This window comes from Cyprinodon tularosa, unplaced genomic scaffold, assembly GCF_016077235.1.
Source record: "Cyprinodon tularosa strain WSP-4 unplaced genomic scaffold, ASM1607723v1 ctg11, whole genome shotgun sequence".
Lineage (NCBI taxonomy): Eukaryota > Metazoa > Chordata > Actinopteri > Cyprinodontiformes > Cyprinodontidae > Cyprinodon > Cyprinodon tularosa.
In genome coordinates, this window is record NW_024037893.1 from 3,019,592 (window position 1) to 3,163,770 (window position 144,179).

At 37.8% G+C, this 144,179-nt stretch overlaps 6 protein-coding genes across 9 annotated transcripts; 5 read left to right on the forward strand and 1 right to left on the reverse strand.

Annotated features, from left to right (window-relative positions):
• Positions 1-4,529: 4,529 nt before the first annotated feature.
• LOC119790444 (SRSF protein kinase 2-like) lies at positions 4,530-14,148 on the forward strand. The gene is made up of 15 exons (XM_038295966.1): positions 4,530-4,788; positions 6,140-6,392; positions 6,469-6,577; positions 8,125-8,212; positions 8,401-8,488; positions 8,634-8,740; positions 8,818-8,980; positions 9,127-9,152; positions 9,259-9,315; positions 11,640-12,000; positions 12,163-12,260; positions 13,202-13,309; positions 13,405-13,474; positions 13,546-13,638; positions 13,753-14,148. The coding sequence occupies exons 2-15, from the start codon at positions 6,173-6,175 to the stop codon at positions 13,935-13,937; spliced, it is 1,773 nt and encodes a 590-aa protein (XP_038151894.1). The 5' UTR covers positions 4,530-4,788; positions 6,140-6,172; the 3' UTR covers positions 13,938-14,148.
• Positions 14,149-14,575: 427 nt separating this feature from the next.
• Positions 14,576-22,712, forward strand: comtb (catechol-O-methyltransferase b). Its single transcript, XM_038296053.1, has 6 exons — positions 14,576-14,731; positions 15,762-15,933; positions 20,643-20,760; positions 20,855-21,048; positions 21,136-21,267; positions 21,367-22,712. Exons 2-6 carry the CDS (start codon positions 15,763-15,765, stop codon positions 21,544-21,546), a joined length of 795 nt encoding a protein of 264 aa, XP_038151981.1. The 5' UTR covers positions 14,576-14,731; position 15,762; the 3' UTR covers positions 21,547-22,712.
• A 485-nt stretch (positions 22,713-23,197) lies between these two features.
• On the forward strand, positions 23,198-47,494 carry grm6b (glutamate receptor, metabotropic 6b). Its single transcript, XM_038295953.1, has 11 exons — positions 23,198-24,073; positions 26,092-26,684; positions 33,983-34,199; positions 37,302-37,437; positions 37,518-37,672; positions 37,989-38,129; positions 38,215-38,415; positions 40,360-40,499; positions 42,067-42,690; positions 42,766-43,077; positions 45,969-47,494. The coding sequence occupies exons 2-11, from the start codon at positions 26,148-26,150 to the stop codon at positions 46,206-46,208; spliced, it is 2,703 nt and encodes a 900-aa protein (XP_038151881.1). The 5' UTR covers positions 23,198-24,073; positions 26,092-26,147; the 3' UTR covers positions 46,209-47,494.
• Positions 47,495-48,167: 673 nt separating this feature from the next.
• On the reverse strand, positions 48,168-56,085 carry LOC119790474 (TRAF-interacting protein). Of its 2 annotated transcripts, none has more exons than XM_038296012.1 (16): positions 55,904-56,062; positions 55,586-55,707; positions 55,444-55,501; positions 54,627-54,713; positions 54,345-54,384; positions 54,128-54,255; positions 53,948-54,042; positions 53,705-53,818; positions 51,564-51,651; positions 51,389-51,478; positions 51,219-51,307; positions 50,973-51,128; positions 50,825-50,870; positions 50,649-50,747; positions 50,523-50,573; positions 48,168-48,641 (listed from the first exon to the last, which is right to left on the reverse strand). In XM_038296012.1, the coding sequence occupies exons 2-16, from the start codon at positions 55,681-55,683 to the stop codon at positions 48,534-48,536; spliced, it is 1,347 nt and encodes a 448-aa protein (XP_038151940.1). In that variant the 5' UTR covers positions 55,684-55,707; positions 55,904-56,062; the 3' UTR covers positions 48,168-48,533. The 2 variants fall into 2 exon arrangements, with proteins under 2 accessions (XP_038151940.1, XP_038151948.1); XM_038296020.1 differs by having other exon boundaries at positions 48,534-48,641; positions 56,001-56,085.
• A 573-nt stretch (positions 56,086-56,658) lies between these two features.
• Positions 56,659-67,868, forward strand: mon1a (MON1 secretory trafficking family member A). The gene is made up of 6 exons (XM_038296083.1): positions 56,659-56,811; positions 57,133-57,284; positions 60,503-60,889; positions 62,961-63,726; positions 63,839-63,986; positions 66,879-67,868. Exons 2-6 carry the CDS (start codon positions 57,161-57,163, stop codon positions 67,017-67,019), a joined length of 1,566 nt encoding a protein of 521 aa, XP_038152011.1. The 5' UTR covers positions 56,659-56,811; positions 57,133-57,160; the 3' UTR covers positions 67,020-67,868.
• Positions 67,869-68,907: 1,039 nt separating this feature from the next.
• mst1rb (macrophage stimulating 1 receptor b) lies at positions 68,908-105,964 on the forward strand. Of its 3 annotated transcripts, XM_038296098.1 has the most exons (21): positions 68,908-69,123; positions 76,948-78,242; positions 82,316-82,492; positions 86,126-86,248; positions 87,253-87,423; positions 88,848-89,008; positions 89,612-89,747; positions 89,835-89,971; positions 91,077-91,256; positions 91,357-91,456; positions 91,544-91,762; positions 92,216-92,362; positions 97,159-97,312; positions 97,501-97,590; positions 98,218-98,433; positions 98,518-98,598; positions 98,726-98,907; positions 99,011-99,120; positions 99,226-99,391; positions 101,720-101,856; positions 105,527-105,764. In XM_038296098.1, the coding sequence occupies exons 2-21, from the start codon at positions 77,037-77,039 to the stop codon at positions 105,762-105,764; spliced, it is 4,131 nt and encodes a 1,376-aa protein (XP_038152026.1). In that variant the 5' UTR covers positions 68,908-69,123; positions 76,948-77,036. The 3 variants fall into 3 exon arrangements, with proteins under 3 accessions (XP_038152026.1, XP_038152041.1, XP_038152033.1); XM_038296105.1 differs by lacking the exon at positions 68,908-69,123 and having other exon boundaries at positions 77,037-78,242; positions 105,527-105,964; XM_038296113.1 differs by lacking the exons at positions 99,226-99,391; positions 101,720-101,856; positions 105,527-105,764 and having other exon boundaries at positions 98,726-98,896.
• Positions 105,965-144,179: the final 38,215 nt, after the last annotated feature.

The window sequence follows — 144,179 nt, forward strand, 5'->3', positions numbered from 1 at the left end:
CTAAGAACAGGAAACTGAGGCTACAATTTGCACAAGCTTATCGAAATTGGACAATAGAAGATTGGAAAAACTGTCCTGGTCTGATGAGTCTCGATTTCTGCTGCGACATTCGGATGGTAGGGTCAGAATTTGGCGTCTACAACATGAAAGCATGGATACATCCTGCCTTGTATCAACGGTTCAGGCTGGTGGTGGTGGTGTCATGGTGTGGGGAATATTTTCTTGGCACTCTTTGGGCCCCTTGGTACCAATTGAGCATCGTTGCAACGCCACAGCCTACCTGAGTATTGTTGCTGACCATGTCCATCCCTTTATGACCACAATGTACCCAACTTCTGATGGCTACTTTCAGCAGGATAATGCGCCATGTCATAAAGCTGGAATCATCTCAGACCGGTTTCTTGAACATGACAATGAGTTCATTGTACTCAAATGGCCTCCACAGTCACCAGATCTCAATCCAATAGAGCATCTTTGGGATGTGGTGGAACGGGAGATTCGCATCATGGATGTGCAGCCGACAAATCTGCTGCAACTGTGTGATGCCATCATGTCAATATGGACCAAACTCCCTGAGGAATGCTTCCAGCACCTTGTTGAGTCTATGCCACGAAGAATTGAGGCAGTTCTGAAGGCAAAAGGGGGTCCAACCCGTTACTAGCATGGGGTACCTAATAAAGTGGCCGGTGAGTGTAGTTTTGTGCAGCCAGCCTCCAATGGGTTCTCTATCACTGTTGCCACAGATTTATCTTCACTGCGCTTCCTTCCACTCTGACTCCTTGTATGATTATGTAGGAGGTGGAAACGCTGAATTTTACCTAGAAAAATGTTGTTAGATATTTTAATGACTTTTTGAGTTTGTTAAATTTTACTATTTTTATAATAGATCTGACATCATTGCACACTTTGGACAACTGTTAAATTTATTTGTCTTTCAATAGCTCTGTTCATCTCTCACATCTGAGCTTTGGTGTTAAATTTTCCATGTGTGTATGATGTGGAAGGAGGATATAGGAATACTTATTAGGACAGACGTTCTTGTACAGTAAGGGAAGAGTCACAGTTTAATACCACCATCTACAGGAAGAAGGCTTCCATGAAGCCACATCGAAAACAATTCTTTGTTAGTTCTTTGGTTTTTCACTTTCAAGATAAACAACATAATCAATATTTTGTTCTTCGTATTTTTCTTGTTTTTCTTTTTTTTTTTAGGGGGCTTGTGTGTTTGAGAGAGGTTGGAAAAGGTACCATTCTGGAAATGAACATCTCTTTTGAACATGTGGTGCATTATGTTTCAAGTCAGCATTAGAACGGCAAAAGTCTTATTTATTTATGTCATGACCGACTGTTTACAATGTATATCTGGCCCATCTCGATGTAAAACTAGACAGATTCATTGCTATGAAATCAGCAACCTCTCTGGTATCCAGCTTCTGTTACCACAGCAACCACTTAGCAGTTCCTGTTTTCGCCTCTGTAGCTACATTTCAAAGTAAAAGCATATTTGAAAGATAAACGCAGATTTTTGCATTGGTTTCCCTTTGCTCCGTACCTTATGACTGAGCATTTTAGGTTGTAGCGTTTTTTTGTTTGATTGCTATTTTTTTTTTTTTTTTTACCCAAAATGTTGTATAATCAAAACAGTTCAAAACATGGATGTAATTTCTTTTTTTTTGGGGCGGTAGGGGGATGGGGGGGACCTTGCAGGTCTATATACATAAACCATTACGGTTATTGTCGGTGTTAAATATTATCAGTGAAAATGTATCTATATTCCAAAAAATGTCCCATCCTACCTGACATAGTTAGCGTTCAGTGAGATGCTATGTAATGTATAGCTAAATTTAGCACATACTAATACACTGAAACCCCTCAGGATACCTTATTTGAAGAATTATTAAATAAAGAGTTTCAGACAAGCTTCTATTGCAATTTAATAACTGTTAGGATTATCCTTGCTGATGATGTGTGGGTCTGTTATACCCTCGTAATACCTGCCAGTTGCATGTCAAAACTATTGTTTTCCCAAGTAGTTTACCTAATTAGGACAGTTCCTCTGTCAGGATAAAATTGTATGTGTAAATTGTATAAAATGCTTCTTTAACTCTGTAATTCGAGGCAATTTCAACAACATGTTAGCCCGGTTGATCAGTGCTGCCTTCTGTAACCCTAAGGAATTTCTCTGCACTGAGTAAGATTACAATGTGTGTCAAAATCTCTTGTTATGTCTCATGGTTATTTAAAATAAACATTGTGAAGTGTTATTTAAATAGTTTGTCCCAAGTGATCTCATCTCAGGAAAAGAAACAGAGAGAGAAAACGTAAAGGTGTAAACACAGAGCTTTCCCTAACATAACAAAGGAAATCTACAAAAACAGGTCACTCCTGCAAACATTTTGTGCATAAATCAGCTGTGTGACAGTCTATGTGACATCTGGTCACACTGCTCCTAAAATGATCAAATGAAAGGTAAAGAATAATCAATATGGACATGGATTTATTTTTCTTTTAATGATAAAAACATAAAGTAACATACGAACAAGTTAGAACAAAAATTTATTTCACTCATGTCAGTTCGATATCCAATCAGAAATAAGCAATGTATCATCAATCACCGGTCAAATATTTACTCTATTGCAACACAAACACGATATCAGCATGATACGAGTACATTAATCATTTACAATACTAAATAACTGAAATTATAATACAAAAATGGCTACAATTGTAGATCGTGATTTTTCATCATTATACACATTTATCATTATGATATGAAGTGTACAGGTTATTTGCATCCTCGAGGCTTCATTTGCAGAGACTGGTCAGCACAACATTCATGCCTCCTTGCCTCTCAGTGTACTAAAACACACATTGATTAATGACACATAACGCCAACAATAACATTCCCTTTCTGTAAAATTCCTGGCAGATTTTGGGCAAAACTTTTAAGTACAGAGTGGAAAACAAATATTAAAAAAATAAAAAAGACAACGCAGTGTCAGAAACCACTTTTTATCTCAAGAACGCCACAACTTGAGCTAAGCTTCTCTGATATTATGATAATGTCAAGTGTCAAAGAAAATCTAATAGTTTTATGATTGAATCAACACATTGATAGAATTGATTCTGCCAGAATGGATAGCAGAAGTATCCAATGGCCCCTGCGCTTCTAACTTACCCAAACATCTTCAGCTGGCATCTCCATCTATACATTTTCATTACAATGATGTGAAGGGAGACAATAAAGAACAACATTCTTTGTAATTTTATCCTTTTCAAATCACTACTGTCGCAGGAATACATGTTTCTATAAAAAAGACAACATAATTATAAATATATCCTGTGCTGTTTCTTCCTAGCTAACAACACACTTCCCCATATATGGCTCCTCAGCCTTCAGCTTCAGACTGTTCCATAGGACATTCCGGGATTAACACATTGCCAAGTTTGGAGATTATATAAACATTTTGCTTAGGAATGTTCTCTCATCCAAACCTGCAGCTTAGTATATAATCAGATACTACATCTCCCCCACCAGTGCTATCTAAAGTGCTGAAAAATGAATCAATGTCCCTGGTTTGTAGTGCTTTAAATTTACAAAGGTTTACTGTGTCTGTATCAATCTCCCTAATCTTCACTCCTTTGGAATCTTTTCAAAGGAGTGAAATCTTGGAAACCAAGTCCAGTGGATATATATATATATATATATATATATATATATATATATATATATATATATATATATATATATATATATATATATATATATATATATATATATATATATATATATATATATATATATATATATATATATATATATATATATATATATATATATATATACAGTATATATATATATATATATATATATATATATATATATATATATATATATATATATATATATATATATATATATATATATATATATATATATATATATATATATATATATATATATATATATGTGTGTGTGTGTGTGTGTTTTTTTTTTTTTTTACTTTTACGGAATTCTTAAAGAACAGCTTTTTACCAATCACTGTTTCCTGGAATGTGCTGTGTCATCTGATGAGATTATGTTATCTAGAGAAAATACAGAACATGAGAGAAAGCATATCATCATTTTGTGGTATTTTCATGTTTATCTCTCAAAGAAATCTAGAGTAAAATTATGAAATATCTACTCTTGTTATATCACATATGTATAATTGAAGAAATTGTGTTTTCACCTGAATTTTAGAGAAATAAATTTACTACAAGTGGGACAAAACTGAACTGGATAAGCATTAGTTAATAATTGACCATATATCTTTACAAAGATCTACAGTAAAATGATCTGATACTTATTTTTGAAAAAAAAAAAAAAAAAAAAAAAAACCTAAATGTTATGAAGGTTACTTTAAAGTTTTTCTCTTAATTTCCCGAACTGGCGTTGGCTACGGGCTGCTCTGTTACCGTAATGCACATTCTATGCGCGAAGTTAATAAATCTCCAAGATTTTCCGTATCACTTGTCCGCAGTTCTGGAAATCCATCTTATTCCTTCATGTAAACATTACCAGGAAGCTGAAGCAGCAGCACACTGACCCTCCTCTCAGAGAGAGGAGTTATAATCAGAGCTCCACGGTCCTGACAAGTCACTCCGCCGTGTGGAGGTGATTTACACGCGCACTTTCCCATCTTACAAATATTAATTCTGTTTCATCAGAGCTACTAACTGGCTTTAAAGCGCCGACGGGATAAAAAAAAGAGGATCTATTCGACCTCCGAATCAAGAAACGATCTGGTAAGAAAAGATTAAACACCAATTGACTCATTGATAAGCGCATATAGGCTGAATTACAAAGTTTTACACTTAGAAAAAAAAATGTTCTACTAAAATGGAAGCTGTTTAGCAAATTAAGTCCCCAATGGAAAGTAATGGAGGGGATGAAATGATGATAAAATAAACAATTTAGCCAAGTTAAAGTTGTTTTATTTGTGTTTTCTTACTCCTGCGCATCAGTATAATAGCCAAAAATGTCCTTACCATTTAATTGTTGTAAAACAAAAATCAAAATAGAACATCTGTTAGTCCTGCCTTTGCATTGGCCAATACAAAAGAATGCAAAAAAGAAAGCAAATAGCATAAAATATAATAGATAAAAAATAAAAAGTGTGCTCCAATCAGCCTCAATAATAGCATAATTCAGCATTTGACATGTGTGTATTGGTTTATAGCCCTCTTGAGCATATTGGCATCTTTAGAAAGCCAATCTATGTTTAGTAACTCTACAAGGGGTTGTTCTAGACCGATTTTGGTCCAGTTGTTCTTTAGAGGGCACAACTGAAAGTATAAAATAATAAAAAATAAACATCATCTTTATTTGTAGAGCACTTTTAAAACAGCTTCCGCTGAAAACAAAGTGCTGAACACAGCTAAAAATAACAGAAGACAATAAAAGAATAAAATACAGCATACAAATATAAAATAAGGCAATAATAAGAATTTCTTTAAGCTAAATAAACAAACAGTGCAATAGGTCATTTTTTTAATCTCTCAAGAGAGCTAAAAAAACACTAATAGCTCTGGAGATGCTGATCAAGCAGATGTCGATTGTGAAATACAGCTGAAGCTAAATTTTTAATTCACTTAAAAAAAAAAAATCTATAGTTACATTTTTATGCTCCAACACATATTATTCAAAACATAATATATCATAGCCTCTGTACAGAACTAGAACCGCCCAGCCTGACACTGGTTTAATACAGAGTACTGTGACCAAATTCAACTTAAGTTGAAAAAAAAGTTTCAGAATAACATTGGAATTGCTTAAGAAAAAAAAAATGGACCCAGAAGGTTTAATGGAGATCATGAAGTTCACATCAGGAGTTCATGTGAACAACAGTGGCTCCCACAGCTGTACTCATGCAGACTCAAGGAGAGTCTTGTTGCAGCTGGGCTGGAGTCAGGGGCTATTTATATTGACATGCCATTCATTCTGCTAAAAATAAAGACACACACTCATTGGCCCTCTTAAAATGTCATTGCACACAACCTGTTGCAGCCATTAGCTATTTGCACAGACTAAACTACTGGACAAGAGATTTACTTGCGGTTTCTGAATATATTCAAATATTTTTTCAATCTTTTCCAGAGTCCTGCTGAAACCTTTTAAACTCCTATCAACATGTCGTCTTACTATGCAGCTGCTATATCAGCCCTTCATACATCCAACCAACCGATCAATCAGCCTTTCCCTGAGAGGACACGTAAGACTAGCAGCAGTAAGAGTCACACATCCAGCAAGAAGCCCAGCTGCCCTCCATCTTTGCAGAAGCGTTCTCCTTCACCTGAGCCTCCTGGATTTTATGAAGAGCAACAGGAGAACCCTTCAGACTATGGCATAGGTAAGGTAGACCCCAGCAATAAAACCCAGCACTATCTATGACCTCTTCACTTCTAATATATAAAATGCATTTTCAGGTGGTTATTACCCAGTAGAGATTGGAGACATTTTTGTTGACCGCTATCAAGTCCTTAAAAAGTTGGGATGGGGTCACTTCTCCACAGTATGGCTCTGCTGGGACATGATGTGAGTAAATGTCTGACCTTGTAACTCTGCTTGAAGTTTAATCATTTAGAAATAATCATATCAAATGAAGTTTTCAACAATGAGTCACATTACAGCCACTGGTTTAATTTAGTTAAATGGCATTTTATATGAAACATGATTGATTCCTCAAAATAGCTCCAGCTTGGTCAGACTGGAAGGAACAAAGCTCTGAACAACACCTTAAGATAGATAGTCTGTTAGATTGAAATCTAAGCTTAAATGGATTCGCTGGATCAAAATAATGTCATTGCTGCTTTGACTGCTGGTCTTGCTGATAGGTGAACTTCTGTACCAGTGGCCTTTTTTCACAGTATGTTGACTGAATTCAGAAAAGGTTCTTAAGTTGGGAGTTAAACCACTAGGTACTATATGGAGGACTAATAGACTCTGCATACAGGGCACCCACCCCTAATTATGCCGTATGTCTAGTCTGTAGCAGGGTCTCTGTTAGGTTTGGCCTGAATTGCTCCCATCTTTTCTACCTTATTTCCCTCAATATGATCCAGCAACCGGCCTGTTTGGTTAAAAGGAAGGTGTCTTCAGGGTGCTGTTCTGAGTTTGTTTTCTGTCACACTGCGTACTTTACATACAGGCCAGAATGTAGGAATTTTGCATAAAATGACCTATGTTTGCTCTGCCCCTTTATTGACATTTCCAAAAGCTTCTTCCGCCTTATTCAAGCCACTTCTCTATAAAGTTTGGTTCAGTTGCTCAGTTTTTAGAGTTGTTTAGCTAGAAGGTTTGTGCTCCTAAGTCTAAGTCCAGGAACTTCCATATTTATGGAAGAATTACAGTTTAGTGGCTGGGGGAGGGGGATGCTCAGTTGCAGCAAGAAGATCTGGGTTCGATTCCCAGCCCAGGAATTTGGGAGTTTGCATGTTTCCTGCTCTATCTGGATTTGGTTTGCATGTTCTGCCTGAGCATGCGTTGGTTCTCTCCGGGTACTCTAACTTCCTCCCACAGTCCAAGAACATGACTGTTAGGTTAATTGGTTTCTAAATTCTCCTTAGGTGTGAGTGTGTGCGTGTCTGTGTTGCCCTGCGATGGACTGGTCACCTGTCCATGGTGTACCCCGCCTCTCGCCCGTAGACTGCTAGAGATATGCACCAGCTTCCCACTTGGGATAAAGCATGATAGGAAATGGATGGAACAAAGTTCCTTTGTTAGAACCCTGCAGACAGTCTTTCTGGATAACTGAGCAAGACACCTTAACCCCAGAAATTCCTTCACAGAACAGCTGAATTATTCACACAGGTGGATTTATTTACTAATCAGTTGACTTCTAAATGTCTTTAGTTGCACAATGGGTATCTGAGTAAAGGGGACTAACACCACATGTTTCATTCCTATATCATTATCCTTACTGTTGATAGTTTTGTGCTACTTTGTATTGGTCTAAAATCCCTAGATAACATCTTCAATTATGTGGTGTTAATATGACAAGTTGTTGAAAATTTCAAAGGGTATAAATGGTTTTGCAGGTAACTGTAAATTTCTTGTCACTGTTGTGATTTTTTGCCCTGCAGAACAAGGCGCTTTGTTGCTCTGAAAGTGGTGAAGAGTGCAGAAACATTCACAGAGACGGCTCTGGATGAGATCAAGCTGCTCAAATGTGTCAGTTGATGAAGTAGACATTATATTATATCATCCGTTTCTGTTGTTTTTCGGCATTATTCATTTTTATATATTTAATTTTTAAGTGAAGCTTTTATTTTGGCTTTGTTTGTTTTGTTTTTTCATTTTTGGTAGACCAACATTTTTTAATTAAGTAAAGGATTTTGTTTAAATACTATGTTTTTTAGGTAAGGGACAGTGACCCTCGAGATCCCAAACGTGAGAGAATAGTGCATCTTATTGATGACTTCAGGGTCTCTGCTCCGACTGGTGAGCGTATCTTTTACAGAAAACAACGCTGCCAACTTCCCTCAGCATTATAGTTCTTAAATTATTCTGTGTCATGTTCTGACTGACTTCAGGCAATGCTAACAGTTATGCATTCTTTGCGAAAGCCTTAACTTCCTTAGCTGCTCTCCAGATGTGTGCATGGTCCTGGAGGTTCTTGGTCACCAGCTGCTCAAGTGGATCGTCAAATCCAACTACACAGGGCTCCCCCTGCCTTGCGTTAAAAGTATCCTCAAACAGGTTTGACTCCATCCTATTTTTCCATTACATGTAATCATCCCTCCACATTTCACTTCTGACTAAGGTCTCATTTGCAGGTTTTGCAAGGTTTAGATTACTTGCACACTAAATGCAAAGTCATCCATACAGACATAAAGCCAGAAAACATCCTCCTGAGAGTAGATGAGGTTTATATTAGAAAGCTTGCAGCTAACACAAAGCTGTGGCAGTCATCCATTCCTCCTCCTCTCAGCAGCTCAGGTTTGTAAAAATTGGTCAATACTTGCTTTGACTTAATAAGGTTTGATATCTTTGATAAATTTCTGTTGATGGGTGATTTAATGTGTGGCTTCTTGAGATCATATATTCCTCCATTTATTCTCCTTTTCATTTCTTTTTTCTTTCAGTGAACCGAAACCCAAGAGAAAAACAGGTGTGCAGTTTGAAATGAACTTCTTTGTGATTGTTTTTTTCATTTTGTTCATAATATTTTTGTTAAATTTTGTTATAACTAAGGCTTTTGTGCTTCATTTCCTTAGAGTGTGTTCAACTTCTTTGGGAAGCTGATGGGGGGTTTGCAAACTCTTGGCCAATGGGTAAGATATATGCTGTGAAGATCCTCAGTCATCCAGGTCATAGTCATGCCAAAAAAAGTAAACAAAAACATTTCGCAATGGTTTTATTCACAAGGTATTATAGATAAAACTTCAACGCCAAACTCAAAGCTATTCCTGACATTTCGAATAGAAAAGGCTTCCTGGATGGGGAGCGAAACATCTTCAAACTTGGAAGCAAAGTCCAGTGGATTGTTTTGTTTTTTTTTTTTTACTTTTTTGGAATATGCTGTGTTTGTTAATTACACTTGTGATATGAAACACAGAAAGACACATTTTAACAATGAAATGTAAGATAATTGTATCACGTTCCTATCTTATTTCACATCAGTGTTATGTTTGCATGAGAGAATGAAACAAACACATTTATCTGTAAAATACTTCATCTTTGATAAATGCAACATTGCCTACATGTGTTTTTTTTTAACCCAAGTCATATAAAAAGCTTTAAATTTGTTTTTCTGTGCCATAAGACAAAAAAAAAAAGATAGATTATTCATCCCTATTTGATGGATTTTTCCTTTTAGCTACTTGTCAAATTGATTTATCATAGGTGATTATTTAACAAATCTTGGCATGTAGGAGTCAGCAGGTCTAAATAGCAGTCTTTAAACGTGATCTCTATGTCAAAAATGCCTTTTTTTTTACTCTCCTGTTTCCAGCATAAACTAAATTCTAAAGGGATATTTCACTAGACCTCCTCAGATGAGACTAAGATTAAGCTTTTCTGCTAAACCCTCAGAGGTTTTAGTGAGAAGCAATGGATAATGTTCCAACTTTAGGCCCCACCATAGTTCAGAAACTGCTAGTATGAAAATTACTCACGATTTCCTGGCAGCTGTTTCCGGTCTTGTTGTTATTCCTATCCTGCTTGATCCAACTGCAGGCTTCAGTTTCCTTCACCACCCTTTTTAACAGTTTTTTTTGTTGTTGTTTTTACTACTCTTGTTAATATTCTCTGCATATTTGATTGCAATGGTTAGTGGTGTGTGGACGATACCCACCTCTGTCTTCCCAGTAAACAGTAATCTAATTTAACTCCTAATTTAGTTCCCCTTTGCCACAACAAATACAGACAGTTTTCCCTGTGAAATGCTAAATATAGAATCAGAAAATGCACCTGGAATATTTTCAGTGTGATAAATTGCATTGTGGATAGTAAGATCACATCTGCAAATTTACTCCATATATTTTTGATGATCAACATATATTCTGCCTACTCATGAAGGCAAAACATGTTTTCACAATCTGTTTTGCTGATTTAAGACACAAACTCTAAGTGCAGCTGGCTAGTAGGCTAGGAGGAGTTTTCATAGCATTCTTTAGTAACCCTTAGTAGATCATCCCTATAGTGTACTTTTCTATCGGTATATATTTGATCTAAGGGTTTTCCTCTACTGATATTATCTGCTAGTGCACAAAGATTGGTTTCAAGATTTCCAGGACATTTAGGGAATACATAATATTCAATTTGCTGTTTTTTTTTTTTTTTTTACTACCAAGAGAGATTAAGCCAGTTTTGCTGAATAATTCTTTGCCAAAAATGTAATGTCTATATGTGCTCATTTCTTTTTACCTCTAACTATATAAATTATTGCTCTATGGTAGATAACAAGCAGAAATTATATAATAAAGTTTACAGTTAGTAAGGTATGGTAATTCAAAGTTATTGTTCTTTGTCCAAATTAGGAGAACTTAAGAGAAGGCTTTTATAATGCTGGGTTAGATCAGATTCTTGGATGGCTTTCTCTGCTTAATGTGTGGATGTGTCCTGAGAAGACAAGAAGAATTTTAATGTTCCTCTAGCAGCTGTTGTTGTGGTTTAAATGCAACTTGATGGTTAGCAACCATGTGTTTAACAGAACCCTGGACAAGGTCAAGGAAGTAGGTTTCCAATCCTACATACATTTTTTTCTTTCACTGTGGAATCAGTCAATAATTTCAGACACATCAGGATTTGCTTAATTTTGCTTGAATTGTTTGCTTTAAGTAATTTTTTCTTATAAGTGCACTTTTTCTACAATTGGAACAAAACCATTTACATTTGAAATAAGAAAAAACAATTGCATTGTCTTATTTTGATTGCATAATTCCTAATTATCTTATTTTAAAAGTAAACAATCTAATTCCATTGGCAGTTCATCTTATTTACCTGCTCAAATTAAGAGTAAATACACTCAATTTAAGACATTTTTACTTATTTCTAGATACTATTTGCTGTGTTCAATTGCCATGAAGTTGATAGTTCACTAATCCTTCATTATTGTAATTAACTGATACTTATTTCTGCCAACTCACTGTCACAGTCCAGCAAGGTTTCCAGGAGCCAAAATAAGCGGTTATCGGCGAAGGACAAAAGCTGTCGAGGACAGAAGAGTGCATCAGAGCTGAAATCAGACAAACTCACTGTGACTTTTTCTGAAGACGCTGGTGCCGTTTCAAGCACACAGCAGTCCACTTGTAATTCAAAGCTCAAAGGCCTCAACCTTAAGATAAGGAGACAAACTTTGCTGTGTGAAGATGGAGTGGACAGTGTCCCCCGCAGCTACAGACACTCACTGGGCTCATGTCCAAACTTTAGCATGGATGCTCCTGCCTCTGGCTCCAGGTCTGTGTTATTCCCCCAAACTTCACACACCGAGCCGGTTCCAGCCTCCTCAGCTAGAGGTCAGTCTCATGACTTCTCATGATCCTTCGGTTCTCTTTTGGAAACATCTAGTCGAGACAACCTTTAATTAACTTTTAAATGATTTACCTTTCCTTAGCCAATGTTTTACCATAGAATTCTCCAATATGTTAAAGCCCTTTGAATGTTTTTCTGTATTTTAGGAACCAGTGACATAGATGTAGCTTTAGACCTTCTAAAGCCTCAGAATGCTGACAAGATTGTTGTGAAGATTGCAGACCTGGGAAATGCCTGCTGGGTGGTGAGAAATTAAGCAAGACACAGAATCAATACCTACATATTAATTATTCAGTGTAACTAGCGTTCTTTATGAAATATACATTTGTTAATAATTCAAAATTATTCAAAGGATATTTTAAGACCTATGCTCTGGCTTTTGATCAATACTTTAATTTTCCCTGTTTAGTTTTACTATGCTTATTTGAAAAATTATTTGCAAAAACTTGCACTGCAAAAATTTTTTTCATTTTAATTTTTTTCTTAAAATAACTGCATTTTTCCTTGAATTTAGCAGGTAGGGAGACACTGCTTATGGAACAAACACAATCTACATTGATTGCAGTTGTTTTTTCTTATATAAATAAGAAAAAATAACAGCACTCTCTTATTTCAAGTGCATAATATCCAACTAGCTTAGGGTAAAGATGCTCATTCCAATGGCAGATCATCTTATTTTCCTACTTACCGTAAATTAAGGGTAAATACATTTATTTTAAGGCATTTTCATTTTCAGAACGTTTTTGCAGTGAGGAATCCTAAACTTTTATGTAGTAGAAGTTAGGATCTGTTAACCATAAAAAAAACTCCTGAAAGATCCTTTACATAAGGCTCTTTTTATATTGCAGCAATACTGGTTGGGAAATTATTTCTATAAAAAACGAAGGTCACTTAAAAAATGATCAAAAAATTGCATTAGAAATATCAGTTTACCCCCACCATTAGCTCTAGACTATAAAAACCTTCTACATTTCTGTCAAACACTGATAGACTGACTTTACTAACTTCAGATTGATTATCTGACTTTGAGAAATTATGATTAAAATTAAATAAAATCAATAATTAAATCTGGAAACAGAAAAAAAGAAACACTCGGATCATGGTTTTGAGTTCACCCTTGATAGTCAGATGTACAGTACAGATTATAGATTCATATTTAAGTTTTTTGATTTTTTTTTTTATCAGCACAAACACTTCACTGAAGATATTCAGACATGCCAGTACCGCTCCATTGAGGTACTGATTGGTTCAGAGTATGACACTGCAGCTGACATTTGGAGTACTGCCTGCATGGTGAGCTTCCTTTTCTCTGTTCAGATATTTTTGTCTTGTTCTATTCCAGAATTGCCAGATCTTTTCATTTTGTTGTCCCTGTTTGTGCCCTGAAGGCTTTTGAGCTGGCTACAGGAGACTACTTGTTTGACCCCCAGTCTGGAGCCTCATTCTCCCGAGAGGAAGGTGTGTTCAAAGCTGACATTGCTCTATTCAGATCGAGATAAATTATAAGCTCTATGTTTCCATGTCCTTAGATCACATTGCTCATATAATTGAGCTGCTTGGACCTCTTCAAACCCAGTTTGCTCTCTCTGGGAGAAAATCCAAACAATTCTTCAACAGAAAAGGTAAAGTTAGTTAATAGAAATGTACAAAATCTGGACATTTGTGTGCGGGAGCACTAGTTATTTCTCATATACTGTAAATAATAACATTAACAGATATTTTTTTTCTCTTCTTAGGACAACTGCGGCACATCTCAAAACTGAAACCATGGAGCTTATTGGAGATCCTGCTGGATAAGTACGAATGGCCCAAAGAGGAAGCTCTCCAGTTCAGCTCCTTTCTCCTCACCATGTTGGAACTGCAGCCTCAGAAAAGAGCCACAGCTGCTGAGTGTTTGAAACATCCCTGGATTACCTCCTAAAGACAGCAGCTTCATGCCTTTCAGAGAACAGCAGACAGCGTTAAATCAGCCGTGCTCGCATCGGGAAAAACTCTCACCCAAGTTTTACTTTTTTATTACATCGGTTGTTTGATCCTTTGAAATTGCAATATCTCACATTTCCCATATTCTAAATGTTCCTTCCTTCTTTATAATATGGTACTTTTTCAATAAAATGTATAAGAACTTATAACCAATGTTGGTTTTCATGTTGGAGTTTCGATGAACTGATATCAGAGGTTGATTTTAGTTCCATAACCAATCATTGTTAACTCTGCTGAAAGAGTTCAGCTAAACCATAGATGTAAACCATTTGAAAGTAGAAATCAATTACCCCAAACTATCCAAAAAGCCTTTAGGGGGTTGCTTAGAGGTTCCACAGAAAAATAAAATTGGGTTTATAAGTTACAGTAGAATGGAAACAGAAGTCTGTCACAGTAACCAGTAAACCCACATAGGTAGAAACAGGTTATCTAAACTCAAAAAAATTTGCTTTTCAAATAAAGGACAAGAGTTGTTGACAGTTTAGCAAAAATTACTTCTTTTTTTTTTGTAGCTGAGGAGCGGGTGTGACCATGTTGACTGTGGAGGTTTCAGGAGGCTGCACATTCCTTGCATGCATTCAGCACAGCTCTGTGTGTAGGGGGATGGAAGGAAAAAGAGGGAGGAGTTAGTTTCATGTGCAGGCATATGTCCGGCGTCTGAAAAAACTCACATTTTCCTCAAGCAGCAACGAGAGGTGAGAAGCGGACGGGGAATACAACCTGCATCCACGTGTAAGTCTTTTAGATCCTTTACCAGACATTAGTGAAGTCATAAATGACAAAAATACTTTGTTCCTGTTGTTTCTGTTTTGCTTAAAGGGTACCATAGTTCAGCCCTGATGCATGCCTTCTGCATTTAGAAATGTGTGCTTGTGGTGTTGTGCATATTAAAGATAACATGTCATCTTGCAATCCTGTTGCACAAGCATTGTGGTCTTTAATGCACCTCAAAATGTCACTTTAGCTGTTTTATTGCTTTATTTTGGAGCAGTTGTAGATTAACCTCTACATAAAGGTTGATATTTAAAAATTTGGCCAGCTTTCTCTTTTAGTTGTTAAAATTTACCAGTTCTGTTTTTTTTTTTTTTTTAGTTTGGTATGTTAAGAGGAAGCCTGAGTAAAGGTTAAAGTCTCAGTTCTTTGGCTTTGGTGACACAGCTCTTAACCTCCAGCCTGTTGCCATGCAACTCCAACTCTAAATCAGAAGGGATTACCTCAACTACCATGGAGCTTTCACAGCTGCATTATTACTTCAAGGTAGCCCTTTTTCAGCAGCTCTCCTCCCTGCTTTCACAGCGAGTGAGTTCTATTTAAGATTCAAGCTGTGCTTTTCTCCTCTCTCTTCCCTGTTTTATCTTTGCACAGGCTCTCCATACAGATAAACAGCTTCTGAAAGTGAGAAAGCTGCTTATAAAGCCCAGTTTTGTCCCAGTTGATTGAAGCTGATATTAGATCATTTCTTTATAGCGATACCATCATATTATGTCTGGGTGTGGGTGTTCAGCTTGGATGTGGGGGGTGCAGCAGGAGCTGGAAGACAGGAGCAGCTACTGTATTGTACGCTGCACAGTAAACACCCATCTCATTATCTAAATACAAAGGGACAGGTAGGGTAAGGGGAGACAGGAGCGCACTTTGATCTGTCTCCTGTGGACGTTTGCATGGTGTCTCCGCTTTGCTTATCACTGTCTCCTTCAATAATGCGGCACTGCATGCTATAATAATTCCTTATTGATTTATTTGATCTCTTTCTTGTTTGCAGGATGTTGCTCACTCTCCTTTACAGTTGCACCGGTGGGGCTGCCCTGCTCTATGCACTGTACAGATGGGTGATCCCTACTGTTGTGCAGTATCATGCAGGACTGGCGCTTATTTGGCATGATGGGATTGTGGAGGGACTGCTGAATACACTGACCCAGACTACGCGTCCTCAGGTGTGCTGTTGCTTAACAACCGCTTATCACAAGCTCAGCTAAAAAAAATAAACTCATATAATCAGAGGCATGAGAAACACTACATTAAATAAGTGTGTAAATAATATTAATGAAGCAGTTTGCATTCACATCCATTCACTGACTACTCCAAATGACCTATCTCATGTTTTTATCCAATCATCTGATTATTTAAAAATAAAGTGCCTTGAAAAAAAATACTCTTTGAACTTTAAGTGAAAGGAAAACAATAAATCTCAACAGTTTAAACCATTTGACCCAAATTTTACCCCATTCCTCTTTGTTAAATCTTAAAAGCTTAATGAAAACGGATTGATAAAGTGTTGGAACACAAATGCTGAAGTCTTTTTTTCTGATTCTTGTATTTAGGTCTAGAATGGGAGATGAAATCCTGTCCTTATTATCAAATGTTTTCTGCCGTAATAGTGTTTCTTGCTAGAATAATTTGTATTTAGCTACATTCGCCTTCCCAGTGACCCATCAGCTATTACATCCCTGCTGAAGACAGGCAGCACCACAGGATGATGCTGCCACCACAGGTTTCACCAATGAAAGAGGAGTGTTTAGGGGCAATGTGTGCTTGGTCTAATTCATTAAATTCTGCATGTTGACAAAAGAGTTCAATTTCAGTCTCATCCATGAGAGCATGTTCTTCAGTATGTTTGCGATGCCCTTTGCTCGAACTGTGGTGAATTTGAAAATGAATGATCAAGGTTATCTTTGGTTAACATTGGAATTGCTCCTGCCTTTTTTGATATTTGCCAGTCTTATGGAGCACACAATTAATAGATGTCTTTTCAATTATCTCCTCCACCAGAGCTATGGAGTTTAGGTCATGTGTTGGTATAGTTTCAGTTCTGCCTCATGCATACTAGGTATCATAGCATGGTTTGAACAGAGTTCACTATGCATAATTTTGCCAGTTTAACCTGCTAGAAATGTCTCTTTTTGGTTTGTTACCTGTTCAATCTGCATTTTGTTCACCAGTGTTCTTTAACACAGCTTAAAAGATTTTAAAAACAGTTGGATTTATACTGAGATCTAATAGTACACTAGTTGATTCTATGTTACTATTCAGCTCTACTTCTGTATATAGCACCAATTTACAGTACATGTCATCCAAACTTTAAAAGAAATCATTTGGATCATGCAGTCGGATTGGTTAAAAGTTGTCTATCTAAGGAGAACCAGCTGATTGCATCGAGTCACTGACTGCAGGGTTCAGTGACCTCCATATGTGCTGGATTTCATTCAGCTGCTTCAGCATAAAGTTTTCCCGGATGTCACTCCTCTAAAGGTCCTCTCAGTAAAAACTGGCCGTATGCTTTTTCTAACACTTCACAAATACATTTTGTTGGGTTTGGACATAAAATCTAAAGAAAATGCATTAACCTTTATCATATTTTTTACATTTTATTTCACAACAAAAAAAGACACAAAAAAATTTTTCAAGGCACATACAATCAGGCCAACATGTGAGCAAATCCTCCATGGAAAAATCTATCTAATGGGTAAAATGAGCACCGACCCATTATTGGTAATATTGATCATCAGGGTCACTAGCGTTTATTCTGAATGATCTAAAAACATCCCTTGCAGCTAAAATGACTTTGTAGCAGATAGCAAGCCCAGATGATAAAATATGAGGCAAACAAAGAAAGTAAAAAAAAAAAAACGTTTAACTTGTGGCAAAAAAATCTCACTGTGTCAAGATTATCGATGGCATAAAGTTGGTAGAGCTACAGCAGGAAGAGGCTGTGCTCAGTTCACCTCCTGTTAGTTAAGAAAACATTTCTAAGCACAGCAGGCTTAGCAAAACTACACAGATCTGCTGAGCCTGCTGTTTGTCATTTGAGCCTTCTTAATGCTCATAACCTAGCATTAAGAGCATGAAACCTTACTCCCAATCTGGTCAGTATAAACAATCCAGGCTAGAATGATATTGGTGCAATGCTGTGAAATGTATTATCCTAACTTCCAGCTGAAATTCCTGCCTCTTAAGTACATAAAATACAATGAACCCTGTAAAAGTAAAAAAAAAAAACCTTCCAAGATTATTACTGGCCTTGTTGGATGCACAAAAAAAAGTTGATACCAGTTTAATAGACATTTTATTAAAACATAAAAATAGAGGCGAGGAATATGAAGGAAAAGGCCAAAGCTAACTTTAATTCTCCTACCCTAAGCGTGTGGTACCAAACAAGAACAAAGTTCACCTAATCCTTATTGAAACCTTACAGTTTCAGTTAGAAAACAGAAGGAAGGAAAAATAATCTTTTGACACGGTTGCATAAAGTTTAGGTATAAAGTGTTGCTGAGCACATAAGGAAGAAACTTTAACCATTGGAACATGATTTGAATCAAATGTGGGCTGAAATCCTGGGCTGAATAATTTACCCAATCTTTTTGAAGTTCAAAGTCTTATATTGAATTATTTTAAACGTAAGAACGAGCTGACTAAGTCAATTTGTTCTTGCATAGACTTTGGGTTTTAAATGGCCATGGAAAGAAATCATTTTGTTAGTTTACAAAATAATTTCCTTTAACTTATAAATAAGGGCTTTTGAATTAAAATGTCATCTTGGGACTAAGCTACAATCATAGTGAAGCATCCCTGTGTATAAACTCTCGATTATCTCTGCTCTGAAGAATATATATATATATATTTTTTAAACTCAGCTGGTCAATGAACATGTCTTTATTTCTGCTTCTATGTGTATTGACCTCTGAAGCCTCAAATACCTTTGCTCTAAAAGTTATTATTTTATACATCGCAGAGGGATAAATGCTTAGCAGAACCCTGAATTATTAGTGTGTACATAAATTATGCACAACATTAGTGAAAATCAAGTTGCACAAGGCCAAATAAAGAACAACAAAGTGCTTTTTTTTAAAAGTAGTGTAAATTCTTATCGAGATTAATTCAGTTCAGGCTTTTGAAATGAAGACTCAAGGAATCCCTAACTATCATGGATCTTAACCTCAAGGGACCAGGAATGTCTGTATTGTGCAGCTTTTAAATAGGCACTTATGTTTAGCTGTATTTTACCAAGTCATACATACTGCTTATTCAGGTGGCTGTATTTGATTTATAAACAAGGGCAAGAGAACAAAAAATGCATAAAAGTGGAAGCAAAATAATATTTTCCTGCTGATAGTTCCTGCAGTATGTCATGAGGCCCAATAAAAGGTTTTTGAGTAAAAGATAGAAGGAAAAGGTCACTTATAACCTGACCTTAGAGGGTAAAGTGGGTTTATAGCCAAAAAAAAGTCCTAATCAGCAAAAAAAAAAAAAACAAAACAAAAGAAAGTGATGTCATTTGAATTTAGCACAGATTTTTTTTTAGCAAAAATATTCATTTTTTAACAAAAAAGGAAAACACTATAGAACTAATGGGCTGAATTTAACAGGTCAAAGGCCAACTAAGTGCTGATAATGTAACGTGTTAAATTTAACAAAACAACAATCCGTCATCGACTTTCTTCTTCAGCAAAATTCCAACCTTTTTATAGAAGCAGCCCCATCCCTTTTAATGCTCTTTTCATCAAATTAGTTTAGTTAATTAGGATAATACAATTTAATATAACAGTTGTTTGGTTATGATATGTATTTCTTTATGTTAGATCAGTACACTTAACCTTAAAGCTACAGTGTGTAACTTTTAGCGACATCTAGCGGTCAGACTGCAGACTGCAGAAACATGAACATCTCCCCCCCAACAGTACGGCAAGCGTTACGGGACAAAATGTCTTCCACGACGTCCGCATCACCTACCTTCTCAAGTGATGAGGTTTGTTTACATAGATAATTTTACTGATAGTATTTCATTAGTCTGTGTAGGGTATAGATTTCATGTAAAGTTAAGATAATAAATATACCCCTTATTTTTTCTACATCGTTGTGACGTTTTGGCGATCTCGCAATCGCTAGTTTGTTGGCTCTGCGCTGCCGTAGCGCAAAGATGTCTGCCTCCATGGCTGCGAGACCCGCTCCTATGTAATTATAAATAACGAATTCTAAGGCAACGCAAATATTAAGGTTAAGAGGCTGAGCTCGTAGATGATGATAAAATAACATAGTTATGTATAATATATTACATTTCTGACTGTATATCCCTGTAATTATTACACACTGTAGCTTTAAATATTAGCTTTATTGGGTTATTTATATTGACATAGCTCAAAAATCAGACACTCAGTCTGAAAGAGTCTTGGTTTTAACGACTAAATGATTATCCATGAATAAACACTTTTTTTAAAACGTAATTTTGGAAATTTATATATATACATACCTAGGAACTAGTTAATGGCCAGTATGGAACTCATATGCACCTTACAGAGGAGGTTAGCTGATTTGACAACAAACATTGGTTTATTCAGCAGCTGCTATCAAATCGTTTGATACCAGCTGCTGAATAAATATGACAATAATCAGCAAATATTCAGGTTATCATACTCACCTGAACCATCTGACTTGAATAACAAGCCCCTAATGTTGGTACTGCTGTTGCTGTTCTGTCCTCCTCAGACAAAAGAAAAGTAAGGGAGGAAAAAGGGTTAACTTAAAAAACACAAAAATCTGTGCTCATTTCATTATTCTCTTCGGATTGCAGGAATAACATAACTTTATAGACCTTTGGGAAGTGAAAGTGATCCTGTTATTGTTTTTTTTTTATTCTTGCTCCCTGCAGCGGATGTTGGCTGCAGTACAGAAGAATGCCACAAGAGGAGACCCTCGCAGCGTGGTTAAAGCCATTGATCAGTTCTGCAGGCAGAAGGAGTGGGCCATGAATGTGGGGGATGAGAAAGGTAGTAACTTTCAAGTTTATGACTGTTCATTCATGACAGAAATATTTATTCTAACTTGGCCTTTGTGACGTTATGGTCCCTCTAATGACCTCAGGTTGCATTCTGGACTCTGTGGTGACTGAAGTAAACCCAGAGACGGTGCTTGAGCTGGGAACCTACTGTGGCTACTCGACTGTGCGCATCGCCAGCCTGCTTCCTCCTCAGGCTAAGCTCATCACCCTTGAATTTAATCCAGGCAATGCTGCAATAGCTCGCCAAGTGATTGCCTGGGCAGGACTGGAAGATAAGGTAAAACCTGCCACCTGAGGTAACCCATAGGAATGAACCCATCAGCTTTGGAGTTTACATATTGTTTTATTTTTTTTTATTTTTTAGGTTGAACTAGTTGAAGGAGCATCTGGTGACTTTATCCCCAAAATGAAGGAGATGTTTGGGATAAAAACATTTGATTTGGTTTTCTTGGACCACTGGAAGGATCGCTACCTTCCTGACACAAAACTGATGGAGGTACATTTGTTCTGAAACTTTTGTACAGATTGAACTCATTTCTTTTTCTTTGCAAAAAAAGAAAAAACAAAAACAAACCGTTTGCTTTTCTTATACCAGGAGTGTGGTCTCCTGAGGAAAGGCAGCATCCTGTTGGCCGATAACGTCATTTGCCCTGGAACCCCTGACTACCTTGAATACATCCGTAACAGCCCTCGGTATAAAAGCCAGTTCTTCAAATCCCACCTGGAGTACACCAAAGTGGAAGATGGCTTGGAGAAATCTATTTTCTTAGGGTAGATTTGGAACTAAGCCAACCTCAGATTTTACACATCTTTTATTGTGTGATCATCAACCAGACATTCAATATATGAAATTCTTTCGTTTTTTTTCTAATGTGATGAATACATTAACTTGAAAATTAAAGTAACATGGAATAAAAACATTGCGTGTTGTTTGGGACCTGAAGCTGGAAGATGTAGAGAACTTTGCAGAGATGTTTATATCCCTTGAACATTTTCACATTCATGTCACATACGTCATATTATAAATATGGAAAATTTGTTGGATTTTATTGGCAGTTAAAGTGACATATAAAGTTACTTAACATAAACTGGAGGCAAATGATACACATTGTTCTTACAAGCCTTTTATGCGTTTGTAATCAAGTCTACTATGACTAGAAGTAGTAAATATAGTCTAGCTTTATAAGCTGCACTATTTGTCAGAGAACAAACAACATTATGAAGACCAAGGAACATGTAGCACTGACCAGAAAAACAGCAAAGAGGCTCCATCATAACTGCGGGAGCTGCAGACATCCACCACTCAGGTAAAACAAGATAACAAAACAGAACAAATCATACATATCTGGCCTGTATGGAAAATGGAAAACTTTTTGAAAGAAAGTCATAAGTCCTATTAAAAATGTACATTCCATATAGGGAAACAAGAAATATGTGGTTCTAAATGCACATTTTTTTTTTTTTAACAGCCAGGGGGGTATGAGAGACAGGGGAGAGACATTTGGGAAAGGACCACAGGTCGGATTCAAACCTGGGTCGCCCTTGTTGAGGACAAAGGCCTTCATATATGGGTCGTGTGCGCTAACCACTGCCCCACCAAATCATGCTCTCTAAAAGCACATTTTAAATTTTTTCTATACAGGAAAAACATATGTATCATATGTGGGAGAAAACTAATTCCACACAACAGCCTAAGCTAACTGTGACCTCAGTGAAACAAGGAGGCATCAGTATGCTTCTCTTTTTCCAGTAAGCTGGTCAAAGTAACGGGGAAGATGGATGCAGGGCAAGGAAATCTGTTAGACTTTACTATGAGCAGCTCAGTTCGTTAGAATTTATTGAAACTTATTTCATTTTTAATTCTTATGTTAAATACTGTATTTGTATGGAGATAAATGTGTCTCAATATTATTCAATCAAATAAAATATATCCCACTAAAACAATATATTTGTTATTCTGTAATTGTAATTGATTTTTTTTTTTTTTTGTAATTGTGGCCAAAACTTTTATTATGGTAATGATACATATATTTTTGTGAAGTCATGCTTTCAAAAAAATAAAAATCTTTTAGCTTCAGTCAGCACTGACTAGTAGGGGCACATCTTACGTCGTTTGTCTTTAGGCCACATCCAGGATGTTCATCTTCCCAACGCTCAAAAATCTTCAGGTAACATAGAGCTGTGAAAAGTCTGCAAATCGTAACAGAATGTTTCTGTAACGTTATTTTTTGCAAATAACCTTTTCTTTTCGTGAGAAAACATTTAATCATTTAAATAAAAAACAGTTATTTGACAAACCTTTTTAAAAAATATATATATATTCCATTTAAAGAAAAAAAAAAAATCTATTTATATTTCACTACAATTCCACGAGTTTTAACCGCAATTTATTTATTTTTGGTTGAGATTAGTTTTTGCTTGTGAGCCAAATGTATCACCATATGTTGGTGTATCATATAAATAAAGCACATTAGTATTTCTGGTCAAAAATTGATAAAATGTGCAAAAGATCAACTGGGTAGTTAGATTTTTACAAAATACATTTAAGTGTCAAGGTTGGATGCTCTAAGAGGCGTGTTTATTAATTCTATCTGCGAGCATAATCTGAGATCAATTGCAAACCTAGTCTAGTTACAATCTATAGTGCAAAAAATGTTCTGGCTCTGATATGTTCTGGCATTGTTTATGTGTTGACAGGGTTGTGATAGTGAGTGGATGTGGGTTGTCGTTGTGCCTATGTGTAAGAGCAAATCGCTGCTCATCTAATCTCTCAAAGTGATGGAGCGGGAGGAGGGTTTTTGCTGCAGCTGAATGAATGAGAAAAAAAGTCTGAGCTTGTCCACCTAGTGCTTTCTTCACAGACGGCTGCATGATAATCCCAATCTGAGGCCATTAGTGCGCATAGAGAGCGAGCGAGGCAAGGGTTCACCACAGAGAGGGAGGGAGGAGTGACTGCACTGGACTGAGATGCGCACGACTGAAAAAAGAACGGCAGAAAGGGAGAGCTTTTAAGGGATTTGGCTATGATTTGTAGACTCACATGCTGTAATGTTGCACTTTCTCTCTGCTTATGCCAGGATACTATACCCTAAAGTCATAAGAGACTTCTTTATTTAGTCTTTTAAAATTAAATCAGGTTCTTTTTTAAAACATGATTTTAGTTGTTTCCTAATTGTTCAAAGCAGAGATTACTGAGCCTTAGGTCTAGGTTTAGTTCATTATATCTGGACCATGCTTGGAGGCCTGCCTGCAGAAATTCAAGTGATGGATAAAACACAGACTGGTCCATGAACAATGGGAAGGTAAGATATTTCTTTACTTTGTACACTTTGTGTTTGATGTTATCATTTGAAAGGGAGAGTTTCGTTCCATTGCTGCCTCTTTCAGCTCCTTGCATTTCAATGCACAAAGTATTTCCGCTAAATTTAAATATGCAAAAAAAAAGGCATTCATGCAAAATGTGATGGCATTATTACAATTGAAATCTGGAGAGGTTTAATGGTTTCAAATCTTCTTGGAATGAAGAGTAATCTGAAAAAGCTCCAAGCTTCTCAGATAACTGTGGATTTTCTCTGTACTTCTCATGAACATATAATTAACCTGGTTTGACTTTTGAGGCATGAAATGGTCTGACAAGTTACATTATGTTTTCTGGTTTTGCAAAATTTATAAGGTTTTCCATCATCTGCTTTCTGCTCTTCATGATAAAAGCTTCCAACATTCAACCCGTGTCATTTTACATTTTTTCTAAAAACGCCTCATTCCTCAGCTTATTTTCAAATGTACTTTTTGGTAAATCACAAAAAAGGTTTAGTTCTTAACATTATAGAACCACATAATCACAGCTCCTGAATTCAGCAGTGCCAAAAGTTAGATTAAAATCTCTCAATACCATTTGTTCGGAATTAAATGTTTTAGTTTAATTATGCTGTAATCTATAACTAAAACTCTAAAATCCTTACTGCCTTGGCCTTGAGAAAATTCACCTTAGTAGCAGGCCTTAGTCACCATTTGCACCCTGAAAGTTAACCTGACGATGTTTGTGAAAACCAGCTTTCAGCTTAACACAAAGATTTAAAGCTGTATCCAAGTTATGGGTCACAACTTGACTTTTTTTGGTACTGTAGCTTTCATCTTTTGGCGTCTTCGTCAAATGTTTGCTTGGATCTGAGATTCTGATCACAGTGGAAAAGATTTACATTATTACAGCATCTTTCTCCCTGTAGTGACTAATATTTGAGTCATTGCTGCAGAAAACAGAAGTCACCCTATTTAGCTGCAGGGATGATATTAATGAGGTGCCCATCAGGGGCCTGTTTAGAGTTAGATTTGTATTAGTTTAAAAAAAACTGAGACCATCTTAGAGTACTCAGTGTTTCTTGTAACTGTAATGATGTGTGTGTCTGAACACAGATCTTCTGCAGTACTTTGGTAGATCATTTTATGGTATTCATTCAGTTTTATGATTATGGTATTTTATCGCCAAATAAACTTGCTGTATTTCATTGGGTGTTTATCTGACAGACCAAATCTGTCAGATAAACAGATAAGACCATAGTAGTCTAGTAGTTGATATACTTTTCCTACTGGAATCAAAAAATATGTCTACATTTCTATTTCCTTTATTTTGTTCCCTCTAAATAAGATGTAGCCTAAATAGTAAATAATATCTGCTCAATCTAAGTTTAGAATAAGTGCAGCTGTCCTGTAAATGCCTCAGAGCTTTGTTAGAAGACAATGGGGAACAAACAGTAGTACGAAGGCCCAGAAACACAGAATACAACCCAACAGAGAAGCTGTGGAGACATTTAAAGCATGCTTGTAGAAAAAATCCCAAGCAATGGATTTCACAGAGCTGTTAAATCCTTTAAATCCATCATCCAAGAGTGTAAAGACTGTGGCACAACTGCAAGACATGGTTGTCCATCTAAACTGATATACTGGACCAGGTCAGCATGAATTGGATAAGCAGCCTGCCGCACCAGGTGTCTTTGAAGAAGTTGCAGAGATCCTCGGTTGTGTTGGGGGAATCTGTTGTCACAACAACAATTAGTTGTGGTGCACAAAATGTATCACCAAATGTGGCAAGTAATTTCGAAAAGCATCCATTACTCAGACATTTACCCGACAATTATGAGCTAAAATCACAGAAAAATACATGAAAGTAGGTCTTAATGTGATACAACTTTCTATAGAATGAATACTTCACAAGGTCCTTAACAAGGTTTAAGGTCAGCAGCCATTTGTCTGCGCCTTGATTATTTCAATCATTAAATAAAGAGATTAGATCATCTGAAGTGTTCCTGTTTTCTGTCCTCAGGTGCCAAAGGTAGAAGAAGTGGCCTGGTGCTGTCAGTACCTCTGCTGGTCATCATCATGGTATCAGAGGCCTCTTCATACCACCTGTTCTGCTGTCTCAGTTTGTTGTTTAAATACCATCGAAGGCTTTATGTTCTTTGGGTCCTGCTGGTGGGCTTCAGCCCTGTTTCACTAGCACAGCAGGATACCCAGCCTCAATCTATCAAAATCGAGGGAGACATCACCCTGGGCGGGCTCTTCCCTGTACACTCCAGAGGGCCTGCTGGTGTCCCCTGTGGTGAGATCAAGAGAGAAAAGGGAATCCATCGACTGGAGGCCATGCTGTATGCACTGGACCAGATCAACAGTGACCCAGACCTGCTGCCCAACATCACTCTTGGAGCCCGGATCTTGGACACATGTTCCAGAGACACCTACGCCCTAGAGCAGTCGCTCACCTTCGTCCAGGCCCTCATCCAGAAAGACAACTCAGATGTGCGCTGCTCAAATGGAGAACCCCCCATCATCCCCAAACCAGAGAGGGTGGTCGGTGTGATCGGAGCATCAGGCAGCTCAGTGTCTATCATGGTGGCCAACGTGCTCAGACTGTTTGCGGTGAGATTTTACCCTTCTTTTCTAATGAAGGGAAATTTTTGTATTGCACCTCTTGTAAAAAGTAGGCAGACACAGATGAATAAACTGTTTATGAAAGATAAAACAGGTATTTGCATACTTACATACTGTATATACACCATGCACCTTTCCTTCCTTTGGCACCTTTTTCTTCTTTATGACTATTTGAGCTGATGTAACGAGTACATTTCTCCACTGTGAGATCAGTAAAGTCAATCAATCAATTTTAGTCAGGGCTGTAGATGAATTTCTCTAAACTCAGACCACTTTGAAATGGTAGAATTCTGTGGTATTTCTAAAGCTTAGCCAAGCATACATACATACATACATACATACTTTAAAAACCTGTCCCACTTCCCAAGCCGGGGAAAAACGCCTGATTTGACTAGGAAGAGCTTTTCCCCATGATTTTAATTAATCATAGGGTTTATAATAGATTGAATAATAACTGATTAAGAAATGACCAGAGATTTTTTTAATGTAACCAGGTTTCTAATGTCTGTATCTTCAGATGTTGATCTATTTAATTTATCTGCGGACTAATTTGAGGCCATAAGAAAAATTATTTTTTTTTCATCAAAAAACAGATGTGCCTGTTCCAAATATAAAATCCTAGTTTAAGTCTACCAGCCTTAAAGATAAGTCACTTTAACATCTTTCTTCTGCCCTCTAATATAAACGTACATTTAGTCTAGGTATATTAGGTCTGATCAGCAATGACAGCTTTTTTTTTTTTTTTACCCTACACATTTAAATTTATAATCTTAGTTACATGTGAACCATTTTCAGTATATGAACCAGACTACAGTGCTTCCAGGAACTAATGTGACCTGATTTTCACACTAAAATCACACATTTCAATGTATCTAATTTTGATTTTGAAAAAAAGGGTGCCTCTTCATGAGTCAAAATCAAAAATATTTTCTTTCAAAATAGAAACCTGAAAACTGACATGCTTTTATTTTTTTACCCACTTTAACAATGATTTCCCATTATATTTTCTATATGTCTGAATATCACATGTTGAAGCATGCAGCCTAGGGAGCATGCTGAGGTAACAGCCAAAGAGAAGCAGCTTGAAAACAAGGCAGATGTTAAATACAGTAGACCCATTTAAGATCCCACCCTCCTCTAAGCCCCTCTCAGCAGCTCAAGAGTCATAAATGGAAAAGAAAAACCAGCATGATAGCAGCAGCATGATGCCGATTTAGGATAACACTAACTTATGATCTGGGAAGAGTACATTTAGCTAAATGGTGTATTTCCTCCTGATATCCATATACCCACACACTGCAGTGGCTTATAGTCCGAAATACACCACATAACTGGTTATAGCTGGTTAATCAGGGTGCAGGAGACTTTAGCATTTGATACATTAAGATCTTTGTGATGACGACTATTGTTATTACTCCTATATTATCATTATTATACTATTTGTTTTATTGGTGTTCCATTTTTTGTATAGTAGTTGTATTGTGTCTGTATTAGCTGAGCAGCATGTGATAGTGTATGATGCTTTAATAAATCATATCATTATAAATAATATTGCTATGGTTAATTCCTGCATGTGTAAAAACTGCAAAGGAGGCAGGAAAAGAGAGCTTGGTTATTTGTGTATTTAATGTGAAGCAGGAAACTCCACAAAGTAAGATGTTTCCACCAGGCAAAAAGAAAGTGTGAGAGAGTGAGAGAGTTCATACAGTCACATTCTTTCTGCAGACTGTGGTAAAGGTAAAGTTTTTGAATCAAATTATTACTTTACCAATAGCAGTAATTAAGAAAATTGTAATTTTATTGATATAGTCCTTTGGGAAAGAGTTTGCATTTGAATCTGCCTCATTCTGCCACGGTCCTGATCAAATTCTCCTACAAGCAAGTGAGGTCAGTCCCAAAGATTTTCTTCTCTTCCAACAGACCTGTCCTGTTTGATGTTTTTTTTGTGTCAAACCACATATCTCATTAGATATGCAGCTATTTAAAAGACAAGTTTTAGCTCTTAAAAATACTTAACTACAAAAACAAGTAAATATGTACTTTATTACTCATGAAAAAAAGAAAATACACTACCGTTCAAAAGTTTGGGGTCACATTTAAATGTCCTTATTTTTGAAGGAAAAGTACTGTACTTTTCAATGAAGATAACTTTAAACTAGTCATAACTTTAAAGAAATACACTCTATAAATTGCTAATGTGGTAAATGACTATTCTAGCTGCAAATGTCTGGTTTTTGTTGCAATATCTACATAAGTGTATAGAGGCCCATTTCCAGCAACTATCACTCCAGTGTTCTAATGGTACAATGTGTTTGCTCATTGGCTCAGAAGGCTAATTGATGATTAGGAAACCCTTGTGCAATCATGTTCACGGATCTGAAAACAGTTTAGCTCGTTACAGAAGCTACAAAACTGACCTTCCTTTGAGCAGATTGAGGTTCTGGAGCATCACATTTGTGGGGTCAATTAAACGCTCAAAATGGCCAGAAAAAGAGAACTTTCATCTGACACTCGTCTATTCTTGTTCTTAGAAATGAAGGCTATTACATGCAAGAAATTGCTAAGAAAGTGAAGATTTCCTACAATGGTGTGTACTACTCCCTTCAGCACAAGCAGGCTACTGCAGGTACTATTTAATGAAGATGCCAGTTGGGGACCTGTGAGGCATCTGTTTCTCAAACTAGAGACTCTAATGTACTTATCTTCTTGCTCAGTTGTGCAACGCGGCCTCCCACTTCTTTTTCTACTCTGGTCAGAGCCTGTTTGTGCTGTCTTCTGAAGGGAGTAGCCTTCTGAGCCAATGAGCAAACACATTGTACCATTAGAACACTGGAGTGATAGTTGCTGGAAATGGGCCTCTATACACCTATGTAGATATTGCACCAAAAACCAGACATTTGCAACTAGAATAGTCATTTACCACATTAGCAATGTATAGAGCGTATTTCTTTAAAGTTAAGACTAGTTTAAAGTTATCTTCATTGAAAAGTATAGTACTTTTCCTTCATAAATAAGGACATTTCAGTGTGACCCCAAACTTTTGAACGGTATTGTATATTCTGATGAAGGAGCAAATTTAGAACACCGTAAATTCTAACTACTATTTCTAGTGTTGCACCGATACTGATACCAGGCCTCGATACTGCACTAAAATGGTGGTATCGGTATTGGCGAGTACCAACAAATAGGGCACCGATACCATTTTCAGAGCCAAAAATATATTCAACTATTGTCACCCATTTCAGCTAGGGCCTAGCTGAAATAAAAATATAAAAATAAAAAAAGAAATTATTATTGCCTAGCTGCTAGGCAATAATAATTTCTCTTTTTATTTTTATATATTGTCCTGTCTGGCAATGTGGCAATAAGAATAATTGTCTTGATGCCAAAAAGAGCCCAACAGATTTTACTTTCACACCTGGAGCAGTACGGCTATCGCCATAGTGTTCCACTTCGTTTATGCATATATATTGCTTTACTATAAATCATGCAGGGAGTTTTACAGATTATATGGACACTGCAATGTAAGTTGAACAGGAAAGGAAAAACAGAAAAAAAGAAGAAAAAAAGAAAGAGGAGATAAAAAGGGGATAACGATAAAACATTTTCCATCTGCTTCATCACCTGCAAAGTGATGTAAAAAGAACAGCACAACCAACAGACATGGTATGAGACTTACAATAAGTGACACCTGGATACTATCGCTGAAATATAAGTAGTATTATTTAATTTGAGATGTATTCTGTGTTACCTGAACATAAGAATATTGGCTTTAATAATTTCTACTGGATTCACTTTGTATTAGTCTTTTTCCTGCTTCACAAAGGTAGGCAGCAGCTTGACAAAACCATGATGGCAATTATTTTACATCCAAGTAGTATGCAGTTCTTCATATATATACACACACATCAATTTCAAACAGATGGTATCGTTATGGTTTCGGTGTTGGCCAATACTGCACAGCCAGGTATCGGGTATCGCTATTGGGGCCAATAAGTGTCATCAGCGCAACACTAACTATTTCCATAAACCCATGAAATTTGTCTGACTTTTAGCTTAGATGTCTGAAAAGTTTCAGGTGACTTCACTTCTCAATGAGATCAAAGTCTGCTCTTTCACTCTATCCAGGACTTTACATGTTTCAGCTTTCAGACACTCCTTAATGGATTTTACCTTCAGAGACATGATAGATTTCATGGCAGAGCCTGCAGTGGTGAGCTGGTCCTCCATCAGAGAAGTCCCCAACAATGACACTTCCACCTCTTTGTTTCACAGTGTGTATCGAGATCTCTTGCCTGTATCATGTATTTTGTTAATGCCAAATACATTTGGCACAGTGATGCAGCCCTCTTTTCATACACACAGAAGGTGAAGGACGAGGAGCATTCTGTATTCAGAATCAACCTTAGATTCATTTGTCCAAAGAACATTATTCCACTTGTGCTGGTCTCTATTCTGTAATCCATGTTCTTCCCAGAAAGCAAATGTTTTCTCTTTGAACACGTTCCACGAAAGTTAAACTGGTGCAATCTTTGTTGGATTCTACAGGCATGCATGTTCATATCAACAGTAGGAAGGATTTTATTTTAGGTAGATTCCTTACCAGACTTACAAGTTGAAACAATCTTTGTTAAACTTCAAACCTTTATGCTCACTCTCAATTCGACTTTCATGAGCAGACTCAACTGGAAGTTAATGTTCAAACTAGGCAGACAACATTTCAACAAACAGAGTAGACAATTTTTGTACCTGTGGGTTATTTCAACCATTGGATTTATTTTACCGGATTTTTTAAAATTGTTTTTACTTTAAGGATGAACAGTATAGACACAAAATACAAAGAAATGTTATATTACTTGAATGAATTTTAGAAAAACATAGGTTTCAATGGATTTTCCTAGTTTCTTTCAGATTACTATATATATTAGTTATTGTAATAGATAAATTCAATGAATTAAATTTAAGTTTTAAGTCAAATAATTAAACCACAGTCTATCCAACTATATAGATGCCATATTATCGTATTATGCTTATCTTAAAAAAATAATCAAATAATGAAAGAAAAAAAGCTTTTATCAACTGCCTAAAAACTTTCCACTTCTCACATTACAGCCACAAACCTAAATGTAGCATGTAATTGTGGCAGTGAAGAAATATATATTTGCCATTTAAAATTAGTTTTAAGGGGATGATACATTTTATTTAGCCCCCTTAATTCTGACCTTCCTAAATGTCAAGGACTGATATTCTAGACCGGAGGTCTTCTACAGAGGTGCTGCATGGGGTCGCTAAAATTTTGGTTGATTAGACTTTCTTTTTAAATTCCCCCCTGACTTTTTTCCGCTAATTGAAATGTCTTTAAATACACATTAACATGAATTCATTCATCAATGCACACATTCAGCGACACACAGGAGCTCTTTAAAGCGGGGCACTGTTTCATTCACAACACCTGTCCCATCAAACAGGAATCAGAACCAGAAATACCTTAATAATCCCAGGGCGGAATTGCTTTCATTATATTACTCCATCTGTAATAGAGTGACTGCAGGACCAGTTTGATATAACCCAATTTCATACTATATATAATTAGGGGGTCCCTGCTCCATCTCGCCATCAGTTTTGGGGTCTTTGGCCTGGAAACCGTTGAAGACCCCTGTTCCAGGCCAAGGTGCAGAAGAATGCTCAAAAGCAGTGCATTGAATTTAATGAAGATAATGGAAAAAAAATACAGAAAAATAAAGGGTATGGAGACAAGAAAACCCAGTGACAATGATGGAGAAAACAGGTGCGGGCTATGAGGAGACACAGGAGAACAGAATCTACTTGACTGACGGCTCATAGAGAGGATTAACAGGGTCAGACAGGGAGGAACACAAGGAAAAAATTAAGAACACAGAATAATTAAGATAGGAAACTGTAGCAGGACTAAATGGGTACAGTAAAAAAAAAGAAAGCTTAAAAAAAAAAAGAAAACATATAACAGAATATGAACATAAAAAACAATAAGGAAACTCCTGAAAAAAAAAAACACAACATAAAAAATATAAACTATCACATACAGATCATGATATTAAATAGAATCCATTACAGCCACTTGCCTTAATCTTAGCATAAATCCTGCTGTTCTGTCCAGCTGTTCTCAGAGGTCCGTTAAAGAACATTAGAGAACAAACTGCCTCATGGAAAGTAAGTCATGACAAGGTCAGAGAGCAATTAATGGATAGGTTTCAGATGCTGTATTTTTTTAAACAAAAAAACAAGCTTTCAATGATCTCCTTATGTTTGATGTTGATTAACAGTTTCAGCAAGATCATTTGTCGTGAGGATTGCTGTGTCACTGATGTGGCTTATTGATTGTACTAGCAGAATTAGAGCAGGTGCCTCTCTGGGATTAATTTTCAGGGGATTAATTGTTGTCTTGCTCATTACTGATCTGTATGCAAACATTTGGGTTTTGGGGTGTGATCCTGATACAGACTCTTCCATGCACTGATGTGGTTACAAATGCTCACATGAGATTTTTCTGTTTGAAGAAAATAAAAATGGACATGGCCTTAAATCTCAACGTAGACCAGGAGGTTAGAGGTTGATGGAGTTAAAACTGCTGCTGTAATGACCTGCATGTGGCCATCAGAATAACATTTATTGTACGGCTTACAGCTGAGAAATACTAACTTTTTTTCTAGTCACTTGATTGCTGTCTTTCTCTATCTCTCTTTCTGTGCTTAACATAATTTGCTTAAAACCCCTTTAATCCTTCCAGATAATCTGTGAAATGGTTCTCGCCCCTCTCTCCTTTTCCCTTCCCCAACCCCTTGTGTCTACCTTTCCCGATCTCGTCCCCTCTGGAGGGGCTGGCCGTTAAGCCCCGCTGAAGCACTGGCATTAGCAGGTTCAGGGCTGAGGCTCCCGACATGCACTGCGTCATTAAAAGAAGTAGCACGCTACTAAATTAATCTCCATATCCATTTTTTAACCCAGAAACAAATGCTTTTACTTTGTTCCATGGGAATTACAATTCCAACATCAGCATGCTCTCTGTTCAGGGGTTAAAACCTAAAACATTTTTTCATGCTCAGTATCCACCCACGATAAATGTAGAACGCCTTCATTTAGAATTTTTCTGTGAGTAAGTGGTGCATCATCCTCTGACATGGTTCATTGCATCTTCTTGTCATTTCTTTTCACCTTTTTCTTCCCATATTGGCCTAATAATCAGTGCTGCTCACATTTTCCACTTGACCTGACCCTTTCATCACAGCTGACCCAACTGTGTGTCTCAGATCCCTCAGATCAGCTATGCCTCCACTGCTCCGGAGCTGAGCGACAACAGCCGCTATGAGTTCTTCTCCCGTGTGGTCCCCCCAGACTCCTACCAGGCCCAGGCCATGCTGGACATCGTCAAGGCCATGGGATGGAACTACGTCTCCACGCTGGCCTCTGAAGGGAACTACGGAGAGAGCGGCGTGGACGCCTTCCTTCAGATATCCAGAGAAGCAGGTTGAATTTCAAGCCCGGATGATTGTAAATTTGCTTCTGTGACAATCAGGGATTACCCACCAAGCTGTGCTGCTCTCGCTTATTAAAAGACTAAAATCGGAAAGAGCAATCCTTTAATACTCAATGACAAACAATTGTAACTCATCCTATAGGTCTGAAAGCACAAATACTGTTACTATTCTTTCGTTTCAATACCATTAAAAGTCATGCATTAGTGACAACAAAGGGCAGCTGTCACATCACCACTTTGATGTTTTTGCAGCACTTTTGATAAACAAGCTGTGGGTAAAGATCTTAAAAAGCTAAACATTCATAATCCCGAAAAACATTAGAGAAAATCTAACCTTATATTAAAGTCAAGTTCTTCCGTTGAAAAAACATTTTTTTATAATAGTTTTAATTGGCATTATTGTTGGCACCACGAATACAGGCTTTTTAAAACAAATGCAAACAAATAGGTTTTAAGTTTATTTTTCCATGCTTTGAAGTTGGTTATTCTGACTATTAGTCAATAACTCTCTGTTAACCATTAAGGGTGTAAAAAAGGCTGAATGTTATAAATCTGTTGCAAAGAATGGCATTGTAAGGTTGACTAGGGTCCAAAACAGCATTAGTCTCTGCCCAAAGTCCTAGGAACCATAATAAAGTGTGTGGCATTATGGACCTTTTGTAACCTTTTGTTACACCAATTGGGGCTCTGAGTTCCTAACATGGATAATTTTTTGTAAGGATTTACAATCTCTGGCTAAATCAGTAGACATGGTTTGTATGACTCATTGATCTATTGCAGAAAACTGCAGATAGATGAAGAAGAGGAGAAAGATCTGGAGAGATGAACCAGAGTAACAATGAGAAAAAGAGATATTGTCATCATGCCAGGAAAAGAGGTTTATGCAAAATTTTGATGGTAGAGAAACCAAAAGCTTTGCCACTGCTAAAAATAAAATGTTTCTCTAAGTTTTGAGTATTCCTGATTTGTGTTACACTATCTAACTGTAATGATGGATACATTTTTTTGTTTTGTTTTGTTCACATGTCTTTATGAAGGGGCAGCAAAAGATTTACTTAAAAACCTGTTTTGATTAGTTGGTAGGTAAATCTGGAGCAGACAGTCATTCTTTCCGGTCAGGGAATTGGAATGAGTCAGATGATAACCCAGATACAGAGTTAAAATCTAAATAGTTTTTGTTTTACACAAAAGGCGACCTGCCACATTAACATCTTTAACACTGTGCTAGCTAAACGGTGGCATGTTAGCAGAAGTCTCAGAGCCCCTTGCACTCTTTAATCTTTCATCACTAACAGCAATAACCTATTATGCCTCACTTACTGCAAAAACACAAAGTCACGCAAGTTACTCTGTGAGGCTGTTGTCAGAAGCATCTTGATGCAACACGATGCATGTACTGAGTTTTATTAATGACGTTGTTTACATTTGAAAAGTTCTGATTATCCAGGGCACCAACTAAAACACTATCAAACAACTATCAAAATGTAACTATATATTGTAGAAATATTTTAAAATTAGAAATCCAGTGCAACCATTGCCTTTAAAAACACTTAATTACAGCTCAGTTGTGTGTAATTAGCCTCGGTATACTGAAAGTACAGTCATTCTGAAAAGGCCTCAGAGGTTGGTTCATTGCATGGTAGGGACACAACATACATGTGGAACAAGGTACTTTGGTCAAAGAAGTAATCAAGAAGTCCTTTTTTTAGACTATGTTATACAAAATATTACCACTGCTGTTACCATTACACTTATTTTCTACAATTAATGTTGCTGATAGATACTGTTGGAAATGGTTTTTATTAGCAGTTGCATGGTTTTGAGTGAAAATTTAGCAAAATAAAGGGAAATAAATAACAACATAATAGAGGCTCAAAAAGAAATAAAGGGGGGGTTAAAGTTCCTCCTTATTTAGTACAATTGCATCAAACATACAGCAGAAGCTACAATGGATAGATTTATTTCAAAGCATCATCATGCGTTGGAATGGTTGAGATCAGGTTTGACTGTATTTGCCAAATGTGTATCCTGCACAAGGAATATGGAGTGTAATATATGAAGTGTAATAAAAACAGGAAATAATGAAGGATCTACTAAAAATAATATAAGGTAGAGTAAAAGGTGATTCTAAAATAGGGGCCCCCGACCTTTTTAAAGCTTAGAGTTACTTCATTTGAAATATCTATAAATGCTTTAAATGATTAATATGATGAAATGTTATATAAATTATTTAAAAAAAGAAGAGCAACAGAATAAAACAAAACTTTAAAACTTAGCCCACTGGTTAGTAGTTCTGTTTTCAGAAGACACTGAGAGCACCTATTTGGTCCTTTAGGGCCCCTTTGTGCCTGTGAGCGCCTTGTTGCTGAACTCTGACTTCAAAAGTAGAACCTCTTATAGGCCAAAAATATGAATGTGTATCAAAATGATCAGGTTGTATCTGAAGAAGTGATCGATTCCATCAAATGATTTATCTCTGCTCTCATTTTTGGAAGAAATCCTCCATAGAAAACAAAGGAAGGTTTTAACAAACTGTCAAAAAGTTCAAGCTGTTTCAGTTTTGCAGTTTTAGAGTATTTGCAGATATGCAGTATTCTAATGGTGATTTTTCCCATGAAAGGTTTAATTTCACAATCTTTTCCTGCTTGACTTATGAAAAAAAAATCTCCTTGTTAGAACCTAGAAACATGAAGGTGACGCATCAGGCCCCAACCTGCTGAAATTTAAGATTATATGAGAAATAAAGTCACTAAAGGCTTTCAACTTTAAACAGATTTATAAGAAACAATTTCTGAAGTTTTGGCTCTAGCAAAGTCCACTGAGCGCCAATCCTACGAATGGAAAAATCAATGTACTGCAGTGAATTTACTCAGAAGCCACTTACTAAAATTATTCCAAGACTGCATCCACAACTCATTCGGAAGTTCACAGAAGAACCCAGAACAATATCTAAAGCAACGAGGGCCTCACTTCCCGCTGCTATAATAATGGTCCATAATTAGACATTAAATATGACATAAAAAATGAGGAGGGGGAAATACCTTTATTCAGCACATAAAGTCCCACCAGCATTTGTTATTTGTGTTTTGCAGGGGGCATATGCATTGCTCAGTCTATAAAGATCCCAAGAGAGCCCAGGCGAGGCGAGTTTGACAAAATCATAAAGAGATTAATGGAGACTTCTAACGCTCGTGGAGTTATCATCTTTGCTAATGAGGATGATATCAAGTGAGTCGAGCTCTGCAGCTTGCTATGATCTGGATATTAAAGATGATGAAACATCAAAAGGAATCTTTTTTGTCTTTCAGACGCGTGTTACAAGCTGCAAAAAAGGCAAACCTGACAGGCCAATTCCTTTTTGTTGGATCTGACAGTTGGGGGGCCAAAAGCTCCCCTATCGAAGATCAGGAGGAGGTGGCAGAGGGAGCGGTCACTATCCTGCCGAAAAGAGGCTCTATTGACGGTAGGAGAATGTATCAAATCTGATTAATGCATGTTGGATTGCTGGGTGCAGTAGAAACACCTTCAAAGGGATGTTAGTCATGATGTTGATAGATGAGTCTAATAATAATGCAATAAAGAGTTCATGAATGATTGATAAGTCTGATCTGATATTTCTGTCCTATTTAAATTGAAGAAATCAGAATCCCACAGAAACTGCCTTTTAAAGATGGATTTAGACCACTAGTGTATAAGCCCCTTTAGACATTAAGAAATGTCTTACATCCTCCCATAACTCAAACTGAATAAAACTGATTGCAAAATGTTAACTGATGCAGGATTCGACCAGTACTTCACTTCAAGGTCTCTGGAAAACAACAGAAGAAACATCTGGTTTGCAGAATTCTGGGAGGATGACTTCAAGTGCAAACTGACTCGACCTGGCATAAAATATGACCCTGACAGAAGAAAATGTACCGGTGAGGAGACCATTAATTTAATCTGCAGACAACTCATAAGCCATGACTGTTTGAACTCATCTGACTGCCTGTCTGTTTCTGCTAGGAGAAGAACGAATCAGTCAGGACTCTCAGTATGAACAGGAGGGCAAGGTGCAGTTTGTCATTGACGCAGTGTACGCCATGGCCCACGCGTTGCACAGCATGCACATGGACCTCTGTCCTGGCTCCATGGGTGTCTGTGAAAAGATGGACCCGGTAGAAGGACGGATGCTCCTCCAGTACATTCGCTCAGTAAACTTTAATGGTGAGTTTTCAGCTGTCAGTCTGATTTTTCACATTTTCTGTGTCACGTTTACAAAATAGGACTTTAGGCGAACTGGAAGAAAATTGTTGAGATTTATTCTGGCAAAGGCCATTCTGAAAAAGTTAATTTAAAGGAGAGAATGTCAGAAGGGAGGTCATCTTCAATGCGCAAGCTTTGAGATGCTTCTGCTTATGTTTCAAACTGCAGTACACAACACAGTGCTTCAAAGCGTGTCCCCTCCCTTGGGCTACCTCCTCGGTCTTTTCTGTGCATAACACTCCTGCTTTTCATCCTGCATCTTTTATAGAAGAAGAGTAGCAGTTTGGAAAGAGGGGGATAGAAAGTTTTCTATGAAAGCATCCTGTTTACTGCTCTCCTGTTCATGGGCGACCTTGGCTTGTATGGAAGATTTTCTGATTGAACGCCTGCAGGGACCTTAGAGGAGCATTCAATTATGTTAGGGCAAGAGAGCAGAGTGCACTGAAAGACCGCAGGAGGAAAACTAAAAGGAGGAGAGCTTTTACTAAAGAGCATCCAACACTAAGCTTCTAAACTTTACATACACTATATTGCCAAAAGTATTTGCTCACCTGCCTTGACTCACATATGAGCTTAAGTGACATCCCGTTCCTAATCCATAGGGTTCAATATGACGTCGGTCCACCCTTTGCAGCTAGAACAGCTTCAACTCTTCTGGGAAGGCTGTCCACAAGGTTTAGGAGTGTGTTTATGGGAATTTTTGACCATTCTTCCAGAAGCGCATTTGTGAGGTTGCACACTGATGTTGGACGAGAAGGCCTGGCTCTCAGTCTCCGCTCTAATTCATCCCAAAGGTGTTCTATCGGGTTGAGGTCAGGACTCTGTGCAGGCCAGTCAAGTTCATCCACACCAGACTCTGTCATCCATGTCTTTATGGACCTTGCTTTGTGCACTGGTGCACAGTCATGTTGGAAGAGGAAGGGGCCAGCTCCAAACTGTTCCCACAAAGTTGGGAGCATGGAATTGTCCAAAATGTCTTGGGATGCTGAAGCATTCAGAGTTCCTTTCACTGGAACTAAGGGGCCAAGCCCAGCTCCTGAAAAACAACCCCACACCATAATCCCCCCTCCAACAAACTTTACACTTGGCACAATGCAGTCAGACAAGTACCGTTCTCCTGGCAACCGCCAAACCCAGACCCGTCCATCAGATTGCCAGATGGAGAAGCGCGATTCGTCACTCCAGAGAACGCGTCTCCACTGCTCTAGAGTCCAGTGGCGGCGTGCTTTACACCACCGCATCCGACGCTTTGCATTGCACTTGGTGATGTATGGCTTGGATGCAGCTGCTCGACCATGGAAACCCATTCCATGAAGCTCTCTGCGCACTGTTCTTGAGCTAATCTGAAGGCCACATGAAGTTTGGAGGTCTGTAGTGATTGACTCTGCAGAAAGTTGGCGACCTCTTCGCACTATGCGCGTCAGCATCCGCTGACCCCGCTCCGTCAGTTTACGTGGCCTACCACTTCGTGGCTGAGTTGCTGTCGTTCCCAAACACTTCCATTTTCTTATAATACAGCTGACAGTTGACTGTGGAATATTTAGGAGCGAGGAAATTTCACGACTGGATTTGTTGCACAGGTGGCATCCTATCACAGTTCCACGCTGGAATTCACTGAGCTCCTGAGAGCGACCCATTCTTTCACAAATGTTTGTAAAAACAGTCTGCATGCCTAGGTGCTTGAATTTATACACCTGTGGCCATGGAAGTGATTGGAACACCTGATTCCAATAATTTGGATGGGTGAGCAAATACTTTTGGCAATATAGTGTAGCTGAAGTAAGAAATATCTTTTTTTAACAGTGTGGGATTTTCTTTTGGCATCAATTTTACTATCATTCTTTGAGAATTTCTATCAAATTCTCAATTTTCTATCTTCTTAAAATGTTTGCTTTCAAACAACAGGCAGTGCTGGAACTGCAGTGATGTTCAATGAGAATGGAGACGCTCCTGGTCGGTACGATATCTTCCAGTACCAAATGTCCAATGTCAGCAACCCAGGCTACAGGGTTATCGGCCAGTGGACTAACCACCTGCGACTTAATGTAAATATCTGCACGTCTCAAACTTGCTTAAGAACATTTGTGCTTTTTAAAAAAAAATCTTGCTTTAGTCTATGATGACGCTAAAAGTGACTAAAAATATGATTGTGTTTTTATTTTCTCACTTAAAGGCTGAAAAATATTTTATTTTTGTGCAAAACTTGAAAAATAATGAAGTACTGCACCTGTCACTAAGGATTTATAAAACTAACTTTTTAAACATCCGAGGTAAATTTGCATCATGCTAGAGCTGTGCTCCATTTTTACTTAGAATAAGAAATGTCTAAGTAAAAAAAACAAAGAGAAGTGAGTTCAACTGAGAAAAAATGCAATCCACAATGCAAGACTTTTTGAAAGATTTAGATCGTAGGACTTTCTGATTTCCAACATTTTCCAAGGGGAAAGAAATCATCCACAACAAAGACCAGGTGGGAAATTCAGGGGTTTCTCACAAACCTAACTACAAACTTAATATCTATGTTTTCCTTTAAAAAAAAAATTGCGATATCTGAATTCATAAACTGTTTTATTAAGACTAAATTGAATATATTTTAGAAAGCAAAATATTCCTCTCTCTAAAGTCATAGGTCTAATTCAGAAAGTCAGAGGATTTAAACCAAAACCCAGATTTAATATCCAATATGGCTTCTGAGCTTGAAAAACAGCAAAAGCTGCATTAGCAAACAAACTGTATCTCTCTGTCATGATGTGTGATTTTTCATGGTACCCTTGGTGAAAATATTACTGCTTTAAAAGTATAATATGATAATTAACCTTTAGTGAAAAATAGAGCAGGGGAAGTTGTTGATGTTGCTGAAATGTTACCTCTTGATAAAGGTTGTAATGTTTTCTTTAACATGTATTCTTTGTTTTATCTCCAAATGACATACCAGACAGTTTCTCTTCCTAAACTATCTTAAAAAGGATGACTAAATTTCACTTTACTGACCAGTTGTTAGATAAATAAGATGCTAAAAAAGGAGGACTAAGCAAAATATAAAACAAGCTGTTATTTATAGGTAAACACAAGTCGCATAAATCAGTAATATCAGATTATCTGATGAATCAGTTTCATCTGCAGCAATATGTGGGGGAGGGGGAGGGGGAGCTTGAATATGATAGTAACTTGTGAAAACTAAGAGTAATGCTAGTTTTCTTTAGCATCTTATTAAAAGATCTTTAATTGTGAGAAAAATGTAAATTTTAGTTTTTATAATCCCAGATTATTGTGATGACTTTTGAGTCAAATTAAAGTTAGAGAAAGAGTAAAGAGAAAAACATCAGCTTTAGTTACTTCCTAAGGCAGCAAACAAGTAACATTCAAATATAAAGAGGCATTTCCCACCTTGAAAATGTGTTTCAGTCAGATGTTTTGCAGCAATTCTGTTGGTTAAATACTAGAAGCTAAACTAACCATTGAGTCCAGCATGGTTGAACTTTATAGAATTCCAGAATTTCTGTTTAGCTGCGTTAAATTTATCAAGAAATATTTATTTTTATGATTATTGTTGTAATAACAGGCATTGAGACTGTGAGTACTCATGAGTATGTGTTTGTCTATCTGCTGTAGCTGGAGGAGATGCAGTGGTCAGGAGGTGAGCGTAAAATCCCAGAGTCTGTATGCAGCTTTCCCTGTGAATCTGGTGAGAGGAAGAAGATGGTAAAAGGTGTCCCATGCTGCTGGCACTGCGAGCTCTGTGACGGCTACCAGTTTCTGCTTGATGAGTTCACCTGTGACATGTGCCCCTTTGACATGAGGCCCCTAAAGAACCGGACAGGATGTCGGCCCACACCCATTATCAAGCTGGAGTGGAGCTCTCCGTGGGCCATCATTCCCGTTTTCTTGGCCATACTGGGAATACTAGCCACTACTGGGGTCATCGCTACCTTCATCAGATACAACGACACACCCATTGTTCGGGCATCTGGCAGAGAGCTCAGCTATGTATTGCTGACGGGCATCTTTCTCATCTACCTCATCACGTTCCTCATGATTGCAGAGCCCAGTGTGGGTGTGTGCGCCATACGCAGGCTGTTGCTGGGTCTTGGGATGTGCATCAGCTATTCCGCCATGCTCACCAAGACCAACAGGATCTACCGCATATTTGAACAGGGCAAGAGATCGGTCACACCTCCTAAATTTATCAGCCCCACCTCTCAGCTGATTATCACCTTTATTCTAATTTCAGTGCAGGTACACCTACAAATGTTTTTTGTTAAATGTATCAGTCTAAGACTGCAGCAGTTTAATGCTTATCTCTCTCCACAGTTACTGGGGGTGTTCATTTGGTTTGGTGTGGTACCACCCCACGTTACCATTGACTATGAGGAGCTAAAGCCTCCAAATCCAGAGTTTGCACGTGGGATCCTAAAGTGTGATATGTCCGATCTATCCCTCATACTGTGTCTCAGCTACAGTATTGTACTAATGATTACCTGCACAGTATATGCTATAAAGAGCAGAGGAGTCCCTGAGACCTTCAATGAGGCAAAACCCATTGGTTTCACCATGTACACCACATGCATCATCTGGCTGGCCTTTGTTCCTATCTTCTTTGGAACAGCACAGTCTACAGAGAAGGTAGGAAACCCAGCAGTTTAATAAATGAGTTCTATTTACTGCTATTCAATATTTCAAATATAAGGGAACAATTTACTGAGGGCTTTTTAATGATGAAAACTTCAAATTTATATTTATTCTTAAGATTAACACATTCACAGGGACTGCATTTAAAACATATATAGGAAAAAATACTTCACAGTAATTAAAAATAGCACACTTTGTTGGGTGATATTAAAAATTTACAAAAACTTGGATTTATATGAAACAACAACTAATATTGCAAATATTGCATACAACATTATTCTAGAACTGCACCGCTTAAGGTGGCTACATTTTAGAGTAGCTCTTTTAGCCTGATTCAATTTAAGATAAAAAAAACTGTAATAATACTTTTTTTCATCTATATTCTATTCACATAAAGTCTTTTTTTTAATAGCAAAACCTAACAGAGTATTAGGTTGGCCAAAGGGCAGCATACACACAAATAGATACAGTAGACAAGAAACAACTTATTATTTTAAGTTAAAAAGCTAGAATATTTTAAATATAAGAATCTTAAAGTACCCAAAGTAAAAAGCTTTTTTGAATAAATGTGTCTTAAGTTTGGCTTTTAACAGATGCATATGAGGGATGGAGTATAACTCATAGAAAAACTGTTCTGCAAAGTTGGACCAACCACTGGTTTATAATATACTCTTAATATTAAAAGCATTCTGATGGAATTTTAGCAAGAGGATTTTAATCTAAAACATAATTGATGAATAGATGTATTAACTATACATGTAAACAGACTTTTATGGGGGCCCTAGGCAACTGCCTAGTTAACCCCCAAAAGCTATGGAGAAGAGGCAGAACAGGCTATACTTCTTGAGGATTTTTAGATCATTCAGTGTACAGAGCAAGATGCTACATATCTTCTTTACGATGGGTGGGCTGAATGGTATTTGGAAAACATGCTACATAAAATATTGCTTGTAAATCTTACAGTCTTTAATCCAACACCTTATATGAGGTATGACCAAAGCCAGTCCATAAGGGCTGGTGTCCAGCATGTTTTAGATGTTTTCCTGCTTCAGCAAATTTTTTTTTAGATTGAAATAATTACACCACTGCTAATTATGCAGGATACTGGCAAACATTGCATTTAGCTAAAGAAAATAATTTACATGTTTTTTTTATGTGTTTATCAGAATATTTTACAGACTTGTGACATAAGATGGTGCATTTAACCATAGATAATTATAGCACTATCATGTACAATTCAAGCAATTCTTTGTGATATTATTAGGTATAGTAATATTGTGAAAAAATGAATAAATATTGAGCAGCTATGTGAGGGGACTCGGCAAGCATGTGGAAAAGGTACTCTGATCAGCGGAGACCTAAACTATTTTTTTGGCTACATTAAAAGCAAAATGAGAACACTAGCATTAACACATCACCCTGAATAATCCATTTACACCTGTAAAACGATGGTGGCAGCAACATGCTGTAGGCATACGACAGGTACACTGATAAGAGTTGTTTAAAAGAGGAATGGAGCTAAATGCATCATGATGCAATATCCTGTATCATGAAAAATGGTAAATTTAAAGGGTTTTGAACATTCCTGCAAAGCACTGTAGAAAAAAAAACATATACAAGGCTGACTCCCCCTAAAGAGGCAGATTTCTTAGAGCACCAAAGCTGTTTGGAATGAATATATATTATTTAATGAGGTTTATGAGCGGCTTAAAGAATGGGTGCAGAAAGTAATGATACTTAAGATAATTGAATGGCTGAGTTACCCATGCATTCTACTTCTCAATCCGTCATTTTTTAAGCCACATAAATGCATTGAATGTGACAGTGAATCAAATCTTGCAACACATAAAGAAGCACACTCATAGTTGGAAAGTGACCAAAAAGCAACCCTCAGAAGTGAAATCTCGGTTTGCTGCCTGTCATATCGTATTTGCGTCACACTGCCCTCGCCGAACATCCTGCTGCCACTGTACTTAGGGCTTAAATTAGCTTTTGGGCTATTTTCTGTCGCCACAAAGCACATATCTGTTGGAGGGATATCTAAAAAATACAGACAGGCTTTGACTAATAGAGAGCTGCATTATAACTCACTCAAGCTGAAACAATTATAGCCTAGGGGGTACTTTTAAAGTCTTTTCACCTCTTCCAACTGGAAATGAAGTAAATGAAGACATAAGAAGGACGGATGAACTGCAGAGTGATCTGGACTGCTTGCAGACCTATTTTATGTTACTGTTCAATTAATCATCACTTTGGGAATAGCTAGACTTTATCTTCTTCAAATGTCATTTAGCAACCAATACATGCAGAAGAATCAACCTGCCTGTCTGAAACATGGCAGCACACATGGCTGTTGGACATAGCCCCTTCATTGTGATACCAAATAACTGCAAACCCATCCAAGAGAAAAGTGGAAATCAAAAAGACATGGGGGAAAATAAAAATAAAAAGTAAAAGATGGCAGAATAAAGTGGTATAACACCAGCTCATAAGGGGAAGGATGATGGTTTGTGACTTATTTATGGCATACATGTCTTATTCATCCAACATACACTTTGCATATTTTTGCCCAAATAGTTTTTTTTTTTACTTTACATGTTTTTAGAAAAGGATTTGAAGAAATGATGTTTCTGATTTATTTTGCTTAATTTTTTCAGAGAGGGAGTAGCTAAACATTGACATGTTGTGAAAAACCCCAAAATAGAACATCTTCTCTGGACTACATATAAAGGGACATAAATAATTTATCAAAGGACAAGCCACAGACTCTCTGCTATAAAATGAAGTCCTCTTTCTTAGACTAAATTAAAGCCTGTTTTTTTTTCCCTCATTGACTGGAGTCAGCTTCCTTCGTGTTTTTCTCACGTTTAGTGTCTCCATTACAGATGTTCATCCAAACCACCACTCTGACTGTCTCCATGAGCCTGAGCGCCACCGTATCCCTGGGTATGCTCTACATCCCCAAGGTCTACGTCATCATCTTCCATCCAGAGCAGAATGTCCAGAAGAGAAAACGCAGCTTCAAAGCTGTGGTGCAGGCAGCCACCGTGTCCACTCGCCTGTCCCAGAAGATCAGCGACAAGCAGAACGGAGAGTCCAAGATGGAGCCGGACAGGTGTCAGTGACAGGAGGCGGAAGTTCTTGTGGAAAAATTGGCATTTACTGTTTTTGACAGAAGCATTTGTTTCTACCTTTCAATTATGGATGAATACCAGCCACTGTGGAGGTGCAATATGTTCCTTTTGACAGTTGTTTATAGACACTTTACTCAACATGAAATGATGCATGAAAGCAAAGAAATTTATTAAACACACCTTCACAAAAATTTTTATAATTCGGTGCCAGCTTAAATCAAATGTAAAAACTTTTATGTCCTTTTTACCATCCAGTTCCAGTCTAAGTTTACGCAAACTCTTCATTGGTCATGGATAATCTGGGGTTTTTATTCTTGAGTACTTTTTCCTGGGGTTTAACGATTATGCAATAAATTTAGCACACACCTACTGTATGCAAAAATTTGGGGCATAGATAATGGTTTTTATTTAATACATATGGGGAATATGTACCTACACATCCACTAATGATCAATACTAGACTGCAGAGAAACTACAAATGTTTATAATTAAAAAAACAAACAAACAACTTCCTGGCCTTATTCTACCTTGGTATTTTACCACTCTTTTCAGAAATGTACCTTGCACTCATTCCTCAAGCTTATTGTTGGCCTGCTTCATCTATTTTAAAACCAATTTTAATCCGTTTTGGGATCAGGATTCTTTCAGAAGGTTGAAATTAGCTTAGTATTTCTCCTTTTGTCTCTAATAGCAGTTTTAAAATTAACTTTACAAAATGTACTTGAAGGAATGGATTTGGGAGAAGGGTCCTTTTTATAGTCATAACCCTCTCAGTTAATATTTGTTTTTGCAACTTTAAATGAGCTTTCCCAATTCTGTCAAACAGAGTGGTTGATTACCAAGCCACAATTATGCCAGAAGTTTGCTGATGGATACAAAAAGTCTGGGTTCTATTGCAGTTTTTCATGAATGAACCTAAACCATTTTGACCACGTTTTAAAAACAAAAGAACATTTCATTTTCAAAAATCATTGCAGTTTAATTTAGAGAATGACTCTAAAAGCCCTTACGAGTAATCAGTGTTATGGGGAGTTTTGATCAACTTCCCAGTGACTGTACCTCTTTCTCCTACAGGAAGACATGTTAGTGAAAGCCTTTGGGGCTGAAAAGCACAAAAGCCATATGGCTCCATAGACACTGCATGGATTATATGTTCTGTGTACATGAATGACTTTATTAGGGACAACTTTCTCCTCTCATTGCACTGGAGAGGGGGAGACCTAAAGAATATATTATGTTTGTATTGCTAGTCGGACAATAAAACCTACCCATAGCCAGGTGTTTGTACCACAATATTTGATTTATTTTTTATTTTTTACTAATGTAATGTTGACAACCCATTTTTTTAAGGGAGAGACGAAATTTAGGGGTAAAAAACAGGACATAGGTGATTATTAGCAGGATGTTTGTCATCTAGGTGGTGTTTTTACATTTCTATTCTGTAAGACGACGTTGGGCATTTCCCCATGTTGTTTGTGAAAATATGAAGAATTCTATGAAAAGGTCAAACTGTGTGGCAGCTCTCCAACACCAGGCTACTACCAGGTTTAGTTTTATGCTTTGAAAAGTCCTGCATCATGATGACATTTCTTTCTAGAAAATATTAAAAATATCATTAACATGACACCTAGCTGAATCAATAAGTATGATTATATTATCAAACACCGTAGACTTTTGAAATGATTCCTGTGTTACACCTTTTTTAACTGTTTGTCTCTTTAACCATGGTTGTCCAAAGGTGGTATGCGAAGGTAACTTCAGTAACTTTTTGCAAGATGCTTCATGAAACAATACAAACCATCTAAAGGGGTTTCTTTCAATGAGTTAAACACATGATCATTAAATAAGGTCAACCACATTCATGTCAAAAGGAAAAGTTTAAGCTGCCCCCTGCAGGAGAAAACAGCACAGCGCAAACATATATTAAAATAACAACCACTGAAGACAAACTTAAATAAAAATAGTTTAATTTTTGAGCTTGTTGATATTTAGCAGGAGAGATTTAGAAAACAAAATTACTCTAAATGGTCACCTTTCTATGACATGATACTCTGCAAATTAAAAAAAACAACGTTTGTGCACTTGCACACATATACACAAGAGGCTAATCAGAAACTTGCCAAGACAGACTGTGCCGAAAGTTATAGAAACACAAAAAGTATGAACATCAGGCTTACTGATTTCAGTAAAAAAAAAAAAAAGACAGCTCATGTCACTGTTCTTAAATACAAGATTAATTACAAAGTCCAGAGTGGAAGGATGGCTGTCTGGCTCATCCTCTGAACCACAACAGCATCAACAAGTTGTCTCCCGAATTTATTCCAGGAAGCTGTCCAGAGTCAGGCAGGTTGGATGTTTAGAGGGCGGCCGAGTCACCTTTTTCCTTTTAGTTTTGATCAGAGGGCGGATCTCAGCTAAAGGAGACTGATCAAAATGTTTGGTTAAGGAAAAATAACATAATGTGGATCAGACTTATTTCAGAAATCTTAAATATAGTTTAAGCAGAATGATACTTTAATCTCCTGTAAGTAATGGTTTAAATCTCCACTCTTTCTGATGGGTCGCTTCCTCTATATCAGGCATTTCCAAAGTCGGTCCTCGGGGGTCGTTGTCCTGCAGGTTTTAGAGGTCTCCCTGCTCCAGCGCAGCTGATTTTCATTAATAGTTGATTAACAGGCTTTTGCTGAACTGCAATCATCAGCATCAGCGGTACTAAAGCAGAGAAACCTCTAAAACTTTGGGGATGCCTGCTCTATATTGTCTCTACAAACTGATCCGGTTAACATCTAAAACTCATTGCTTTTAACCTCCCAGCTGGTTGAAATATTAGTTTCCTTTTTACAGAAATTATACAATTCCCATTATTCTGTAATACAATAGTGTTTAGTTTGTGACAATGACTAGATGTGAGCTACATACAGTATTTCAGCTGAATGTGAAATGCAAGGATTAGAGATAAACGAAACAAAACGAATGTAAATGCTGTATGTTCGCGAAAAGTCTTGAAAAGCAAAGCTTTAACATTTCCACCCTATTGTAAATTTATGAACAACAGTGACACGGCTAGAAAACCATCTGTTAAAGTTAGCCTAACCTATTCTGATGAAGGCTATAATGTACAGAGGTTTGTTACTGACTTTTAAGTGTCCTGTTTATTTGTAATTATTTAAAGGACATTTATCCAAACCTATGCAGATACTTAAGCCTGTATGTAAAGCTTTTATACATGCAGATCAGAGCATAATCACAATACATTCATACTCAACTGTAGCTTAATGTGTCCGTACAAAAACAAACAAAAAAACCTTCAATTGGCCTCATTGGTCGCATCAGATTCAAACGTTCTTAACTCAGTAAATTATCATAAAGGATCCTCCTAACTCTGATGCAGTTCACCTGTGTGTAAAGGAGCGTCAGTTCCTGAGAAATGCACATCTAAATAATCACCGCCCAGATAATTCCATATAAGGGTATGAAATCCCACGCCTGTGAATGGCATTGAAGATGAAGAAGAAAAGCTAAAGGTTCGCAGTCAAGTTCTGCAGACTGAAGGCTGAGAAGATGAATTAAAGGAGCAGTAAAAGCCAAGAAGAAGGAAATAAATTACAAAAGCAGGAAAATGACGTAGTTGCACCGTTACAGATAAAAAAAATAAAACGATATCAAAAGAAAAATCCTTTTATCCGAAAAGAGTACATGAAAACTACTGATGGAGAGAAGAGGAGCAACATATGATGTAAACTGTAAATATAAGTTTACCATCAACCAACGTGACACATCATTCTGCTAAATCTCCTTTTAATAAAAGCGAACTGTACTTCTCCAGACCTTGTTGGTCATCCCTTCATGCACTCTTCATCTTTCTCATACAACACATCGACATATATATAAAACTGACGACAAAACTAATTTGAAGATTTCAGACAGAAAATCAGACAGACCCAGACTGAAACGCTCCATATTTAATGTAAATAAAGCTAAGAAGCTGCGACTGAGTGAAATAGATGCAAACTGTCGCTTTGCTGAATTTGGATAACACCTGATTTGTTGTGCAAGGCTACTACACCAAGTCTTGAGCACTGAAGTAAAATGTGTTCTGCCTCAGAGATTAAAAATAGGAGAAAAATGTTGACTGCAACATTTTTCCCTGAATCAAGCGTAGGAACGATTTAAGAACAAATATTTTCTTACCAAGTTTTTGCATGAGGCCCAAAGATAAAAAAATAAAAAAAACTACTGACATCCATAGAGATAAGATGTATAAAGCACAGTAGTCCAAACAAACACAAACGGAAAAAAGGATACAGGTTGGATGAATTTAGTCCGTCCTCCTAATCCATCATATCCTGTTCTGACCTGGAGAGAAAACAACAACAATCAAGAGAAAAAGAAAAGAAGCTGTAGTTTAAAAGCCAACTGTGTTGTACGTACGACTCCAGCCTTTCTCTGAGGGTCCAACATGCTTCCAAAGGTCTTCTTTCTGAAGAGAAGGGAGTTCCTCAAAAAAGGATCCAGAGCTTCGTCCTGAGGCTGCGGTAATAAATTAATTCAGCACTGTGCGGATGGGTTAATAGAAAAACAGCTTAAAGAGACGACTGTAGGTTTACCTTGCTTAGGGAAGATGATTTCTCGCTGTGTTTCGAAACAGACGATCTAGAAATAAAACACTGCAAGTTATTAAAAACATGAAAATCTTTTCTAAGGTGTTCTTGATCGACTGATTCATCTTTTAAACACAGTGAATAAAGAGCATACCCTGGTTGTTCGAGGCGCATCTTCTTTGAAGGAACTTTGGTCGGTCTCTTGGAAATGTCGTCAGGAGTAGTGATGTCATAGGTCGCATCGAGATCGATGTCCTCTCCACGCGTCGGCTGGTGGAGGCGGGGAGGCTTCAGCTCCAGTGGGGCCGGGCTGCAGCGTGGGTAGAGAAAAGTCCCAGAGTAAATAGAAAGCTGCTTCAAAGCCAAGATGAGATTTAAACAGATCTGCAGAGGGACACACCTTTCAAAGACAAGCCTGCTGAGGGCTTCATTTGTGCGTGTTGGTGTGCTCAGAGTCTTCTGAAGAAACTCGACTTTTTTCTTGAGACTCTAAGGATAAAATGGGAGCAGAATTTATCCCAAATCCCTCAGATAAAACAAGTGTGAGTTTATAGTTTGATCTGTTCTTACAGAAATCTCTCTGTCGGCATTGGCCAGATCTCTCTGCAGAGACTTCATGTCCTCTCTGGTCTGATTCACCTCCAGGGAAGCCTTTTGCAGCTAGAATTACATAAATAAAATATTACCAACATCCAGGAAGTTGTATCCTTGGGTGCTTGATTTAAAGCTTTGGGTGTAAAGCTACCTTGTTGTTAGAGGAGAGAACTTCTCTCTTCAACTTCTCACACATGTCATTGGAAGATTTTAGGCTTCCTTTGAGATTATCATACTCTCTGCAAATAGAGGAGAGGGTGGTGAAAACAGGAGGAAGAAACTACTAAATAAAATTACAATTATCCCTCATTCTTCTATAAATTATTTACATACAGCCCGCAATACAGTTTCTGATTCATCACCAACATATTTTTCCCCATATGAATAAAAAAGACTGACCAAAAGCAAACAAAACCTGAAATGTAGTTTCTCACACAAAGCTGCAAATGTTGTGAAATAGAATGTGTAATTTAGCAAAAGTTCACAGAAGAGGTAATTTTTGCATCCAACAATCAGTTTATGCTGCAAAGGATGAACTGTCCAGTAGCAGAGAAATTATTTCACGCTTCTTCTACAACGTACAGAAAAGTCTGTCCATCCAATTCAGTGGTTCTCAAACTTATTTTTGCTTCCTTTTCATTTACATTTAGTAAATGATAAAATTGCAACATGCTAAATCTCCTTTAAATCACAAAACTGCACATGTTAAAGTTGATTATTTCAGTTTAACCAGGTATTAGTAAACCCCTCCCCCATTTTGGGAACCTCTCAGCTAATCCAAGGTTAATCTGCGTTCAAAATGTGCTTCCTAATCTCCAGGTGAGGTGTCTCAGTATTTAGAAGCCAAGCACTGTGAGGAAACTGAGGATACAGGATTTCCTACCACTACATGCTGCTCTAGACTGACAAAATCAAATCAAATTATTAATAAATAGTCATGAATTGATGAGTATAAAAAACAAAATCTGCTTTAAATCAAGAAGCCCTCCCCTCCATTCCAGGTAGGAGAACCCCGGTATAATCTGGTTTTAGAATATGATCAACCTAAAGACAGTCCATCCAGGTGCTTGTATGCTTAAATGCAAAATGTTCATAAGTTTTCTTTTTTACACTTTTGGTTTAATTCCTGCTCTGAGTGGGCAGCTCTGTTAATTAAAGATATCTATACTCCAATTACTACTAATCAATTACTAAGTTAGTTGATGATTATTTCAATAATAGATAAATCAAATTAATCCGATCAATCAGCCTATTTGCTATGTACTCCTCACCAACAGAAGGAGCTGAAAAATCATTTAAAATTGTCCAGACAAAAATGTAATTTTTTTTTCTTCTAACTAATATTCTTAAACCAATTTTCAGTCGTAACAGAAGACAAACAGTGGACTGCATATATAAATGAAGGTAGGATTATTGGAGGCCAGCTAGCGGTATCAGTTCCCTCAACCTCCAGGAGTTGCCTGCATATTCTTGTCACATGAAGTTGGCGAGAAACCAAGGACCAACTTCATCATCGAAGGGTCTTACAACTTTTCCAAGGATTTCCTCCTAATAGCAGTCAAGGAGCCATCATTCAGGCCTTTGAACCCCTTCAAAGATATGGCTAACTCAGGCCAACACTGACCCACCGCCACCCCAATCATGTTGAAGAACATTACAGTATAACTCAGCTTCTCCACTCTTATATCTGCCACGTGTACTCAAATTTAACCTGCTTTGATCTCTGAAATTCTCTGGTAAATCCCACTTTGGCTCCATTGGGCCAGGCAGTGAGCACAGGGTCACATAGAGAACAATGGACCCTGAGGCTTCCTTTACGACTTCTGCTTCTATAAAGTTTGGATCAGAGATATTCACACCAGCGACCTGGTTAGGGCCACTTTTTAAGGCTCTAGCAGCCTTCATCCTGTCCCTCCTTGCATAAAGGAGCAGATATTGGCACTGCTGAAAGGTTAAGGACCTCACACAGTCCTTTCTGGTTCTCTTAGGGTAAATGTCTGTCTCCTGGAATCCCATCAATGCTCTTGGGACTGTGTTGGGAGAAACAGTAAACAGTAAACCATCTGTAGAGTTAACACAAAGCCTATCTAATTCTTAAAAAGTTAATCAAAGAAAAATCATGACTCAAATACCACCCACAGAAAAATAACATCAGATGGAATCTTGAATGGCTAAAGAACATTTTTTTGCACCAATATTGACTTATGATCTCTGACCAAGCTTAATTTCCTCCAAAACACTGTAAAAAAAAAAAAAAAAAAAGAGGCTCCAGCTAAATCAGGGGGTTCTTACTTCTTTAGAGAGATGCAATAAATAGAGAGCTGCTCCACTGCTGCCTGGCTGACGCCCATATCTGTGATCATGGAATCAACTTCGTCTCGCTGACCGTGTAGCAACACATCCAGGCTGGAAAGACAACAGCAGAAATATTCACTCACAAGTCAACCTAAGTTGTTCATTTAAATGTATCATCAAGATAAACTAATTGTGTTTCTCTGACGTGTAAATACGGAACATGTAATTGTGGAAGATTACCCTTCAAAGGTTTTCATTTTAGTCCTCAGCCTGCGGACCTCCTCCTTCGCTGCCTGAACTTCATTCTGCTGCGTCTCCATATAAGCCATCTGTTTCTGTGAGATATTAAAATGTTACCTGATCCTCTAATAAAAATGGAGAGAATTTGTTGAAAACTATTAAAAAAAATAAAAGCCTCACTCTTAGGGCAATACAGATCATCTCCTTTTCCATGATCTCCTTCCGTATGTTGTCCAGGTCTCTCTTCTGCTTGTTGACGGTATCCTTTAAGCCGTCAATCACCTTCTGTTTTTCCCGCCAGTCTCGCTCTAGAAATTGATCAGACAGATGGTCAGCCGGCCATAGAAACTTATACATAAAGGCAGCACAGACAGATCTTTATTTTTTTTTTTGTTACCTTTAGAGCTTAACTGTGCCTTCATTCGGTCAAGCTCATTCTATGGGGAAACAAGATAAAAGATCTCAGCAGAAATAAGATGCTTAAATGTTACAAATATAAAATAAGAGAGTGCACAAGCTAGGCAGCAGAATTTATTTATTTATTGATCTGACTAGCAAATTTGTTCATATCCTGAAATTCTAATTATTCCCCATAATAAAAAACTGCATGCAAATTGATCCACTTAAATAAATTAAAATAAATTTAAGAAAATGATGCTTTTGACTGGAAATGTGTTACCTGCAAGCTCTCTGGGTCTGCAGACCCCGCTTCCTCCTCTCCTCCAATGTCAAAAAACAGCTTGCTGATGATGTGCCTGGTGCTGACCTTAAGGGTGTGCAAAATAATCGTCAAATCGATGAATCGTGATTCTAATTTTTGTGATCTACTGAATCGATTCTTGAAGGCAAGAATCGATTATAAAAAAAAAAAAAAATGAACAAATAAAATACATTAATGGTTGGCGCACATCAATCAAACCAAGTGGAATACAACTTCCAGTCCAGCAGATGTCGCTGCGGATGTGTTGACGCCTGCTGCTTTGTGTCATAAGCATGTCCGGACTGATTATCCTCATTTTGTTATTTTAAGTTTGATGAATCCTAAGATCTTTTTGTTGGTGTGTCCATGCCAGTAATAGTAATATTTCTGTCCAGTATTTGTTTTCATTGCAACACCTCCAAAAGTAATTTCAATAAATACAGCTATGTATGAATTCAGTTGCTTTCAGTTATGTATCAATTGAAGACACTATCCAGATCACACCCAGCCAGTCAGCCACTGGTAAGGGCTGTATCTTTTTCTTACAGTGTTCAGTGAAAATATCACAATGCATCGCAATATTTCAAGTATCGTGATGCATCGTGATAGAATCGCATCGTGGCATGTGAATCGTGATTCGAATCGAATCGTGACTTCTTTGCCAATACCCACCCCTAGCTGACCTACATACAAAGAAAAAAAAAGAAAAATCCCTTACTGTTATTTATTTATACAAAACAGTGGCAGGGTCAGATCAGGTTATATTTTTTGGTTTGCTGGTGTTTTGATGTAGCACCTGTTTCCTACACTGCGGGCAGGTTTTCGTAGGAGCAGTCTGAAACCACTGAAGAAGGCTGAGGGGGAAATATAGAGGTAGATCAAAATGTTAAAAAGAATCGAAGAATATTATTCCAGTTTGATAGTTAAAATTAACCTACCATTCATAATGAAAAGTGTGCCCACAGTGAATTGCTGCCACATCTCTAGCGTGATCGAAGAAATCCGAGCAGATTGTACAATATGCTCGGATAGGCATTTTCTTCTGCCAAATCAGCTAGGCCTATACGCGTTACAAAAGAAACCACATATATACATATGAAGAAGAAACGGCCTTTATATCGCACATTCAATCATTGTGTTTAACACTGAATATTTCAAATCTAAACGTCGTTGTTTAATGAAACTCAAGGAAAGCTAAAGTTAGCTAACAGTTACGCTATTTGGCTGTTAGCTGCATTACCGATCTTCATACTTACGAAACAAATACTTTAGGTTACAGCGCAGTCATTAGTAACAACTGCAAGCATTCCTAAATATATATATGTTTTTTTTTTTTTTTTACTTTTATTTTACCGGGTTAGCAACAACTCAAAGGCCAAAATATCAGGAGCTAGAGAGGCACAACACTTCCTCCATCTGTATCTCCGCGCGAGAGGTTCAAACTTAAGCCCCGCCCCCCAAACGGTGCGTTCACGGTGTTCCTTCTGCGTAGGTTTTATATGTTGAGGATTTTACAGTTATCCTGAAAAAATTATCTGCTGTGACACAAAACACTGAAACCAAGGGTTTAACTTTGCGATAAAAGTTGGTGGGGACGCTCTAAGGGTGGTGGCTGATGGACCTACAGCTACTCAACCTGAACGCTTTAAACACGGTTTATGTTTTCCAAAAATTATCTCAAACATATATTTATTGAATGCTTTCCTATTGTTGAGAACACAAGAGTACCACAGTACACTGATATTTAGTCATAGACAGATGCCTGCCTTTAGTGCATTATTTATAAAGGACTTAAAACAAACAATGACGAATAGCAGGCGATACCAACGCCAACAGCAATATATCATGCATCCCTAGTATGGACACAAATTTAATTCCATCAATCCATCCATTAAAATAACACTTTTTTTCATGATCGGACCTGACCAATCCCAATTTTTAAGTATTTAACGTTTTAAAATAATTTGTCTTTTTAGTTTATGCTGGGGTCTTTTTTTTTTTTTTTTAAGAATAGGAACTTCATTTCCCACAGTTCCCTCTTCCGACCGTATGCTGATGCTGACAGGCAGCAGAAGTGCTTTAGTTTAGTGCAGCTAGCTTGTGCAGCAGTTTCATGCGAGCGGTGGATAAACCGACTGAAACCTGACGGCAGCGGAGATGAAAGGTAAAAATATGGGAAGTGTTGATTTTGTAATATAAATATTAATGTTAGAACCTGAATTAGACCTAGCTGGCGTAAGATATGGAGTTAGCAGTTGTAGAAGCCTTTGAAGTTCTCCTTTAGGTTATACCTCTGTTGAAATAAACCATATGAGAGAACATTATCCCCCTGCAACACTATTTTTGGTTCCTCTGTCTAGTTTCAGTTCAATAAGTTGCCAGTTAGTTCTGAAGCCACTTTAGGCTTCAGAATAACGATTCAGCATTAAGAGGCTCCTGAGCGAACTTTGGACCCAACTGACGGTGTCCGTCATTGTCCTGCCAGGTGTGCGTCTCCCCCGGAAGTAGAAGCTATGGATGGAGAAACCGGAAAGGCGACCGCGTCCTGGGAAAGCGGTTTGCTGGCTCCTGTGGATCGGCTTCGCTTGGACAGGGCGGACAGCCCAACCCCGGGTCTGGTGGAGGGAACCGAGCCAGGTGACCATGTTGTCAGCAGTTACCATAAAAATGCAATTGGAGCGATTTATGTGTGTGTGTGTGTGTGTGTGTGTGTGTGTGTGTGTGTGTGTGTGTGTGATATCCACATTCCCTTTTTTCTTTCTTCTGTAGATTTCTCTTCTTTTCAGATATGGGGTATTAGGATTCAGTCTGCAGCGATTATTTTCTCAGCCTTTACAGTAGCAGCTCTTCTATGTTAAAAACTAACATCCCAACAGCATGATGCTGCCATCACCATGTTTTACCATGGGGACCTAAACTAAGCTGTTTTTTTAAGCCACAGAGAACCTTTTTTTTTATTATCAAGATGTTCCATTAGAAGGAATAGTACACCCATGATTAGCCTTCATTTTCTACTCACCCCCATGCTGAACAACACTCTGGAGTACTTTTTTGATATCTCAAATGCATCTGGAGATCAGGCGCGCGCTTTCAGGAAATCCTATACACTACTGTTTATGCTCTAAAAACATTCTAAATGACTTCGTTTCGAGTAAATTCTGGATGCTACCCACTCAGGACACTTGGAATACATTGGACGAGCAGTATGGAGGAATATTGACACGTTTTTTGTGGACTTTTATGGACCTTTCTGTCTCGGGCGCCATAGACCTCCATTATTTGAATGTCAGCAGACAGCAAGATCTCCAGATGCATTTGAGATATCAAAAAAGTACTCCAGAGTGTTGTTCAGCATGGGGGTGAGTAGAAAATGAAGGCTAATCATGTTTTGGGTGTACTATTCCTTTAAAGGCAGATCTGTGGATGTTACCAGGTATAGATATCCTATGCACATATTTCAATATTTGAGCTCCTACTTTCTGCTAATTCTCCACAGATACTGTAATGCACAGCTCCCTCTGTGAGTACTGCTCGCTTTGGCCACCCTGTCAGTTAGGTGGGCAGCCTTGGGTGGGATACCATTAACAACATTTATTGGAAAATTGCTTGAGTAAGCTAGGGATGTGATTGGATGTCACATCTGACTCAGCGCTAAGCTAACGTTTCTCCTTGACCTGTCTGCTGAGTTCCTTGGCCTTTGTAATGCTGTTTGTTAATTGATGTGCTACTCCAAACCTCTGAAGCCTTCACAGAACCGCTGGATGCATACTGAGATAAAAGCTTTTATTACTAATTGTGGGAGCTCCTAATGCTCAGGGTTTTTTGGCTTGAAGGCGGATGAACATCAGTGCAAGGCTCATTAGGCACAAGGTGTGTTTCCATCAGCTTTTTCTAATGCACATTTTGATAAGTTTGATAGAAACGGCAAAATTCTAATAAACTCTTTAAAAGTTGCAAAAAAGTTGTTACCCTCACTTGAGTTGGTTTTTGGCTTTTGAGAAAAAAGGTTAGTGTTATAAACTTTTCAAATTGGATTGGACGTAGCGAGCATTTACTAACAATGACTGATCAGCTGTCCTGAAGCTGGCGTCTTCCTATTATGGGTATAAACATGGCTGGAAGTAGCATCACAATTACTAGCTGACACGTCATAAGAAAATTCCAGATCATGACACATTAATTACAACCTTTACCCCCATAACTGATCTGTGGTCTTTGCAGTGATTGGTTAATTCGCTTCAAGCCAATGGAATCACTGCAAATTCGCATTTCCTTTTTTCGGAATTTAAAAGTTTTCTCAAAATTCGAATTTCATTTAAACAGAAACGGCTAGATTTTGGTTTCGAAAAGTGTCTTCTCTTTCAGTTTTTATTTATTTTATTTTTTTCGGCAGCACAGATTTTTGAGATTTAAACACAAAACCTGAAAAGGTTTTATATGAAAATTGTGTGCAAACCAAAAACAAAAAACAATCCAACTTGCTAACAGTACAGCCTTGTAGAACATTACGAGTAAAAAGAAGTTGCGTATTAAAGTCTAATGTTTAATTCGTATAAACATCTGTCTCCTATAGTCTTAAAAACAAGCTGTAAGTCTGCGTTATGAAGAATGTTTGAAATTTCAAGAATAATCCGTTGTATGCATGGGTAGATTTTCATTGCACCAGCAGTATTTTCTCAAAGGCTCATATTAAGTGCGGTTGGCCTGTGAATTGGCATGAATGTGCACATTCTAGGCATGCAAAATAAAGCAGAACATCAGTCTTTAGCTCTGTTTCTTATAAAGACAGGGAGAAATGCAGAGTTGGGCTAGATTCAGAAGTGATCACATGTTTTCACAAGAGCAAACAGTAAGAGCACGATGCCAAGGGAGTTTAAATCCCTTTGAAAATGTCTAATGTTTACAAGCAGACTAAAGTGAAACCCACACCAAAAAGCAAGGAGGAAGAAGCAGCAACCGGTATCAGAACATGTAACTTCCAACGTTAGTGAAGAACCTGCTGCATTTGTGGGCGGCTGCAAGTGAAAATGTTGTGGGGCTGGATAAGAAAACCAGAATTCCAAACTTTGCTCTAATTCCTCCCAAAGATGTTCTATTAAGTTGAGATCAGAACCCTGAGTTGGCCGGTCACGTTTCTCAACATCATGCAGCCATGGGAGCGGCGTGAGCCATTACATTGACGAGGGAGGAATAAGCTTATATTTCCACCAGTTTACTACTGGTTTGGTAGTTTTGGCGCCCCCTCATGGTCCATCTCAGAACAGATATGGTAGGCACCAATGCTTTATAATTAATTCATTACCTCTTTCTCTCCTTTTCCATTTGCCATCCTAACTTCTCTTATTATGACTATTAATATTGAATATATATGCTAGTATGTACATTTTTCAATGTACATCAACAGATGTTCATCAATACATGTGCCTGTTGGACATTTGGGACAAAGTCTATGAAAACAAAAAAAAAAAAAAAATATCTAGGTATTCTTTTTAGTCCTTGCTGCCCAGCCCAAAAGGTTACCAACCTATCTTTCAAATTTTGGAAAGTTTTCACTTGGACATGAAAAATCTGGAATCTGATTGAGCTGCTGTGTTCATGGATCCCAGGGAGATGAGGTTTAGGATCGGGGGATGTTTTGACTAATGGACTGTTGGTGAACCACCATTATTAGTGTGCAGCTCTAAGTTCTTTTTGTGGTAATTATGTAGAAATGGCCTTTTAATGCTCTCCATTAAATGAGACAAAGAGTAATCTGTTGCATTTAGAATACCTAAAAACTGGACTGTCTTTGTTATACATTATGCTGTCTATCTTTGAACAAATATTGTTATTTATGTCATCTTTCGTCGATATAGGTGCTGGTCAGAAGAGTGCTATTTTTTACCATGCTCAATCCTATGAGGACCTGACTGCTGAGGCTGAGAAAGAAGCCCAGAGGGCCTCGGAACCACATGGTTCAGAGGGACACGATGGCGAGGAGTTCAGCACGTTGGTGGGAAAGAAATCCACTGAAGAGCGGCTCAACAGTGACACCTCATCTGAGAGCAGAGGTAAAGAGGAAGACGTATCCAGTGAGGCGTGGAGGAGTCACAAAAAACACGTGTTTGTGTTGAGCGAAGCCGGAAAGCCGATTTACACCCGCTATGGTACGGAGGAGGCTCTGTCCAGCACAATGGGGGTCATGATGGCTTTGGTGTCCTTCGTAGAGGCAGAGAAAAACATCATCCGTTCCATCCATGCTGGTAAGAGAATGCTTTAAAATTCTCTGGGCATGTCCTGTTCACGATGTTTCGGTTGCTAAACCTGACCTAAAGAATGTTGAAGAATCAATCATCTGTCAATAGAGTCCCAGCTCAGTGCTTCAGTTAGAAAAAAAAAAAAATCTTACATTAAGGCTCTGTTATTTTAAAGTTTAGTAAATAACAAATAAAAATCTTGTTTATTTTCAGCTTGAGTTTCTTCAATAGACAGATTCAGCATCAAATCACCTCCTTTCCTCCACATAATACAGCAGCCTGCTTTAAGGAAAACAGGATATAAGGTTTGAATGAAGGTCAACTTTTGGGATGTTAGATCTAACAAATGCTCAAAGCAAATTAGTTTTAAATTGTTTAGCTATTTTATTATTAATTCCTTTTTGTAATCTGTACTTTTAGTTAGAGCATAGTAACTCCTATTTAAGCTGCAACCTAAGCAAAAATCATCAGGATAAACAGAAATAAAGGTTTAAAAACATTCTTCTGAGTGTACTTAACCTATTTTTTTTTTGGTTTTGTTAATTAAGTTACTGAAATAGTTGAAATCTTTAAAAGAAAAAATATGAAAAGACCCCACTGCAATTCAAAAATACTATGTCAAAAACAAAGGGAAAGTTTCAGGAACTCATAGGTTTTTTTGTTCTTTCTTCATCGAGTTGTTGTAGATGTTGAAAGCTGTAGGCAAGAAGGATCTCCTGTTGCGGTCTGTTTTCCACCAGATCCGAAGAAGGCTTTGACTGAAGATCCTTTGTAGTTGTTTAAAAATCCTCACTGTGAGGAAGGTCAATATTGTCCATAATCTTCTTCACTTTATGAAGAATTCTCCTTTAGAAAACGATCTCCAGAGGGTCTAGAGGAGTTCCTATAACTGAGCCAGCCTTCTTTATTAGTTTGTTGAGCTTTTTTAAGTCATGCCTTCTGATGCTGCCACCTCAGCAGCTGATGTAGGAAGAGATCATGCTTTCCACAACAGACTAATAGAAAATATGAAGCATCTTTTTGCAAATGCCAAAAGACCTAAGCCCTATTAGGAAGTACAACCTGCTCTGTTCCTTTTTCTAGATGGTTTTACAGTTGCCTTTTGTTGTCCAACTGAACACCAAGGTATTTATATTCCTCCACTACCTCCACTTCTTCTACCATGACGTTAACAGGGTTAAACTTGTTCCTGTTTCTTCTGAAATCTACAATCATCTCCATTGTTTTGTAGAGATTCAGTATCCTATGATTGTTTCATTAATAAAAAATTAAAAAATTGTCATTAATAAAAAAAATCCTTCCAGTTTTACAGCAGTTCTTGTTAAAAAAGAAATCAGAGTCAAGCTAGCAGTTCCTACATGCAGCCACCTTAAGCAGTGCAATTCTAAAACAGGTAAGGGAATTTCTAGGTGATCTAATACTATTTATTTTTGTAATAAATAGATAAGATAAAATAAGGCGTGAAGTATAATTTTAAATGTATTCCTAAAATGAGGAAAAGCCCAAGGATTATAGTTGATGTTGGTGATAAAGGTCAAGCATCAATTAAATGGAACACTTTAATTTCATACTAATTGGGTATGATTGACTATTCTTTTATCCAGTTACTTTGCTGTTTTTCTATAGTACTGCCAGTCAGTAAACTTAATTAATTGACATGTATTTCTACGATTTGAGTATCTAAATGGCAGTACTGTCTTAAAAGGAGAGCAGTTTGCTGAGAACAATGTATACATCAAACATCTCTATGTGAACATAATCTAAAAGGGTGGAAAACACACATTCTTTGGAAAAAAAAACAGTTACATCAATGAAAAAATAAATGTTTGCAGCTGTGGACATAAGAAGAGGGTTTGTAATTGGTAGAAAACTGGCTGTTTAAAATGCAGCTGCATTACTAACTGGAGCTGCTGCCAAGAAACTGATAGACCAGCGATAGTAGAAGTTGATAAACTTTCTGGGACTCTTGGTACTGATGGTTTCAAAAATGTTTTGATTGGCAGCCAGGATGTCCCTCATAGCAACAGCTTCAGCCATCTTAAGTCAAGCAACTAAACAGTATTTAATCCTATTTCAGATGGTTGTAAGGTGGTTTTCCTTACCAAAAGTCCGCTGGTTCTGGTGGGTGTGTCTAAGACCGGTCAGTCAGAGAAGGAGCTGCTCCGGGAGCTTCAGTACATCTACTACCAGATCGTCAGCCTGCTCACCCTCACCCAGCTCAACCACATCTTTCAGCACAAGCAGAACTACGACCTGCGCCGCCTACTCGCTGGCTCAGAGTACCTTACAGACAACCTGCTGCGCCGACTGGAGCGAGACCCAGGCCTGCTGCTCAGCGCCGTCACCTGCCTGCCTCTGGCCAGCTCTGCCAGGGATGTGGTCTCATCCAGCCTCCAGGCAGCCAAAGCCAAGAACCTGGTGTTCTCCATCCTTCTGGCAGGGGACCGCCTGGTTACTCTGGTCAGGAAGAAGGACCAGTTCCTGCATCACATAGACTTGCATCTGGTCTTTAACCTCGTCGGGTCTTCTTCATCCTTCCGGGAGGGCGAGGGCTGGACGCCAATCTGCCTTCCAAAGTTCAACACGGCTGGATTTTTTCACGCTCACATTTCATACCTGGAGCATGCCTCTGAGCTCTGCCTCATCCTGGTCTCAACTGACAGAGAGGACTTCTTTAACATGTCTGAGTGTAAGCAGCGCTTCATGGAGAGGCTGAGTAAACGCAGCGCCTACCAGGCCATGAAGGAGGCACTCAAATGCCCAAACTACTCCGTGGCCCAGGTTGGAATCCCAGAACTCAGACACTTCCTGTACAAATCAAAAAGCTCAGGCTTGTACACCAGGTGAGAGGTGGTGTGTGATTAAAATAATTAGTTATTTTCTACTTAATTTATTAATCAGCAGGTTCTTTATGCTACAGTCCTGTTTGTGCATGACTTTTTGTTTTTGTTCCAGCCCAGAGTTTCCTGAGGTGTACCAGTCTGATGAGGAGCAGGAGAGGCTGATGGGACTCTACCAGGACCTTCACAGCTGCTTGCACCATCCAACCAGGCCGCTCCGCTCCTTCTACCGCTGCAGTGAAGCTGAAAACCTGCTAGCCTGGGTTAGTGTCACTAACTGGGTGCTAGTGGTCCTCTATCCTTAGAAACTGAAAAATATAATGCAAAAGAAACTTCATTTTACTTTGGGTTAGGGTTCCTACACTTGTTTTTTTCTCTCTGTAGTCCTCAATGATCCATATGTTGTATTGGGTTTTATTACTTTAAGCTTCACATGCTTGAAGCATCACAAAGGGAAGATAGGAAGGTTTAATAAGCAGAGAGCAGACTAAATCTCTTTTTTTTTTTTAGTCAAGTGAGTCTCAAGTTTTACCTTTTTTTTTACCTCTCAATTCAAGGTATAGAAGTTGAGTCAAGTGCAAAGTCACAAATTTATGTTATATATATATATATATATATATATATATATATATATATATATATATATATATATATATATTAGGGCTGCAACTAACAATTATTTTGCAAATTGATTAATCTTTAATTGCATTTTGCTTTAACTCGTTGCACTCTACAAAAAAAAATGGAACCAGAATTTCAAAGAAATTGTGTATCTGTGAATTATTTTTTGGATTAATATATATATATATATATATATATATATATATATATATATATATATATATATATATATATATATATATATACACTCACCGGCCACTTTATTAGGTACACCTGTCCAACTGCTCGTTAACACTTAATTTCTAAGCAGCCAATCACATGGCGGCAACTCAGTGCATTTAGGCATGTAGACATGGTCAAGACAATCTCCTGCAGTTCAAACCGAGCATCAGTATGGGGAAGAAAGGTGATTTAAGTGACTTTGAACGTGGCATGATTGTTGGTGCCAGAAAGGATGGTCTGAGTATTTCAGAAACTGCTGATCTACTGGGATTTTCCCGCACAACCATCTCTAGGGTTTAGAGAGAATGGTCCGAAAAAGAAAAAACATCCAGTGAGCGGCAGTTCTGTGGGCGGAAATGCCTTGTTGATGCCAGAGGACAGAGGAGAATGGCCAGACTGGTTGGAGCTGATAGAAGGGCAACAGTTACTCAAATAACCACAAGTTACAACCAAGGTGGGCAGAAGAGCATCTCTGAATGCACAGTACGTCGAACTTTGAGGCAGATGGGCTACAGCAGCAGAAGACCACACCGGGTGCCACTCATTTCAGCTAAGATCAGGAAACTGAGGCTACAATTTGCACAAGCTCATCGAAATTGGACAATAGAAGATTGGAAAAACGTTGCCTGGTCTGATGAGTCTCGATTTCTGCTGCGACATTCTGGTGGGAATGTTCAGAATTTGGCGTCTACAACATGAAAGCATGGATCCATCCTGCCTTGTATCAACGGTTCAGGCTGGTGGTGGTGGTGTCATGCTGTGGGGAATATTTTCTTGGCACTCTTTGGGCCCCTTGGTACCAATTGAGCATCGTTGCAACGCCACAGCCTACCTGAGTATTGTTGCTGACCATGTCCATCCCTTTATGACCATAATGTACCCAACTTCTGATGGCTATTTTCAGCAGGATAATGCGCCATGTCATAAAGCTGGAATCATCTCAGACTGGTTTCTTGAACATGACAATGAGTTCACTGTACTCAAATGGCCTCCACAGTCACCAGATCTCAATCCAATAGAGCATCTTTGGGATGTGGTGGAACGGGAGATTCGCATCATGGATGTGCAGCCGACAAATCTGCGGCAACTGTGTGATGCCATCATGTCAATATGGACCAAACTCCCTGAGGAATGGTTCCAGCACCTTGTTGAATCTATGCCACCAAGAATTTAGGCAGTTCTGAAGGCAAAAGGGGGTCCAACCCGTTATTAGCATGGGGTACCTAATAAAGTGGCCGCTGAGTGTGTATATATATATATATATATATATATATATATATATATATATATATATATATATATATAAATTAGGACTAAAGCAATTATTAATCCTCATGATTAATTGATTATTTAAATAATAATCAACTAGTTTAATAATAGATTAATTGTCAAATGGAGTATAGAGACTAGAAATCATGCCTTTAGATGAGAGTGACCCACTTGGAGCAGTTCTTATATCAAAATTGTAAAAAAAAAATAATATGTTAACATTTTGCATATACATATTCATTTTAAGATTTTACTTTTTCTTCTATGAAAAAGACATGTATACATACACGCATACATGTGTGTATATATACCTACATATATCCATCCATCCAGTTTCTGACACGCTTTATCCCTACTGGGGTCGCGAGGGGTGCTGGTACATATCTCTAGCTGTCTACGGGCAAGAGGCGGGGTACACCCTGTCACCAGTCCATCGCAGGGCAACACAGAGACAAACAACCATTCACACACACACTCACACCTACGGAGAATTTAGAGAAGCCAATTAAGCTAACAGTCATGTTTTTGGACTGTGGGAGGAAGCCAGAGTATAGTTTTGTGATTAAAGTTTTAAATGGCACCACTTTCTTTTCATGTGGGAGTGGAACAGAAATAAAATCTGTCTACCACTGGTGTTGTGTTTACCTTTCCACCTTGCTCCCTCAGGAGGATTAGTCCTGTGGTCTTTGATCCCCCAGCAGGCACATTTATTAAATGCACACTCCTAGTGTTTTCAGTCATGTAATAAAAACCTGCTGAAACCAGTCGGCTAGGATGAAATCCAAGAATTTTTTTTTTTTCTCCCCAAGACCTGAGGACTGAAGGTTTGTTGCATGTCTACAGGTTTAGCCATGCTCTGGTTCTTTTTCCTTTGAATATCAATGACAATAATATATTGCCAGATACCTGAGTGAAATTGGTTATGTATTTTTTCTGAAAATCTCAAAATTGTTCTTGGAGAAAGAGTAGTAAACCATCGGTGAATGTTATGCAATGCTTCATTTTCATGCTACTTTTCCTTTTCTGCTCCCCCCCCCCTGCAGGTGACGAGTGGCTTCGAGCTCTACCTCTGCTTCAGCCCAATGGCGACGAAGGCCTTGGCAGTCTCTGCTGTCAACAAACTTCTGAAGTGGATCAGGAAGGAGGAGGATCGCCTTTTTATTCTCAGTCCGCTCACTTATTGAGCCTTCAATTCTGATGATTAGAACTTTAGATGATTAGAACTTTGTTTACTCTGTCCAGCTTTTTTCCAATGACCTCATGGGACGATGAACCTGCACTCATCTCACTGTGACAACAGATTGTCAAAGATTTGCATTTCATGATTCTTGGACCCACTAATTCCTTATTTTGTTACTTTATGGGCTCTTCAATAGAGGGTTAATTAAAGCAGTATTTTACCTGGAAAGATTTTAAATAGTTTTATTTAAAAAAACAAGAGATTGATGCAGTCGCCTCAGCTTAGACAGAAACATGTAGTTTGTGCTATTGAAGTTCTTAATAAAGACTTGTTTTACTAACATAGCTATCATGCTTCTAAGAAAAACACTGTTTTTTTAAAGCTATTATATTTCTTATGAATTGAAAGTGAAAATATGTCTTACTAACTCCCAAACTGCAGGAGCATGTTCTACTCTCTTTGAAGACCGACTAGCAAAAACCTGTCGAGCCTTGTCGATTCTAGGAAACACTGCTGCTTTCCCTCTATGCACTTCTATTCCTTAAAGAGACACTCCATAAAAGAGACTGGAGCTATTCACTGTGCTTTTAAGTTTGCGTGGTTTATCTTGATATAAACCGTTTATCTTCTAGTGTCCAAATGCATGAGTTTCTCCAGCTAATGTGCCATTTTATTTCTTTAACTTGAAAACTACCTTTTGATGCATTTTTCAGACCAAACGGGTGATCTGTGTTTCCCTGAATTTTGTTTTGCAACATTTGCCTCCCCTAATCATGCCTTAAATAATTGGTATCGTGCAAAGCTGCATATTTATAGCAGGTGCATTTTACGAATAAATAAGAGAAAAATCAAAGCCTTTGTCATCCTTGAATAATACCATGATGAAAACATGCAGACAACACACCACTATATGTATATGCTGTTGCCTAAACAAAAGAACTGTACGCACAGGGGCAGATCAAAACAGGCCTTTAGGGTTATATATAAAGATGAATGTAAGGTAGGAATTTGAATGGGATTTTTCAAATAAAAGTTGCATGAGATTCAAAATTAGTTCATGGTTCAAATAATACATTTATGTCCAGCTAAAAAAAAAAAAATTAAAATCACTCATAAGTCATATGCAGGGATAAATGTAGAGATAAATTTCCCCAGTGTGAGATCAATAAAGTTAAACTATTATATAAATTCAGTAACAGATGTATATTTAATTCTAGTAAATGGAAATCCCAAATTGTTTCTAAAATTCTGTGGTTATGAGACCATTAAAACTCAAATATGTCACATAATCCAATGGATCAATGTAGAAACTACAGACTTGATACTATTCAAACATATTTCTGCAATGTCTTAAATGCATTTAAGACTTTTTGGGGAAATCATCCATCCATCCATCCATCCATCCATCCCTCCCAAAACCAGAAACAACGTAGATTTATTTAAAATGAGTCAAGGGGTTCAAAACCAATGGAAAACAGGTTTTCCATTAAGATATCGAGAGACAAAGTCAAGCCAGAGAAAATATCTTTTTCATTTTACTTAAAAACCTTTATCACTGGCAAAGATACCTTAGGTAGTATTAAAAAGTGTCCTCGCTGAACTGGCCTGACCTACACATGGGAATGAACAATAAGAGGGCTGCTACTAAAGACAGCTGGTCTTTAAAACCTCAGCAGAGCCACAGTAAATAAATATGTATATGCATATATATATATAAATAACCTAATTTGGTCTCATTAAATATGATTTTTTTTAAAACAAACTGTGAAATATTATTTGCTCTATGTATAATTAAATAAGTAAATCCAATTTAACAGAGTGGTCTTTGGCCCTTCCCACCTTCCCCTCTTGGTGGCGCCCCTGGGCCCTGCAGGCAGAGAGTGGAAGGAGATTTGGAGTCAGTCTGGGGCGCAGCACGGTTAAGGACCAGAGTAACGGGAGCTTTTTGTAATCAAAACAATGAGTTTACACATGTAAACCTAACCAAGTGACCTAAAACAGGAAGAGTTTTCGTCCCCTCCTCCCGGCATGATGAGGACACTGCGCGCTGACAGCCACTCACTGAGCGAGGCTGGAAGTTGTTGGAGGACACTGACCAACCTGCTCAGGTAAGGGTTTTACACCTTCTGTTTATTAGAGAAAAGATAAAGCTCATTAATGATAGCTAAAATTACACCAGTATGTAAAAGAAGAATGATTAAATAATTACAAAATGCAGGAAACTCAATATTTGTTTAGGCTCTACAATGAAAAGTTATTAAAGCTGAGATGAAAAGGTAAAATCAATCTTTTTTTGTTTATTTTTTCATCTACTTTTATTTTCCTATATCAGTTCAATAGACAACTCACCCTAATGAATGGGTTAAGCAGCAGCATACCACACGTCACTGACCAAATTCCCAGAATAAGGTGTTGCCCTGCCTTAGATCAGGCTATTTCAGGGATAGTTATTCTGGGTATTTACATTGAAGCAGATAAAGTGAAACTGAATGTTTTTTGTTAAACAAAAATAATACAAAAAAGTTAATATATATTATTTTCTTGCCAAAATATAAAATATTGCTCTTCTGATGAGGTTATAAAGAACATTTGTTTTTTAATACATAGGGTTTAGCAAAACATTTGGAATAAACAGTTGCTACAGCTGGTGAGTTGTAGTTTTAAGAACAGAGTTATGCAGCAATGGCATGGTTGCTTATTACATGAGAGGATTTTCTAAAAATGTTAACCTATAAAATGTATTAATCTTTAAATTCATGACCAGATTAAGGGGGTGCTTCCCCTTCCCAGTACCGCCATGCTGTGAGGCCATGGCATTTTAGCTCAAAATGTACACCATATGAATATAGTCTTTTCACTACTTTTGATATTAAAACATCTAATGTGCTCTTCTGTGGGCAAGGTGTAGAAATCTTCTTTCATTCCTCTAACAATTGGTGGGAACTCTTTTTAAGCCTTGGTACAATCAAAACCAAAAGTTAAAGCTTTAGAGCGTAGAACCATTATTTTCCTGAATGTGACTAAACATTTCCCGCTTTAGGTCAGTAAATACCAAAATAATGAGTGTCTATATTCCTCACTATGTTGAAATTTTGAGTTTTAAAAACACTAAAATTACTAAGCCTTTAGATCATGTAGAAAAGCTCAGATGATGATAGGATGGCCTGGTAAACTTGTGATTTGAGGTTAATCCCTGTTAATTTATTTGGAGAAAACACCTCAAACACACAGTTACCTTGTGTGACACCAAGAAAAAATGAAAAAGAAATCACACAACATACTCAGAAGATAATTGATTTCCATATATCTTGATTATCTGGCAGAATTCCCAGAGCCCGGAATGCCACTCAGAGGAAGAAGCCATGTTCTCATATATCAGCATAAACATCTGGATCTCAGTGTACAATATCACATTATATCGTTTAGTCATAAGAGTGCTTATTACATTTAGAACAACAGGTGAGAATTTGCAAGCCTGAGAACACATCACAGTTGTGAGGTACGGGGGTGGAAATATTCCAGCAACATCTCAAGACATCACACAGGTAAAACTTTGGGGAAAAAAAGTATTTCAAATGAAAAATAACACTAAATAGTGAATCACCAAAGTAGTTAAATGATGATAAAGTCAATAAAGCTGTAGCCATCATTAATCCCTGATCTTAGCCCAAAAGAAAATGTGTGCAGAGATGAACTAGTATATGTAAACGAGGCTACAAAAAGACCTGAATCCTTCCTACCAGTTCTGTCAGGAAGATGGATACATTTCCAGAAAATCATGTAATGATGTTATACAATAAAACCCCAAATCACACAACTTGGAAACAATTCTACAAAAATATTGAGGAAAAGTTTAGTGATTAAAAAATAGTTTGTTTTTATAATGCAAATGTCTCGTTACCTAAAGACAGAGTAACTCAGATTATGCTAAATTTTGTTATTTCAGACAGAGGCTCTTTATTTTTTGAATACTGCTGTATTGACCAATGGTCAATATATACGGTATATATACACATATATATAATTAATAGAAAGACCCACATATATATGGTTTTGTAATTGGTAGGAGCTCAATTTCTACCACTGAATCAATGTGTCCTCTTGGTACGAAATGTAAGATGGTTTCTCTGCAACCACAGTTGATGAAAAATCTGCATTGATTAATGACAGTGTACTCCCTTTTCTCTTCTTGTTCAGCTTTCACCTCCAGTACCATCTACCTGATAAAACTGTAGATTACTGTGGTCAATAGTTCTTTCTCACCCCTCGGCTAATTGCTGTGGGTACAAACAGGTTGAGTGAGGGAATATTGGCCAGAAAAAGAGCAGGGCTAAATTAGCACAATGAGTGGAAATCGTTTTTAGACGTTTACTTTTATTCACCAAGACTTAAAAAAAGTAATTCAGTGCCATTACTATGTATACCCATGTCTTCACAACTTAACCTTAGTTTCACATGGAGATCAAAATGTTAAAATGTAACACGACATCAGCAACATCCTATGAATTATTGATGCAAGGACGTTCTTGTTCCTTTAAATTTTCCATCAGACTGCCTCCAGCAAAGAACAAGAGCCATTTTCCGGGATTAAGCTTGCATTTTGGTCTAAATAAAGTCTGTCTGCTTTGGAACAATAAAATCGTAGGTGATTACATTAAGTGACATGTGCAGAAAAGCAGTTTCTTCACTTGAGAGTTTTCAGAAGGTACATTCTGTCTTCTAACCATGAGTTCAAGCACATCTTTCCCCTCATTTAGGCACGTAGAGGTTGTGACATGAATGCAAAATAGAGAGGCTGAGGTTCTTGAATGCAACTTTACTGTAATGTGTCTGGTTAATGATCCACCTGGCAATGTCTGTTCAGGATGAAGAGAGGGTTTGCTCTGGTTGTTGTGCAGAGGTGGATCACAGCGACAAATGGAAACATTTGAATTTGCCTAATTTGGTAGATTGAAGCTGCACAATGGCGATTAACTTGTTCTCAGTTCTACTGAAGAGTAACTATTTGGAAAATTTCCATTTGTGGAGCGAGAAATACAGTGAGGGAAATAAGTATTTGAACACCCTTCTATTAATTCTAAGTTCTCCCCCTTAGAAATCATTAAGGGGCTGGAATTATCATTGTAGCTGCATGTTCTCTGTGGAAAAAAAAAAAAAACAGAAATCACAAAGTAGGATTTTTTTTAAATATTTATTTTTATGATACAGCTTAAAATAAGTATTTGAACACCTGAGAAAATCAATGTTAATAATTGGTACAGTAGCCTTTGCAATTACAGAGGTCCAACGTTTCCTGTAGTTTTTCCACCAGGTTTGCACACACTGCAGGAGGGATTTTGCAGCTAACGACCTCAAACAGGTGCATCTAATTTAAGATAATAAATGGAGGGGAGATGGACATTATGAAGGCTGACTAAGGCTACATTCACACTGCAGGCCTTGATGCTCAATTTAGATTTTTAGTAAAATCAGATTTTTTTAGTAAAATCAGACTTTTTTTCATAAAATCAGATTTTTTTTGTAAAATCCGATTTTGTTTGCGTTGCTGTTCACATTTCCAAATATATGTGACTTGTATGTGATCTCCTGTGTGAACTGCATTCATACAACCTAAGTGTGATGCATGCAGAGTAGAGGAAGCAATGATGTCACATGCCAGCGTGCTCTGTGTTTACGGAAGTAAACATGGATGGTAGTGCTGGAGAACATCTGGCGATCTTTCCCAACCTTAAAAACTCAATCTGTCCAGGATGGTTAAACATAAATACTACTCTCCGCATTATCGTCCACCATTGTTGTTGTTTTTCATGCCATCTCTGCACCTCAAGAAGCAGAAGAGTGACCACCATCGGGTATTAATGACATTCAGGTCGGATGGATGCGACCTGGCTGTTTAGACACAGGTAGCATTTGAAAAGATCAGATTCTAATTGGATCTATGAGTGTCAGAATTCTAGCTGATTGACAGGTGTTCAAATAGTTATTTGCAGCTGTATCATACAAATAGATAGTTAAAAAAATCATAGATTAAGATTTCTGGATTTTTTTTTTAGATGGTGTCTCTCATAGTGGACATGCACCTAAAATGACAATTTCAGACCCCTACATGATTTCTAAGAGAAAGAACTTGCAAAATAGCAGGGTGTTTAAATACTTGTTTTCAATCTTTTTCTCCAGTTGTGGCTACTTCTTTGGGGGATTATTTATTTACCAGATCTGCGCATGTGGAGACTCCAATTCTCCTTTCCAAAACTTCTCAAGCTCTGTCAGATTAAACTGAGAATATCTGTGAACATCATTTTCACATCTTACCATAGCAGATTCAGCTATGGATCTCTGCAGCTCCTCCAGAGTTACCCTCAACCTCCTAGGCTATTGGTGTTAAATGCCAAGTTTTTGCTCGTTTGGAGTGTTCTTAAAATATTTCCATTTTTAGATATTTTTTTTATTTTAACAACCTAACCCTGCTTCAAAATTCCTAACAGAATGTGCACTAGTATTCTCTAATGAAACCTTAAGGCTTTCACAGAACAGCAAGTTACACACAGAGCTCATTAATGATTAGGTAACTTTTGAGGGCAGTTAATTGCACTGGATATTTTTTGGGGGGATAAAGAAAAGGCTGGCTATGGGTATTCTTTTTTCATCCACTTATTTAATTATGTGCCAGTGAACAGCTCAGCTATCATTTAATATCCCATTATCATGCTTTAAAGTTTCTTGTTTTAATCTGAAATGTGAATTGCTTAAGGGGTGTTAATACTTTGGTTAACTATTTCAAGATGATCAGTATAGAGTGTCAAAATGAAACTGTTTTTTTTTCCTTTATGTAATACTGAATACTGGAAAAGCTCCATGTTTGATTACATAAACGTTTCCTGTAACTGTTTGTGGTGACTCACAAGAAATTCTTCTTCTTATGACTGCAGTTGATTTTATCATCACGCTCAACCAGGATGATGATCATGATGCTGTCTAATTTAAATTAATGTAGTATGTAATTAATGTAGTAATATATTTAAAGATTATAACTTTGATTTTCTTTGACAGGAACCCTGATTTTGTATTAATGTTGTAAAGTTTAAATCAGTCTATAAGCTTAAGTTTATTGGGTTTTTGTACTCATGTGGCTTAAAGGGCTCTATTCAGTAACTTTAAAAAATAACATAGATCAGCTAACTATTTTTCAACAGATGCCTTTACATGGTGATTAAGAAATGATTTCTTATATGGCCCCTGAAAAAGCTCTTTAAAGAAAAGTTCTGACTATTTTTCAAGTGGGATGTCATGAAAGTATTACCGCTAGTGTGCTATCACTGTGATGCAGTGAGGACCCAGAATTTCAATCATACACAACAAAAGAAAGTTTAAATATTTATTGAAATCTGTAATCCTAAATAGGCAGTAAGTCACCAGCAAAGAGATTGGGAAACTTAGAGGGAAGAGAGATGGGATAGTTGGTGGGTAGAGATTTGTGGGCAAGGTAAAGCTCATAATCCGTGAGGGGGGGGGGGGGGGGGGGGGGGGGGCGTGATTTTTAGTTCTCAGTTGTAGACTGATGCAGTGTTGTGCAAGAAAGTGTTCAATCAGTGGCGTTCACTGAATAAGTTCATATTTTTAGTGAATGGTGAGCTGCCCGGATCAGTTTTAAAGTAATGAGCATAAACGTGATCGACGTTCACTGTGAGAAATGAGTGACACATACAGTTCAAGTTTGCATTCAATTGATAATGACACTTTTCATTGGATAACATCAGGTTTTACTGCACTAATTACGGCAAACAGCATTTAGACAGACCAGCATGTTTACTGCTAGTACTAGTGTGTGCGATTCAGACTATACTGGTATTTCTGATGACAGTTTTGCAAAGCGCTTGGCAGAGTTTTATGAACTAACAAAGGAAGACTTTGTTAGTTCAAAAAACCCCTAAGTTTTTGTGCAAAAAAAACCATCAAGATCTGATCCAGCACATCAACAAAAAGATTGAACCGGAAGCAAGCTTCATGCTTACCGGCCTAGAAGCTTGACAGGAATCAGAAGTCAGGGAAAAGAAACTAGGTCATAGCCGTGGAAGCAGAATAAGGGTCAGTCTTGAATTCAATTCAATTCAATTCAGTTTATTTATATAGCGCCAAATTCACAACACATGTCATCTCAAGGCACTTTACAGTTCAATTCTGTAGTTGGGGTGCAGAATTAAGGTTAAACCTAGGGAGGCAGATTCGGTTTGGGGTTAGGCATGAGGCAGCAAAAAATACAGGAAGCAAAAAAAAAAAAGTTTGAAGACCAGAGATCAGAAGCCAGGGGAATTTTTGACCTAAGGTAGAACTTGTAAATCCAGGAGGCAGAATTGAGACCAAGATCAGGCAGGCATGTCAGCAAGGAAGAAACGATGGACACTTAGCCACACAAGGCTTTCAATAATCTGTTGCTGTTTATCTGCCGTAGAGCAGTAAGTACAACCAGGTAAACATGTGGAGTAGATAAATGCATGATCAGTGAGCTGGCAAGGAGATGCCGGTGAAACTATCTTCCGCACAGATAGGATCTGAAGCAGAGAGAAGCGGTGCAGACAAACAGGCCCAAATCATTAAGATCACAATGAGTTTGTGGAAGTTTTAGCGCTCCTTCATCAATTTATATGATTTTATCAATTCAGAACAACTCCAAATAAAACAAAAATCATGCACGTGGGATACCATGCAACATTAGATACACTTTTGTGTTTCGAAAGTGACAGCTGTAAAGGTTGTCACAACTTTTTCAACTATGTAGCATCTGCACTTTGATTGGTGGAGGCAGACATTTGCATTAGCCAGATCCTTTTAAGGTAAATCCTGTGAAATAACTTTCAAATCATAGTATTGAATACAGCAACAAACTATCCTCAGTGATGTTAAACAAACAATAGCCTGGTGCACAATCCAAAGGTTTTAACCACTTTTGGAGAACTGAAAAACAATCAATTCTACACAAGAAAAAAGGGATGATGTTGTCGTTCAAAGATCTGCAAGAACAAAATTACTTGATTCTGTTCTTGCTGCTTTTTGGAGATGTATATTCTGTGAAGAATTCTTTTCAAGAATGAAGTTTGACAAATATGGATGGTCAGAAATTAGATGTGGGCATTGATCTAAAGTGACAAATACTTCTATGTGAGAGATATAAAGACTTCCCATTTATTTTGTCATTGACTTTTTATTTTTGTGAAGTCTTGGTTTTTTTCTGGCTAATATGTTCCCTACAAGAACAAAGACTTCGTTTCATCAACAAACAAGGGATTTTTCATATATCATACGAATTTACTTGAGGGATGCTTGAGAAGTCTCCATTGGGAATTTTCACTGCCACATTTGTCATGACGTAACCACTACCATTTTACATTTCTGACCAATCTTACAGCGATATTGGGGGGCACCAAACAAGACGAACGTTCTGCCCACCTAAAGTGTCAAAAAGGCTTCAAGACCTCTTAAACCAGGGCTATGATAAAAGAGTGATGTAATTGCTTTTATCACCTGTTTACAATTATTAAGAACTAAAAATGCTTTAAACATAAATAAATCAACAAATGCAGGTTTTAGCTGTATCTTTTGTAAAGGTTGCATACCCCTGGACTGGACTGATGTGTGAAAACTTATCTGGAGATAACAAATGTTAAATTCTGTAGCTGTGAAAACAAACTTAATACTTGCTCTTGTGAAGGTGTGAAACATAGTTAGCAGTTAAAATAGCATTGTAATTCACAGATGTAGATATATATTCCTTTAAAGTTGTCTTTCACTAGCCAATATTAGCTAAAATGAGGGGATTTGTCTGAATAGCCATCAGCTTCAAGCCTATTATCACTTTTTCAAACCTTAGTTTAAAATGTCCAAAGGATCCATTTAGAATTTTAATTTCTTGTTTTTTTTTCTCTTGCTCCCTTTAGGTGGTGCTAAGGATGGTTTTGCATCATCATACCTGGAGGTGATCTTAAACTATCTGTGCAGTTTTTCTCCCCTGAACCTTGAAGTGGCAATGGTCCACTGGACCACCAAGTGGGGGTCATGCATCTGGTTCCAGACTCTACTGGCCTTTGCCTTTGGCAGTTGTTCCTCACAGATCCCCAGCCCAGTCAACTTCTCTGTAGTTTACACCATGCCCTTCTTTCAGGCACAGGGCCCCATCCAGAGCATAGTCAACAACTCCTTTTACCAGGAGGTGTATGTTGCTTCACAGAATGTCATTGAAGCTGTTAACAGGAGTTTGGAAAAGGCCTGGGAGCTCCGCACTGGGCCTGTTGGAAGCCCAGAGTGTCAAATATGCAATTTATGTGATATTGATAAGGATTACAACCTCCTGGAGGACACAGATAATCAAGTGCTGGTGTTGGACACTCTTTTTATGTATTTATATTCTTGTGGAAGTTCTCAGTACGGTGTTTGCTATTTTCACGAGTTGAACTCAAATGGCAAACCACCTTCTCGGTCTAAGTGTTTATTCAGAAAGCGTTCAAATTCTGCTGCTTATTGTCCAGACTGTGTAGCGAGCCCTCTTGGTACCAAAGTGTCAATGGTAGAGGAGGGTCAGACTGTCTACTTTTTTGTTGCTGCCTCTGTCAATGACAGTGTTACTCAGCGTTATGGAAGAAAGTCAATATCAGTCCGAAGACCCCTGGCCACAGAGGATGGTTTTTACAGTGATGTGCGAGGCCTCACTGTTCTGCCCAACCTCAGGAAGACATACCATATTGACTATGTCTACAGCTTTTACACTCAGGAGTTTGTCTACTTCCTCTCAGTCCAAAGAGAGAGCCCAGAGCAGGACTCATCGCCATTTCAGACTCGTCTCGGACGTCTCCCACGGAGTGAGTGGGAAGTGAAGAGGTATCGGGAACTAATCCTGGAGTGTCGCTTTGAACCTAAACGCAGAAGACGGAACATTCGCAGTGAACCGTACAAGGATGTTGTGTACAATGTGGTACAGGCAGCCTATTTTGGCAAGGCTGGCAGGGAACTTGCAGAGGAATTAGGTGCTGAAGAGGAGGATGACATCCTCTATGGGGTGTTTGCTGTTACTGATGACAACGGAGTCACAGAGAATGACTCAGCTCTGTGTGCATTTCCAATGGACAATGTGAATAAAGCAATCGTTGATGGGGTTGATGATTGCTGTCGGTCTGGACCAGAGCAGCTCTCTAGAGGGCTTTGCCACTTCCAGCCTTGTGAAAGCTGTCCCCATGAGGTGAGTCTATCAATTCCAGCGAAAGATAAAATTCCTCTCAGTTATATGATTTTCACATTAATAGAAAGACCCACAGTTTGATATGAAAACAAGAGATAGGTTCTGTATTCATGGCAATATTTGATGTGTAATCAGAGGAGAAAGTAATACAATTTTAATAGGTCTGAAACAATCGGATTAATTGTGATGATGAATCGATAATTGTAATAATCATCTAATTAAATAATTGATTAATTGTCAACTGGAGTTCAGAGACTGTAAAATATGCCTATAGATGACAGATCAACCAACGACTGAGCAATAATTATACCAAAATTGTAAAAAAAAAAGCTTTTTTATCTGTCAATATGTTCTATTCAGAACTCCTCAAGTGGAAACGTTTTAGTTTCACCTGGTTTAATATGGTAAGCAGTCTTTTTTAGGGAACATTTTGCTATATGATTATTAATTGATTAATCGAAAAAATAATCGACAGATAATTCAATTCGCAAAGTAATTGCAGTTTTTTTTTTTTTTTTTGAACGAGTCATTTTGATTATTACCATTGAATATATGTGTGCTGTGGGGTATGAATAGATAATATCACTATCCCAATGTTTGATATATTATGAAATATGTACAGCACTTGTGCTTCTCCAATTATAGTCTATAATAGCTGGCAGTCACAATAAAGAAGACCAAATTTGAAAAGAAAAACTGTTTTAAAATGACAAAATTAAAAAATTAAAAAAATGTACTTTCTTTTTTCTAATACAGAAAATAGTCCATCTGTATTCTGGACCTACTTTTTCACCAGTTCATCTTAAAACAAAAAGGAAAATATATGAAATACAATTATGGCTTATGATTTTATACTTAATTTCATAGCAGGGTCTAAAAAAGACAGTTTATAAATATATTTTTCTATGAAATCAGGCCTAATACTATATATTTGAACATAATTTGTGTCCATAACTTAGGAGAACTACAGTGTTACTACCAGCTCAGTGTTATTTTCTAAATGGAAAGTGAATTTATTTTTGCTTTGGTTGATGCAATATAGGATTGTAATTAGGTAATTTGCTTTATACAACAGTACAGTAAATTTCTCAAGATATTTAAAAATAATACATCTTTTTTTTGGTTATGTTCTCATAGCATGTGTAGTGTTAATTCTCAGGGGAAAGCCTAGAAAATGCTGCTGTTTTTCTTCCAAATCCCATGCATATTTTCCATAGAAAACATATCTTTACTTAGGTTTTCAATTCTGCTACTAGGAATGAGGATGACAACTTGGGGATTGTGGCGAGACCATAAATTTTCTTTCAACAAAATATTTTCTGACAGAATTCATGGGAAATCTTAGCACTGGGACAGCAGTTGAAGGAATATTTATTAGTTTGCATTTTGTACCATTTAAGTCAGTGATTTTGAAATACAAACAAAATCTATAATAATTTAGAAACCAAGTAATGGTTAATCATCTCATGCAAAAATAGTGTTTAGAGAGTTTTGACAAACACATAATGTCTGATATTTTGTCTTCTTCTGAGTTCAAGCTAAATATTTCTTAACTGACAACATCTGCCTCATATGTGTACTCAGGTGTTTCCTAACGCTCTACAATCTGTAATTAATGAGTCCAAACCTCCTGTTCTAATGAAGGTCACCTGTAGTAAATTTTGTGTAAAGCTTAAATCAGAAAAACAAAAGTTTTCTCATACCATGTTTGTAGATTTTTCCATTCTACCAAATGAAACCTTTTACCTCTAATTTATCAACAGGATTTAGAATTACACAGGTCTAAGCATAATACCTTATACCTCTTGTTTTTACACGTTTTGTCATATTATAATGACAAAACTTAAATAACAAATACAGAGACAGCAATAATTGCCTGCTCATATTAACAAAATATGTATTGAGCTAATTATCAAATGGATTTCGATCAGGACTTTGAATAGGCCATTCTAACATATAAATTATACAATGTAGGGGTGGGCGATATGGACCCTAACATGTTATCACAATATTTTAATAAATACAAGTATTTATTGCCATAATAATAAAGATGTCAGTAAAAAGATTTTTGCAGCTCCTTTACAATCCAACAAACAGTGAAAAAGCTGCTTTAACAGTAACTGTTTTTGATAGAATCTATATTTATTGGTGGTCTTTAGAAAAGAAAAATGGAGAAAACATGAGAATTAATTATACCAAAAGTAATGTCAATTTTTGGGGGTTTCAGGCACCCTTAATAAAAATGTATCATTGTCACAATATTTCAACACTACTGTCAGAATTATAAGATTTATTTTTTTATAATATAATATAATATAATTTCATATAATATAATACAATACAATACCATATTATATTATGTTATATTATATTTAGGATTATATAAGATTGGCTTTGGTGGATTTTTAAGATAGAATCTTTTTTTTTTACTTTTAGAATATAATCATTTGTTTATTCACTTAATTCAGACCTATAAAACAGTCAGGCATAAAAAAGCTCATAAAATGAAGGGATGAAACATTGTTGTATTTACACATAGCAAAGAACAATATCTTACCTTGCTACTAGCTGTGTTGGCAACTTACCATGAAGAGTTGAAATCTTGATATAATATATATAATTAGCTGGAGAACAAGAAACAAGACACCTTTTTCTCTAAAAAAAAATCAGCTTTAGAGCAGTTTTTAGGTCCTAAACGTTGTCTTTGATCATAATCTGCTCCATACTTTATCTTTTTAAGCACAAACTCTACAATATGTTTTCATGGTTAGGTACAAAGACTGGACAACAATGTGTTAAAATAAAAAAAGGGAAATGGAGACCAAAGTTCTCCTAATATGGTAAAAGCCACTCTAAAATCTCTTTATTGTAGTCTTTAAATACCAGTGTTGCTACAGCAACCAAGGTACATAGTTTGTGTAATTGAAACTGAAACAAACCTCAATAGGCTCTATGCACAGCTCCACTACTTCCTGAATTTAAGGCAGCTCCTTTGTTTCCTGTCTTTCATGATTGGATGCACTGATTAATCCAGGTGTGTATGACCTAAGTAACTGGCCAGACACACCTGGATTAATCAGTTCGTCCAGTAATGAAAGACAGGAAACAAAGGAGCTGCCTTAAATTCAGGAAGTAGTGGAGCTGTGCATAGAGCCCATTCACACAACGGTCATAAATTTAACCCTGACTGAAAGAAGAAAATGTCTTCGCATGGGGAACAGTCATTTGTCCCAACAAGTATCTATAGGTCCCCAAAATGTTGCATGTTCCTGGGAAACATCGACTATTTTTCTCTTGATAAATTGTAATAAAGTGATTGGAATTTAGGAAAACAATGCTTCACTGAGACTTAAAAAAAAAGAAGTTTATAAAAAGTTCACATGGTGCTTTCTTTGATTCTTTTTTAAATAAACACTGACCTGTTTTCTATGTTAAATAAGTTTCTTTCTTCCAAGCAAAGATTTTACTCGTGCTTTTTGTTGTCTGTGAGAATATCTCTCTGTCAGATAACGCATCATGTTATCATCTATCACAGCTCGTTAAAGTATTAGATAATCATATTATCATCCAGTGCATCTGGTCTGTTGGGTCCTTTTCCAGTGGTCACCTTGGTGATGAGAGCACCGTGCTTCATGTCCCCATCTTAAAACAGCCGAGGCTGAATACATCTGTCATTTTCTAAAGATCAAATCTTGAAGTTGAACAGTACGGTACATAATTGTAATGAAGCTGACTAAGCTGATGGAAGCTGCTGTTAAGCTGTAATGTTTATATAAATAAATAAATGTTATTTTATTGCCTATGACCAGCTGCGTGCAAGTATCACCATAGTCTTTAGGAGCAGATGTTTTTTTTTTTTTTATTTAGCTGTGAAAATGATGGATTTTGTTATCTCATGCAATATTTTATTTTGAAAACAGCAACTCCAGTATATCTGACTTGTTCTTTCCATAGGATAGAACATATTTTTTAGACTGTCTGCTGAAAAAAATTGTCAGCATATCAAGTAAAGATCATAAGGGTCTTTTTGCTTCACTGTGTCCTCTCTGTTCCTCCTCTGATGGTGGCTCTAGAGCATGGAAAACAATGCCACATGTAAGGACCATCCTACCATGGTGTCAAAGCCTTACTATAGAGTGGACCTCTTCAACAGACAGATGACAAACATCCTGCTCACCTCTCTCCTGGTGACAACTATCGAGAACAAAACTGTTGCTCACATTGGTACCTCAACTGGACGTCTACTTCAGGTATGTTGCAGAAAAAAAAACAACAACAAGCAAAATAACAATGCTTGCAAATTACAATTCTTTTTATGATATATTAATCTCACGACAAGACAAATTATGTTAGACACAAGACATAAGACTTAATGTAACTTTTTTGACCAGTATTGTCAGATCCAAATTACACAATTCTAATCTTAAAACTTATATGTTGAAGATGCTTGTTGTTGTATGTTCTTCCCTCCATCTCCAACCATATATATATATTCCGGCTACCTTCATTGAGTCCCAAAAGCTCATCTGGCAATGATTCTGCTTGCCCCCCTTTCCCCTTGTATGTTTTTATAAAGGCTCTGTATCATGTTAACATAGCCTCCAAAAATGTTCATCTTTAATCGATCTAAAACGTTGTGAATTACTATTCCTGTTATCACTCCTTTCACTGTTTTATTCTCTCCTATGACTTTTATCTCTAAGACCTCTCTTAGTTTTCAACATCCAATGCTTTGTTGTTTTCCTCCTCATTATTGCAAATTCCCAATAAGTTTCCATCTCTCACTAATTCGACTTCCCCAATTTCTTAATTATTTCTCTGTAAATCAAAATGGGGCTAAAATGATTCTATTTATCTTTAGCACTGAATCTAAATATTTTTCTTATTTCTTCTCTGAAAATCTTTTTTAATCTGAACTGCTTTATTTACTTGATTCTCAAACCGCCTTTCTCCTGTTTCACTTCCTCTATCTCTCTCTATCTCATTTGAAACTGTCGTGCAGCCTTCCTCATCCTTATCTACCTGACTTGCCATTTTGTTCCATCCACCAACCCGTCAGGCAGTTTCCACTGGTTCTTGCCATGTGGCACACACATTTCATTAAGTGCAGACGCTCGCACTTTAAGTTTCTCACTCTTAAACAAATGCATGCACATACTGTGATACAAAAATTTTAATAATAGAATTTTAGGCACTAAATTCGATTTCTTGTTTCATATTTAAACACTTTTAATACTATAGTCATTTAAGTACTGTACGTTTACTAGAAAATTGCCTAAATGTTGGCATTTGATGGGAACTACTTTTCTTCCGCCTGGTAAGTATGTAATCTGTCAGTACTTAATGCCAAGCACTGCGTGTTGTGTGCCTCAAACAAACAGTGGCAGATCATAAAAATGGCTTATAAGCAGTTATCTTAGCTCTGCTAATAGCCAAAACATGACCTGTGATGTTTGTGGAAAAACAGTGAGAATTTGTTGCAACCTAACAACTTTAGCACTACAGGTTAAACCACAACACAGAACATGCAGAACTGATGATGAGGACATAGAAGGAGAGCTCAGGGACTGCTGCTGCTACACAGAAGGCAGATACCATGCAGTTACAGAGAGAGGATATGTGGAGCTTTAAACGGCATTAAGCTCTGTTGCAGTTGCTCATCTTAATTTAAGGGGTCATAAAATAGGTTACATATACAACAAGTTGAACACTGACAAACTGAAAAGCAGTCTACAAATACTACAGCACAATCTGCAAAGCAACGGAGGAGAAAGGGCAGCCAGGATTGCTTTTATTTCTGTGTATCTACTCTGTTAATAATACAGCTGACACTGAAACTAATTCTGAAACATGATTGTCACATTTGCATGTATCTTAGTACATTTTGAAAATGTAAGCCGATGTGTTACAGAAGCAAGTGTGTTGTGTCAAAGGGTAGATATACCAGTTGGAAATGTTCAAAGGGCCAAATAAATGCACCGTTATCCACAAACTGGATCCATTCATCGATCTTTTGGAAATAAAGACTAATTATCTTGAAGAACCATGAAAAATTGCAGCATCTGTTTGACACTTGCTACGGATTTAGTACTGATCGCACCCCACTCCTCTGTTGTCATTTATGTTAGCTCTTGTTTCCCCCCTTTCCACGGACATTATTGTCCCGAAGAACAAAAAAAAAAAAAAACCTTCAGAAATAATTATATAGCCAGCAGGCATTCAATGAGTTTTAGTAACCTTTTCAAAGTTTCAAGCTTACCTGCTTGCAAACAGCCCAGTGTGCTTGTCCAACAAAAATAACAATGCTTGCAAATTACAATGTTTTATATGATATATTAATCATGAATGAAGTTGTCTATAGGGACATTAGATATATCAGCATCTTCCGGGGGGAAATTAGGGCGTACCAAAGCTGTATATCCCAAAAACAGGGTGTACAATTTCTAATATCTTTACTAAAGGATAATCATTATGAATTGTATTTATCAGGTCTGTCATTTTTTGCACATAAGAGGGTTTGAAAGTTGTGGAGGTAATTCCTCAGTGTTAAATATACAGTCTCAATGTACATTGACACTGCAAAATTTACAGTTAGTCAATTTGATGACTCTTTCAACAGAAAATCTGCAGGTTTAAGGCAGTCACCAAATAAGGAGCTCTTAATTTTGAGGTATTGTAAGATGATACATGTATATGCTAAGATAAACAGGTGATGTTTAACTTTGAACTTTGACAGCTTTAATTAATATAAACTGAAGATTTTGACTGATGTATTCATATTGAATGCCAATGTTGTATCCCTTTTCAATGTACAGTACTAGTTTCATGTTTTTGAAAGATAGAACTGTAAAAAGAGTCTTTTTCATGGGCTATTATATCGTAAATCGTATTCGGAAACTTGGAGGCCCTCTATCATTTTGAAGGTTGCATATTATTTTATGGCTGCATATATGACACAGCTCTCACATGGTCCCCCAAGTCCACTCCTGAGTGGTTAGTTCCTTATTGTGCCTCCTCCTTAGAGAAGGCATGCTATTGATTTAGATCAAATTCTAGATGCCATCAAATCAGCGTACCCAACTTGTTTAGAAAGGACTGGTCGACATTTTCAGATCTGTATGTGTTCTTTTTATTTTTGTTTGCACCATGCACAGTGCATCATTCTTTATGTCCTTTTGTTTTCCTCCATCAAATGAATCATATGAAGTTATCTTGAGAGCTTTCAACCTCAATTCTTGTCATCGAGTTGAGTCAAAGTGGAAACACTGTTTGTCAAACAAGCTGGGTCAGAGATCATAGATGGTCTTAAAGAGTCTTTCGGACAATTTGAAATGCTGTCTGTGTCCAGATTTACCCAGGATGACTGACCACAAAGATGAAAATATGAAGCTGATTCTGTGAATGATTCCGAATGAAATCCTTTTCCTTGTTATTGTAAAAGTTAATGGATTAAAGCTGGTTCCCAATCTTAGTCAGATTCCATATTTTTTTTATTTAAATTTAAATTACAGTGTAGATTAGAATGAAGAAATAGACTTAAAAGCTACTAAATGAACTCTAAATTCCTTCTGGAAGATATTGCTTATTCATTCAACAGTCAAAGAAGCTTTAATCTGTACTTATATAGAATTAGTAATATTTGTGTTATATTTGTTCTGTTTATTTTGTTCTAATAATCATTCACAAGTAAATCTCAGTAACAAGTAATTCTTGATATCAGAAAGTCCTTCCTTTTTTAAAGTCTCATTCCGTCTGAAGTGTTACTTTAAGGTATGTTCCAAACCAAGATATAATCCTTACAAAGGACAACAAATCTTTGTGCATTTAGCGTTTTCTTTACTGTCTCTAATCTACTTATTTTTTTGTCCTGTCTGTGTTTGCAGCTTGTGTTAACAAGATCAAGCCCAGTAATCTTTGCCAATTACTCCTTGGTAGAGAACCAGAGGGTGTCTTCTGTTGCTGCTGTGTACTCTTCAGAGTATCTACTTTTTGTAGTTGGAGATAAGGTACAAGTGCACTGCCTATGAATGTTTCTCTGGTCAAGCATGCATTTAGGAGGTATGACTCCTACTTAATTGAGCTTTCAAGTAAAAGGAGTAAAACTTTGCTTGAGTGATTTAAACATTCCAGTCAGGTTTTATTACAAGCTGAGCTGTGTAATTTTAGAACTCTGCAAATGTTTTGACAATGAAGTGTCTGTGTAGATGGATATTTAAAGTGGCTACCAGTTCAAATGCTACACCGGTCTTACTTAGCTTAATCTCAATAAAGCTTGGCTAAGATATAATAATAGAGAAACACAGAAAAGGTGAACAATCAGAAAAAATGTCAGTCTTTTTTCAAAATTGGTTGTAAGTAAAACCATACAAAGTAACATTGTATATCCACCATAAACAGCTTTCTTTTTAAAGAAAAAAAACAACAAAAACCCATATTTATTTCATATTTCATCTTTTCTTTCAAACCTTGTCTATAATAAATAATACGTGAAGGGATTAGATTTGTTTTTTGTTTTTTTTTCTACTCAGAATAGACTAAGCTTTCTTTAGGTTAAAATATGTCTCACACATCTGGTCCTGTTAAATTTAAAATGGATTTCTATATAATTGTTAGAGTGAACTATAAAGGTAAAATATTAAATCAGTCCAAGGGATCAATCAGATATGGTCTATTTTGCATGTGCATGTCATCATAAGAAATTGTTTTAGTATTATTTCTTTAGCAAAGAGGCCATAATTGGAGCCAGGACCTGTTCTACAGGGACACTGCACCCTGTCTGGAAACATGAAAACAGAAAGTCCATCCACTGTTCGTTCTCTGAGTTTATGGCTCCACAGTGATTTCAATCTAATTGCAAGCCTACAAAAGCATGTAGCAGCTTCTACAGTCCCATTATTTCTTAAACCAAAAAGAGGATATTAAAAAACTAAGCTATTTATGAGTCAATTCTAAATATAAATATTACAGAATTGAGCAGTCATTTAATTTGCCAAATAATTTCACTGTTTAGATGATTCAGGTACCCCAGACAGGTCCCGGCTGTCAGCACTTCATGACCTGTGCAGTGTGTCTGACGGCCCCAAAGTTCATGGGCTGTGGCTGGTGCTCCGGAGTGTGTTCATGGGAGAGCGAGTGTCAGGGCCGCTGGAGAAACGAATCCTGTCCTCCTGGGATCAGTGGGGTGAGGTTCACTCTTTGATCTAATCATAATGATGCCTCTTTTTCTACCACCCATTTTCAACCACCAAAAAATATATAATTTTTTGACACCATAAATTATATATGTTTTTTGAAATTAATTTAAAAAGAAAGAAATAATTTAATTATTTCATTTCATTATTTAAAATGTAGTTAAATATTCCATGCGTCTTAATTTAGTGCTGTATATGAAATACTTTTAATTAGTTTCTTTAATGTATTAAAAACTAATATTTTGTATTTTGTTAGATATTTACATTTATTTATTCCCTATAAATGTATTCTTTTCCTTAATGGTCCTCTATACATGTCAGGGCACCCTGACAATTCCTAAAATCATTGGTGATCCTCCACTAGGTGTCTTGAAAACTCACGGGGGATCCTGACCTTCACTTTGGGAACCCTGCCTTAAAGGAGAATTCCGGTTTTTAACACTTTTTAGCCCATTTTCTGTAGTGTCCAGGATGAAATCGAATGATCGACACCAAAATTTTGACAATTGGTCCTGTCTCTGCTTTTTGGCTCATGCAGAATCCCCCCTTGGCTGCTTCAGAATGGCTTCCATAGTGCATGTCCGATAATGTCCTTAAAACAACCTTAAACATTCTTTTTTTAAAATATGCTACTCACCGGGTCGTCAGCGCTGTTCAATGACGTTCCAAAAAAAGTTTCGTAAAGAAAAAACGTTCCTGTAGTGTTTTATTTAGCATTTTGTAAATCCCATTGAGTTCTGTTGGAATAGTCAATATCCCTCCGCCACCGGAAACGGAAATGGGGCCTGTTTACCCTTAGTTGTAGTCTTTTCGCAAGGCCCAAGTGTTTATGCTTCACTCTGTGTACTCCGACGTCGAGGTGCTAACGTCTCTGCTAAACACTTTAAAAAACTCTGAAAATGGAATACGAAAGGTGGATTCTTGAGGAGGACATATTGGACTTTGAGTTTGACGGTAGAGGATACCGTCGCCAACTAGTGGTCTGGAGTGTGCAACGCTTCAGATTCGAACCGGAAGCGGAAGTTTATAAGCGGTTGTGATGTATCGGAAAAAATAGTTCTGGGATTTACAAAATGCTAAATAAAACAAGACAGGAACGGTTTTTCTTCACGAAACTTTTTTTGGAACGTCATTGAACAGCGCTGACGACCCGGTGAGTAGCATATTTTAAAAAAAGAACGTTTAAGGTTGTTTTAAGGACATTATCGGACATGCACTATGGAAGCCATTCTGAAGCACCCAGGGGGGGATTCTGCATGAGCCAAAAAGCAGAGACAGGACCAATTGTCAAAATTTTGGTGTCGATCATTCGATTTCATCCTGGACACTACAGAAAATGGGCTAAAAGTGTTAAAAAACGGAATTATCCTTTAACCAATGCATACTAACGTCATATTTTCTGTTATTAATACAGTTTTTTCCAAGGACTGCTCCCCCTGATGGACAAACAGAGCTAACAGTGTGTGGATGGGAGTTCCAGTCACCCATAAGACCTGCTATCACCTCCAGAACCCACCAGGTCCGGTTGGGACAGACTGCTTGCACTGTGATCCCACTCAAAAGCAACAGCACACAGTAAGTAACCTTGCTTAGTAGACGACTCTAGGCCTGAGTGAGGTGTATTTATACTGCTGGCAACACTCTATGATAATACAATGCATAATATAATATCATTTAGATAGTAATAAAAATTTACCGGTTAGGTTTTTGCAAGGTTGCTATTGCCAGTTCCTATGCTTCTGGCGAGATTCTCTAATTGATTTCATTTTTACTTTGTGCAGGCAAATTTCACTCAAAATAAAACAATGGAGCTTTGCTTTCCCCCAACAGGATAAAATAAGAATAATCATATTTTAATTGCAATGTTTGTGTTTGTTGTTTGCCCTGCTTATATAGAATTCAATTTTCACACACAGATGCCATACTGTAGGCGTCCTACTCTCTACGGTACAATGTTTTTTTTTTTTATCTAGTCTAAAACTACCATAGAAATTCAAGAAATACATTTTTCATATAAACAATATGCTGTTGGACTAGAAAGTCCATGCAGAATTGCACATAAAATGTCCTCATTTCAGTACTATGGAAATAGCTTAGAGTTATACTGTAAGTAGTGCTAAAGAAGCTCTGGTTGCTCTGGTGACAAGAGGTTATTAAGGTGTCTTTTGCTTCTTTCAGTTTAGTGTGTAAGATTCGCTCTGGAGCCACTGAGCTGTTTAAGCCAATCAGCATTACTGTGGAGGTGCATGAGGGCAAGGTGGAGGGCCGCTACTCTATTGATGGGAAAGCTGAAATACCAGGGTTCACATTTGTGGTAATGCTAATGCTCATTTTGACCATGAAAATAACTTTTATACAGTAACTAAAATATTAAAAGATCACCCCCCCCACCCCCCCTTAGGTTCCCAACATCACAGAAATCCTGCCCAATTATGGACCCCGTGTTGGAGGAACACTCATCACAATGACGGGGTTCCACCTGGATGCTGGAAAGACTCGAAGAGTCACTCTTAATGATGTACCCTGCCCTATAAAAAGGTATCTTATCCCTCTTTGCATCCGATTTTTTACAGGCTTTTTCACACTTGATCTTGGACATTTTCTTTCTTTTCACACCTCCACTGACTCCCAATTTTTAATTCCTTCACCCATAGGAATTATATGGCTTCCTTGTTTTCTCTCTATGTGCATGCACAACTTTGTAACTCTGGTAATGTGGTATTGCTATAGTAAATATATACAGAGCACTTTGTTTACTATCAAAAAAAGCACAAAAAAAGCGTAAAATTAGCCATTAGGGTGCAGTGGTTTGGTTGGAAGCCCTTTGTACTCAACTGCATTGAGCTACTAGTGAAAACATTTGTAAGGGCATAGTACAGTATGTTACTAGGCACCTTGAAACCAGTTTTACTTTTGCTTTGGAGCTGTCACTTAAACAGAAACCTGTGCTTATTTATGAAGGGAGTGGAAGCAGGCCTTCTGCCACCAATAACATTCCAGTGTACAATAAAACAACCAAGATAAGAATATGAATGTGTATTAGATTGTTATTTAGACTGGAAGAGCTTTACACGTTTCTTTCCTAGTATATTTTAAACTAACCAAGATCCTTAGTACTGTTCGTGTTGTGTTAATAACTGACAACTGCAAACATGCCAATTGTTAGAAGTATGTACGGTAAATTTAGTAAAAATCCCTATTGCAAATTTTTTGCTTCAAAATTGTTTTAACACAATTGCATCTTGGGTCCTTTAAAGAGACATTAGCCTTCGTTTGGATTGATAAAAAACTATGATATAACGACGTTATCTATTGTGAGTTAGATATTAACTGATTCCGAGTTTTTAACAGACATTCTTTACAAAAAACCGTTTATGACTTTTAATTGCTGCCCTACTCAATAGAGGTTTGAATGAGGAAATGTCGTTCTTACATTTTTATTGCTGCAATCTAACAGGGTAGCTTTAATGTTTTTTTGACCAATGTTTTAATCTCTATTTGCAAATTTTCTTGCTGAGGAGGGAGAATGACTCAACTCCTTCTATTGTACCCTTTACCGAATGACTTGGACATTTTTTTAAACTTGCTCCATTTTATTGCCTAAAATATCAAATCCATACACTTTTTATTTTTGTCTCTGTAGGTCCAAATCCATCACAAACCAGATTTCATCTATTATCTGCTTGTCACAGCCTATCTCAGAAGTAAGGGATGTTCCACTGAATGTTTTCATCGACAAATCTCCGGTGCGCACCACAAAGGTGTTTTACTACAAAGAAAATCCAAGGATTACAGGCGTACTACCGGACTGCAGCTTTCACAGGTTAGGCCACACAGAGACAAAAATGGACACTGTGAAACTGTATTGTATTATGTCTTTGAAAAAGTAACTGTAGATCTTTTTTTCTTTTGTCTGAATTTAGAGGATCAAAGATTTTGATTGAAGGAGAGAACCTTGACTCAGTTTACCGCACCATAATTCGCTTTAAACCCAATGAGAGCCACCTAAAAGCAGTAACAGGGGTACATAAGTTATTTAAAAACACTCCTAAATCAACCTTTTCAATATCTTTGAAACTATTGACTAAGAGCTCAAGTCTTTTGCTCTAGGAGTGCATTGGTAAGTCGCTGCCCACGCGGATGGAATGTATCACTCCAGTCTTCCATAGAGATGAGAGTGAAGAGGGACTGCTGTCTTTTGACATGGATGGAGCCCTGGGCCTTTGGAGAAAAGAGTTCTCCTATCATCCCTATGGAGAACCCATTCCCTTTGAAACAGAAGGACATGTGCTCAGTTTGTATCCAGGGTTTGATGAAGTATCCCTTCATGTAAGTGATTAACTTATCTGTTGTGATTACTATTACAATTGTAATTAAATGCTTAATGGCTGCCACAGAAGGTACACTTCAGCATGGGTTGGACCCCTATGTATGTGTGTATATGTTTAGAACAAAAACAGTTTAATGGGTAAACATCCAGAAATCCATGTTTTCATGCAGTTTATAACAATTTCTGACCCAACGCTTTCCTTTGAACATCAGAGCTGAAACTGAGACTCACTGGACCAGAAAATTGAGTCTGTTGTTTTTGCCTGTGGAACTTACAGCCTCAGTTTCCATATGTCCTTAATTTTCTTTAAACTTCAGTTCTTTGCAGCCATCTACTTTAAGGCTGAACATATCTTGTGCAGTTAAACATGTGCACCTAATAAAATGGTTGGTGAGGATGATGAAATATAATTTTATTCGTTTTAAGTCATTGATCTGACTTGTGTTTCTCAGCATAAAAAGCTAAACCTGGTGAGCTCCTGCATGACCATTATCATGACGGTAGCGGATGTTGATTGTGATGCCAAAGTCCTGGATAATGAGATAACCTGCAGGATCCCCAAAAACATCACCATTCCCAGTGAGGGGCTGCCAGTGAAGGTTGGTCAGGCTGTGTTTTTTTTTTATTTATTGACCCAACATCTGGTTCAATGAAACTAACACCATATTGTAAATGTGACCTCTATAGAGGCAATCGTTAATAATAATTCGTTAAAGGAGCCAGAAGTAATAATTATGCATAGTGTTTGAAATGAGAACAAAACCCAAACAGATTGTGCCTTTCCCCCTCCTCCTCGATTATTTAGTTTTGCTGTTTCCTGAGTCAGGAGAGATGTGGATGTCTAAGTTCAAGATGACAAGTGAATACGATTCCACAACAGTAAATTGGGAAAATACTTTTGAAAGACCCCTAGGCTTGTTAATACTGTCTCTCTAGTTCCCTCATTGGCTCTCATGTTTATAGGCTGATGCTCTATTTCCAACATAAAATAGAAAATGCTGTTCTCTTTTTTTGCAACCCTGATAACTCTCATATGATTGGCTCAGAAGCCAGGAATTAAAAACGTATTACATATTGTACCAAAGTAGTTGCGCACTCTACCCTTAAGTTTTAAAGGAGAAAAACTTGACTAAGGCTTATTCCGAACATCGGCCCTAACTCTTACACAGAGCACTATATAGGGGTTACACCCCTTTATGAATGTCCAAATGTCTAGAGGACAAAAAAATGGTGGACTCAAAATTTCCCACAATGCACCTTGAAAAGTAGTGTGCATCCATGGTCACTAGATGGACAGATATATCCTTAAATGCTTAGCATGAGCTTTCTTCGCAAAGCATCATGGGATTTGTTTCGGGTGCGAAAGAGAACAACGATTGGTGCCGGCACTGTACAGAGAGCCATAGTCACATGACCAAAGGGGAGGAAAAAGTAGTAATCTGTCCAACCGGTCAGTTAACTGAGTTCACTATAAGCCCACTATATAGTCTATATAGTGATTGAGGGGTTAGGGTGGACGTTCAGACACAGCCTCAGACATTTTTGATGGAGAGGGCAGATTGTTTTTAGGGAATGTTACTTCTCTGGTGAAAAATCAGAATGATTTAGAGTAATTATACAGTGCATTTTTTACTTACTGTTCCTTTACCTCTAGATGTTATTTGACCTTTGACTAAGCTTTAAGCGTGATAAAGGTCCAGGATTAGGGCTGTTGGTAATATACTTAAAAGGATTTTATGAAGTAGGGTTTTGTCTAGATTGTATGGCCCTTCACTATCCTATGTTCATTAGAAACATTAAGTCCCTTCTTCAGTCTATATAAGAGTCACCAAAGGATGAAGTAAAGAGTAAAGGCTCCCACAGAGTAGGGCGTACTATGCATATACTGTGAATTGAACGGACTCTCTGCTCTTTTGGTTGAAAATACAAATTTCCTATGTTTCTCGTGGCAAATCCCTACATCTTCCTCTTGCCATGATTCCATGAATGAAGAAGAAAAGATAATTTGACTTGTGGGGTTGTGGCCCTTAAGAAATAGAAAAAAAAAAAGCCGATATAAACCCACCACTCACCCGTCGTTGTGGCACAGAGAGCGACAGTAATGCTGCGTGTCCTCGTGGTCAGTTGTTCAAAGTAGTGACTTGCTGCCAGCCGTCACCTGTGTCCCATATAATTCTCAGTGTTGCACATAAAGGTGTTCCATGTAAAGACTTCTTCCTGGATATGAGAATATTCCACCAAGCAGTTTTTTGGTTGATATTGCAAAATCAGATTTTATGCAGTCGTGTTGTCAACAGAACAGATCAACTGACATTTCTTTTTTGCATGTCAAACTACAGTTATGCAACCCTAATGCTCCTTTAAATTTAGATTTTAATCATTTTTGTCAGCAAACATACTTAAAGTTTAAACCTTAGCGTCACCTTATCCCTTCACCACTGCATTTATTCACAACACCAATGACTCAAATCCTAAGTCCTATACTTTGTTAAGATCGGTTTTAATTATCTGTGAAGGTTTATCAGAATCAGAAACACCCGCACTGTCAATTTCAGTTGGGATGTGTCATAATGTTAATCATATTATTATCTTAAGTATGCTCATTTGATACAAAGGCAAAAAAAAATATATACATAAAGATGATATTACTGCCTTTTTTCTGATCTCATCCATACTGTCTGTAAACAACTTAACAGTTATTTAGTTAGAATATAGACACCATGGGGCAAAACTATTGTTTTAAGCAAGCATAGCTAGTATCAAGTGGATAGTTAGGGCAAAGGTTGCAACACACTACTGCAAATATAGATTAGATTAGATTAGATTCAACTTTATTGTCATTGCACAGGTACAGGTACAAGGCAACAAAATGCAGTTTAGGTCTAACCAGAAGTTCAATAGCAGCAAGTGCAGGATAAATAATGGTTCTATAAATACAGGACATGGGTTCTACTAAATAAATATTGAGATGAATACCATTATAAACAGAATCTTACTAGTAGATCGATATAATATATAGATAACTAGTGTTATGAACTAAATTTACAGCTGGATATGTACCGAATATAATATACAGGTGGATATTACTATAAAAAGGGTTTTTGCAGTTATGTACAATAGCATATATACAGATATACAATAGCATACATATACAGATGGGTTTTACTATAAAAAGAATAAATAAAGTTTGGACGGAAGCTATCTAAGTTAAAGTGCAGTGGAAGGTAATTGCATATTACAGTTAACGTACGTTATTGCAGATGTAAATGTAAACAATTGGTGCTGTGAATAAACAGTCGGCAGTGCAAATCAATATTCAGTCAAAGTGAGTAGTGCAATATGCATGTAAACAGTTGTTACAATAGTAACAGTCAGGAGTGCAGGTGAACATTACAGTCTTGTAAAAAACAGAATAGCAAAATGGTGGTTGGTGTGAGGAAGGAGAGTAGAGTCTATCCGTGAGGGTTAGAATTCAGTAAAGAGACAGCTCTGGGGAAAAAAGCTGTTCTTTAGTCTGCTGGTTCTGGTCCGGAGGTACCTGTAACGCCTGCCGGAGGGCAGGAGAGAAAACAGTCTGTGGGCTGGGTGGGATGAGTCCTTAAGAATGCTGCGGGCTCGATGTAGGCAGCATTTCTTCTGGATGTGCTCAATGATGGGTAGTGAAGTTCCAGTGATGTGCTGGGTGGCTTTCACCACCCGCTGCAGTGCCTTGCACTCTGCAACAGAACAGCTTCCGTACCACACTGTTACACAGTTGGTTAGGATGCTTTCTATTGCACAGTGATAAAAGTTCACAAGAATAGTTGAGGGGAGCTGATTCTTCTCAGTGTCCTCAGGAAGAAGAGGCGCTGGTGAGCCTTCTTGACCAGGCCAGAGGTGTTGGTTGACCAGGACATGTCCGCTGAGATGTGGGTCCCCAGAAACGTAAAACTGGAGACATGTTCAACAGCTATTCCATTGATGTGGATGGTGTCGTGGGTAACTGTTGAATCTTTCCTGAAGTCTATGATGAGCTCCTTCGTTTTGGTGGTTTTGAGGAGCTGGTTATTTTCAGTGCACCATGTGGCCAAGTGCTCGATCTCCTCCGTATAAGCAGTCTCATCGTTGTTGCTGATGAGACCAATCGTCCGCAAACTTGATGATGGAATTAGACGTGTTCACAGGCTTGCAGTCGTAGGTGGAGAGAGAGTAGAGAAACGGGCTTAGCACACAGCCCTATAACCACAATGGTGAAGATGTGACTGATAAATAGAGATGCACCGATCCATCTTTATAAATAAATGAAAGTCTTTCTGCATAGAGTTGTCCCTGTGCATGTGTTGATTTTCTCGGGATACTCCGACTTTCTCCCACAGTCTAAAAGCACAACTGTTAGGTTAATTGGCATCTCTTAATTCTTGTTAGGTGTGAGTCTTTGTGTGTCTCTGTGTTGCCCTGCGACAAACTGGTGACCTGTCCACAGTGTACCCCGCCTCTCGCCCATAGACTGCCAGAGAAAAGCATCACAACCCTGATAGAATAAGTATGGGTAGATCTGTAAAGGGTTAATCTGAGTTGTGGGATACCCTACATCTTCACAACTTTTTTCTTTTTCCAAATATACCACAAGACAGGAAAAGGACAAATAGTCAAATAAACTGGTAGTAAAATATTTTAATAAATCAATAATAATAATAAAAAAAATAGTTTGATGAAAAATGTGTTTTATTTGATAAATGAGTTTAAATTGCTGTTGGAACTTTCCCTTCTGACTGGTGCAACCACATCTGACTATCTCTGTTCAACCACATTACTTCCTTTACATCAGGCTTCTAATGATGATGCACTTGTATGGGTGTGTATGGGACAGATGTGAGTATTGCGTTAAGATACAATAATGATAATAATAATATTCATAATAATAATAATAATAATAATAGATATATATCTATTTTGTCTGCACCATCAACACCAAGTCAAATTCTTTGTGCAAACCTACTCGTAAATAAACTTGATTTTAATTCTGACTTTGTCATTCAAATATAAAAAGCCTGTGAGAAATTGAGGGAAAAGTTAAAAACAATTGCAACCGTCCCCACTATTGCCTATGTTTGTGTGGAAAATTGTCAAAGTTTTTTCCATGAGGCTCCTGATCATGTGTGTTTAGCCCTAATTAACTGAGGGTGTTCGTTTCTGGGACCATGACTATAATTTTGTAGAAATCCCTTTTCAAAACCTCTGAAAAATAGCATGTTGTTTTCTATGTCTTATACAGTATTTGTAAGTCTTCTGTTATTCTTCAGAAAACATGGCAATTTATTAAATGATTTGAACACTGTAATACGAGATATAAAATAAAATAAGAAATATATTCTCAGTTAAGATGATAGTATTCCGCTGTGTGTCTGTGTTCCAGATCTCCATCAATGGGCAGGTTCACAATGTTGGCACAGTGGTAAGGGTCAACAACCACTACATGGTGGGAATAGTTCTGGGAATCCTGGCGGCTCTGGTGGCTGGAGCGGTGCTGGCCTTTGTCGTGATGAAACATTTAAGGAAGAAGAAGAAAGGTGAGGACCCCTGTTTGGACCTTGATCAGAGCTGTTTGCGTAATACTTACCTGGAATGGATTGGAATCTTAAATGGCTAACAAAAGTCTTTCAACTAGAACATCTTAAGTTTGTAACCGGATGTAGGTGTGCTCCTCTTTTTGGGAGTTTGACGATTAAAAATAACAGTGTTGTGTAATATGTTTCAGCCACAATGATAGAAAACCGTTTGGCCCACGGTGCAAACCGCTCAACAACAAACACTGTGGAATTGTCTCCCATCGGAGACTACAGGAGAGGTGACTATCACATTTTCTTGCAAAAGTATTCACACCCCTTAAACTTTTTTAAGATTACAAACACCAGTTTCTTTCTTTTTTTTTTTTTTATAATTTTTTGTCCTTGAGACTGTTTAAAATCTGAACAGTGTGCACTTGTAGTTGTCATGTCTAAACTATGTTGGATTTTTGGCTTAAGAAGTCTAGTAGGTTTTGTTGTTCTTCTTAATTAAATTGGTTCATTGGTTAATTTCATGTGCTTAAGAGTATTTGTGAACATCTACTTTTAAATCTTGAAAAGACTTTGATCTAAATCACTGGTTCTGGGTGGCTCATTTAGCCTCACTCATAAATCAAGGTTTCATTCAATGCTCAGTTCCCCCGCATAATGATGCTGTCACTGCCACACTGTACAGGTTTTTATTTTAGAAAAGTTTTAAAACCATATACCATTCTCTGCCAAACCCCAAAGTTATGTTTTACTTTGGATTGTATTGTGGTGTAATCTTAATCAGCTGCCTTTTTTGATGTAAAAATATTTTATTTCTGAATGTTGTAGTTATGAAAACAACATAAAACTTAAAATGCACTCATAAAAAGAGCTGCATACACCTACCTAATTCTCCTCTGTGTCTGTACTTTCACCAGTCGTATCCCTGAGTCCCCCCACGCCTTTGGTCGGGCCGGTGGTTTTTCGGGGCCTGGCATACTCTGCATGTGGCAGAGATCCAGCACTCACCCCCCTCATGCAAACAGAAAAGATCTCTATCTCCAGCTTTACACCAGAGTTGCTGGAAGAGGTGAAAGATGTTCTTATTCCAGCTGAGATGCTTATAGTGCAGCATCATCGGATCATTGGGAAGGGTAGGAATTTGTTAACTCATGAAATCTGGACCTCAGAGGAAAAATATTCATCATTTCTAATTCGTTTTGTCATCTTCCATGCAGGCCATTTTGGAACTGTCTATCATGGCTACTTAACAGACTCCAACAACAGAGAAATGCACTGTGCTGTCAAGTCTCTAAATAGTTAAGTTTGCTTTTTAACTGTTTATTTTAATCCAAAAGGAAAGCACTAGAAATGTAATCCTGTTGAACAAATTGTCTGTGATTCTGTAATGTCTATTGGGTTTTAAAACTGTTTTTTACTCATCAGGAATAACAGATGTCGAAGAGGTGGAGCAGTTTCTGAAGGAAGGCATCATAATGAAGGGTTTCCACCACACCAATGTTCTTTCTCTGTTGGGAATCTTCCTGCCGCAGGAAGGGCTCCCTCTAGTGGTGCTTCCATACATGAAACATGGAGACCTGCGGCACTTCATACGCTGTGAGAAGAGGGTGCGATATCTGCATTGCATGATAGAATTTACCAATCTGCTTTCATACATCTTTGTGTTAGCTCCCTAATGAATAACAGTTTTCTTTTTTTGCATTTCTATAGAACCCGACTGTAAAGGACCTCATCGGCTTTGGGCTGCAGGTTGCTAAAGGGATGGAGTATTTAGCAACAAAGAAGTTTGTCCACAGAGATCTTGCTGCACGCAATTGCATGTAAGCAGCAAATATCAGTCACTTTTATCCAATTTTGACAAGTGTTTTAATTAAGTTAATCAAGAGATTTTATGTTGTAATATAATTCCACTTCTCGGCCTTTAGGTTGGACGAGTCTTACACAGTGAAGGTGGCGGACTTTGGTATGGCCAGAGATGTTTTTGACAAGGAATATTACAGTGTTCAGGATCATAGGAAAGCTAAACTCCCTGTCAAGTGGATGGCCATTGAGAGTTTGCGGACACAAAAATTCACCACCAAATCAGATGTGGTATGTAACGTTGAAGGGATTTTTTGTAATAATTACTGTTACCTAGTTTGGATATTAGGTTGTTCTTCATTTTAATGAACCCCATATTAGTCTTTCACTGCCTCAAACACATATTGAAGAGATGGGGATATGGAGTGAACAAGTCATCTCTACATGATGTGGTAGTTCAGCCCAGGCGCTGAACCTAGTGAGTCCAATCTGCAGAGTCAATTAACCTCTGTAGACTGGATTCATCTGGTTCAGTGGCTGGGCTGAACAATTACATAGCGAGGATGTAGTGAGGACTTCCTGACTCCATATGCCCCATCTCTGACGTATTACAGCAACGGTAGCCACCGTCTGTGAAAAAGCCTCAACAACTCAGATATAACCATTTTTATAGTGAAGTCTCTACAAGCTGGCATTTACTGAAAAGAAGCCAGCCCTCGCCACAGCTTTGAAAGCTACTAAACCCACATAACCCTACAATTCTGTACCAACAAGATTAGTATATGTTTGCAGGATCTACTGTTGCACTTTCTATAGTAACAGGCATCACTGTCTAATTAAACCATATGGAAAGGGTAAGCTTAATGCCATTCTAGGCTGTACAGTTCACCTACTTGTCAAAATTATTCCTCCTTAATTAGCTCTTTCCACCTAACCTGGTAGTATTCAGATTGATATGTGTGGAACTGAGTTGAGTTCAAAGTTATCAATCTGGGATGTCTATTCATTAAGAGGAGGGACGTTGAGTTCAATACTTTGAGCTGATTGGGTGACGTGCCAGCTGGTATCTGTTTTCCAGAATACACTTTCAGCCAATCAGAACTTCGCCAACATTGTCACCCAGCTCCATAGCAGAAATACCCAGCCTAATACCTTCAGCAACTTGGTCGTTCATGAGAGCCACCTGCAGCGACACGGCAATCACAATACGATTCGTCTGCAGCTTCTTAAGTGTTTTCACAACAAGTGCAGTAAGCTGATAAATCTAACTTTTTTCAAATCCTGTTGGAAGAAAAGAACAGACATCTTTCCCATCTACAAATGCACAAAGTGCTTCTCTTTGCTCCTTTTTTAAATGAGAATTTGTTGCTATTTTAGCAATTGCGGTATCGACAGGTGAGTCCTCCAGTGTAGCCATTTTTGTAATATCCTGCCAAGGCCCTTCTGACTGCCCTCATTCCTACATATTCCGCCCAGAAAACACAGCTTGCATGTTATTGGTCCGATTCGCTGGTTGTTACGAGATGGATGTATTAGCGGGAGTCTTTCAAGATGGTGTTCTTTTGAGAGTGATAACTCAGATCTCGTGAAAATCCAGCTTGGCTCCCACCTGGAGAAGGCTTCCCAAATGTTTATCCTCTTTTTTTGTCTCAGATTTTTTTGTCTTTTAGTTCCTTTTTGATTTTCTTTAGGATGGTGAAACCATTTGTTGTGCAGCTGCATAAGTGTTGTCTTGCATTGTGCTGCAGTAGTGCACACCATCGTTTGGTGTGCACACCAAGTACACCAAGTAGTGCACACCATTGTTTGGTTTGCCTTTCCAAATGATTTTCACCGCTGCCTCTCAATCACAGTGAACTGCCTGCAAGGGGAAACACGGTGTTATTCCATGCATTAGTACTATTTTTTTTTTTTCTCACTGGCTTCTGTACTTTCAAGATGGCAGACTCTTATGGCACTTTACAAATGGGTGACCAGCCTCATGTATAAACTAATATGAAATTCTTCACTTATGAAAATGTATCCGATTATTAGGTAATAATATAGCAAAAATAAAAAAATTTTCAATTTAGTCACGATTTAAGGCAGTATATAGGAGCAGTATAAGAGAAATACACAATATAAAGGGGATATAACTTACCTGTAAATATTAAATTCGGCTTGTCCAACTGGTTTGTTTATAGTAGACATTTATCCTAGTTCTGCAGTGCCTTAAAAATAAAAGTATTCACACCCAATGAACTTTGTTACTTTTATCCATGTGACAACCACAACTGTCAGTGTTTATTATGGGGTTTAAAACCAGGTGACAAAACACCTCAAAGCACTGCACATTTTTGAAGTGGAGTGAAAATTATGAATGCGTTTTATTCTTTTACAAATAAAACTTGGTGACATTACAAACCTGCTTTCACGTTGAATTGAATATTGGGGATGTTTTTGTGTTATCAGGGTAAAAGGGTCTAAAAACTTATGATCAGCTTATCAGATTCTTATTTGCCAAAAAAAGAAAACAATTATAGGCCCTCTTTCTTTCACATCAAAATGATGTGGCAAAATATAAAAAGGTCTGTCTTGAAGATGTACATGTGTGTTAAACATTTGCTTTCTCCTCTGCAGTGGTCGTTTGGTGTTCTAATGTGGGAAATGCTGACCAGAGGTGCGAGCCCCTACCCAGAGGTGGATCCTTATGATATAACGCATTACTTATTGAAAGGCAGGAGGCTTCCCCAGCCACAGTATTGCCCTGACCCACTGTAAGTAACAACAGCAATAGCAAGAAGCTTTGATTTCCATTATGAAGTCCTTATATTACCCTCAGTCACACTTGTACAGGCTAAGTGCTGAAAATCTGAACACAAAGTTATACCTGTGACGACAAGATTTTCAAATGGTAACTCAGCAGTAGTAAATTGTCCACTATTCCCTGTTCTAACATGGTTATGAAATGTTGTTGTGAGGTTAATGTGTACAACATACTGCACCACTTGCAGCCCACAGACACGCAAACAAACTCAGTCACATAAAAGCAGACACTTGTTTGATTTAGCAGGATATTTTGGGAGCTGAATTAAATGTAAATCTATAAAGTTAGACCATTATTAGCACTTAGAGGAGGTCACTATTTATTTGAATAGACCTTATTTATTATAACTTATTTTACATTCAATTTATCTATATACAGGTGCTGGTCATAAAATTAGAATATCATGAAAAAGTAGATTGATTTCAGTAATTCCATTTAAAAAGTGAAACTTGTATATTATATTCATACATTACATACAAACTCATATATTTCAGATGTTTATTTTGTTTAATTTTGATGATTACAAATGACAACAAATGAAAATCTCAAATTCATCATATCAGAAAATTAGAATATTACTGAAGACCAATAAAAACAAAGGATTTATAGAAATGTTGGCCAACTGAAAAGTATGAACATGAAAAGTATGAGCATGTACAGCACTCAGTATTTAGTTGGGCCTCCTTTGGCCTGTATTACTGCAGCAATGCGGCGTGGCATGGAGTCGATCAGTCTGTGGCACTGCTCAGGTGTTATGATAGCCCAGGTTGCTCTAATAGTGGCTTTTAGCTCTTCTGAATTGTTGGGTCTGGTGTATTGCATCTTCTTCTTCACAATACCCCATAGATTTTCTATGGGGTTAAGGTCAGGAGAGTTTGCTGGCCAATTAAGAACAGGGATACCATGGTCCTTCAACCAGGTACTGGTAGCTTTGGCACTGTGTGCAGGTGCCAAGTCCTGTTGGAAAATGAAATCTGCATCTCCAAAAAGTTGGTCAGCTGCAGGAAGCATGAAGTGCTCTAAAACTTCCTGGTATGTGGCTGCGTTGACCCTCGACCTCAGAAAACACAATGGACCAACACCAGCAGATGACATGGCACCCCAAACCATCACTGACTGTGGAAACTTTACACTGGACTTCAAGCAACGTGGATGAAGTGCCTCTCTTCTTTTCCTCCAGACTCTGGGACCTTGATTTCCAAAGGAAATGCAAAATTTACTTTCATCAGAGAACATGACTTTGGACCACTCACCAGCAGTCCAGTCCTGTTTCTCTTTAGCCCAGGCAAGACGCTTCTGACGCTGTCTGTGGTTCAAGAGTGGCTTGACACAAGGAATGCGACAGCAGAAACCCATGTCTTTCATACGTCTGTGTGTGGTGGTTCTTGAAGCACTCACTCCAGCTGCAGTCCACTCTTTGTGAATCTCCCCCACATTTTTGAAGGGGTTTTGTTTCACAATCCTCTCCAGGGTGCGGTTATCTCTCTTGCTTGTACACTTTTTTCGACCACATCTTTTCCTTCCCTTCGCCTCTCTATTAATGTGCTTGGACACTGAGCTCTGTGAACAGCCAGCCTCTTTAGCGATGACCTTTTGTGTCTTGCCCTCCTTGTGCAAGGTGTCGATGGTCGTCTTTTGGACAACTGTCAAGTCAGCAGTCTTCCCCATGATTGTGTAGCCTATAGAACTAGACTGAAAGACCATTTAAAGGCTTTTGCAGGTGGTTTGAGTTAATTAGCTGATTAGAGTGTGGCACCAGGGGCCATCAATTTTGAACCTTTTCACAATATTCTAATTTTCTGATATGATGAATTTGAGATTTTCATTTGTTGTCATTTGTAATCATCAAAATTAAACAAAATAAACATCTGAAATATATGAGTTTGTATGTAATGTATGAATATAATATACAAGTTTCACTTTTTAAATGGAATTACTGAAATCAATCTACTTTTTCATGATATTCTAATTTTATGACCAGCACCTGTATAGCGCTAACTCACAATATGTGATCTTAAAGCATTTTCTAAAGTCAACTTCAAACAGATTGGTGAAAAATGTTTGCTCTTAGGACACCAAGCAGATGGCATGTGTCATTGACTCTGCAGCAATCCCTCACCTACAGACACAGTGGAAAGGAAAACTCCCTTTTATCAGAAACAAAATCTCCAACAGAACCAGGCTCAGTGTGAACGGCCTTTCTTTAAGGGCAACTAGGGGATTGAGAGGACAGAGAAATGAACCACAGAACCAATGATCCATGAAAACATTCAAGTTGGAAAAGGTAATGGTACACTAGCTCTATAGGTGGATCTTGTCTAGGAAACAGATAAGTAGATGAGCTACAAGTTGGTTTTCAGGTTGAGAAGATAAAGGAGAGCAGATTTAGTCTCAGTAAAGCTGAGCCCATAGTGGTTGTTCCCTTATGCACGTTTACCTTTCAAAAAGGATTATTGTGATCGACTGTATCAAACACTGCATTCAGATCTAGCCAGACAAGTACAGAGATGAGTCCATTATCTGAGGCCACAAAAATATCATTAGTGCTTTCACCAGTGCTCTTTTTGTCAGTTAATGGAGTTTGGTCAAACTAAAATATACGCAGGGTTTTGAAACAAAGAAATGAAGGCAGATACTTTGAATGAAATAAACCAGTAACTACAGCAATGAAGGAAACATGGAGTTGGAATATGGTGGATGAGGGAGGATTCCACAAGAAGCATTGTACAAATGGCTGGTTAAATACTGGAAGACAGAGCGACAAGAACAAAAGAGGCAGGTGGGTCAGTCACAGGAAGAGGAAAAACTGCAGAGGAATATTGAGGTAACTAAGGAGTAAAGGAAAATACTGAGATGAAAAGGACTGAGGGGAAACCTGAGATAAATAATAAGATCTCAAACAAATAACTATAAATAACAACAGAAAAAAAAAAAAACAACAATCATAAATAACACAACTGGAAAATACCAAACAATTACAAAACAACGAACACAGTAAACTATAAATAACAGACAATTCGGAACTCAAAAGGAAAGCAGAACCAGAGTCCTAAAGAGCATAATAGTTCATTGCTAATGAAGAGCTCTAAAACCTGAAGGAAACTATTCAGAGATGATCATGTTGTAAGTGCTAACAGATTTGATAACCAAATATTTACTCAAAGAAATTTAGATAAAGATAGATAAGATATAGGTGTATAATTAATGAGTTCATGTTGTTAAAGAGAAGGCTTCTTAAATAAAGGTTTAGCTATATCTAACACATATTGGCAGAACATATCCCTAAATGAGGGATAGATAATTATATTTTAAAATGGGTGGAAATCAGAGGAAATGTTTAGCTAAATAATCTTTATCAAATTTGATGAATTAATTCTGAAAGATTCCTATAGTGGGAAAAGAAAACATAAAGCATGGTTTTACAGGCAGATATTTTGTATTATATGTAATATTTTTTAATTTTAAGCTATATTAGTAATAATGTCCAATGCTCTGTGCCAGTTGTCCAGATTTGCTTGATTCTAATGTTAAAGCGACGGGCCACAGAAAATGCCACCTCAAATTGCCCCCTTTCCACACTATGAACACCCAAGATCTAGACTCTGTCCTTGTTTTTGCAGATATTGTATTATGCTCCAGTGCTGGGATCCTGATCCAGAACTGAGACCCAGCTTCACTACTCTGGTTATAGCTGTTTCCACAATCCTGTCAAGCCTGGAAGGAGAGCATTACATCAGTCTGAACATCACCTATGTAAACCTGGACAAGCCACAGCCTTACCCTGCTCTCACAGATTCCCCCGATGAGTATGACTCTACAGATGTTGAAGACTCAGGCTCAGACTCAGCATCTTCCTGATGCACCTATGACAACCTGCTTATGGCAGGAGCACAAAGACTCCTTAGTCACACTAGTCGGTTACTGTCTGAGGACACAAATGTGATAAAATACTTGTAGCTGCTGTATCATAGGGCCGAGCTGCCTTTGTTGGTAAAATGTAATCTGTGTGCATATTCATACACAGAGACACCTCAATAAATTAGATTTTCATAAAAAAACCCAAATGATTCAGTTTCTTTAACCAATGATTGTTTGGATTAACTGAGTGTGCAACTGAGTGTGCAGCTGTTCAGAGGATCTCCATCTGAAGTTAAGTTATTTTCTCTGTGATATCTCTGTATCTAAGTAACTCTAACTGACTACTTTAAAACATAGCACCTTCTGCTGCACTTTTCTACTGAGCACTTGTCAGTTTCACACGGTTTTATTTCTGATAGCAAGAAGTAGCTAGCCTAGGCTAGCGCTAGCTTAGCATTGCTATGGCTTCTCTCTCTCCCTCCCTTGACTCTTTTCCAACTCTTCCTTCTTCCTCTCCTCTCTCCTGCTCTCTGTGTCAGATGTTCAGTTATTCCTCTGCCTCCTTTAGTGATAATGGGATGTGTAATAAGTGTAGTATTTTTGTAGCTTTGGAGGCGAGGGTGTCAGAGTTAGAATCCAGGCTTCAGGCTGTTGAAGTAGGCCCCCCACGTAGCTGTCCTCCAAAAGTGCCTGAGCAGCCAGGCGATTGGGTAACTGTACGCAGAAAGCGTAGTCGTGGATCTCTGCCCACTGGTCACCACCAACCCGTTCACGTTTCTAACCGGTTTTCCCCACTCAGTGACACACCCACTGAGAAGCCCAGAGCAGAGCTGCGTACTTTGAAGCAAAATGCTAGGAAACTGGAGAGAAAATATCGCTCCACAGGCCTGCAAGAGTCCTTCCTAGTCTGGAAAAATGGTTTACTGCTGTATAAGAGGACCCTTTGTAAAGCAAGAGCAGCATACTTCTCCTCATTAATAGAGGAGAATAAGAATAATCCTAGATTTCTTTTTAATACAGTTGCCAAACTCACCCAGAGCCATAGCTCTGTTGAACCGTCCATTCCACCTGCTCTTAGCAGCAATGATTTTATGGGATTCTTTATAAATAAGATTGATCTTATTAAAAATAAGATCATAAGCACTCCTCTATCCGCGATTGTACCTGAGGTAGTCATGGAATCTGAACCGGGTTTAGACTGCTTTGATCCAGTTGAACTCTCTGAATTAGCAAAATTATTGTCTTCATCTAAGCCTTCAACTTGTATGTTAGATCCAGTTCCAACCAGGTTATTTAAGGAGGTATTCCCTTTGATCTCCTCCTCCATTTTAGATGTGATTAATCTATCTCTGTTACAGGGATATGTACCTAAAGCTTTTAAGATTGCTGTAATTAAACCTCTGCTTAAGAAACCGTCTCTTGACCCAGATGACTTGGTCAATTATAGACCTATATCCAATCTTCCTTTCTGATCCAAAATTCTTGAGAAAGTAGTTGCCAAACAAGTTTGCGATCACTTCCACCATAATGAACTTTTTGAAGAGTTTCAGTCTGGCTTTAGAGCTCATCATAGCACTGAAACAGCTCTGGTGAAAGTCACTAATGATATTCTCATGGCCTCAGATAATGGACTTGTATCTGTGCTCGTCCTGTTGGATCTTAGTGCTGCATTTGATACAGTTGACCATAATATTCTTTTAGAAAGACTTGAATATTTTGTTGGAATTAAAGGAACAGCACTAGACTGGTTTAAATCTTATCTATCTGATCGAATTCAGTTTGTTCATGTTAATGATAGATCTTCAACACGCTCAAAGGTTACCTGTGGAGTACCACAGGGATCAGTGCTAGGACCAATTCTCTTTACTTTATACATGCTCCCAATTGGTAGAATTATTAGACAGCATGGGATTAATTTCCACTGTTATGCTGATGATACCCAGCTATATCTGTCTATAAATCCAGATGAAGCTAACCCATTACATAGATTACAGGCATGTCTTGAAGACATAAAAACCTGGATGACTCTTAACTTTCTGCTTCTGAATGCAGACAAAACAGAAGTTATAGTCTTTGGACCAGAGTCTCTGAAAAAGAAACTGATTAGCCAGTCACTTCATTTGGATGGGATTAAACTGATTTCAGATAATAAAGTAAAAAATCTTGGTGTTATTTTTGATCAGGACCTGTCATTTAAATCCCATATCAAAGAGGTTTCTAGAATTTCCTTCTTTCATCTGAGGAACATTGCAAAAATTAGAAATATCCTGTCCAGGGGTGATGCTGAGAAACTAGTCCATGCATTTGTTACTTCAAGGCTGGACTATTGTAATTCTTTACTATCAGGAAGTCCACAAACTGTAGTTAAAAGCCTTCAGCTGATCCAAAATGCTGCAGCCAGAGTTCTAATGAAAATGAAAAAGAGAGATCATATCTCTCCTATCCTGGCTTCTCTTCATTGGCTTCCTGTTAAATCAAGAATAGAATTTAAAATCCTCCTTCTCACATATAAAGCCTTAAATGGCCAAGCTCCATCTTATATCAGAGATCTGATTGTTCCTTATGTTCCTAACAGAGCACTTCGCTCTCAATCTGCAGGTTTACTAGTGGTTCCTAGAATTTCTAAAAGTAGAATGGGAGGCAGATCTTTTAGTTATCAGGCTCCTCTCCTGTGGAACCAACTACCAGTTTTAGTCCGTGAGGCAGACACCCTGTCTACTTTTAAGGCTAGGCTTAAAACTTTCATTTTTCATAAAGCTTATAGTTAGGGTGGCTCAGGTTATCCTGAGCTATCTCTATAGTTATGCTGCTATAGGCTTAGACTTTTGGAGGACATAGGGACCCCCATTTCATCATTCTGCTTCATTCTCTCTCTGTTCTCCTATTCTACAGAATCTGTTAGTTCAATCTCTAACCTTCTGCTCTCTCTGCTTTTCCTCAGAGTAGCTTTGCCTCGTCTGTTCCTGTTTGGCTGTGACGTCATCCTGGAAAAAAACATCAGCTGTGCTGCTTCTATCAACACCCTTGTTAATAGATGTTGGAGATCGGCCTGTTTTCCAGTGTGGTCCTGTTTCTCTGACCGTGACTGAGTGGATGTGCTCTCTTCGTCCTCTGGCATGGGAGCTGCCTTGGAGCTCGTCTGCCTGGCTGTGTGTTTCCTGGACGGGGCCGCCTTTTACAGCTGCTTTTTGTATCTCTGCTTCTGTCTCCTTGAACCCCAGTCGGCCTCGGCAGATGGCCGCTCACACTGAGCCTGGTTCTGCTGGAGGTTTCTTCCTGTTAAAAGGGAGTTTTTCCTCTCCACTGTCGCTACAAGCATGCTTAGTGTGGGGGATTGTATTTGAGTCAATGAGTCAATGCAATCAACTGGTTTTCCTTAGATAGAAAACTTTGTATCAATTTGACTGTATGATCTGGTTGAACTGTAAAGTGCCTTGAGATGACATGTGTTGTGAATTTGGCGCTATATAAATAAACTGAATTGAATTGATTATGTCTTAAAACTTAAGTAGCAGCCATTCAAAATGGCCCTTCCCAGTCAAATGCCAGCCAAATGGCAGCCCACTTCCCTGCAACTCCCAGCAAAATCCCCTCCAACTTCCACCCACTTGAATGACCCCCTCCTCCTGGACGTGGATATTTTTTCTTTATGCTGACTCTACCCTTTCACTGAAGTACAGGGTCTGACCAGGAGAAGGCACTTCTCTTTAGATCTTAATGTCCACAAATCATGACAGAAAGAATATTTTAGTCAAACGATTGATGTTTAAAAAGGAATTGTAGGGGACGAGCCAAGGGCCCATCACCGAAAGTGGGTAAATTTTGAATGGCTACTACTGAGATAACTGTCATGATTTTATTCTAAGATCTGACCCACATGCAGAAAACCAAACACAGAGACCAGGGAAAGATTTAACTGGTTTATTGAGAACTGGTAGAGATAGGTCCAGTGCTGCTCTGAACACTGGCGAACCGGGACTGAAAAGTTAAGGGGAACTTCCTGTGGTTAGTTCAGGCTCAGTTGGAAATCTGAGCTTTGATGCAAAAGGGGATAAAGGCAACAGGACTCACGTTTCCAGAAAAGGTGTCTTTCTCTGAATCCAGTCGGTGTGGGTTGTTCCAGTAATTGACTTGCTCATTGGAGGGCGGACAGGGTTTACCCAAGTTGAGGTGTTTCCTTGAGGAACGGAGGAGCTGACATCCACTTAGATTTCCTATGGTACTTGAACGGTTTCTTGTGGAGATGAATCCCCTGCTCAGTGTGAAGCTCAAACAATCCTTTGGGGAAAGGTAGATCCAAACCTCCAGTTTGAATCCCTAGCTCAGTTTGTAGCTCAAACGATCTTTCCAGGGGGAGAAGTCCATAACATCCAGTTTGCAGGATGACTTCCTGCCGAGAGGCAAAGACAAAAACAAACAACAAGGTTAAGACTCAGGATGGAAAAACTCAGTTTGACTCAGCAAAACTCAGCTTGGCTAGAGTACCCAAAACTGGCAAACACTCTGGCATTGAGGTAGTGGCAGTCAGCAGCTTAAGAGTCCTCAGGTAATGAGGCAACCATCCGCAGGTGTGTGAGAGGACCAACGAGAACCAGGCGCCACCTGGTGGTGGAGGGAAAACACACAAAAACACAACCCACACAAACTGGATTCCTAACAATAACAACACAAACCAGTTTCTCAGGAATATATACCACATTAAATAATAGTTGTTTTTTTTGTTTTTATCTATGTTCGTAAAAAAGAAAATATATATATATATATATATTTATATATATATTTATATATAAATGTCCCTGTACTTTGCAGTATACACCTTTCAGAGCACCTTCTTCACGGCTCTAATTGAACACCAACTGGTGACCTGCTGCTTTCTCCTCTTGTGGAGGCTGTCAGTGACTGTCTATTAGACAAATACTGGGTTAGGCCTTCACCTTGAATTTTGCATGAGAAAATGTTTTTATTTTCTTTGGTCTTATGAAAAATTGTAATTCTCTAAGAAACCAACTGTGGTTAATTTTTAGTACTTATTAGCTATAATTCAAAACTATTGGAATTAAATGGTTTAATTTGTTCACGGTGTTTGTAGGGAATCTATAGAACATTTCAGAATTTCCCATTTAAACAAAATAACTGAAATAAATGAACATGTTGATATTTTAATTTATCGACATGCACATTTTGATTATTTATAGCCTAACTGTCCAGTATTTTCTAAATAATACCCTTATTTCTTTGAAATCATAAATTTTTAAGATTTTTTTTTAAAACTTCAACAGATAACAAGAAAGCTATGAAGGAGTATTAAGATCTTTCTAGTTTGACTGCACCACAAATCCGTATAGCAGAGAAAGACTTAAGAATTTATTTTTCCCTTTTATTTTGGGGGGCCCTCCCTTGATAAGGTTTTTGGTCCATATTTTTTCTAATTCAGGTAAGAGCAGATGCATTTTATTAAGGTTAGTCTATGTAGGCTACTCAACATTACAAAATGATTGTTTTCCACATCTGAGAAATCCAGCAGGACAGCTGTAGGATATCTTAATTATATTAGTTTTTTGGAAGGCTCTGACTGATAGTCTGAAAAGAGAGTTGTCCTTATGGTGTGTTTAGGTTTAAACTGAAAGCATAACTGCATCCCATCCTTTAAATAACATACAAAAAAATAACTAAAAATAGAGTTTTTCATTTTTATTATTTGACACTGCAAATACATTTTATGAAGCTTTAACTTACTGTGATGCTTAAAGCTCACAAGGCTGCATTAATATACATCATCCAGCTGCTGATTTTTTTCCTTTTTCTATGTTTCTTGCTCTTCTATACTGCTACAATTTTTTAGACATTTCTCCTCTCTATCGAAAACAGTAGGTTTGTGATCTCAGCCTCTGTGCCAACTGCAGATCATTTGTCCCCTGCCTACTAAAATGCATATGGTGCATCTCAGCATGTAACTGCCAAAGGCTAAATTAATGTGTTCTTTTGGGAAAGATGTTTTATGTTCAACACAATCATAGACTTTATACTGCTCCAACTTTAATCCACCAGCGATATGCTTACATGGCTGAACACAGAACAATTTTTGAGAGCATTTAGTACCAACATGATTTATATTCAGGAGGATAAGGATGACATGAGTGGAGAGAAAAAAAAAAAACACTTTTTAAAGAGAAAACAAAAAAAAATTTTGTTTAGAATTTGAACACACCATAAGCGGTAGCACACAGAAGGAGGATTTTCCTTGTGTGTTGTAAATTTGTCTCAATAATGAAACATTAATAATCGGTTTTGTAATGTTAATTGTGACCTTATAAAGTTAGGGGCCTTTACTTCTGAGAAACAATGGCTTTATAAATCAAAAGCCCCAAATTATATTTCTGTCGATCTTGACCGTATTTAAACTTCTTAACTATAAATGCATGTTTAGAAATTAGTTATTTTTGATCAGAAACACAAAATATATTACAAAATATAATCCATCTTGCAGAAAAAGGAAGAATTGTATTTTGTTTTAACATTTCTTTGATGTACCAATACTTCTTAGCTAAAAATATTTTCGTCATTGGTAAATTTCCATTTTATTTATTTTACATTTGTGAAAAATGTGTGTGGGTTGTACCAGGGAAAATCTATATCCTCTCAACCATGAAGCCTGTTCTCCTACTGACCATTGTGTCAACTCTGGGTCAGGTTTGCGAAACTTCAGGACTACTGTCTGACTTTAAGGTAGGATAACTTCCTCAGCATGCATTGAAAGAGTCTTTTAAATTACCTAGTTTTAGAATTTAAAAGTTAAGACGTGCCTAAAATTGTATTAGACAATTGGTGCAATTGGTCCTACAATAATATCAAACGTTGATTAGTCTGTTAGTTGGGTGAGCCCCACATCTTCACAACACTCCCCTCAAATATTGAATGATGTTAAGCAGCACTAAAATATGATAATACAGCACATATATAGGACATCATAATATATGATGGTAATTTGCCAACTATTTTATTAACACATGCAAGACTTAGCTTTGCACCCACTTTTAAAATAAGACTGCAGCGTAATGGTTACCTTTATACATATATATATATATATATATATATATATATATATATATATATATATATATATATATATATATATATATATATATATATATATATATATATATATATATATATATATATATATATATATACAAACACTAACGTTCAAAATTTTGGGTTCACCCAAACAATTTTCTGTTTTCCTGAAAAGCCACACTTATTCACCACCATACATTGTGAAATGAATAGAAGATAGAGTCAAGACATTGACAAGGTTAGAAATAATTATTTGTATTTGAAATAAGAATTTTTTTTTTACATCTAACTTTGCTTTCGTCAAAGAATCCTCCATTTGCAGCAATTATAGCATTGCAGACCTTATATATATATATACACCAGCTTCTATAAATGTTTGCTCTGGGTCACCGAACCTTTTCAAATGCCTTAGCATTCAGCTGCACCCTGACTTTTCCCTTTTTTTTTTTTTTTTTACCATTATGACATTGAGGCAGAAGTTGTTCAAATGTTGTTCAAAGCTGGGCCACAAAAATGGCAGCAGCCACCTCACAAAGGGCTGTTCTTTTGATGTTGCCATGATCCTCTGTGATCAGCACAGAGCTGTAAATTCCTTTTCTGAACTCAAACTCATGATTTCCAGACAAGAATGTTGATGATGCGCTCAAACTTAATGAAACACAGAGATAGGTCTGCCCTAAAACAACTCTATATAGCTAGTTTCTCAATTACTAACATAATGCTGTGGTTTCACTTTTTGACCCTAGAAACTGAAATTTGGAATAAAAAATGCTTTGAAATTGTCCTACCTGTGCTTGTTTAGCAACATACTCTTCAGTACAGGTTTAAGGCATTGAAAAAACCTGTAGGGTATTTTTCTCACAACCAGAAGCAAGACGAGTGGCAACACCAACAAACCATGGATGAGGAGTCTATCAAAGAGCAAGTCATTTCCAGTGTCATCATAGAAATTAGCTTGACAAGCTGCTTGTGGCCAGAGAACCTTGCCAATAAAATTTGAATTTTGCCAAGCTGATGAGAGTCTGCCATACACAGAGCTTATCATCATGAACAGGATTGCGAATGGAGCAAAGTTAGAAGGTCACAAAACAAATAAGAAAATTATAATCAGGTTCAGATACTTTCTTTGAGCAGACTTCTTCCAATGATCTGAATATTTGACTGAAGATTCTTGAAGCAAAGCAGAATCTAAAAGGTGAAGGAAGGAAAATGTAGCCTATTCAAAAACTTTTATGAACAATGAAAGAGGCTGTTTTCAATTACAAGAAGACACATTTCTCCCCTGGTCTGGGCATCTCCTTGATGAGAATCAGGATGAGCGGAAATGGTAACAATTGCTTTCCGATTTTCTCCTGTATATAAAAAAAAAAATCGCCATGATCCGCCCCAACATTTTTCCTCTGTTGACCTTTTCACCTACAACGTGCACTTCTGTTTCTTCCTGAATCAAGAGAAGGAATTCAGCGAAAAACAAACAGCTGGATACTGACTTTGCATCATTTTCCCAGGAATTTTTTTTTTTACCTCCTCTGGGGTAAGGTTGAAATAGTCAAGCTTAACATTTGTGTATACCCTTTGAGTCTCGGGCTAAAATCAGGCCAATTCAAGTCATTATTTTCATTAGATCATCTGCTTAATGGGGCCTCTTAGATTAATTATTTATGAGTGAAACATACCTGCATGAAGTCAAGCAGCAGCAGATTGATCGGGCTGAGGGTTCTACAAAGCAGGACCACAAACAAAAAAAAAGCATCATGAGAGGGAGAAATAAAACTTTCACTCCACTTTACACACATTTTCATACCAATGGCAAACAGACATAAAAATAAACCAAAATAGAGCTGCAAAATTAAATGGTTTTCTTAGGAAGAATAAAGCTAGATATTTGTTTTCACCTCATCAGATCTATCACATCATCATCTTCTCTAGCTCTCGAATGGTTGCTACTGATCCCTTGTTGAATCAGTAACACTAAGAAGCCACTGAAGACACACAAAGAAGAAGCTGACTAACATATGCTTAGGGTAGAATTTGTCTTTTTAAGTGTCATTTTTGTCTTTTTAGGCTTAATGCTGTAAATTTAAAACTTTAACATTACATCATATTAACAGTAAACAACTGCTCCCTTTGAGTTTAGGTTCAGAGAGCTTTTTCATATAGGGCTAGAATGGTTTAGATAGCTCCAAATGCAATGTGTGAAATAACAAAAGGGTCCTTAAGACATTGAACAAATTTAACTCAACTTATTGAGCAGCATTTATCTCCCTGACCAGCCCAGATGCAAAAGTTGCAGTGAATAAGTACATCATTGCACGTCCATTGGTCTTTGAGAGGGGACAGACAGGGGGACAAGTGACTCCTGCAGAAACAACAAAATGATTAAAAGTTAAAGAAGAAGATTGACAGAAAACATGAGTAAATTATGCAGACATTACAGTTTGTTTTTTGTTTTTCACAAAACAGCACAAGGTTTCATGCCCCTGGTTCAAAGGGCTTAACAAGAAAACTGTTTTACTCATTTACATGTTTTCCACTAGAGGTCAGTGTTTTACTATCAATAACTCAGTGGAGCTGATAGGCTTCTCTGATGCATGGCTCAAACTGTAGCTTTGTAGGGGTTTCACTGCTATTTCCTTAAATGACTGAATGAGGTTTGCCACACATTGTGTGTAGACAAATTATAAGTCCTAAGTACAGTATGAGAAAAAAAGGAGAATGCACTTTGAGCTGCTGGATTTCCTCCCGTCTTTTATTTATTATGATAACAGCACAAAACAAATTTAAATGTAAGACATTCATCTATGTCATTTTGTGTTTTATTTGTTGCCACCCCTTGATCCAGACTTTCTTTAAAAAAAGTTTTAAAAAAATTCAGTAGGATTATCTTGGATAAATTGAGGTAAAATAATATAATATTTTTTTTAATAATAAAAGAAATCCATTCTAGCCTGGAAAAAAAAGTCTTTAAGGGCCGGATCTATCAAAGGTTTGCGTGTATAAAAACGTGAGCTATTTCACTGCGCACGCTAAAAAATGTACAAACTGATCTATCAACAGCGTGCTAAAAGGATTTGGTCTTTAAAACGTGCTAAATAACGCCTCTTATCCATTTAGTACTTTTTCTGCAATGAATATGCAATATGGGGCGTTTACACGCAAAAGTGCGTCTTGTGGGAGGAGAACATGTAAATATATCAATTTAGCACTCGCAAAGTGATTTATCAAACCTGAAAGCAATTTTGCTAACGGTATCTGACTCTATATTTAACACGTTTCAAAAGAAGGTGCAAATGGTCTGTATGCGTAATTGCGCACACATGGCAGCGGTTATTGTCGCAAGAAGGAGACATCGAAATGAAACAAGGAGACGCAGAGAACGCATTTTTTCACTCCGTGTGAATATTTTTGGAATGAACGAGGAAACGATCATCAAAACATATCGTTTATCCAACATTGCCATTTTGGAGCTGTTGGGGGAACTCCGAATGGATTTGGAGCCAGCCACAAGGAGGACCCACGCAATACCAGATATCACAAAACTCCTTGCAACATTGCACTTTTTTGCATCTGGGTCATTCCAGCGTACGCTTGCAGCGAGAGCTGGGATCTCCCAATCTCGTTTTTCAGAAGTGCTGTCCGACGTTCTAAATGCCATGTCGCCCTGACGCCCTAACGGAGAACCCCGACCTCCCCTGTGCGCCTGTGGAGCAACATGCCAGTGCTGCGGGGATGCGTCCGCGCATTCATCTCATCCACAGTCACTTCTTGTGAGCCATTTGGTATGTGCATTTTTCTACAGGCCAATACAAAACACCTGTTTTTTTTCTATTTATTTATTTATTTTTTTAACTGCAGTGAAGTAGAAATTCAGCCACATACCACCTTAGGGAATAAAGGTTGCCAAAGTTTATATATATATATATATATGGGGGTGTCACTGTAAGATTAAAATTTCTTAATGCACTAGTTTGCACAAATTACTTTGCCGCAAACCACAAAACGCGCAAAACCATCATTTAAATAGGGCGTCTCCAACAGTTTTGCACCTGCCACCAGTTACGCAATCTCTCTTGTTAAATCACCCGCAAACCATGGTTCAGCCCCTCGCGCAAAATTCCAGTTTGCGAGCGCAAATTACTGCACGCAAAATTGGATCTTGATAAATCCGGCCCTGAGTCTCTAAGTGAACAAAATGTCTCACCAACATGAAGCAGCAACTCACTGCAATTTAAACAGATGGCACTCATAGAAAGCAATCTCTTCACCAGACAAAAATACAGTCAGATTAAAGAATGAAACTCATATATCCTCCTACCAAAACTACAATTTAACCCCATGACACTTGGTTCAAGGCGAATGAGCAGATCTTTAATTATGAAAACTTTCACTTACTGTCATAATGTATGTTAACACATGACTGTTATTTGATTTTTTTTTGCTTTTCAAATTCAGATATGAAGTAAATAGTTTGTATTTATCATATATAACCACGGATCATTTTGAAATCTGTCCTCACTTAACCAACCTAATGCTTCTTCCTTTGTTTGATCATTGCACCATGTAAAGATGTTTACTGAGACCAACAGAAGGAATTGTTTACTGGTAGGACTTTTTTTAGGTGATGTGCATGGACCACACAAATGACAAAGAAAGAAAGAAAAGCTCAGAATTTTTTTAATTTGGCAAATTAAAAACTACATCCCACTATTGCAACTGCAGAGATAAGATTAATTTTCTTCTTTATTTAACTTTAGTCATATTGTCACGAAGATATTATTCATAGTGATATACACTATATTGCCAAAAGTATTTGCTCACCCATCCAAATTATTGGAATCAGGTGTTCCAATCACTTCCATGGCCACAGGTGTATAAATTCAAGCACCTAGGCATGCAGACTGTTTTTACAAACATTTGTGAAAGAATGGGTCGCTCTCAGGAGCTCAGTGAATTCCAGCGTGGAACTGTGATAGGATGCCACCTGTGCAACAAATCCAGTCGTGAAATTTCCTCGCTCCTAAATATTCCACAGTCAACTGTCAGCTGTATTATAAGAAAATGGAAGTGTTTGGGAACGACAGCAACTCAGCCACGAAGTGGTAGGCCACGTAAACTGACGGAGCGGGGTCAGCGGATGCTGACGCGCATAGTGCGAAGAGGTCGCCAACTTTCTGCAGAGTCAATCACTACAGACCTCCAAACTTCATGTGGCCTTCAGATTAGCTCAAGAACAGTGCGTAGAGAGCTTCATGGAATGGGTTTCCATGGTCGAGCAGCTGCATCCAAGCCATACATCACCAAGTGCAATGCAAAGCGTCGGATGCGGTGGTGTAAAGCACGCCGCCACTGGACTCTAGAGCAGTGGAGACGCGTTCTCTGGAGTGACGAATCGCGCTTCTCCATCTGGCAATCTGATGGACGGGTCTGGGTTTGGCGGTTGCCAGGAGAACGGTACTTGTCTGACTGCATTGTGCCAAGTGTAAAGTTTGGTGGAGGGGGGATTATGGTGTGAGGTTGTTTTTCAGGAGCTGGGCTTGGCCCCTTAGTTCCAGTGAAAGGAACTCTGAATGCTTCAGCATACCAAGACATTTTGGACAATTCCATGCTCCCAACTTTGTGGGAACAGTTTGGAGCTGGCCCCTTCCTCTTCCAACATGACTGTGCACCAGTGCACAAAGCAAGGTCCATAAAGACATGGATGACAGAGTCTGGTGTGGATGAACTTGACTGGCCTGCACAGAGTCCTGACCTCAACCCGATAGAACACCTTTGGGATGAATTAGAGCGGAGACTGAGAGCCAGGCCTTCTCGTCCAACATCAGTGTGCGACCTCACAAATGCGCTTCTGGAAGAATGGTCAAAAATTCCCATAAACACACTCCTAAACCTTGTGGACAGCCTTCCCAGAAGAGTTGAAGCTGTTCTAGCTGCAAAGGGTGGACTGACGTCATATTGAACCCTATGGATTAGGAACGGGATGTCACTTAAGCTCATATGTGAGTCAAGGCAGGTGAGCAAATACTTTTGGCAATATAGTGTATATGTATATATACATATATATATATAGACATATATATATATATATATATATATATATATATATATATATATATATATATATATACTTGGTTAAAGTATATATATACTTTAAATAAACTCAATATAATGCATAATGCTTTAGGCTTAAAATGTAAAAAAAAATCTAAAAAATAACTGGATTAAATAGAAATGCCTTATCACATAATTTTCAGATGTTCCCCTATTTTGACCAGAACATACAGCATTTTTTCCTAAGAGGTAACCTGTGTATTGCATGTATATGTCTTTGTTTCTAATTCTGACGGTATATAAGCTGTTGTATGGATTGGCAACCAAATCTGCGAGAACATAAATAACTGGTGGTTGATTCATGTGCCAGATTTTGAGAGAGAGTGAAGAAGTAGCAGTATGTGTAGCTGGACATGTGAATAAAAATTTCATTTCAGAAATTGACATGACTTCCATCAGAATGCTGTGCTAATACCAGAACAAATACAGTAAATGTCAGAGGCAAGTATTGGCATTCTGCTGATTATTCGGTTGTCTGATGTTGCAAAAAACATAAGAAACATGCAAAAGAATTACACTTAAAATAATAGTAATTGTAGAAACATGCTCCATTGGGTTTAACATGTTTTATTATGCAGTTACCCCGGTGTTTTGGAAACCAGCTAGTATCCTTAGAGATACATTGCTTCATGCTTATTTTGTGGAAAAGGCTCACATGCTCAGTTTTCCTGCAGGGAAAAAGGTTCTGGAATGGGTCTTCATGCTTACCCAGTATGCACGCCTGGAGGAAAATATCAAATAAACAGTGAGAAAAGGTGAGGGAAAAAATGCAGCAGTTTCTGGAAAAGCTAAAAAATACCATGTATACTGTCAGCAGGTCCACCTTTTTCTATCATCATTTGGCCCTACAATATCTACTGTTTTATTTATCAATAGTTTCAGAGGTTTGAATCAAACATTATATGCCTTGTTCACTATCCTTTCATGCTTAATTTAGTACATTAGACAGTGTCTCTGTATCCAAGTCGACAGAAAAATATAATGCACAGAGAACAGGCTTGGGTCTGGCAGTTGGAACCTACTGTCTTCCAATGATATTGCAGCAGCATAATGTTATAGGTTTCTGGCTTAACAGCTGGATGTATTAGCACTAAGGCACTAATTATGCAGAGGAATGCTGCAGGCACCACCTAGAATAAATTACATTTGCTAAATCGGGCTAAATGTACAGCTTTATTGTTGCTGCCTCGATTGCTTAAAGCACTATTTACACTTTAAGTTGTTATAAAGCTATTTTTTATGATTTAATTGGCATGTTGGCACATTTTTGCAGCTCACGGAGATCTGTATTTGTTTGTGATGACAACAAAAACTGAACAATGAAATGAAAATTATGCATACTATGTATGGCAATCCAAGTCAGTGCTTTTCAGAAGCATAAGCTGCATTTCCACCAGGAAGTGTTTGGGGGGTATTTGCTGCAAGATATACACAACGAGAGACTGACGCCTTTGTCCATTCTTCTTGGCAAAATACCTTCAGCTCTGTCAGATTTAGACTAGACTTTGATGGGTCAGTTTAAATACATATTTATGCTTTGATCTAATTCCTTTGCTCCTCGGGTTGTATTTTTATAGTTCTTTCCCGCTGCAGGATGAACCTCGGCCACTAGATTGTTTTTCTAAGGATTTCACTCGGTTTTACTCCATACAACATTACAAAAACACTTAAGATCAGCTTCCAAGTCCTTGCAGAAGATAAAGAATTCCCTGCATCATCACTGTATAGTTTTACAATACATTGTTTTGCTAGTGGTTAACAGGGAGAGCCAATATTTTCTTTATGGCTTTAGTCTATTCCGACCACCAAATAAAGGTTCAAAGGCTCTTAAAATATGGTTGTTCATATACACATTTTAAGACCCAATATTCCAATGTTTTTAAGGTGCATTTTATTTGTTTATTGAAATTTGATTTTTTTTATAGTTTTTCCTGGAAATGGAGGGGAACAAACCAAGATATCAGAAAGCTTGAAATGCAGTTCCTAGGAAGTTCAGTTTTAATTTGCCAGTCATATAAAGCTCCATTTTAAGTGACAGAAATAAAGCATTTATAAGTGTTTCTAAAATAAAAATTAAAAACAAAGTTCCTTGGTTTTTACCTCACCAGAAACATTTATTTTATCCCAACCAAAATGTCTGCTGGACAATCATGACATGCCACTCTAACATGGGCTTTAGTGGGTAAAGGAAATTGTCGTTATATTTTGATCACTTGTTATCTAAAACATGCAGAGCTTTATCATTTAATTCTCAAGACCCAATATATAGTGCTACATCCTCCAATAAAGAAATATCTTCCTCCTCCTGATGCAAAGCACTTTACTGCAGTGCTGATCTAATGTTAGCATTTGTTTTCTTCTTTCTTTTCTTATATGAATAATTGATTATTTGGTTGCTATGATTTAATTTTTTTTTCAATCTAATCCTATTAGTATTGTTCAGACAAACTTAGTGTAAAAATCTTTATCCTTTGAGCTTCTTTCTATGAGTGTCTCTCCACACAAAGACACTTGTTTGAGTGCAGTGCTGAGTGGGTCACATGTCCCAGACACACAGGACCAATTTAAGTATTTATGCCCCTTCCAATAGTTTTTTTTTCCACCTTTGAAATCTGTAAAGCAGGGGTCTGTTTCACAAAACAGTTTACCAAACCCAGACTCAAATCCTCAACTCTGAATTGATCTTGCCTGTCGTTGGAAACTCTTAGTTTTCGGCTTTATAAAACCTGTTGGTTTAATCAACTCTGATTAGGCCCATGCATCCTTAGACTCCCATTGATTGTAAAAAGCCATTATCAGCGGAGCACTGATTCAACGAGTCACCATGACAACAGGCAACAGGAAGTTGGCTATAATTTCAATAGATTTTAGTTGACTGGCACCATTTTAAGTCAAGAAAATAGGTTAGGATGAAAAGGAAAATAAAGAATCACCCTATAAATCCCAAAAAGACAGCCATTCACTCTGGGATTTTTAGTTATCTCCATATTTTCAATGGCGGTCTGATTAATCTTTACCACCCTGCAGCAGGAGTCCTGAGATGGCAAATGATATACAAGGATGTAAACAGAAGTTTATTTAGGCCTATCTTCCTAGGGTGAGGAAGAACTTAAACCACAAAACCCTAAATTTTGTGAGAAAAACAAAAAAACAAATACCTAGTGGGGGAATATAAAAATAACAGAATTTGAGAATGATGAGCACATATAAAAGCAATTCATTTGGTGCTCACCCTTTATTGGATCTGAGTTCTGCTCTACATGCTCTAATTCTGTTTTTAAACACTGAAGGCTCACCACAAAGCACATGACGGAGCACAAACATAGTACAAATCAGAAAAATAAAATAAAGGGAAAGACAGAACTTATAATGAATCAGAGTATTTTTACTGGACCAAGATTCTGTAAATACTGGTGACTGCTGTAAGTCTGGTTTGTCTACAAATTTCTTTCTTTTTTCAGATTTTTACCAGTTTTGACCAACAAATTCTCACTGCCAAAGTTCTACTAACCCTAATTATAATTAATCAGTGGAGCTGTGAGGGTTTGTAAATATTGCTGGTGAAGATTCTCAGTCATCCAGGTCATAGTCATTTCAAAGAAGTTCATTAATTTAAAATCAATCCATTGTACTTTGTTTTCCAAGTTTGATAATGTTTCGCTTCCCATCCAGGAAGCTTTTAAAATAAATTTTCTCAATTGAAAAAGCTTCCTGGATGGGAAGCGAAGCGCCTTCAAAATTGGAAAACAAAGTCCTGTGGTTTGCTTTCTAACTTTTTTAACTTCTTTGGAATATTCCCAGTGCTTTATGAATATATTGGATTCCTCTCTGTTGTGCTTATAGCTTCAAATCTCCAGGCCCAATTAACAAAAATTACTCACAGAGGCTAAAGATAACAATGCTGCTAATGGTGGTCAGAGGGCCAAGTGGCACACGTAAAATAATGTGTGTGAATGAATGAATGTAGTGTACTTGAAAAGACGCTATATAAGCGCAGGCCATTTACGGTTGGATGCGGTTTGATTCGCTCAGTGTCAGTTGAAGAAATATTGCTTTGGTTTTAATAATGGACTGAGAGAATCAGAGGTTATTCAGTTTGTATGTAAAATGTTGGATCAATTTAAGATGTCTTTCAAGTGAAATTCTTAATTGAGCTGCTAAAAAAACTTTAAAAAGTTCAGGATATCAATCAAGTTCCTTTAATCCTTGATTTCAAACATAGAAAGCCATGGCTGATTTTTTTTTTTTTCCTTTTAAAGATTATACAGAGGTTTTCAAGCCTGTTTTTCTCAAAAATAGGTTGGATTGTTACAGGAAGACTTTTTCATAGAGCCTAGAGGGAGGTTGAACCTAATAAGCTGGATCACTTACCTTCATGCAATCAGCTCTCATCTGTGTGTGAAACAGCCAATTAGCATTTAACCACACCTCTTGTAATCCAATTAGGATCCAGAATCCATCTTAAACAATCTTAATATTCACAGCTCAGACTGCTACCCAATAAGCATCTGTGAGATCAATTGCAATTTCAGACTTTGACTCCGACACTGTTGGTTCCCTGCTTATTCCCCATGAAGACCTCCAGGCACCTTGAATCTTCCTGCTCGTAGGAATGCCCGTTTTGTTGCACATCTAGCCTCCCTGTCCTCCATGTTACCATCAGGGCACCCAACCTAGACTCCATGCAGCTAATATCCACCCCGGCCAGCTCCAGGTAAGACGTCTCTTCATGCAGAAATTCTCATTTTCATTCATTAATTCCCATTTTCATTAATAAATTATCCATATTTATACACTAATTATTCCTCTCTGCCCCTGTCAAATCCTCTAATTAGGCAGACTGTAGTTTCTCATATATGCTAACATCTGTTCCCACCTTCACGTCCAAAAATACTTGAAGGAAATGTGTTGATCTGGTCTCCCTCATTCTCCCTTCTCCTCAAGTTAATCAACAAATTGCTTCAGCTATATTCATCACAGCTATATTCAAATTATCTGATGCCCATCTATCCAAAGACATCACTTTTGGCCAATTTCTCGCTGCTGACCCAGGCTACTCCTGACCCAGGCTACTCTCTGTTCTCCTCTCAGTCTGTTTACCACGTTTTTGTGCTTTTATTCCCCTTAGATCTACCTCTCTCTCATGCCTCCATTCTTAACCATCCTTTACAAAGAGGTTTCTAAAGGCTTTATCATCGATCCATTCAAATCTTCCCCCTTTAGCTCCTTAGGTGTTAACCCTCTATGCTTCTTTAGATCATGAAGTTTTAATGATTAAACTCACTGGCCATGGAACCTGGCTTGAAAAAGCCGACATTTCCAAAGCTTTCAAAATTGCTCCTATTAGCTCCTCTCAGTGGCATCTGTTCAGTGCTAAATGGAAATTTCTGTATTACGTCACCATCCCTCCCATTTGGATTTAGGAGCAGTACCAGTTTGTTTTATAAAATCTCAAAAGCATTGTGTTGGATTCTCCTCAGGTCTTCCAAACCTTCTTGCGTCCTTCAACTTCTCTATGATTTTCTCCTCATTGATCCCCCCTTCAGCTTTCCCAGTCCATACGTTCTCAGTCTTAAACAACTTTTTGTCAGTCTCAGTGTCCCTCTCTTAGAGAACAGAGAACTATCCGCCCCGTCACAAAGATTGGGTTCTTAGGTATTAAACTCGATTCCGTGGCCACGATCTTTTCTCTGCCCACTGACAAATTGTCTCATATTTGGAAGAGATAACACAAACCATTATTTCTTAAAATTCAGTATGAACATCGTCCCTCAGTGTTGCTCCTTCATTTTCAGGCTCCCTGACCTTGCAAATTCTGTCCCCTCCCTCCTTGATCAGGTCACTCTAGATTAAGGATGTCATTTAGACCTCTCCTTTTGGTCCATGCGTGTTAGTCTTAGTGCGCATGCGCGAAAGCAGCATCCTGCAGTTACACTGCTCCAGTTACATTTTTAACTTTCTTATTTTTATCTTTTTTTGATTGCTCTTTTTTTTTCACAGTGACTCTATTAAGTATTATCTTCTATAATCAGAGAGTTTCTGTGCTTTTTTGTGTTGTTTTTATCATGCCGCTCCCACCGGGACACGCTGACTTTGTTTACTCCAGAGAACAGCTGATCGCTCTAATGCTGGCCGGCGTGGTAGCCAGACCAGCTGGAATACCATCCGAACTCTGGAGGAAAACACACCGTGGTTGCAGAGGAGGAAGGCAACATCGTGGGAAGAAAGGAGGGTCGAGACGGGACGGGCTGATTGAAAGGAGAAGATTTAAGAGGTGTCTCCCCTCTGTCGTTATGGGAAACATGCGGTATCTTAGCAACAAGATGGACGAGTTAACAGCGCTAACGCGGAGCCAACCAGAGTACCAGGAGTGCAGTCTGATGTGTTTCATGGAGACATGGCTGCACAAAGACATTACAGACCTGATTGTCTCCGTGGATGGCTTTCATACCGTCCGGGCCGACCGGGACACTAAGAGTGGTAAGCGAAAAGGAGGGGGGCTTGCTATTCAAGTAAACAGCAGATGGTGTTACCAGGGTCACATCACCATTAAAAAAACGGCTCTGTTGCTCGGATGTTGAACTGCTGGCCGTTGTACTCTGTCCATATCAGCTTCTGTGTGGACTGCAATGTTCCAGCTCGGACTGTCACCTGTTACCCTAACAACAAACCTTGGATCACCAAGAAAAAAAAGGCCATCCTGAATGAGAAGAAGAGGGCGTTCAGAGATAGCAACCATGAGGAGGTGAGGAGAGTGCAGGGGGTACTCAAACGTAAAATCAAGGAGGCTACACTGGAAAAACAATCTAGAAATAAGTAAAAATGTCTTAAATTAATGTATTTACCCTCAATTTCAGTAGGTAAATGAGATAGTTTGCCAAAGGAATGTGTGTTTTTACTCTTATAATAAGATCATTATATAATATGTACTTGAAATAAGACAATGCATTTGTGTAAATTGTCTTGTTCCATTGGCAAAATTTTTCTTTTACCTCCTCAATCTGAGAACAAATGCACTTATTTTAAGAAAAAATGACTTCTGTAGATTTTGATTTTTTCCAGTGTAAGGACAAATACAGGAGAAAGCTGGAGAATAAACTCATGACAAACAACATGAGGGATGTGTGGAGTGGCATGAAAACCATCACAGGGTTCCAGAAGTCCACTAGCGTGGGGTTGGAAGGGTGTGTGGACTGGGCCAATGAACTGAACTTATTTTTCAATAGGTTTCATACTGCGGCCCATCCCCCACAACCCTCTAGTGCTGGCTTCCCTTCAACAACAACTCCACCATATCCAACTCCTCCTCATTACAGACCCCCTGTCTGCTTTTCAACACCGCAATCCACATCCACCGACTCCACCCCTCCCCCCTGCTTCACATCATGTCCTCCACAACATGAGGACCTCCCCCCTCCCCCTACAGTTACCTCTACAGTGTCCTTCACTCCTGACCTTGTGAGAAGACAGCTAACCAGACTCCACTCCGGCAAAGCTGCGGCCCCCGATGGTGTACTCCCCAGGGTGCTCAAAGCTTGTTCCTATCAGCTGTGTGGAATACTTAGCCTAGTCTTCAGTCTGAGCATGCTCCTCCAGAGAGTCCCCATGCTGTAGAAGACGTCCTGTCTCGTTCCTGTGCCAAAGACGTCGTGCCCTAGAGACCCTCAGGACTACAGACCGGTAGCACTGACGTCCCATATCATGAAGACCTTTGAGAGGCTAGTCCTGGAGCAGCTACGGCCCATGTTCAGGCCCTTCACTGATCCACTACAGTTCGCCTACCAGCCCCTCCTGGGAGTTGAGGACAGCATCATCTTCCTGCTGAACAGAGTCTACAATCACCTGGACAAGCCGGCGAGCACTGTGAGAATCATGTTCTTTGACTTCTCCAGCGCCTTCAACACCATCCGCCCGGCTCTACTAGGTGAGAAGATGACTGCGATGCAGGTGGAAGCCCCCATCGTGTCCTGGATTGTTGATTACCTGACGGGCAGACCACAGTATGTTTGCCTAGAGAACTGTGTGTCTGACAGGGTGGTCAACACTGGGGGCCCTCAGGAGACTGTCCTCTCCTCCTTCCTCTTCACCCTTTTCACCTCAGACTTCAACTATTGCTCTGAATCCTGCCACCTTCAGAGGTTTTCTGGTGACTCAGCAATTGTTGGCTGCATTGAAAAGGGTGAGGAGAGTGAATACAGGACTGTGGTAGATAACTTTGTCACTTAGAGTGAGCTGAACCACCTACAGCTCAATGTGACAAAGAATAAGGAGCTAATAGTAGATCTGAGGAGGACAAAAACACCTGTGACCCCTGTTTCCATCCAGGGCGTTCCTGTTGACACTGTGGAGGAGGATAAGTACCTGGGAGTGTACTTTAACAATAAGTTGGACTGGACTAGAAACACCGAGGCGGTCTACAAAAAGGGCCAAAGCCGACTATTCTTCCTGAGGAGGCAGAAGTCCTTTAACACCTGTGGGGCGATGCTGAGGATGTTTTATGAGTCAGTTGTTGCTAGCACGCTCTTCTTCGCAGTCACATGCTGGGGCAGTGGATTGGGGGTCGCTGACAACAACAGACTGAACAAAGACCACCAACCACCGTGGCAGAGAGGAGGATGCTGTCCAGGTTTCAGTCCATCTTGGACAATGACTTACATCCTCTCCATGGCACACTGGTCCAGCAGACGAGCTCCTTCAACAGAAGACTCCTCTTACCCAGATGCACCAAAGAGCGCCACAGGAAATCATTCCTACCTGTGGTCATCAATCTCTATAATGCCTCCCTCAGGTGATTCAGACACTTATGCACTATTTTTGCATGCCACGTATCACTTTTCTTGGATTTCTCACTTTGCTTGGATTACATATGCATTACATATGCATATATATATACATACATATATATATATATACAGAAGAACTATATGTGTATATATTTTTATCTTTTTTTATTTTTATCTTTATTATCTTGTGTAATTGGATGTGTGTATATATTTAAATATATAAAACTAACTGGAGCGTGTAACAAAAGTAATTTCCTTCTGGGATTATTAAAGTATTTCTGATTCTGCTCTGCGATTGGACTGGCAAATCCTTTTTCTATGATGATGTCATTCATTACTCAGATGTACTTCAATTCTTTATGAATGCCATCCCCTCTGTTGGTTTTTTGGGGGGTTTTTTCTAAGTAGTTTGTAGGCTAATGGTCTCCATCGTTTACTAATTCATAATCTTCTGCGCTCTATGAAGTTTATTACATAGCAGTGTCCTGCTGTCTGTAGGGCCTGCTTTTGAGAAGGAAGCACATAGCAGCTTTCTGTGACAGCATTGCCATCTTCTAAGCTATTAATAAAGGCTGCTCCTCCTCCAAATCCATCATGCCATTCATTAGGTGCATTACATGGCCAGCAGTCACCAATAACTTAATCATCACAGCCTGTCATGTTCCAGGCCATTTTAATTCTGCTGCCAATGCTCTTTAACATTTCAAATTCCAGATCTGTCTCCTTTGTCTTTCAGCGAACCCCCATCCCAACTCATTCTGACTCCCATTCCAACTCATTTTGAATTAACAAGAAACTCTCTTTAACATTACCTCCTTTCTGCCACTTTTTGTATAAAATCAGGTTAAGCTTGGAGCTTAGATCTTACTATTTTGCATGGGAATAATTTTCTAAATTCTGCTAAGCCCTTAAGTTACCTTTATATTTAATACTAATACTAATATTTATTACTTCTGTTTTGGCTTTCATTTTACATAGCTTTGGTAGGAGTCACTTTAAACTTCTTCATATCCATAGCCCATTAACATGCATCAATTTCTTCTCAAAATACTACAAACCTAGTTTGCCTAGCATCCTTGCAGATTAGTATGTTAAGCTCCTTCTTAAATGTTTGTTGAAACATTCTTTAAGCTCATTAGACACTTTGCAAAAAGTTAGAAAACCAATAACTCTTCCTATCATTAGGTAACTCTTATGTTTACTTTGCTCCTGCCATTACTCATTCTACACCAATTCTCCTCTGATGGGGGAAAGGTTTACTGAGGCCATGCGTGCTGCAGAATGCTGCCTTTGGCATGTATTTATGGCTGCCAAGGGCCCCACCTTGAGGTGGTTCCTTACAGCTCTTCCTTTATCTCTGTGGAAAGATAGGAGCCACATTGGGGAGGGAGATGGTAAAAATGGCCTTTGCATCATAACATCCAGGGGAGATTTTGATAAGGGTGAGGCCGAACCCAAAATAACACTTATTGTTTTGAGAGAAGGCTGCAGAGAAATTTTACGTCTGCCTTGAGTCTTGTCCTGTCTGGCTCTGTGTGGCGAATCCAATATTCCAAATTTGTTGGGCTTTTCTGCCTTGAAGCGAGCGTGCACATCCCAGCTCACCTTTGAGTTCAACCACCACAGCCAGCCTACGTTCATTCGCACCCAGCATATGGCTCAGTACCGGTCCTGCTGATTCATAGCCTTTGTGAGTGTGTCAACCGCAGCCTGATCAATGCCCAAATTGCAACCGACATTCTCTGTAATTGTAGATACATCAAGTATCTTCCAAATCCAAACAGGAGAAATATAAGAATCGTAAATCCGAAAATTCATACATCTTCGATATACTCCACTGACCACACCATAAAACACACCATCCTCCAAGCCTTCCAGGAGTCGTTGGTGTATCCCATGAAGTATGTCCTGGCATGACAGCATTGGTCCCCTGTCTTCCAGTTTAGAAAATTTTATCAATTGCATTGAGAGGTGATATGAAGAGACGGCTCAGAAAAGACAAGACAAAGAAAAGCCCACCTGAATGTCAAAGACTTAAAATATTGTTTCATTTAACTCTTATGTTTGCCTTCACTCTTTTGTCAGTTTTTCAGGTTGAAATACCAGTAGCATCATGTGAAAAAAAACCAATATCAATTTATAGGATTGTAAAGTAGTAGTATACTTATTTTTATGCTAACATATCATAGTTCTTAAATTTTACTTTGAGAAAAGAAAATCAAGTTGTTTGAAGCTACATCAGTGACAGGACATGTGTACATATTTTAAGACTGAAAAGAGTCTCCTTTTTCTTTGTTACATGCTCTTGATGAAATATTGCTGTTTGTTATACAGCTGTCCTGTAGTTGATATAACATTAGATGTGTAGAGGGAGAATTTTTAAGCCAAACAGCCAAATACAGCATGGATGAAGACTTTATAGTCCCCAGATTCTAGACCTTCTGCGACTGTTGACACTGATCAGTGTTACTTGAAAATGTAAAATTTAGAAGCTATGCGTTCATCTTGTCTAGCTTTCTTTGCACCTCTCTGAGTTCAACTTTTCAAATATTTGAAGCTTTCTCAAGGCTGACTGGGCAATTACCCAGCACAGCTAAAATTAGAAGTGATAACGATTTAAGTGCATATAAATCTGGACAAACATGCAGTTAATCAACATACAGATTTCTAAATAAACCAATGAACAACACAAACAGCATTTTGGAATAGTCATCACAAGTTATTTTACAAATATTTATTTTTCAGTCACTCACCCGAGTTAAAAGAAGCTACCTGTGTATAATTCATTCCAATAAAAATCCAACTGTTCTTTGACGGACTTCAAGGTTAGCTAGCCAGAGAACATTAGAGTCACACCGTAAGTCACACAGCAGAGCTGTTGAAAGGACATAGAAAATGTATGGCACCAATGCATGGCAGTCCATTTAAACTGACTTGCCAGACACATTGATTAAAGGACCAGTTGAGAGCCCCATGGAGACCATAATGACCATGGAGGAACCAGATCCACAGCTTTATGGATGGGTTTCATAAATATGACCCTTTTAGAAAAGTGACAAGCATAAAGTTGTCAAAAGAAATCAAGTAGAAGTCCCTAATGCAGTTTCTCACAAGTCTTATAGTGGACACAGGATGCATGTGGAAGCAGTTATAGACACGCAACAGGCTAATTACAAATGCTATAATAATCCTGGTTTAATATTCTTGAAAAAAAAAAAAAAACACCAACAAACAAACAAACAAAAAAAGACATAATAGAAAAAAAAAAAAAAAAAAACTCTAAAACACTAATTGCTTTCATTCTTCAGCCGCGGACGTTCTTTCCATACTGCTGCTTATTTACACATTTTGTTGTTAATTTGTTTTATTCAGTTTTACTGCATCAAATGAAGTGTGGGTATGGCACTAAAGCCCCGGTAACAGCAAACTGCTGCTGACAGACCTGATGCACCAAGGCAGGACCTGGGGACCAAACCATTTCTTGCAATATCACCCGGTTGGTTAGTCAATATATTCATGATTTGTTTTGTCATTTACTGCTAAAAACTGTACTTACTAACTTGAGTACTGAGGACAGGAGTTTTGTTTGGTTTGTAATATAAGGATGAATGACCAAAAATAGCCTTCAGTGTGAAAATAGTCTGGTACAATCAGCAGGAGGCAGAGCTCAATTATACAGAAGTTAGCTTTTTGTGAGGCCTCTTTTTTAAATTCAAGCATTGTAATTAAAAACAGACCTTTTCTGGACATCTGCTGCTCTAATTTGAGCTCAGTAGTGTTTGCGGTGATAAACTGGGCACAATAGCAAGCAGTACAGAACACATTTGGGTTATCTGTGTAGCTGTCAGGCTTGGTAATGGAAGTTCTCCATTATACATCTTTACTATCCTATTCTTTAGTTTTCTGAAAACTATTGAGTTCACATGGTGGCTAATTGTCTTCCAAATCTTCACATCAGTTAATTGTTGTCAGCAGAGCTAAATTGATCGGATTCAGTCTGGATAAAGAATTCAGAGAGCATAAAATAAAATCCTTTTTAGACAAAAAAACCTAATCGTATCCATTGGTAAATTCATTTTTAACACAAGATTAAGCCGGCCAATATCTATCTGAGTAATTGCATGGCTTATGTAATGTTAAATTCACACAGCAATAAATATTGATTTGTTTAATGGCTTCTTTTACATTCAGCATGAAATAAATGCATCATGTTCTGAGATACAATTAAGAGAAGAAACAAATAAAAGGTGTAATTCCAGAAATTCCTAACCAATTTAAGAACAAGAGGAAACAACTTTTTGCACAAACTATTCTGCAATTATGAAATATCATAATCCACCTCAGTTCGGGTGACAGTGAGGAAAATAAGTTTTTGAACACCCTACTATTTTGCAAGTTCTTCCAGTTAGAAATCATGGTGGGTTCTGAAATTGTCATCATAGATGCATGTTCCCTGTGAAAGACATAATAAAAAAAAAAAAAAAAAAAATCCAGAAATCAAATATATGATTTTCTTAAGTATTTATATGCATTGTTTTTGCTGATATTTGCTTCTAAAGTTGGCCACCAGGTCAAGCCTTTGATCAGTCTGCAAGTCTTGTTCCCTGGCATGTTGCTTTCCATGATGGCATCTCTACCCATGTGATCCTCTGGAGGGTCTCAACGAAAAAGTTGGGTGTTTTCTCCTCAAACGCCATCGGGGTACAATTGCATATCCTGTGGGAATGTTTTGAAAAGTTTTTGGGGTGAGGGGAGGTTGAATAAGTTGAAAATGTCACGGTCTTGGTTCTGTTATGTTTTACTTTACTCCATGTTTTCTAGTTTTATTGGTTTAATTCCTATTTTGTGGTATTATTGGGATATATTTGTGTTCTTAGGTTTTTATTTGTTGTCATCTTGTGTTAGGTTACATTCACACAGCAGCCTGAAGTGACCCAAATCCGATTTTTTTGGCCCATATGCGACCTGGATCTGATCTTTTCATGTCAGTCTGAACAACACAAATCAGATTTTTTCCAATCCGACCCAAGCCACTTGGCTACGAATCTGATCTTTTCAAATCCGACCTGTGTCTGAACGGCCAGGTCGTCATTAATACCCGACAAAGGTCACTATTCTGCGTCTTGCTAGGCAGAAGCGCCAAGAAAAACAACAAACATGCTGGACAATGATGCGGAGAGCAGTATTTATTTTTAACCATCTCGTAAAGATGTTTTTAAGGTTGGGAAAGATCGCTAGATTAGCTCCGGCACTACCATCCATGTTTACTTCCATAAACACAGAGCACCTGTGATGTCTAATTTGCACTATTTGCAAATCAGACATCACATTTGCACTTTAACCCGTCCCCTTGGGGAGCAGTGGGCTGCCATTGTGAGGCACCCAGGGAGCAGTGTGAGGATAAGGGTCTTGCTCAGGGAGCCAGAGTGGCAGTCTGTGGGAGTGGGGGATCGATCTCACAATCTCGGGATTCAAAGCCCTATCCTAACCACTAGGCTGCCACTCAACACAGGAGATCACATAGAAGTCGCATATATTTGGAAATATGAATGGCAACGCCAAAAAAATCGGATTTTACTAAAAAATTTGAAATTGAGCATCAAGGCTTGCAGTGTTAACATAGCCTTAGTCTTCTTTTCCCTAGTTCCTTCCTAGACTGCTCTCTTCAAACCTGCTCCCAATCTGCGTCCTACCAATCTTAGTCCTACCTTTGTTCAGTCTCCCGTAAACACTCTCCTTGTGCAGTTCCTCAGTGCTGGTTCCTCATCTCTCCTTGCCTTTTTCCTGACTCCACGTGCTCTTTTTTCCTGATGTATGCATAGTTCTGGTTAAGTTTTACATTTTAAGTTGGTTTTGGATTCCTGCCTCTGTTACATGTGTTTATTCATTAAAAACAGCAAGAATTCACCTTCGCCTCTCAGCCTCTGCATTTGGGTCCTTAAACCTCAACCAAACCCTGACAGGAAAGTGCAATAGCAGGGCAAATCTCCCTCCTCCGGCCCCAATTATTATGTTAATATCAGATGGACATTGGTTCCCCCATGTCTAAAATAACTTCATGGTTTATAGCTCAACAAAACCTTTAGTGGCCTTCCAAGCTCATTCTCCACTACTTATTTGAGAAAAGTTCCATATTTTCCCCCGATCTTTGTGCCTCCTCGGGCACAGATATTATAGTCCTGAGATTATTAAACAGGGTTTAATAAATGTTCCTCTATGTGCATTTTTTATTTATTTGCTATTTGCTATGATAGGTTTGTCTTACTCTCTTTAGTTATTTTCTTTTCATTATTAAATGTTTTTTTATTTGTTCAATCTTATGTGTTTCATTGTTCTTTACCCATTTGCTTTTCCACATTTCTTTTTTCTTTTTGACTTTTGTTTCTGCTTGGGTTTCTAATTTTTCTCCCTGCTCTGCCCCTCTTGGTTCATTACTTTTCCCTCCCTCAGCTGCTCTCTGTCTTAGAGGCAACTAATTTCCACTGATTAGCTATTCTGGTTTGCCTTCTGTTTCTCGAGCCTTGGCTTAGTGTATATACTCAGTGATGTTTATGTTCTTCACTTGATCTTTTGGTTACCATAACTTTTTCTCCATACATGTTAAAAGTCCAGTTCCTTTGATGATGAAGTTGTACATTTTCTTTTGCTGTTTTTATAATTAAAGAAACTTCCCTTTACTTCTTGGCTTCTGGATCAATATGAGTCTGGCTTGACTTAAATGTAAACATGACATTTATATACGTACTATTGTGTATGTACAGAGATGTCCTGCTAGAAGATTAACGGCATTCTTCTGCAGCCCTTTTTTCCGGGTTGCCCCGTATATTCCATTACTTAGCAACCACAATGTTTAACCTTTAGCCGGATGCAACTTATACAGTAATATGTGTATATATATATATATATATATATATATATATATATATATATATATATATATATATATATATGTATATATATATATATATGTATATATATATATATATATATATATATATATATATATATATATATATATATATATATATATATATATATATATATATATATATGTATATATATATGTATGTATGTGTATATATATATATATATATATATATATATTTTTTTTAAGAGCTGTAAATGCAGCCAGACATTTATTTTGTTGGACTAATGATCAACCTACAAGATTTTTGTACCAGCAAAACGTTTGGTCTCATCCGTCAAAAACATTCTGTTTCCCATGTTTTCAGCTATTTTGACTTTTAAGGGCATCTGCTTATATAAGTAATTTGATTTAAATTTAATTCATTTAGGGAAACCTGAGTAAAGAAGGACAAAATAAAAATTCACATCTCATTTTATATTTATATTTTATATTTCTTGTAGAAAAAATAAATACCATGTGTTATTGCTCCAACTTCACAATAACAAAGAATCTGGCTTTGATCTGTAACATTAACTCCCACTAATATGCATTAAATGTTTTCAGAAAATTAGAAAAAATTAGAAGGGTATTAAAAGCTTTCCAGGATCAGTACTTTGAATGTCGTACATAACCTTTGTCAGCAGGGAACCCATTGCTTCTCTAAAAAAATGGAAGCATCTGTTAAATCTGCTTGCACAAACACGGCAGCTATATTTCTCGTTTAACTAAAGCTGTCCTCTGTATAAACCTCTTACTTCCAAGCGTTTAACAATAATACCCAATTTGCAATTCATTCTACCATCTGCTATATACAGGTCCACAAGTATTCAATATTTCATATCATCTCAACAAGTTGCCATTCATGATAAAGTACAGCTTGTATCCTTTTTTCTGCTGAGCTGACACGTTGATGCACAGGGAGGGGGTCTCGTAAAGAATGCATAAACCATGCAAATCTTCAGCCACAGCAGTCTGTCTCCAGGCACAGTTGCTCCCTCATCCTAATCAATAACCCTGCACTAACCATTACACCCGGAGACAGCAGATTGACTTGATTTTTATATGTGTTTGTTATGGCAGCATCATGCTGACATACTCTGTTTCACATCAGCATCCATTTTTAATCATGGTATCTAGCCTTACTGCTGCTCATCAAGAGCTTCATCGTCCTGTCAGAGTGTGGGCTTGCAGAAAGGGATAAGAGCTCTTACTGCTGCTCTGTGGAAATAGATGTACTGGTAAAACTGCCTACCTCTCTTTCACCATCTGTGGAGTGGCAGTGCTGGATGATTATTATATAAGGTGTTCACATCACAATAAGCACTCTTTTTCCCCCACTGTGTGCAAACAAGTTACTGACATAATTTAAGTTTCTATTTTCAAAATATTCCTAAATCTTCCATCTTCAAGTTTTGATTTTTCAGAATGATCGAGGTCTCATTCACCTTCTCAGTCTGTATTAAATGTGTTTTTTTAGGGAACCATGGTATCAATATAAAGAAGTGTTGTGCAACTTTATCATATTTATTTCCCATCCCAGTAGGGGTGGTAATTTAGTCAGATATTATTCGGAATGTCATATATGTAATTTATGCACGTACAAACTACTGGCTGTGTGTTGAACAACAAATGCACATACATGGAATAAATTCACCATAATGTCCTCTGAAAATATAAGACTTTATTTAAAAAATAATTCAGCTCCAAGTAAAACATACTTCAGTTAACTAAACTAATCTACTAGGGCCTAGTAACTAGGCGAAGAAAAAACATGGTTGAAAACCGTATCAAAGTTTAGGATGGGTTTTGTGATTAAGAACCAAAGTTTATCTTAAATAATGTGGGATGTGATTAAATTAGCTTTTCACAAATTTAGAATGATTGGAATATTTCCAAAACGATTTACAATGCAAATCCATGAGGTGAATAAAATATTATTTGGCCAAATAATTCTTTGCTTAATTATAAATAAATAACCTTTAGTTTAGTCATTATTTACCCTATTTGAAATAACCACCAGTGAATAGACATGAAGATTCCATTGAATGTCATAATTTGGTAATCGAATTGTAATGAGCATATGAGAAAACACATGAACACATTAAACCCTTAGTGAAATAAAGCTTGTTTTAGCTTGTTCTCACTTAATTAATTTAAAAAAATAAAATTATGAATGTGTGTTTAATTTTATCAGTGTTAACTGAACTTTGAACTAGTTCCTTTTAATTATGAACTGGTTCAACATTCTATATATATATATATATATATATATATATATATATATATATATATATATATATATATATATATATAAATAAGCACACACACACACTGCTTTGCTCCTTCAGTTTGCTGAATGAACTTCTGCTGCTGTTGTTAATGCATTTTTAGCCATTTATCATTCAAGCTAAATGTATTTTACATTGTTTTAATTGCACTGTTGTCATTATCATACCTGCAGTTAATAAATGTATTAACATCTGGCCTATCTTGGTCAAGTAATTAAGGATGTTTAAGTAATTTCCCTCTGGCATTATTAAAGTATTTTTGATTCTGATTTCTGATTCTGAATCTCAGAAGCCAGTTAAACGGACTCCTAGGGTTTTATTCTTTTTCTTTGAAACCAGTAATTTCGTCCACCTCGTGTTTATTTTCTAATAGCGTGTTGTGTTTTGCATAGATGTTAGATCCCTGTAATCCTGAATTATTAGAATAAAGACATCATTGTTTAACTTGCAGTTGTTTGTTATTCATATACGAATGGTTTATCACTCAGGCCAGATCCACCCTCTTTTGATAATACTTTGAATAAATAGAGATAAGATTGAGATGCTTTCAAGGGACTCTGCTCCTGTCATAAAGTGGGACAGACGGACCCAGTATTCAAGGTGAGACAGTCAGTAGGAAAGTTCAAAACATTTATTAAAACAAACAGAAAGGACTAAAGCTCGGGGCTGTGGACCTGCTACCGCAACAGCTGCAGGAGGGGGGGCAAGGCACTGACTCTGGAGGGAGAAACGCAGTTAAAGGATCACGATCATCTGAACAGGAGATGATTATCAGAGTGAGTCACTTACCTGGTTTAACAGTTCAGTCCATCCTCTGAATCATAGGCAGGATAAGCTGAAGCACTGCTAACAAGATGCGGCTCTGAGCGTCCCTAATGCAGCAACCCCATTGAACAGGCAGGACACGCACAAATGCAGACAGGCAGAATCCAGTAGGAGACCAAGGATGTTTCAGGTGGATAGATCAAACAGGGATGGACAGGGCCAGTGGATTAGAGGGAATGGAATAAGGAAATCAGAATCACTAGGAAACGCTGAAACGCTCTCACTTGATATCAACACTGGTTAGGGAATAAACTGACCTGAGGACACTGGCTTGAGAATAATCTCCTAACTGGAATGGTCATATGAACCTTGAGATAAACCAAACTAACGAAAAAGAACCTAAAGACATCAAGCAGGTAACAAACAATGATCTGGCCCCGATAGCTGGAACTGAGCCCAATATAAAGGAGCAGATGCAGGTGGATGAGATGAGAGATAATAAGAGACTGGGCAGAGGTAGAAAGATGAGTGAAATGAACAATTAAGGCCAGCTATCAGGGCAGATCATGACAGCTCCCATATAAAACTCTTTTTTGACAACAATGCCAAGCAAAGTGTTATTTATATTGTTATTTATGTTAATACTAATTCGTCATGGCAGGAGGCTGGTTTCCATTAGGAAGAAAACACCAATAAATACAAAGCAAAAATGATTTCTCCATATTGAATACTGAAGTTCAGTTTGCAATTGTTTAAAGAATTAAATTAAAAAATAATGACTGTGCCACATGGCCATAGTCTTAATAGCATATATTAAATTAAATTCGAATTTATTATTTATAAAAGTTCCTATGATAACATATCTTTGCAACTAATAAGACTGTAAAACAGGAGTCATTATATTATCATCCATAAAAAAGCATTACTGGTGCGAATAAAGTATGTGTGTAATGAAGAGGAACTTATAAATCAGCAGAAACTTAGATCCTTTTTTAAAGCCCTCAATCTGATACTAGCCCTCTTTGATGGTCCTCAGGGAGATAAGATGGTCACAAAACAGACTGCAATTAAGAAGATTGTTTTTATCGTCTCGGCACCAGTTAGGGCTGTAGGAAGCAGAGATGGAAGAGGGACTCGTGGAAACAGCAGATGGATGTAGTCAGGCCGCTTCTTTTTAGCAGACAAAGATGACGTCCTCACCCCTTGAATAAGGGCAGAGATTTATGTAAAACATATGGTTGATTCTCAAAATAATATTATTTTAAAGTGATTATTCCCTTTTGCACAAGCCTCTTTTCTTTTCTTTTTTTTAACTAAATGCAAGTCAGTCACTTGATTCAATAAAAAAATAGCAAAATACATGTAAAAAACAGTTGTCCTGTCCTTTTTGTTTTTACCCAAATGATATATAATGTTGGGACAGAAAGTGAGCACTTTTTATTAAAGATTGCTTAAAACATCTTACCTAATGTTAACCCTAACATTTTGTGGGAGAAGAGACTAGATCAAACCTCATTCCAGTGTACCATGTTAACATCTTCTTCAAAAAATAAGAGAAGATGTTTAAATTATTGTGGTGTGGTAATGTAAATCATCATTAGGTTGTGCTAAGGATATTAAATTACATTAAAGAACTAGTTTGTTTACTTGATACTAGTCTTTTGCCAGTTTGATAGTTAAGTAAGCTAGCGCTAGCTGTGTGTGGACCATATACTGTATTATTGTGGAAGACACAGCTTTAGAGGTACATTATATTGACAGAATCTCGAAACCTTGGACCCAAATATTCAAGCAGACAGATCTGGAAGATTTCAAACAAGCCTTAATTTAAACAGTAAATGTGCGGCTGCTCGTCAGCTGGGGCGGATAAACTGGATCCTCTGTAGGAATAGAAACTCAGGTCAGTGACTCAGGATTAAAGGCTGACAATGACTAAGAGCAATAGTCAATGACCTGATTTAGTGTTCAGTCCGATCCCAGAGGAAGGAGATGAATCCGAGAGGGAGATAGTCCACCGCTTGCGGCGGGTGCTTCCCCCAGAGCTCAGAGTAACGAGCAGAGATGATGCCAGCTGATGCCAAGGAGCAACAGTGTTCAGAAGGGAATATCCTGACCCGAAGTTGAAGGAGAACCCGGTTTACAGACAAGAAGATCAGAGAGCCGAGGAGGTCCTGTAGGACAATTCAAGCCGAGGTCTGAAGAACGGTCCAAGTTCGGTAAGCCTAAGAGAGCAGACAGAAACAGGCCACAATCAGAAAATTAGAACAATAATTAGAAAGCTAGAGTTACTCTCGCCAAACAGCTAGAATAATCTGGCGGCGATAGCAGGAAAGCAAACAGCATAAATAGCTGCAGTGACTAGGTAAGTCAGATTGCCGGTAATCAGTTGCAGGACCGATTAGACAGGTGTGCGGGGCAGATGGTTAAAGCCAACCAACCAATACCATGACAGAACCACGCCATTAAGGGCGGATTCCACACGCCCGGACGAGCTGGTCAGGGTAATCCCTGATCAAGTCCTTGTCCAGAATAAAATGAGCTGGGAACCAGGACCTCTCTTCAGGCCCATAACGCTCCCAGTCAACCAAATACTGGAGCCCCCTGCCTCTCCTTCTAGACCTCAGGAGATGGTTGAAAGTGTAGGCTGGACCCCCATCAATAAAACAGGTGGGTGGAGGTGAAAGAGGAAAAAGGTTGGCTTTCTCAGTCTGACCATGTGTTTGGGGGGTGAAAACTTAAAGACAGATGGACAGAGATCCCCAACAGAGAGAGACACGGGATACAAACTGGGGACCCCTGTTGGAAACAATGTCAATGGGGAGACCATGGAGCCGAAAAACATTGCGGATGAGAACTTATCCCATCTCCTTAGTGGAGTGGAGTTTCGGCAGTTGAACCAAATGAATCATTTTGGAAAACCTGTCAATGATTGCTAGAATAACAGTGTTACCTTCTGAGCGGTAATAAAATCCATGGAAATGGGAGACTATGGATGAGATAGGAAGGGCAGAGGTCGGAGGAAGCCAGAAGGAGGTCTTTTGAAGGTCTTAGACTGATTGCAAAGGTAGCAGGCTGCCACAAACTCCTGCACATCGGCAGACAGAGAAGGCCAGAAAAGCTGAGACTGGACAAAACTGATGGTTTTGGACACACCAGGATGACAGAGCAAATGGGAAGCATGACAGCACTCAAAAACCTTCTCCCCGAGGTCATCAGCGACAAACAAAAGGTCTCTAGGACAGTCAGTGGGAGAAGGTTGGTTGAGAAGAGCCGGCCTGACCTCCTTCTCAATATCAAACACAGTAATGGAACATCTGACAGATTAAAGCAAAACATATTCCTCAGCACCAGCAGAGCTCTCCTCGTCCCCCTCAAACATCCTGGAAAACGCATTGGGTTTGACATTCTTGGACCCGGGTCTGTAAGGCAGAGAAAAATTTAAATGACCGAAAGACAGTGCCCACCTTGCCTGTCTGGGATTGAGTCGCTTAGAAGTCTGAAGGTATTCCAAAGTCTTGTGTTCAGTCCAGACCAGAAACAGAGTAGTGAAACCCTCCAACCAGTGTCTCCATTCTCCCAAAGCCAGTTTAGCTTCTAGCAACTCTCTGTTTCCGATATCATAGTCCTGTTCTGCAGCTGACAGCTTCTTAGAGAAGAAAGCACATGGGTGAATCCTCCCGTCTTTAGCCTCCTGACTAAAGATGGGAGATCGGCTTTAATGAGCTGGGGGCAAAAAAAAAAAAAAAAAAAAAAAAAAAAACGTAAACCTCTTTTGATTAAAAGATTTAGATTTTTTTTTTTGCTCTACAATAAAAAAAAGAAACAATAAATATCCACAGCTTACATTATAGAGAGTCATGAACACAACAGGCAATGTTATCATTTGAGGCTTAGTAAATCAACTTTATTTAAGGCGTATTGATTTACTTTAGGCAAAATACAACTGCCGAGACTTTTTGACATCTGGATTGGAGGTAAGGGACTGAAATCTCCTGCACTGACTTAAGCCGGGATTAGCACCCCTGTATGATTTCTAGGCCACTTCATGCTTTGGAGCTGCTGTCAAGCAGCATCTTCAGTTTTTTTTAAGGATTGAGAAATATATATACTCATTCACATCAGTGTCAGATTTTCTTTTTGAAGAGTAACTCAAATGGACTAAATATTTGTGTCAAAGTTTCAAACCAAACACTAAATTTGACCAAGGAATGTTTCAGTATAACATTATACACTAAGAAAGTTATTTTTTTCATTCAAAACAAAATTGAATTAAGAAAAAAAAAAAAAAAGTCTAAACAGGCATTAGTGTTTGTACACTAATTGATACAATAATTATTTATTCTGGGATTAAATTTATGATAATAGCAAAGTAAAATGTTCACATTTTTATTTAATATTTAGCAAGTTGTAGTTCTGATTAGTCTTTTCATACCACTGCTTGGTTGCCTTGACCTAATACATCAGAAACCTAAACCATTTTTTTGCTCTGAAAATGTAACTTGATGTGTCAAGCCATAAATCAATCCAATTTTATTTATCAACTAAGGCACATTAGGCCATATATTTTATATTAGAACTGTGTACTGGAATAGTAAAATACCCTACTTTGATTGTTAGCTATTTCCAGAGTGTGGAAAGCTTTTTTAATAAAAGAACAATTTTTATCCCACATCTACAGTAGACTAGTTATATAAGACTGTCCACCCTCCTTAAAACTAGCACTCATCTCAAAAAGGAATGAAAAGCCAGCACTGTTTCCAAGCATGGCAATTTGTAAAATAATTGTAACTTATTAAGGACAAAGAAGGAGGACAACGAAACAAGCCCTTGCCAGCTCAACACGCACAAAAATAAATAAATTAAAAGCTGTGACTTCCCCCCAAAATGCAGACCTTTATTATCCATCCAGACAGTAGAATGCTGCTGTGGCCGTTTCTCAGGGGAGACAAAAATGTATTTTTGCATAGTGCAAACTGTTTGTAGTTGGTATTAGTCTATTTGAGGCTTTAGAAAATGAATGTAAAACTCATCTACCTTAGTATTTAACAACCATTAATTCTAGAGAACTTTTTTACTTTGAGCTCACCATCCAACCCTCCACATTTCTGACATTAGCTTTTGAAAGTGGTGACATTTTTGTGACTGCAAAGTTCTAATAAACCTTTTGCTGTTAGATTCAGATATCCAAAATGGACTGCACAGACAACTATATAGCCATATTGAAAGGATATGATATGAGCAGTGTAAGAGTTCTTGGTGGAGCATTTTCACTGCCAATAAGAGAATCTAAGTTGCAAAAGTGGGACAGGCCCACAGAACAAGCCGAGAACACGGGTAAAACTGGGACCAGGGGTGGGGATGAGTAGCAGAGAGAAGTAAGTAAATATTGCAATTTAGGTAACCAAAACCAGTTAGAAAATAAGAAAAGCACTGCAGTCTGCTATCTGGCATTAACAGGTAGTTTCACAGGTATCTATTTAACTGCACTGCAGAACAGACAGGCAGAGACACCAGCTGTGTTCTCCTTGGGTTGCAATGTTGTTCGCAATGTTTTTGCTGGTTTGGTTGGAAATTATGTTTCAGCTCCCTGACACCATTATTCACACATTCCCACCTCTTGCCTCCCACTAAAAAACATCCTGCCAATTGCAACCTGCTCTTGATGAACAATTGTGGCTAAATATGAAAACGAACTCTTCTTGTCAGTTTCTCTTGAATAAGAGAAAGTAAATCAAAGGTAAAATCTTTATATTAATTTTATATCATGATAGCCTATTCTATGGTTTCATCATGAGCCTTAAAGGCCAAAGGTTTTCAGTGTTTAGATAGACTGGTGACTATTGGCAAGGCAGCTAGCTCCAACACACAGCGACTAAAATAACTATTAAACATGGCACAATTTTTCTCAGTAAATTGTTTTTTCTATAGGTACCATTAACATGAGATATTCAACAGATTTCCATAACATTCTACACGTACAAAGAAATCAAACCAAAGATGTCTAGAAATTAAGTTGTGTAATAAAGATTTTGAACAGGGAACAAGTTTGAACAAAGGGAGTTGCAAAAAGGCATAGAAAGCCAAGACACCAGCAAAAATCTCTCAGCAATTAGACAGCAATCCTGCCCCTTGTCAGTGCAAATTAATATTGGCTGGTTCAGTCCCAAATAATGGCCTATAAAAAGGTGTCTCTGGTATCACACAAGAAACATCTAATGATGGGTGAAAGTAAAGAGCTTTCTCAAAACCAGGTACTTCTTGCAAGATTTCTGGCAGAGGAGTGAAAAGAATTATCAGAAGACTTGTCCAAGAGCCAAAGACCATTTGTGGAGAGCTCCCGAAGGACATGGAATTAGCAGGTACAATTGTTTTAAAGAAAACAATAAATTATCTGCTCAACTGCCATGGCCTGCATGCATGGTCACCACGCAAGACTACTTTGCTGATGAAATGCATTTAAAGTTTTCTGTACAAAATTTAGATAAGCCTA

Bases quoted from the DNA above. Each gene is read 5' to 3' on its own strand.
- LOC119790444 (XM_038295966.1), top strand. From the start codon at position 6,173: ATGTCGTCTTACTATGCAGCTGCTATATCAGCCCTTCATACATCCAAC. The intron at 9,316-11,639 runs GTAAGATATATG...TCACTGTCACAG, and splicing joins TGCAAACTCTTGGCCAATGG to TCCAGCAAGGTTTCCAGGAG. The intron at 13,475-13,545 runs GTGTGTTCAAAG...CCATGTCCTTAG, and splicing joins CTCATTCTCCCGAGAGGAAG to ATCACATTGCTCATATAATT.
- mon1a (XM_038296083.1), top strand. From the start codon at position 57,161: ATGGATGGAGAAACCGGAAAGGCGACCGCGTCCTGGGAAAGCGGTTTG. The intron at 60,890-62,960 runs GTAAGAGAATGC...ATCCTATTTCAG, and splicing joins CATCCGTTCCATCCATGCTG to ATGGTTGTAAGGTGGTTTTC. The intron at 63,987-66,878 runs GTTAGTGTCACT...CCCCCCCTGCAG, and splicing joins CTGAAAACCTGCTAGCCTGG to GTGACGAGTGGCTTCGAGCT.
- grm6b (XM_038295953.1), top strand. From the start codon at position 26,148: ATGGTATCAGAGGCCTCTTCATACCACCTGTTCTGCTGTCTCAGTTTG. The intron at 38,130-38,214 runs GTGAGGAGACCA...TGTTTCTGCTAG, and splicing joins TGACAGAAGAAAATGTACCG to GAGAAGAACGAATCAGTCAG. The intron at 42,691-42,765 runs GTACACCTACAA...CTCTCTCCACAG, and splicing joins TTATTCTAATTTCAGTGCAG to TTACTGGGGGTGTTCATTTG.
- LOC119790474 (XM_038296012.1), bottom strand. From the start codon at position 55,683: ATGCCTATCCGAGCATATTGTACAATCTGCTCGGATTTCTTCGATCAC. The intron at 55,502-55,585 runs GTAGGTTAATTT...TTTCCCCCTCAG, and splicing joins CACACTTTTCATTATGAATG to CCTTCTTCAGTGGTTTCAGA. The intron at 54,714-55,443 runs GTGCTACATCAA...CACACCCTTAAG, and splicing joins GCCCGCAGTGTAGGAAACAG to GTCAGCACCAGGCACATCAT.
- mst1rb (XM_038296098.1), top strand. From the start codon at position 77,037: ATGGTCCACTGGACCACCAAGTGGGGGTCATGCATCTGGTTCCAGACT. The intron at 86,249-87,252 runs GTACAAGTGCAC...TTCACTGTTTAG, and splicing joins TTTTTGTAGTTGGAGATAAG to ATGATTCAGGTACCCCAGAC. The intron at 98,434-98,517 runs GTAGGAATTTGT...TCTTCCATGCAG, and splicing joins TCATCGGATCATTGGGAAGG to GCCATTTTGGAACTGTCTAT.
- comtb (XM_038296053.1), top strand. From the start codon at position 15,763: ATGTTGCTCACTCTCCTTTACAGTTGCACCGGTGGGGCTGCCCTGCTC. The intron at 15,934-20,642 runs GTGTGCTGTTGC...TGCTCCCTGCAG, and splicing joins CCCAGACTACGCGTCCTCAG to CGGATGTTGGCTGCAGTACA. The intron at 21,049-21,135 runs GTAAAACCTGCC...TTTATTTTTTAG, and splicing joins GGGCAGGACTGGAAGATAAG to GTTGAACTAGTTGAAGGAGC.